The sequence below is a fragment of the Hibiscus syriacus genome, unplaced genomic scaffold, assembly GCF_006381635.1.
Source record: "Hibiscus syriacus cultivar Baekdansim isolate YM2019G1 unplaced genomic scaffold, ASM638163v2 tig00000973_pilon, whole genome shotgun sequence".
NCBI classification, from domain to species: domain Eukaryota; kingdom Viridiplantae; phylum Streptophyta; class Magnoliopsida; order Malvales; family Malvaceae; genus Hibiscus; species Hibiscus syriacus.
Window position 1 is genome coordinate 4,083 of NW_024061839.1, and position 143,179 is coordinate 147,261.

Consider the following 143,179-nt stretch of genomic DNA (forward strand, 5'->3'; position numbering starts at 1 on the left):
TTTTAAATACGTTTGTGTTAATCGCCGGTACTTCAACAAAAACCATTAGTTTCTAATCATTGAATCAAACCTTTAAAATCCCATAGTAATTCCCAAGTCATTTGGACATGAAGAGGAATAGTTGGTCTAATTGTTTCGTTTGGGAATGCTTCTCTAATAACTTTTCCAACGTAAAAGTATCGTTTTTCAATTTCTTAATTTGAGTCAATTCCTTTGGAACGTGAATTTTTGACTGAATGAGCTGTTTAAGATTGGTTTTGCCTTTAAAACGGATTTTTGGACAAAAACACTTCCCTAAGCAATCCCAAACTCCTGATGACGTGGCATAAAACCATTGGCCAGTAACAACATTTCCACCTTCGTTTGCATGTTGTCCAATTCATATAATTACCAATATAACCCTAGACTTCATCAAATATAGAAAGAAAAACAACAATCGAATGAGTAGTCTAAAAAGGTAATTTCGACGCGAATTACCTTGACTGCAGCCGACTTTCTTCTTGGAAAGACTCCGCCCTTTCTTTCCGCCACTGGAAAGGCAAGTAACAGTATTGAGCTTGTCTTGCAGGTTCTCGATCTCCACCTTTTAACCTTCACTTCCCTCTTCAAGTCCTCCACTGCCGCTTCGTACGGCGCCACCACTTCCCTAAGCATAGCCACGTGCCCTTTCCCGCCACCTCCACCACCACGTGTCCCCCTCCTAAATCTTTCCCTCAACACCCCAAGCTTTCTCAGTTCACCCACTACCGCAACGTCAGCCGGTCTCATCCTCTCTGGGTCCCACGGCAATGCGCCTCTTGTAACCTTAAGTAAGCCTTCTTCATTTCCGCCACCGCCTCGAAAACCTCCTCCATTAACGCCACCATTTCCTTCGTTTTCTCTCCGTTATCGTTCCAAACCCGCGTTATTCTCCTCGAGCTCTCCACGTCCTTGAAGTCGTTTTCTTTCACTTCATCCTCGCTCGAATTATTGTACTCGTAGTATTCTTCTTCATCGGGGTCCTCCTCAATAACGGAATGAGTCAGGGCGTCAGCATCGCCGGATTCTTGCCTGCCGGCAGCGAGCGGGTGCAATAAACAAGAAGCTGCAACTCGTTGTATCAGATCCGAAAAGTTGGATACTTTGGTCGCCATTTCCCCTCTCTTCTTCGCCTTCACCGCTTTTCCCTTCCTGAAACAACCAAAATGAGATGAGCAGCGAACTCAGTGAGTTGCAAAAAAGCTGTCGAGTCTGTTCAAGTAAAGTTGGAAGCTTCCGTATTAAACGAGGATGCGCAGGATTAAACGTAACAACTCATCGGTTGAAGATATCCAAAACCAAATACCAATAAAAGAAAATTAAGAGAAAAAAAAGAGTTCTTTATAATGTTGTAAAAGGAAGCAGACCTGGATAAGCGAGGATTATCCGATCGTAAAGAGGATCTTGACGACGACTGGTTCTGAAACGGATCTCTGTTAAATGGAACGGAGTACCAAAAATCAAGGTGTTCGGCTTCTGTTTCCAGGCTATCCCGGTTACCTTTCTTCTTCCTGCTAGCCAGCACAAAAATTGAAGCCATTGTTAAAGGCTTTTTCACTGTGTACTTTGTTCACACGTGTGATTGGTCCAGAGTTAATTTTACCAAATACCTTTAAGACACGTATATGGTGTAGATTTTGTTTGTAATTAATGTGCGTGTTCTCTAGTGTTCGTCCATTTGTGTTTACAATCTTATTTGGAGAGGTCCTCAAACAATTTGCTTTCTTGTGTTTTGGCATCTGCCATCTATGCTCCGCCTTTGTAAATAGGATTTCACCCGAATTGGAAAGAAAGTTATTGTTGTAAAATAATTTGATTTAAATAATAAAAAGTTATTTCAATTTTAAATTCGAATTAATTCAAATCTTATATAATGAGTGCTATATTTTTTTTGATATAATCATTAATTTAAATTGAATATTTTCAAATGAACATATTTAAACTTTGTGAATGTAATCTCTATTTGTAATGGTAAAAGAATTGAAATAGTAAATATGTCATGCTACATTATATGGTGATGATGTGATGTTAAGTTGGTCGCATTGCAGATATGAAAACCAAATCTCCAATAATCCATTACAAGACCTTAGCCCTGTTTCATTACTTAAAAACAAAAAAGAAAGACTCTCTTGGGGAAGAGACATTTGACTAGTGAATTTTAAGTTTTTTCTTTCTTTTTTTAACAATTAATTGGTGTTGACGTTTTGCAACCTTGCTTTATATAAAAGTCAAGTTTGATTTAAACTAAGGTTGTAGAACAAAATTTATTTCACAATCAAATTAAGATATCATTAAATGAAATTACATGACGTATGATTTAAATGGGATTAATTCGTCTCTTATAGATTGTCATATTGTCCGGTTGGTGACTTTTAGTTCGATCTAATTTTATGAAATTATTTTTAAAAAATTTAAATTCGAGATAAATTTGATAAAAAAAAATGAGTCAGAATGAAGAAGAAATTCTGTTCGGGAGAAAAATTATTCAAGTTGAGTTTATTACCATAATCCTCTATCTATACATTTAAGAAAAAATATTAAAATTTTAGCTTAAACGTCATTGATTCTTCTCTTCATTTTTGATTGATAGGGGATGATTCTTGTTTTCCCTTAACTTTTTAAATTTATATCTTTAATTTTCTTTTCTTTTTTCAATTTTTAATAACTCTATTTTTGCTGCACGTTTTCAATTGTTTAACCGTTGTTTTTGTTTATTTTTTTCTCAAGGTTATATTGACATTCGTCACGACTGATCAATATGACGTTTATTTATTATCACGTTGATCTTCCCTGCTTTAGACCCTCAATTAAATTTGAATATGATTTGCCTTCGTGAATTATTTTTTCACGCCGTTCAAATCTGATTTGCGATTTGTCGGTGATCTTTTAATAGATTCATACGTTTTGTGGTTCGTTTACCGATGCAATCAGATTCATTTGTATTTATCTTTTGTTCGAGTTTTTGATTAGGTTTTTAATCTTTCTTTATATGATCCTTGTGTGATCTTAAGTAACTAGTTTTGTGTTAATTATGTTTTAGATTACGATTGTGGCTGTAAACATTCGTTGTAATTCTAAATATTTCCTCTTCTTAATAAAATTAACAACTTCTATAAAAAATAATTATTATAATAAGTATTTATATTTTCTTTTAATTATTTTTATTTTTCAAATAAAAAATATTCATATTAAGCTGGGACAAAATAGATTTAACCTAAAATTTTTAAAATGAACTAAAATGAATAAAATATTATTAAATATTAAGACATATTAAAATCAAATAAAAATCTTTAATTTTAAAATCAGAATCGAACAACTAAAAAACCTGACTCACTCGCCCGAGCCCATCAAATATATAGTTTCAGAGCTTGTCGAGCAGCGTTTTGTTTAGGGATCTACACTATCGTCGATCCATCTTTAAGTTTTGCAATTTCATCCAAATTAATTCTCTTCAAACTACCTAAGGGGCACTCAAAGCAAAAATTGTAATGTACTGAAAAAGAAAATCATAGTTTAGTTTGGATCAAGAGTTTCCATTTCTCAATATCCATCCTTTAAATTAAATGAGCAAAATCCCAACAAAATTGATGAATAGACTTTGAAAAAAATGGACGAAAAGCAGGTCAAAATCAAGGAATAAAGAAAGAATTACCTTGAGAAGCTTGGCCTCATGGAACAAAGCAAGCTGCTTGGAAGCATCGTCTCCCGCGGATACACTCCCTAACACTGGCAAAGCTAAATGCCAAGTAATAGAAACAGAAAATGCAACCAAAAACGAAGGAGGCCAAGTAGTAGAAACAGAAAATGCAACGAAAAACGAAGGAGGCCGAGTAATAGAAACTTGGGTATTTAAAGACTGAAAAAGGCTATAAGGACGAACTTGATATGATTCACACACCCATACGGTTAATAATCAATCATAAGACGATTTAATAAAACACAATTAATAAAACATTAATTTCTATTTCTTTTTAGAACCAAATCATAATTCATAGTACCATACTTTCTTTAAGTATGCCGTAAGATATTGTTATTTCAGTTACTTTTTTGTCTCTTTATTTTAATTTATTAAAATTTACTTATTGTATTTAAAAATTATTAATCTGATTAAATAATATATTAAAACAAATTATACATAATAAATACGTGAAATAATAGTTTAAGTCCATGTATATTTACCGACAATCTACTGTTAAATTTTTATAGAGGGGATGGAAATTATAATTAACTAATATTTTATTTAAATTTTAATCTAGACATATTGAATAATTTATATACCATTAATAAGAAGCAAGACAAAAAGAAAGATGTTGGATTCCATATAAAGCCATTCAAGTGGCATGTATCATCTTAAAGAAATCTGTGTAGTCTCGTCTCTATCAGAGTGTACTTAATTCGAAGATTCATGCATCAATTATTAAATGTATTAAAATAAATCAATAAGTGTGCAGGGTGTACTATATTATTAATAAGACTATATAATATTTAACTTTTAAAGATAGCATTATTAAAACAAGTAATTTTAATTTTTGGCTATGAATTAGATTAACATACATACAAATTATTAGATAACAAAAAACAATTTGTTTACGTTAAATTCCCTGATTTGATTTTCAAATATAAATTAGTTACAAAAAATATTAGTTTTAAAATTTAGATGTACATGAATTATTTTGCGTTTCAGTGCTTTGCTGGGATTTGTTGCTTTTCCCTGTTTCTTTCTTTTATTGTTGTGTTGTGGGGATGATACAATTCATATAATTGTTATTATTTTAAATGAGACAGTATTTAATTTAATGCATCAGATATTTTTCCACAGCATTATTGAAGATCACTTTAAACCTTGTCTCGCCATGTTTTATTATTTTCTTAGACATATTTTTTGGCTAAAATAAATTATAAATCTTGAAAAAAATGAAATTTCAAAATCGTAGAAGTTAAACTTTTTTAAATTTAAAAAAAAATTACATAAATTCATTAAAATTTTCTTTAATTTTTATTTTATGATTCATATAACAAACTTAAATTATATGATTCTCTCGTTGATAATATAATATATCTTATCAATACATTTAACGTCTTGAGAGCGAAACTAAGAAATAAAATAAACAACGCATAAGTGAGAAAATATTTTACAACTCCTGAATTTTTCATGAAATTGTATTTTAGTTCTCTAAAAAAATTACATTTTAAATCTTAAAAAATTAATTATTCCAATCGGACTCTCCTTAAAAATGGATCTTTTCTTAGGAAAATACGAAAATGATTTAATTAATTAAATCTGGAACTTTCTTGGATGGAATAGAGCTACTTGTGTTCTTTGTGATTATGGTATTGAAAATAGGGATCATCTTTTTTGCTGAGATGTAGTTTCTCTATACAAGTTTGGATTGTTGTTTTACGAGCAAGTCATGTTGATTGATCTGTATTGTTGGGTGGATATGGTGCATTGGGTTCAAGCTCATGGTACGGGTAAATCCTTGAAGGAGACCATCATTCGATTAGCTTGATGTTATCATTACTATATTTGACAGGAGTGTTAGGAAATAACCGAGTACAAGTAATTTTCCTATAACCAGATTAGTGAGCATGCGAAATAAAAGCGGAAAAATAATACCCGAAATTGATAACGGAGTTCAGCCATTTGCTTACGTCTCCGACTGCTGCAGATCTTTTACTAAGAGAGAAAATTTACAGGTGTTTATAAAACACACACTACTCACAATAAAGCTCTCTAGTATTGGGAGAAAGAAATGATTTTGGGATGATTTGAAGCTAAATGAGCTAGGGTATTTATAGTTGAAACTTAGGGACTAATATTTGAAAATACCCTAAAGTTCAATGACTCAATTTTGTAATTATACCTATTACAAAATAATAAAAAATTTAGCCTCCCCAATATTCAAGCAGCCGGCTGCTAGCATCCATTTTCAACAATGTCGGCTGCCACTTGAATATTCAACAATCTCCCACTTGAAGACTGATTTTAATTTGTCTTCACAACACGATCGATGCAGCAATATTTCTGGTCTTGTTATTCTAGCATGCCAACTGAAGCTGAACACAACTTCAGTTTGTCCGTAGTCACCGCCTTTGTCAACATGTATGCAGGATTTTGAGCTCCACTAATCTTTTCAAGTTTCAAAATCCCATCTTCCAGAAGAGACCGGATAAAATGATATCGCAATTGTATGCTTTGTCCTGGAATGAAAAGACGGATTCTTTGCTAGATGGATAGCACTTTGACTGTCGCAATACAAGACATTGTTTTCTTGTTTCTTGCCTAACTCTTCCAAGAAACTTTAGAGCCAAACCATCTCCTTGCTGGCTTCCGTAACAGCGACATATTCTGCTTCAGTTGTGGCGAGAGCAACTATCTTCTGTAGTTGAGAAACCCAACTCACTGCAGTACCTCCTAGAGTATATACATACCCTGTAGTACTCCTTCTGATGTCAACGTTTCCGGCTAAGTCAGCATCTGCATAGCCTGTCAGTATCGTATCTCCACCTTGAAACAAAGTGCTTTGTTTGTGGTACCCCGCAGATATCTTAGGATCCATTTGACTGCTTCCCAGTACCTTGCCCGGATTATTCATGTACCTGCTAACAGCTCCAACTGCATGAGCAATATCTGGTCTGGTACAAACCATGGCATACATCAGACTTCCAATTGCTGAGGTATACGGCACCTTCACCATGTGTGCACGTTCTTCCTCCGTCTTGGGTGATTGGTCTTTGGAGAGTCTGAAATGAACACCTAAAGGTGTACTTACTGGTTTAGCATTTTGCATGTTGAACCTGGAGAGTACTTTGTTGATGTACTCAGCCTGTGATAACATCAAAGTCCCCGACTTTGTGTCTCTCTTGATCCTCATCCCAAGAATCTGCTTTGCTGCGCCCAGATCTTTCATAGCAAACTGCTTCGACAATTTTTGCTTCAAGTTTATAATCTCTTGCATATTTGAGCCTGCAACGAGCATGTCATCAATGTATAATAATAAAATAATGAAGCTATTGTTGAACCTCTTGATGTAGCAACAATGATCTGCTTGGCATCTGGTAAAACCACTACTACTCATGAAGTTATCGAACTTCATGTACCACTGTCTAGGAGCTTGTTTTAAACCATACAAGCTCTTCTTCAACCTGCATACCAGGTTTTTCTTGTCTGCCTCTATGAAGCCTTCTGGCTGCCTCATATAGATTTCTTCCTCCAAATCACCATGAAGGAAAGCTGTCTTTACATCTAACTGCTCAAGGTGTAAATTCTCTGCAGCTACAACTTTCAACACCAGTCTGATTGTAGACAGTTTTACGACTGGAGAGAAAATTTCATTGTAGTCAATACCTTCTTTTTGTTGAAAACCTTTGACTACCAATCTTGCTTTGTAGCGTTGGCTCCCATCGTGCTCTTCTTTGATCCTGTAAATCCACTTGTTGTGGAGCGCTTTCTTGCCTGGTGGTAATTCAGATAATTCCCACGTCTGATTTGACATAAACGAGTCCATCTCATCTTTCATGGAAGACTCCCACTTGACTGAATCCTCCACCTGTATTGCTTCATCATAGCACTCTGGTTCACCATTATCAGCCAGCAACAAGTAGTGCAAAGAAGGCGAATAACGTTGGGTTGGTTTAGAAATTCTGGAGGAGCGTCTCAGTTCTGGCGTGCGTGGTTCTTCTTGAACTACTTCAGGATTGATCTAAACATCATTTCCAGAAATCTCCTCGAACTCAGCAAATTCCTTTGTTTCAGCTTCGGTATTACTCGATTCTGCGGTTGACCTGTCTTTGTACATCACATTTTCATTGAAAATGACGTCTCTGCTTCTAATGATCTTTCGATTTTCATAGTCCCAAAACCTGTAACCGAACTCATCACCACCGTAACCAACAAAGACACATTTGTTGGACTTGGCATCAAGTTTACTTCTTTCAGTAGAGTTTATGTGTACATAAGAAATACAACCAAACACTCTTAAGTGTGAAAGGTTTATTTCTTTCTTGCTCCAAGCTTCCTCTGGTATTCTGTCATCCAATGGAACTGAGGGCCCACGGTTGATCAGGTAAGTTGCAGTTGATAGCTTCAGCCCATAGCAATTGGACAATCCGGCATGTATCCTCATGCTTCTGGCACGTTCATTCAGAAATCTCTGAATCTACTGTCTCTGTATTCTCCTCCATTATCAGACCTCAATCGTTTGACTTTCAAAACAGAATCATTTTCCACCATGGCCTTCCATTTTCTGAAGGTATCAAAGACTTCTGATTTCTTCTTCAGAAAATAAACCCACCTTCCTTGTTGAATCATCGATGAAGGTGACATAATATAGTGAGCCTGCAAGAGATGGAACTGAGGATGGTCCCCATACATCAGTATGAACCAATTCTAACCTTTCTGCCTTGGGAGTCTTGCCAATCTTTGTAAGCTGACTTTCTTTGTTTGCCAAAGATGCAATCCACATAGTCCGACATCTACATTCTTTAGATCCGGCAGCTTCCCTTTTGAAAAAAGTATCTTCATCCCTTTCTCGCTCATATGGCCAAGCCTTTGGTGCCATAGGTTTGATTTTCCATCAGCATCTGCTACTGCAATGATATTCTCTAAATTTGATGTTATATAGAGAGTATCAGTTTTCTTACCACGAGCAATGACAAGTGCTCCTTTGGTAATCTTCCATTCACAGCCTGAAAAGGTTGTGCTAAATCCTTCATCATCAAGCTGTCCTACAAAAATCAAATTTCTTTTGAGGCCATGAATATGTCTCACTTCTTTCAGCGTCCAGGTGGTCTGGTTTGGCAATTTTAGTCGGATGTCTCCTTTTCCGACGATCTTCAAGGTTCATCATCAGCTAGATGAACCTTCCCAAAATCACCCTGACATAATTTTCCATGATTTCTCGGCATGGGGTGGAGTGGAAAGATGCCCCTGAATCCAAGATCCATGATTCAATCAGACTGTTGACGCTTAGAATCATGGCATCACCTGTCTCCTCTGTCACGTTGGCAGATTCCTGTGCGCCGGTATTTTTCTTCAGTGCTCGGCAATCTCTTTTAAAGTGACCCTTCTTGCCACAATTATAACAGGTAAAATCTTTCTTTCCCGTTCTGGATTTTCCCTGTCTGGATTTTGATCTGCCATGATTTGAATTTCTTTCTGAAGTTCTCCCTCTAGACTCCGTGTGCAAGGCTGAGGAGGTTGATGCTTCACTCGATTCTCTCCGTCGAATTTCTTCGCTCAGTACCAGATCTCGAACATCATCAAATTTTAATTTGTTGTTTCCCGACGAACTGCTGATTGCTGTAACAGTAGCATTCCAACTGTCTGGTAAAGATGATAAGAGAATTAAAGCTCGAACTTCATCATCGAATTCAATTTCCACTGAACTCAACTGGGTTGTGATTGTGTTGAGTTCATTTAGGTGTTGTGCCACCGATGCCCCTTCCGTCATCCGCAAATTGAATAATCGACTCATCAAGTGCACTTTGTTTGAGGTGATGGCTTCTCATACATACTGGAGAGAGCCGCCATAAGACCCGCCGTGGTCTTTCCTTTGCTATGTTGAAAGCAACATTGCGAGATAACGTTAGTCGGATAAACTCCGAGGGCTTGTCTGTCGAGAAGAGCCCAGTCTTCATTCTTCATGCCCTCTGGTTGTTTTCCTGAGAGAGGTTGATATATTTTTCTGGTACAGAAAATCTTCAATCTGCATTTTCCAGAAGCCAAAGTCCGCACCGTCGAACTTTTCAATTTTCACCTTCCCTTCGTCTGCAGCCATCGCTCTCACTCGAATCTGGCTTCGTTTGGATCGTTTCTGATAATTCTTGCGAACCACCGTGTATTAGAACACCTCCGTCGACAAATTCGTATCGCCGACAAAATTTTTACTATTCACGAAATTCAGTATTCGCGTGAATAGTAATAAATAGTAACCTCGCAAAAAATTAACAAAATTCACAACCAAAAGCTCTGATTACCAGTTGTTAGGAAATAAACCGAGTACAAGTAATTTCCCTATAACCAGATTAGTGAGCATGCGAAATAAAAGCGGAAAAATAATACCCGAAATTAATAACGGAGTTCAGCCAATTTGCTTACGTCTCCGGACTGCTGCAGATCTTTTACTAAGAGAGAAAATTTACAGGTGTTTATAAAACACTCACTACTCAAAATAAAGCTCTCTAGTATTTGGAGAAAGAAATGATTTTTGGGATGATTTTGAAGCTAAATGAGCTAGGGTATTTATATTTGAAACTTAGGGACTAATCTTTAAAAATACCCTAAAGTTCAATGACTCAATTTTGTAATTATACCTATTACAAAATAATAAAAAATTTAACCTCCCCAAATATTCAAGCAGTCGGCTGCTAGCATCCATTTTCAACAATACCGGCTGCCACTTGAATATTCAACAAGGAGAGGAATAGTAGATTACATGGGACTGATCCTCGACACGTTGAGTGTATTGTTCTGCAGATAAAACATACTATTAGATTGAGATTGAGGGGTTTCTTCCTATAGCTTGCTGCAGAGTGGGATTTGGTAAAGTTTTTCTTTTCATTGTCTTATGGTTTTTTATAGGTGCTGCGTTTTTTACTTTTCCTTGTTTGTAAATGGCATGTATAGTGAAGTTCTTTTGGATGAATAAATTAACATTTATCCCCAAAAAATTATAATTTAAATGGAATTGAATTGAAATTGGATATGAATATATAGAAGAGCCGACTTGTATAGACAAATTTTATGGAGACTTGAGTACAGGGATGTTTTTCTAAAAGAAAAATGAAAAAGAAGAGATATTTTTAGAATTGTGGCTTTGATATTTATCTCTATCATTGATTGGATTGTTTCGGAATAGGAAAATGGCTTATTTTCTCATTAGATTGTCGAAAGTGCTTGTTGGATCATAGTCTTCTAGAGGCGTCCGGACAGAAATCAACATTGATTGAGGGAATCACTGTCAGGCTGTCAGCAAGAAACGGAACAAAGGGAAGACAAAACCCCTTCTAGCTTCCATCAAATTATAACTATTGATCGACGTACAAGCAATTTAAAGATATATTCACGATCGGGTAGAATGAAGACGTGGCTACATGTAGCACAAAACTCGGGTGCTTTGTCATCATCCGAATATGCATAGAAAGCTAGTTTACATGCATGATACAAAGGATACTTACTGGTTATATATAGTAATTTTGCACTTGGATTTGTTGGCAAATAGAATAATGGAGGAAAACTTATGATTGGACGGAGCGAAAAATGATTGGGGGGAAATTTGTTCTCATGTACGGACTACAGACCCCATTTTGAAAGAAGGATAAGCTATGTGAATTATTGAAACTTTTGATCAACTTGCTAACTCAAGTTTCCGGGAACTCTATGGATGGGTTGAGATTTTTTATATTATATTTTTCTCAAGTGCTAAACACGGATGGGCGGTGGAGGTATTTCGCAATTTGCTAGTGTTGGTTGAAGTTTGTCTATGTAGAAAATGTTAACTGATTTTAAGTTGTGTTACATATGCTGTTAGTTTGTTAAGTTTGTTAGATATTAGTTATTGAGTTAGTTACAGGAAATTGTTTATATAAAGGACCTATTTGTTGTAATTGAAGATATGTGGAATAAAGTATAATTCTGTCCAGATTTCAGTTTTTTAACATGGTATCAGTTTAGCCCAGGCTATTCTTGGGCCGTCCTCACTCTTCCTTCAACCCATAACCCTCTTGATTAGGTCTTTGATTTGTGCGATTTCCCTTGACGAGATGAACACCCCTGAAACCACCGTCGTTCTTGATTTCAGTCATCCCTTATTTCTACATCCGTCTGATACACCCGAGGGCGTTCTCGTTTCTCATCGCCTGGTTGGAATCGACCATTACAACATATGGAGCCGCTCTATGAGGATTGCGTTACTGGCAAAGAACAAATTAGGTTTTGTTGATGGCACCTGCTGCAAAGAGACCTATGATGAGTTCTTGCACTCTCAGTGGGAACGCTGTAATGCGTTCGTCCTTTCCTGGATTCTCAATACGGTCATCATTGATCTCTCGGCTGGGATTGTATTTGCTTCAAGCGCTACTCATGTCTGGACAGATCTGAAAGAACGGTTTGACAAAGTCGATGGATCCAGAATCTTCTTCTTGCATCGAGAAATTGTTACTTCAAGTCAAGGTGATTCTACTGTATCGGTCTATTTTACGCGATTAAAACTTTTGTGGGATGAATATCATGCCTTAGTCCCCCTTTCAGCCTGTAATTGCGAGGCTTCTCAACAAAATTCCAAGCATCTTGCACATCAGCAACTGTTGCAATTCCTTATGGGGCTTAATGATACGTACTCCGCTATTCGCAGTCAAATCCTCATTATGCAACCTCTTTCAAGCGTGAATAAAGTATACTCTATGGTTGTGCAAGAAGAGGCACAACGAGCTCAGTTGCCTCTTGCTTCGGGAGTCACGGCTATGTACTCCAATACGTCTGCTAACTCTGATCGAAGGCGTTTCACTGGTGTTTGTGACTTCTGCAAAATCAAAGGCCATAAGCGTGACAATTGTTATCGCTTAATCGGATTCCCTTCTGATTTTAAGTTCACAAAAAAGAGGAATCTTCAGGTCGCTCTTGCTACCAATTCCTCGTTACCTGAATCGGATCATGACGCACAATCTGGTGGTTTCAGTACAGTTCAGTCTGCTCCAGTCTTCACAACAGCTCAATATCACCAAATACTTGAGCTCTTACATAAACCACCATCGGTTGAAGCTGCAGTCAACCTAGCAGGTATTACTTCTAAATGCTTACCTGCTTCTGCTGATTCATTTTATTGGATACTTGATACAGGGGCTACTGACCACATAGTGTCTGACATCCATTGTTTACAATCTCTTAATTCGTGTAAGCCTAGTTCTGTCCATCTGCCTAATGGTAAAACAGTCCCCATTACTCACACTGGTAACTTTCACTTTAACTCAACTGATATCATCCGAAATGTCTTGTATGTTCCTGATTTCCATCATAACCTACTGTCAGTGTCAAAATTAACCAAAGACCTCAATTGCAGTATCATTTTTTACCCTCATTTTTGCATTTTGCAGGATCTCTTCACTGGGAAGATGAGGGGGATTGGTAGGCAGGATCATGGTCTCTACATGTTTAATTCCAAGGACCTTGTTTCTGGTTTGTCATCTACAAATTTAGTTTTGTTTTGTCACCATCAAAATACAAGACTGATTCTGATTGTATGACTGTTTCTTCTTCTAATAATACAATGCTTTGGCATGCACGTTTAGGGCATGCCACTTCTGTTAAAATGCATAAGACTCCTTTTTTGAGTACTCTTCCTTTGAATGAAAACACTGTTAAACAATGTTCTGTGTGTCCCCTTGCAAAACAGTCAAGATTGCCTTTTCCCATTAGCGTATCTAGATCATTCAAACCTTTTGATTTAATTCATGTTAACTTGTGGGGGTCCCTATAGAATCTCAACATAGTGGTCATAGATCTTTTTTAACAATTGTAGATGATCACACTAGACTATCTTGGGTTTACTGTTGAGACTTAAGAGTGGTGCTATTTTATTTCTTAAACAATTCTTTGCTCTTGTCCAAAACCACCATTCTGCTTCAGTTAAATATATTCGTAGTGATAATGGTGGTGAGTTTTTAGTGATAATTGTTCTCAGCTTTTTTCATCTCTTGGCATTATTCACCAAAGCTCATGTGTTCACACACCCCAACAAATGGGGTTGCTGAACGAAAACACAAACATCTTTTGGAAGTAGCCCGTGCTCTTCGTTTCCATTCTCATGTGCCTATTAAATTTTGGGGTGAGTGTGTTCTAACTGCCTGTTATATTATTAATAGGCTTCCTACTGCCATTCTAAACTGGAAAAGTCCATTTGAGATCTTTTATCACAAGTCACCTAACCTTTCTCATGAGAGTGTTTGGTTGTCTCTGCTATGCAACCAAAGTTAACTATAAAGACAAATTCTCTCCAAAAGCTATTCCTTCTGTTTTTATGGGTTATTCATCAACCCAAAAGGGCTATCTTCTTTTTGATCTTCATACACGATCTTTTTTTGTCAATCGTGATGTGGTCTTTCATGAAAATGTATTCCCCTTCTCCTTTCCATTAAACAAACCCTCTCCTTTTTTCCCTACTCAACCTCACCTTGTTGATTCTGATTTTCTTACCATTGAAATTTCTGCCTTATCTAGTCCAAATTCTGTTTTACCTAATATGTCCTCTTCTTCTTCTGCATCACCTCAAGTTTCAACTGGTTTACCCATTCACTCACCAAATCCATGTTCTAGTTCAGTTGCTCCACCTGAAAATCAGTGTCCACCTCAGAGGAGGTCCACTAGGGTTGTCAAACCTCCTAATTGGCTACATGACTATGTTCACCCTACCAATCTTCATCTCTTCCAAGTAAGTATCCTATTTCCAATTTCATTTCTTATTCTCATTTACCCTCTAAAACTCAAGTTTTCTTGTCTTCCACTTCTCATTTAAGTGAACCAAAAACATATTCTGAAGCCATTACCAACCCTCTTTGGATCCAAGCCATGAAGGAAGAGATTGATTATTTGGAGTCAAAAAACACTTGGTCTATAGTCACCCTGCCTTCAGGGAAATTTCCAATAGGTTGTAAGTGGGTCTACAGAATCAAGTACAAGGATAATGGAGATGTTGAACGTTTCAAAGCTCGCCTTGTTGCTAAAGGATTCAATCAAAGAGAAGGGGTTGACTTTGTGGATACCTTCTCCCCAGTTGCTAAATTGGTCACTGTTCGAACTGTCCTCGCTATTGCATCAGTTTTTTCTTGGCCTCTTTACCAAATGGATGTCTACAATGCGTTCTTACAAGGTGACCTTATTGAGGAAGTCTATATGACACTACCTGATGGTTTTTGCAGCCAGGGGGAGTCTAAGGTGTGTAGGCTGCATAAATCACTTTATGGACTAAAACAAGCCTCTAGGCAATGGAATTTGAAGCTAATAGAAGCTTTACTTATAGCTGGTTACGTGCAGAGCAAATATGATTACTCAATGTTCACAAAGCAACAAGGTAGTGATATAGTTGTTTTGTTAGTATATGTTGATGATCTTTTAATTACTGGAAGTAATGAAGTATTGATAGCAGAACTAAAGTATATTTTGAATAAGAATTTCAAAATGAAGGATCTTGGAGAGTTGAAATACTTTCTAGGATTAGAAGTTCTAAGGTCAAAAGCAGGGATTGTGTTGAATCAAAGGAAATATGCCTTAGAGTTGATTGAAGAAACTGGAGTAGGGGGAGCCAAACCAGCCATGACTCCTCTAGAGCAAAACAAGAAGTTTACTACAGTTGAGTATGATGAAGCTGTTTGTAGCAGTGAACAACTGTTGCAAGACAAAACTGTTTTTCAGAGACTTATAGGTAGACTAATATATTTGACTCACACAAGGCCAGATATTGTCTATGATGTTCATTTCCTCAGTCAATTTATGCATAAAACAATCACATCTTGAAGTTGCATTGAGAGTGGTAAAATACATTAAGAAAAATCCAGGACAGGGGATTTTATTAAGTGCTACGAGTGAGTGCAGATTGATTGCCTATTGTGACTCTGATTGGGCTGCTTGCCCCATGACTAGAAGATCTATAACTGGTTTCTGCATTAAGCTTGGAATGTCTCCAATTTCTTGGAAGTCCAAGAAACAAAACACTGTTGCACGTTCCTCTGCAGAAGCAGAATATAGAAGCATGGCAGGGACAACTACAGAAATAGTATGGCTGAAGGGTTTGTTGACAGAATTGGGCTTGAAAAACATAGCACCAGCGAAGCTGAAGTGTGACAATAAAGCAGCCTTGCAAATAGCAGCTAATCCAGTTTTCCATGAGAGAACTAAACACATTGAGATAGACTGTCATTTTGTCAGAGAGAAGATTCAAGAAGGCTTGATACAAACAGAGCACATCAAGACAGGAGAGCAACAAGCAGATTTGATGACCAAAGCCTTGAGTATACATCAACATGAATACCTAGTTTCCAAGTTGGGATTTAAAGACCTCTTTACAACTACCAACTTGAGGGGGAGTGTAGAAAATGTTAACTGATTTTAAGTTGTGTTACATATGCTGTTAGTTTGTTAAGTTTGTTAGATATTAGTTATTGAGTTAGTTACAGGAAATTGTTTATATAAAGGACCTATTTGTTGTAATTGAAGATATGTGGAATAAAGTATAATTCTGCCCAGATTTTAGTTTTTTAACAGTCTATTTCGACATCAACAAGGCAAGTTAACCTGAAATATAGACTCTTCTTCTTAACTTACGTTGCCATTGTAATATGTTTGGAGTGGACTTGAAAAATATGAGTCTATTTTTAATTAGGTAGAGATTCTGTTAATTGGTTTAGTTAATAATTCTGCTTGGGGTTTTAGCATGTAATGATCCGCCGCCTTTTTGCTTCAAAGAACTGAACTACGTTCAACCAACTGATATGAAGCTTAGTGACAGATTTTTCAGCAAAATTGGTAAACCAAATGGATGCCAGTTGTAGGGCAAGGAAATGAATGCGTTTGCCGGGAGTCGAACCCGGGTCTAGCAATTATCCTAACCGTTGGACTACAAACGCTTCTCGAAGGAAAGCTATCATAGTATATTTATATCAAATATAATTAGGAATTATGACAATATTACCTTGTATTGAATATTGAAGCATTTTTTTATGATTTCTCAACAAATTATCACCTGAATATATTTCTTCTCTGTACCGGAAGATCTTGATATTTAGTTTTTGGGGAGGAATTGTAGTGTTAATTATCACCTTTCAAATTTATTTTCATTGTTATTATTCTTGTGAACATCAGTAATGGTTTATTTTTAATATAGTGAGTTGCTTTCAAGGATCTCAGTGTATTTGATATTTGATAATCAGTTCAGTTGGTCAATATGATGATCCTTTGCATACACTGCAGGACTATAGCTATGTTTCTTCAATTCTTCTTTCAGAGTAGGATTACTTGAATCGAATGCCCCTTAAGATGCAACACTTCCTAAGAATCAGATATGATATATATGTAAAAACGAGGATGTATGCAGTCTTCACAATACCAAAGCGCATAAACAGTGGGAACATGCACAACGGCACAAGAGCAAACTTCTCTAAAATTGAAAACCTAGCAATTAATAATCCCTTAAACTGCCATTGATGGAAAAGAGATTTTGAAGTAACATTCAGCTCTGTCATAACATATGCTATCCATTTTCTCCATGTTTCTCTGTGTCTTGCGTTAGTTCGAAACATTTGACTTGAAGACACTGTATTTTTATACATAATAAGGGGGATATTCTGTAATTCTTCTTGAGCAAGGAGAGAATAATTTACAGTTGCTTTAACAAGCCAACCTATATATATAGTCACTCAATGAATAGTCCCTATCGCCCATTTACCGTCAGTTTATTCAATTTCACTAAAAAAATAGAAGTTCGAGGGTTAAAAATGGTGGAATAAAGTTTAGGACTTAAAATGACTTATTTTTTTAAAAAAAATCGAAGGTCAAAAATATTATTAGATCAAAAAAAAGTTTAGTGGTTAATGACTTAAGCATAGCTAATCCATCTAGTATTAGTGAGATTTATGTTATACTAATCACCCAATCAAATGCTTAAAACATACCCTTAAATATGGTACATTTGGTTAAAATATAAAGAAAGTTTGCCACATTGCTTCTTGTTCATGTAATTATCCATGACCTTAATGGATTTGGAAACCTATCAACATTGTGGTAGAGATAAGGTGTACTTTACCCTATAAGGTTAGACCAACCTCCCCCATGGCTGACCATTAAAAAATGGCATTAGGAGCTCCCAACTGGCTTAGCTTCTAAATGTGTTTTAGTTTGATAGATAACTACTTAGTGTGATACAAAAGAAATCTTTCATATATATCCTATGGTTTTATACATTGCCACCCCTTCCTTCTCAAGTATTCTCCATTTCCACCTAACTAAGTAAAACGACTCGGCAACAGAGGCTCTCCCAAGACCTAGTTTTTGCCTCTTTATATACGTTTGAGTTGGCCTTGAGAGAGTGCACACCGATCAAGGAAGAGACCGAATTTGGGGTTGGCATTGAGTGAAAAACAGAGACAATTATTGGAGATGGGAGCTTGGATTGTTAGAATTCTTATGCTTTTAGCTTTTTTATGGTTTCCAGCATCAGTAGAGTGCATGGTTCGGCACTACAAGTTCAATGTAAGTTCAATTTTATTTCCTGAATGGTATATAATGACCTATTTAATGCTTAGAAGAAAAGCATGATCTCCATTAGCTACTCTCTATCATTGCCCATGGTAGAGTTTCTAACTTGTTCATTGACATGAAATAGTCCTTATCTTTTAAAGGTTTAGGACATTAGATATATGATATGATCATTCAAATATAAAGGAAAATTTTATAGAAGGTTTAGGACATTAGATATATGATATGATCATTCAAATATAAAGGAAAATTTTAAAGATATAAAATATATCTATATCAAACATATACTCGTATCTGATATTTAAATTGAGTTGTTAAAATTTAAAACTATATTAATTGTTCCGTCATCATTGAACTTCACTTTCAAATTTTAATATGATTGATCAAATACTTTTGAATATCTATTAATATTCTTTGATCTGGATAATATGAAATAGAGTGCAATTCTAACATATGTTCAAGTTTTTAGATGATTAGTAAATAAACTGGCTTACTCACGTGATATATATTTCAGATATAAAATCTTGTCAACTTTACTCACTTTAACATGTTATTAATTCTACTTTGCATCTTCATGAATGTTTTGCTCTTCCATCATCGATTTTCTTCGTTTCCCTTTCTTTTTATCGGCCTTAACGTGATAATTTAAAATTTTCCAAGCATGGTTATTACAAAAAGAACCGATGTTGTTTTTTTGTAAAACTATGCAGGTGGTGTTGAAAAATACAACAAGATTGTGCTCAACCAAGCCGATTGTCACCGTCAACGGACGCTACCCTGGCCCTACTTTAGTTGCTAGAGAGGATGACACCATTCTCGTCAAAGTGGTTAACCATGTCAAATACAATGTCTCCATCCACTGGTAATAATTCTAATTCCCCATCATTGATCAGTTTCTTAGGATCAATAGCTTTATCCATGGATTCTGATTTTGGTTCCAGGCATGGGATTAGGCAAATACGTACAGGTTGGGCAGATGGGCCAGCATATATAACCCAGTGCCCGATTCAACCAGGGCAGAGCTACGTTTACAACTTCACCGTGACCGGCCAAAGAGGCACCCTTTGGTGGCACGCACATATTCTATGGCTGAGAGCCACCGTCCACGGTGCCATCGTTATCTTGCCCAAGCGTGGTGTTCCTTATCCTTTCCCTAAACCCCACAAGGAAGAGATCGTTATCTTAGGTAATTAGGCACGATAATAAACAGAGGTAGTGTTACTTCTTATCAATAAAATTCGTTCCTTTTTATTTTATTATTATTATTTTTTTGTAGGTGAATGGTGGAAATCAGATGTTGAAGCCGTCATTAATGAAGCTTTAAAATCTGGTTTAGTCCCGAATGTCTCTGATGCGCACACCATCAATTGTTGCGGAAGACGGCTATCGGATAGAGCAAAATCGCAATTGATAATTTGAGAAAATAAAAATGAAGATAAAAAGAGACACAAAATTTACGTGGAAAACCCCTAAATTATATAGGGTAAAAATCACGGGCAACGGTAGAAGAATTTCACTATGAGAAAAATAGAAATTACAACCTCTCTCGATCTACCAAGGAAAAAACAATGATAATTCTCTCTTGATAAAAAGGAGAAAACAACTCTCAAGAAAACTCTCTAAATTCTCTCTAGTATTAGAAGAAAGCTAGAATGCTTTGGGATGATTTTGAAGCTAAATGAGCTAGGGTATTTATAGTTGAAACTTAAGGACTAATCTTATAAATACCCTAAATTACAATGACTAAAATTAATTATCCCATTACCCAATTTCAACAAAAATTAGGTGGCCTAATTTTTGACTTTGACAAAGCACCATTTGGTGCCTAATTTGGTGCCTAAATTATTTGACTTTTAGCAATCTTCCACTTGAAGATTTGATTGGAATAATCATATCTTCACACCATTATTTCTACCTTGTACCTTCATGTTGCTTACGTTTCTGACAGGCCACAGAAGGATCGACACCAAGTAAATTTATCAGTATTGATCGCCTTCGTCATGAAATCTGCTATGTTGTCTTTGGTATGGATTTTCTGCATATCTATCGTCCCTTCTTCCACCTTTTCACAAATGAAATGGTACTGAACTCCTTGCTAGATGCAAGGCGCTTTGACTGTCATAAAACAGAGAGACATACTCTTGATTGTGCCCAAGCTCCTCCAATAACATCTTCAACCAAATTGCTTCTTTACTGGCTTGTGTAGCTGCTACATATTATGCTTCTGTTGTGGATGTAGCCACAACTGATTGCAATTTTGAAACCCAGCTTACAGCTCCATCAGCAATTTTGAACACATATCATGTCGTAGATTTGCTTTTATTTAAATCCCCTGCATAGTCAGAATCTACATACCCATTGATTAGTAAGTTTGATCCTCCGTAACATAATGCAACATTTGAGGTCCCTTTGATGTATCTCAGGATCCTCTTTTACTGTATTCCAATGCTCTTTGCCTGGATTCCCCATGTACCGACTAACCACTCCCACTGCTTGTGCAATGTATGGTCTTGTGCATATCATAGCGAACATTAAGCTTCCCACTGCTGATGCATACGGTACTCGAGACATCTCCATCCTCTCTTCTTCACTGCTAGGACTCATACCGGAGGATAATTTGAAGTTAATAGGAAGAGGGGTAGAAATTGGCTTACAATCTTGCATGCTAAATCGTGACAAGATTTTCTTCAAGTAATTCTTTTATGAAAGCCAAATCTTCCTATTACTTCTTTCTCGGTGAATTTGCATCCCTAGAATCTTGTTTGCTGATCCCAAGTCCTTCATTTCAAATTCCCTAGCCAGTTGTGCCTTCAATTCTTCAATATGATCTTTGTTGGGTCCTGCAACCAACATGTCATCCACATACAACAGCAATATAACAAAATCGTTATCACCAGACCTCTTGAAATAAGCACAAGGGTCTGCATTAAGTCTGTTGTATCCAAGGTACATAATGAAGGAATCAAATCTGTTATACCAACACCTCGGCGCCTGCTTTAAACCGTACAGAGATTTGTTCAACCTGCAAACCAAGTTCTCTTCTTTTCTTTTTCTTCAAAACCTTCAGGCTGGAGCATATAAATTTCTTCTTCAAGATTTCCATGAAGAAAAGCTGTTTTAACATCTAGCTGCTCTAGATGTAAGTCCAATGTAGCACACATTGCCAAAACTACTCGAACTGTTGTTAGTCGAACCACAGGAGAAAATATTTCATTGAAATCAATACCTTCTTTTTTAGCATATCCTTTGACCACCAGTCTTGCACGATACCTCTCCACTTGATCGTCACCATTTCGCTTGATTTTGAAAACCCATTTGTTACCAATTGGCTTCCTTCCTTGTGGTAGTGGCACAAGGTCCCATGTATTATTTTTATGAAGGGCTTTGATTTCTTCTTGCATCGCCATCATCCACAGTGAAACATTTGAGCTGTGTATTACCTCCTGGTATGTTGATGGCTCACCGTCCTCTGTTAAAAGGCAATATGCAATATTACCTTCTATAACATAATCTGAGTGCCAATTGGGACGTCTTCTCACACGATCTGATTGACGAGTTGTTGGAGTTTCAGAACTCCTTGGTTCTTATTCATCATGTGCTGGTTCTGCTTCAGAAGAATCTCCTTGTTCAACCTCATTTTCCACATGTATCTGTGTAGTCTCTGACTTTTCAGCGCTATCATCATCTTCTTTTCTTTTGTAACTTATCTTCTACAAAGATAACATCCCTATTAATGATCACTTTGCGGGCAGTAGGATCCCACAAGCGATACCCCTTTACTTCATCAGCCATACCCCAAGAATTTGCATTTCCTGGATTTTGGATCTAGCTTTGAAATTTCTTGGGCGTTGTACATCACGTACACAATACTTCCAAATACATGGTGGTTTGAATAATCAACTGGTTTAGCAGTCCACATCTCCATTGGTGTCTTCAGCTCTATTGCAGTTGATGGAGCTCGATTCACCAAATAATAGGCGGTATTGACTGCTTCTGCCCCGAATGATTTTTCTAGGCCTGCATCCCTCAACATTGCTCTTGTTCTTTCTAACAAGGTTCTGTTCATCCGCTCTGCCACTCCATTTTGTTGAGGAGTGTTCGCCACTGTGAACTGTCTTTTGATGCCTTATTTCCTACAAAAATCATCAAATTCTTCACTTGTGTATTCTCCTCCATTATCTGATCTGAAACACTTGATTTTATTTCCAGAATCAAGTTCCACCTGCGCTTTGAAGTTTTTGAAAGTTGAAAACACATCGGACTTCTTCTTAATAGGGTACACCCAACATCTCCTGGAGTAGTCATCAATAAATGAGACAAAATATTTTTCTCCGCCTAGGGATGTAACTGGTGCTTGTCATACGTCAGAGTGAACCAGTTCTAGAACACTTTTGCCTCTAGAATTTGATGTGCTGAATTTCAACCGGTGCTGCTTACTTGTTATGGAATGCTCACACAAAGTAAGTGATACATTTGTTAAGCCTGGAAGTAGCTTTTGCTCCACAAGGACTTTCATTCCTTGTTCTGACATGTGTCCAAGTTTCTTATGCCATAGCATTGCAGAATCTAAACTACATGAGGCAACAGAGGCTTCTGCTTCTACCAAAGTCTCTCCCTTCAGCATGTACAAGTTTGCAGCTATTTTTTCGCCTTTCAGCATCACAAGCGCTCCACGGAACACCTTCATGATTCCTTTCCGTGTTTCAATCTTGCTAGCATTATTATCCAACAATCCGTAGGATAATAAATTTTTCTTCAGACCTTTCATGTGCCGCACATCTCGAACAACTTTAATATTTTCATCATACATCTTTAATTTGATGGTTCCCACGCCAACGATCTCTAAGGCATGATCATTGCAACTATACACAGATCCTCCTGAGACAGGTTCATAATAATGGAACCATTCTCTTTCTTGAGGTCATGTGATATGTTGCTCCCGAATCAATGAGCCATATATCTGCAAATCGTTTTCTTCCTTCCACGGTGGTTGACGCTTCACAGCATAGAGCATCTCCATCATCTGAAGTGTTTGCGGTATTGCCTTGTGGATTGGAGGTTTTATTTAGACTCCAACAATCCTTCTTCAAGTGACCCTTCTTTCCACAATTGTAACACTTTAAATTCTTCTTGCTTCTTGACTTTGATCTACCATGTTTGTGATTGCTGCTTTGGCCACGTTATGTTGATCCCCCTCTCATCGTTGTCAACGCTTCTGCTTGTTGCAGATTTACTTGTCTGTCTTCCTTGTTCTTGCGCCAATTTTCTTCTTGTAGAACAGCAGCTGTAACGTCATCGAAGACTAGACTGGTGACATTACTGTTTGTCAAGTTGATGATGAGTTGATCATACGAATCCGGTAGACTTTGAAGTAGAAGTTCAGCACGTTCTTGTTCTCCTATTTTACAGCTTAAGGATGTAAGCTGAGAAAATAAGGTGTTCAGTGTATTTAAGTGCTCCATCACTGAAGTAGATTCTGGCATACGGAGAGTGTACAATTTCCTCTTAAGGAAAATTTTATTGTGCAGCGATGTGGCCTCGTACAATTTGGTGAGATGATCCCATATCTCATTAGTTGTCTTCTTCTCCTCGATGCTTGACAATACTTCATCTGCTAATGCTAGATGAAAGTTGGCCATAGCATTCCCGTCCATCTCGTTCCATTTGATGTCATCTGCGAAATCCACCGGCCTTTCATTGATAGCCGCTAGACACCCGTCTTTCCTGATGATGGCCTTCATCTTCAATTTCCACAATGAGAAATTTCTCCCATTGAATTTTTCAATATCAAATTTCGTTGCCATAGCTTCTTTTACGGATAGCTCCCACTATTTCACTATCGTGAATAGTTCTCTGGAACCTTCAAAGAATGAGTAATAACTTCTTATTTTCTTATGTTGGAGGATCCACCTTTTGGTGGCAACCACAAAGACAATAAGCAGATATTACACACTCTAATCTAGCTCTGATATCAATTGTTGCGGAAGACGGCTATCGGATAGAGAAAAATCGCAACTGATAATTTGAGAAAATAAAAATGAAGATAAAAATAGACACAAAAATTTACGTGGAAAACCCCTAAATTATATAGGGTAAAAACCACGGGCAACGGTAGAAAAATTTCACTATGAGAAAAATAGGAATTACAACCTCTCTCGATCTACCAAGGAGAAAACAATGATAATTCTCTCTTGATAAAAATGAGAAAACAACTCTCAAGAAACTCTCTAAATTCTCTCTAGTATTAGAAGAAAGATAGAATGCTTTGGGATGATTTTGAAGCTAAATGAGCTAGGGTATTTATAGTTGAAACTTAAGGACTAATCTTATAATTACCCTAAATTACAATGACTAAAATTAATTATCCCATTACCCAATTTCAACAAAAATTAGGTGCCTAATTTTTTACTTTGACAAAGCACCATTTGGTGCCTAAATTATTTGACTTTTAACAATGGCCACCCTGGATCTACCCCAAGCTGCTCTTCAAAGGGTAAAAACAAAAATAAAGAACTCGGTACCAAGAGATTTGCAAATTAAATCAACACCTCAAGCTGAACCATGAATAATATTTCACTCTATTTGCAGGAGGATATAAACTGGAAGTTAAGCCTGGGAAGACATACATGCTTCGAATCGTCAATGCTGCGCTCAATGAAGAACTATTCTTTATGGTTGCCGGCCATCAACTCACTGTCGTCGAAGTTGATGCCACATATGTGAAACCTTTTAAGACAGACACCATTGTCATATCCCCAGGGCAGACCACAAATGTCCTCTTAACAACCCACCGACGTTCCGGGAAGTACTTGGTCGTCGCCTCACCTTTCATGGACGCACCCATTGCGGTCGACAACGTAACTGCCACAGCTACATTACATTACTCCGGTTCTCTTACGAGTACCTCCACTACTCTAGTATCACCCCCTCCTAAAAACGCTACCTCAGTGGCAACAAGCTTTACGAATGCACTTCGGAGCTTGAACTCTAAACAATATCCTGCTAATGTCCCGTTGAAGATTGATCATTCCCTTCTCTTCACCGTCGGTCTCGGCATCAACCCTTGTCCTACATGTGTCAACGGAAGTCGAGTCGTGGCTTCTATCAACAATGTTACGTTTGTTATGCCGAAAACGGCTCTACTTCAAGCTCATTTCTTCAACATTAATGGGGTTTTCACAAGTGATTTCCCTGGAAATCCTCCTGTTCCATTTAACTACACAAGCACACAACTGACAAACTTGGCGACCAAACGAGGGACGAAACTATACAGATTGGCTTATAACGACACTGTGCAGCTGGTTTTACAAGATACTGGGATGATTACACCGGAGAACCACCCTCTTCATTTGCATGGATTCAATTTCTTCGAGGTTGGAAGGAGAGTGGGGAATTTTGACCCGAAAAAGGACCCTAAAAACTTCAATCTCGTTGACCCTGTTGAGAGGAACACAATGGAGTTCCATCTGGTGGGTGGACTGCTATAAGATTCAGGGCAGATAATCCAGGTAGGTGAAAGTCTCGTGGTTCGATTTTTCAAGTGAAAAAAAACGTTCATAATTTGTTTATTCTCTTGCAGGGGTTTGGTTCATGCATTGCCATCTGGAAGTACATACGACCTGGGGACTTAAAATGGCATTTGTTGTGGATAATGGCAAAGGACCAAATGAATCTCTTTTACCACCACCCAGTGACCTCCCCAAGTGCTAGAAAGCTAAATCATTACAAAAAATAATTCTTTTTGAGCAAAGCTTGGTCCAATTTGAATAATAATTCTTATTGAGTACTGCAAGTGTTGAAAATTTAGAGGTTTTAAATGTTATTGTACTCTACAAATCCTGCTTGAAATGAAGATGAAGTGTTACAATTTTTTCCTTTCAATCTTATATTTGTCTACTCGTCCTCAATGTTTGGATTTGAGTTTTAAGACTTGGGGATAGCTCTCAAATCTCAAGCCCATTAAAGGGAATGCTGGCTGCCCTCATCAAGGATGTACCAACTACAAAAGGTCTTTATGTTTTTTACTTAAAATAATAAATATTTATTTAAAAAAATATCCATATTTCTATATAATGAAGAAAAAAATTTGTTTGAATGTCAATTTTGATATAAAAAAAATTGAAGTATTATTCTCATAATATTACCTATATGAACATCATATTTGTTTTTAATCGGTAAAAACTAATTTTTGTTCGATAGGTCTTTGGAAGTTACAGTTGGGCACACGGTTCAATGAACATTAAGGATGCATGTCACTAATATTGCAAGTATAGCTATGAAACAAACCAAAATGATGGCAAGTTGAAACCTGAGCTGTGGGAAAGGGGGAAGTTTCCTTTAATGGAAAACAAAAAACTGTTGGGGCCTTCAATAATAATGAATTTTATGCATTTGCAGTCGCTTTCTCTACCCTTAGCCTCACCACTCCATTATTATTGCTCCCATTCCCATCCTTCCTTTAACGGCATTTCTAACTCTCTGTTTATTATACCCAACAATTTGCTGCAACTCATTTAGGAAATTGAGATTTCAACAGATAAACATTCACCTACTTGTATTCTATTACAATTACGACATTAGTTTTACTTTAATTAATTAATTTTTCTGCTCTTTCCAACAATTAAATGTCACTATATCCTAATTTTATAATATTAAATATTACATGATAACTGAAATAAACGTCATAATATAATTAAAAAATAATATATGTATAAATACACACTATTTACATTTTTACATGCGATATTCATTTGGCTTCTATATATATATATATTGTTAATATGAGATAACTATTACCTACAAGATAATATATGTTTAAGGATAACTCCTAACCATTTGAGATTAAACTTTTACACCTCTAGCGTTCATGATGCTCGAACCTGATACCTCAAGGAATAACAACAAATCTTTTACCACCGAAGTCGCTTGGTTCGTGCATTCATGGTGTATAAATTATCTTTTCGATCAATTCAAGTATCTAACTTTACAAACATTACCATTTTAAGTGTCTCGATTGTAACGACATTTAAAAAGGTAGGTAAGTGACACGGGTCAAATTCAGTGACAAATCCATAAATATTTTTTAGAATGATTACACATATATTAATAAAAAAAGCGTATGACCAGAAATAAATAAAATTTCAGAGTGAACATCATCAATAAAATAAACAACTAACATACATAAATTTATATTTTAAAATTGACACGTGCCCACCTTAAAATACATGTATGTCCACTACTTGTCACATTAAAATTTTATTATTAAAAAAGAAAATATTGTTTTTCTAGAAAAAATATCCACTCTTCCTCTATATCCCCTCAAACCTCTATATCCCCTCAAACCTCCTCAAAAACCACCCCGTCGTTCATAGGTATATAATATAGTAATTTAGGGATTTATAAATTAGTGTTTATAGATTTAAATTTTTAAGGGATTTAGGGATAAGATTTTAATAGTTGGTTGGTGTTTTTTGGGTGTTGTGTCATCAGTGAAGATTCGATCGACGACGATAGCGATAACAACGACGATAAAAGACAGTGATCGATGTGGGTATATGAATTAAAATTAAAGTTTTCAAAGTTTTTCTAAGATTTCAAAAAAATATTAAGTTCTTTTTGAAAAAAAATACATTCTTAAAGTTTTTTTTATTTTAAAATAAAACTTTCAAAATTATATAGATGTGACACATATCATTTAATGGAATTTTTTTTAATAATTGTTACAATTGAGACACTTAAAATAATAACATTTATAACGTTAGACGCATAGATTAATCGAAAAATAATTTGGACACATAAATAAAAAAAAATATAATTTAAATAACATTTTATATTAATCAAATTTTTAGAAAAGTATACCAAGTAAAGTAAAATCTGTTGACGTTTATGAATATCATTAATATGTAACTCCATCCTATAGAGTTTTTCTTACAATTATTAAACATGTAAGACTTACCCGACGAATTCATGTGTCACGACAATCTTGATCAGTTCATTGGATTACTGTTGATGACGTAATCATATATATATATATATATATTTCCTTCTTTACTACTGAAATAAATGGGAAAATGAAATAGAGTTGTCATTCATTGATTTCAGTTGAAAAACCACCAAACAGACTCATCTGACACTTAAAAAGGGAACCTAAAAGCCATATGTCCCTCGTTAGAATAGACTCTATAATCATTATTTTTCATAATGAAGGATAGGGACAGTTTGATTTCAACCAACATTCTCGCCACACAAAATATGAATAATTTAAACAATTTGTTCACTGTATTAAGTTTTAAATTATTGGTTAAACTATATAAATAGTTATTAAACTTTTAACACACTTATATTTTAATCACGGAACTCTTAAAACTTACAATTCAATCATTAAACTGTTAATTTGTTTTCGATAAAAATATTAACTTAACACTTTAAAATCTTTTTTTTTTCTTTTAAAAAACCCCAGGTTCTAAAAAAGTCCTATAATGAATTTGTTAAAATCATTGAGATGAACATCAATATCGATTTTAACTAATTCCATATCTAAATGTGTGTTGATTGCTTTGACTGAACAATATTAGCCGACTTTTACACCCAAAATCCATAAATATATGCAAAAAGCTTTTGTCCCAAAGATCTAGCTTAGAAAACTAAGGTGGTAGATAATAACTGTTTTTGTGATTTTATTGTTTCTTTAATTTTTCATTCGCTTTAAGTTTTTATTTTATTATTATTATCAAATTTGAATTATGTGTTTCCTTAATCACCGCAAAATCCTTATATAACTTCAATTCTTCTTTTTAATAATAAGTTTTCTTCTTTTTCAATTATAGCTCAACTTTGTATTTTAATCAATTTGGTCTTCTGACTGTTACTCTTTACGTATTATTTCTTTTCATTAGTTTTTTGAATCATTTATACCTAGGGATGATCAAATAATTCAAACCCGACGAATTATAACTTGATTAAACCTTATAAGATCAATTTTTTAAAAATAATTTCAAATCAAATCAAATTTTATGTACGAAAGAATTGAATTTAGAATGAAATTAGATTTAGATTTATAAATATTTGCCTAATTAACATAATTTATGATTCTAATTTCCCCAATTTCTGTTTTTCATTTTTCAATTTCAACTAGAGCTACTCTCTGGCACATATTATTTCTTTCGCTGGTCTTTCTTTCAAAAAAACCAATGCCATATATTTTTATTCTTAAAAATCATATCAAATTTGTGGCGAGTGGAAACCTTTAACCTCGGGTTAGGTCTTATGTAAAACAAAGAGTATACTACTTTAGCTGAAATTGAATTAATTGAAAATCTAATCTAATATGATCAATGATCACCTACATTCACACTCTGACGGATAATTTATCCTCAAAATATTTAAATAACATTATAAACATATTATATAATTTTATATGGTTTTCATTTATTAAATAATATTATAGATATTAATTATATATGTAAAAATATGAAAATAGTATGTATATAGTATATAATTAGATAGAGTAGTTTATATGAGAATTAAAAATATCAAATATTATAAATAAGTATATTTAAATTTAAATAAATATATTAGATTTGACCCAACTAAAATTTCATAAGTTCCAATGGATTTATAAAAATTCAAAAAATAAATAAATTTATAAACTCGATTAGCTCAATATTTTTTGTTCGACTTATTTAAATACTCACTTTTTTAACCTCCTACGTGTATCCAGCTCATTGGTTCAGCCATGAACTAGGCTACTTACGGGTCGACCTACCATCAAGTCCCATATTTTTTACTCCCACGTGTCGAGATCAGATCGGGGGACTAAGTTCTTCGTCGTCCTTGAGATCGTACCCTGTACAATTATTAGGGTGACTGCCCAATCAAAGAGTTGCAACCGTCTCAGGGCCCCACTAAATCCAGTTGCCCGCATGTAATTTTACCGTTGATCTGGGCCGTTCTTTTGGCGGCTACCCCATTTCAAGCTGACCGTATCCCCTACTGTCGGGATAGCTCCGGTGCACCAGACTAAAAAACGGCTAAAACAAGATTTTATTGGTTTTATTTTTGTATTAAATAATAAAACCGGTAAAAATTACAGGAAACATTATTAGGCGCTACCGATTTTATTATTATTGGGTATTTTTTACTGGATTTTCGAAAAACAAATACAGAAAATATTATTAGGCTTAAAAAAATGACCGGATTAACATAATATTTTAGGTAATTACCGAAAAAATTTAAATAATTTTTATCAATTTTATTGTTTAAACGATAATAAAACCGGTAATATTTTATTTTAACCGTTTTTAAGCATGCCGCACCGTATAACTTCTCCCTACTGTCCCTTTTCTCCTCCAATAATCTTTTCTTATTTCTCCGGTTCTTCTCTCTCTTCCCAGAGATTTTAACACATTTATTGTTTGAAGCTTGTTAGTAGCTTTGCTTCTTTATTTGTCGAGCTTAGAACTCTTTTTACTTTATCTTTCTTCTCTTTTATTTTATGTTAATTTCTCTACGAAAAAGAAGAAAATAGCACATCTTTCTTAGTTTCCATCATTCTTCTACTCAATTCAGTGTTTTTTTTCCTTCATTTTTTTTAAAGTTTCCAAATTGGGTTTTCATTTCCAGCTCTTTGTTTATTGGGTTCAGCTTAGTTTATTGGATTCTGCTGTCAGCTTCTCCTTTTCCCCCTAGTTGGGTTATCGAGGAAGTTGAATCCGAGTGTTAGTTGTTTCAGTTATTATTACTCGACAAAGAGAAAAACATATAATTATTTTCTCAGCTATGTTATAAATACAGCGAGTTCCTATTCAAATTTCCTTCAAAAAGTTTTTCTGCGTATTTCCTATTTTACAGTTTGTTTCGTTGCTAGTACTGAAAAATTCGCCGTTTTAGTTCTTGAATTGCGCGAATTTGTGGTGTTAGGGTTTTCATAGTGTTTTTACTTTGATAGCTACAGAATTTTGTAGTTCTTCTTTGAATTTTTGTTTTGAAAGTGGGTATTTTCTGGATTCCTCATGGATTGCCTACACACTCGAAAAAATATTCTGATTCCTTGCAAATGCTCCCTGATTTAACGCTGATATTTTTCCTTTGATACCCTATCAAGTCTGCATTTTCCCAATAGTTTCTCGTTCTGTTTTAACTCTTATAGAATTCTATAACCGAAATTCCATTCTTCGAGTGATGATCAATCTTCTGAAACGATTAGTGAATTAGGAACTTGTTCAGACAAAACTTCTGTGTTTTGTTAATTTTTATTGGTTACATTTGATGTTATGAAGTGGGAAATGGAAATTCTGTCGTCGGCATCTTATCTCTCCAGCACAAATTGGCTTGCTGAAGAGAGCACGAAATGGACATCAGCAGAGAACAAGATGTTCGAGAATGCCTTGGCGGTGTACGATAAAGATACGCCGGACCGATGGCAGAAAGTGGCTGCTATGATCCCAGGGAAGACGGTCGGAGATGTAATCAAGCAATACAGAGAATTGGAAGCTGATGTTAGCAGTATAGAAGCAGGTCTGGTTCCAATTCCTGGATATAACACATCTCCATTCACATTGGATTGGGTGAATAGCCATGGCTATGATGGATTGAAACAGTCATATGGACTCGGTGGAAAGAGATCTTCATCAGGCAGGCCTGGAGATCATGAGAGGAAAAAAGGGGTTCCTTGGACAGAAGAGGAGCACAAGTAAGTTTAAATGGTTATGACAAATTATAATTGTGCTCATTCTTTTATGATCTATGTTATCTGTTTGTATCAGCAGTACTTTCAGGTGAAGAAATTATATTTGTGAGGATTTTAATTGTTTGAGTAAATATAATTTGCTTTTGGTTTCCTTATATTTATCTTCCATTTCATTGACAAGAATCGATGTTCATGGATTTTTAACAGATTGTTTCTAATGGGACTAAAAAAGTATGGCAAAGGAGATTGGAGAAATATATCTCGCAATTTCGTTGTCACTCGAACACCGACTCAGGTGGCTAGTCACGCTCAGAAATATTTCATCAGGCAGCTTTCAGGGGGGAAGGATAAGAGAAGAGCTAGCATTCATGACATAACAACGATCAATCTCAACGACATGAGAACTGCTTCCCCGGACAATAGGGGTACTCCACCCGAGCTCCCTCAGCAGCCAAATTCTGCTGCCATGCCCAGAACACACTTTCAATGGAATCAGCCTTGCCGCGGGGCAACAATGGCTTTCAATTCAACACAAGGAAGTATGCTAATGTCTTCTCCTTATGAGGATCCCTCCTATGGATTGAAAATGCAGGGGCATAGTCTGCAAAGAAGTGCTGCACATGAGTCCTATTTTGGACCTCAGAATTTGGTTTTTCAGATGCAATCAGCCGAACAATACCCTCAAGACCACCTATTCTGAGTTCCTCCTGCCAGTTGATTATTGTAGCTGTCTTTGTGCTTTTATGGTTTTATTATGTGTATATTATCAAGAACTTGAGTTTAGTTCATAGCATTCAAAACAAGAGGTGATAGGATTGAGTTTTGCTAGGAACTTGAGAGTATGAAATGTGAAACTGTGAGGGAAGATTCTTAAACCTGGATTTCCCTTGTATTTAAGATTCTGTAGTTGAATCTGATTGTCCCTCGATCAAATTGCTAAGCTATTTGGTAATAGTGGTGAGCTTATGGCATCGACATGCGATATATGAATTATGGAAAAAGCCGTTTTCGAGTTTAGGAATATGATTTGAAGCATATCATCGGAGTGCATCATACATGCATTGGTGAGCAGGGTTCGAGTTGCAGGCTTACACGGAGAATGAAACAATAGAATAAGCATCTACAACCATAAGTTCAAAGTTTTAGACAGTTGTAAGCATGAGCTGAGTGGTTGTAATTTTCAGAAGTTCATCAATCTAGTATTCTAGTTGTAAACTTTTGGCAGTTTCATGTTGTAAATCCTAGTAATTTGATTCAAGACCAATAATTCCAAGTTTCCAAAAGAAAAGAAGAAAAGAAAACTTCAAAATTTTGCTCCTATTGGAAAGGTTATAATCTATAGGTTGAAAGGTTTTGAAGCAACCCCGTGTAGGGTCTACATTTCTAGGTAAAGCCTCAACCATTATACAATGGCTGCGCCAGTACATTTTTGAACTGGTTTGGTAGGATCTCAGTTCATATTGGCTGTCACAGGGCATTTTGAGACTATTGCAGTAAACCCATTTTCCCAAATACTCCAAAATGGCCTACTTGACTGTTCCTGACCTTCAAAACCATAGTCGAGGCTGACTCTGAAACCCACTAACTTGAGCATCATATTCTTCAATGCTCCACCCTTTTTCTTCCTCGAGATCTTTATTAAGAGATCCTCTTGTGAAAAAGAAGATTCTTCATTGTAGTGTATATTATTGGTTACACTAATAGAATGTAGCATTCAAAAGCAAGATTCAGGTTAGATTTCCCTGTTGATTTCCTCTTTTAATTATATAATTTTGTAGTGAAACCCTCTTTAAAGTGTGTTTGTCGAAGATATCTCTTTCCTTAAATCTTCTTAACAATGGTGGCAACTAGGAAGTCTATGATTTTGTGATACTAAGTGCACGTCTGCAATCAACTTGATGAATATAATAAAGGGTTCAACTTGTTTTTAAAGCTTAAACTGTGAACCCTTTAATGGGTACAACTATTAAGCTTCTCTGGACCATGAAATTCTCTTTAGTGGGAATTTAGTTGACCTTAAATTTCTTTCATAAAAGGGGGGGGGGGAAGGGAATCTTCTGGCTAATTAAGTGCTGATTTGAACTAATGTTTTGTATCATTTTTAATAAGTCAAATTAGAAATGATTATTAACTAATAAGACCCATAAAGTTCATTGAAGTAACGCATTTCACTCTTCCCCCCCCCTTTCTCTTCCTATACATTTTCTCTAAGACCATATGATTATTTAACTTTACATTTTTCGTTTTTTTCCTTCTCTCACTGTGCACATTGATGCACTGCACTGACATGCAGGGTCTGGGTTGGCCAAATTTGTTGTTGCGGGTTTAATCATGTGAGTTGTGACTATTAACATGTAGGCCATTGCACCAACTTCTTCTGCATCTTTACTTCCATTATTTGTTTGTATTTCTATTTTAACGACAAATGGTAAATACAAAGACTTTTAGTTTTTTGTGCTATTCCCATTCCTTCTTATGCCTTTTCTTAAGCTGTCATTTAGTATTTTTTTTATTATTCTCTCTTTTTTCAATGATTTATACACTTATCTTTTGTAAGAATTTAAAAAGTTCCAATTAAAATATAAAAGAAATAATAAAATTAGAATATATATATTTTTAGTAAATATCTTAAGTGAGTCTAAACTTACCTTAATTTATCCCAAAAATTTAATAAAAAATCTAACTAACCACACAGAGTTGGTGGCATATTGTATATTCAGTCCCATATATGAAGCAAAGAAAACATGGAAAATTACCAGTATGGTCATATCAAGTAGCTAACCATTTGAAGGTAGCTTGACAAAACTAGCCAGAATAGTCTTAAAAAAATACAAGAAGGCATCTGGGCAACTTTATTCTTATTTTTTTATCAGCATCTTAACAAGTTACGACCACATATGTATTATGTCATAATTTGACACTTTCGGTTATCTGACATTATTCTGATTCTTCTCTTAAGAAAACTAAAAAAGATTATGTTTGTTACTGAAGCTCTTATCTGCAATTACATTGGGGAAAAGGGTAACTTATATGCTGTTCTTCAATGGCTTAAAAATGATTTGAAACTGATCTACTAATGGGGTATTTGGATACATTTCAAAGAAGAAAAAGTATGCAATAATTAATGCAATCAAAAGAATGCATAACTGTTTCAAGTGAAACAAATTAGAATACAACAATGTGTTTCCAGGGTATCTTTAGGACAGTAGAAAATGATAAAGCAGAAAGGACATATATATACCATTCAGAACATTAGTCATTAGTATTATTTGATGGGGCCTGAGATTTTTGTTGAGAATCTGAGGGGGAGGGGGGCATCAATTCTTGTCCCGAGATTTCTTCTTATTAGATAAGACTCAAAATACCCATTTTTTTATGGATCAATTTCATCCTCAGAAAAGCATGCATGCATGTTAAGATATCAAGCTTGATTTATGCTAGTGAAAACACCATAAATCAAAATCAAGAAAAAGGAGACACAGGCCCCTAGACATGATGGCTGACATAATTGTCACTTTGAAACTGTGAGAGATTGAAGTGTCACAACAATGTGGTTTGAATTCATACATGAGACACAAGCCTTTCAAAGACAAAGTCCAAAAAGGAAAAATCAATGATGAAATTTGCCAAGGGACCAGATGTCTATGCCTTGATTATTAAAAAAGAAAAGAGCTTGGCACTGCTGACCTAGGCCATGGAAATCATTTACTCTGTAGGTTTCTCCTAGTTGAATGTCAATCCAAAGCCAAGGGGAAACAAAGGATCACATGAATTGTCTCCATTGTTGATTGGCAGCTGTTTGGTTGTCCTAAACCATGTCATTGGCAATCGCCCCTCAAATTCATAGTCTCCGAAAACTACATCAGTGATTCCCCTTCCTTCAGTTCCTGGTAACCAGGCAGCATTCAGAGCATCCATTTTCTCCAAAAGCCATGGCTCTATAAGCAAAGGTCTTCCAGATATCAGGATCACCAATGTGGGGATTCTGTCAGCAATAGTGCTTATTAGTTCACTTCCATTTAAGGGGATTACTAGCTCTGAATTGTCTCCCGCAGACTCCGCATATGGTTCTTCACCAACAGCTACAATGGCAAAAGAAAAGTTTGACTCAGCCAAGGTGCTTGGCGAAGGATACTTCTCATAAAGCACCTCTGTTTTTTCTCCTATTACTTCTCTGAATGCATCCAAGATTGTTGTGCCTAGAAAGAAATGAATTTGAGACAATTTTCGATTCAATGATGTGGGAATAATACATGATACTAGATAACCGGTTAATAATTATCAATAATGGGAGAATACTATGTGAAACATACAATTAAACATCATATGTATAGGGGATTTGAAGTGGATATGGAACAGTGGTTGGTGGGGTTTAGCAGGGGGGAAGAAAACATGTTTAGTTTTTTTATATAACTGCTTACCAATTGTAATCCTGCCACTGCTTCCTTTTCAGTAACGTGTCCAACCGCCTCACTGGTATCCGAGATCATCAGCATGTGTTCCAGCAATAAGAATTTTTTTGGCATTTTTCTCTAATGGAAGGAAAGGCTTTCCAGGATTATTTCCGTTCTTCAATAGAACTAAGGACTTGCGTACGGCTTCACGGGCTAGTTCCCTGTGCAGCTGCAGGAGATCATAGAGATCACTGTGAATCTATAAACTATGGTATAAAATCAACTAAGAATCATTTGTTAAGACATTCAATATCTAAACCAAATGACAGCTATAAAATTTGCATACAAATGCAACCAGTTACTGGTCTAGATAACTATGATTCCTAACGGCTTACTGCTTTAGATAGCTGGAGAGGTGGTGATCCAAGGTTTGGGCCAAAGTACTCATTAATAGGATCCCCTTACTCCTATTACCATTAGGATTTTGAACAACTTAAGAGTCGGTATTTTCATCAGTGCATCCTCTTCAAACTTTTCCTCCTCAATTCTATGGTCCATGATTCTAATAGGTAAATGTTTTATGCCATTTTTCTTCAACGAAGAACACAAACATAAAACAAATAATTGAAAAATTACAAGTCCCTTGATGAAAATATATTCTTCAGAACGAGAAAACAATCAATTATTTTCCAAGCATTTCTTTTGTGGTGCGTCATTGGAATTTGGAGAAACTTTGTGTAGTCCGAGATGATTGACGTTAACAGATTGAATGTTGAACTCAACGAATACTACCTTGCAGCCAACCGTATCTAGCAAAGATCTGTCAGAGAAGGGACATTAAAAAAGACCAGCAACAAACTTGACTCTCAGAATTCTTTCAACAGCGTCATCTATCATGGACATCTTTATCTCCCCGGATTCAACCAAGGATGTCAAATCCTCAATAAATTGCTTATATCTATGAGGCACCATCACCTGCGTACATGTTTTAGTTGAGAGTAGAAAAAAGATATAAATCCAAAAAAGAAGCCTTGATGCCTTGAACCAAATTATACCATGTCAATTCCGGCACTAATGGCGGTAAAAACACAATGACGATAATTTGAGCCTCTTGGTTCGCTAAGTCTGTCAAGTGCTTTCCAATTCGAAATCAGAAACCCCTGCCAGAGAGATTTACCCAAAGCTTGAGAATTGAAAACAGTATATGCCTTTCAGGATATATTGCAAATAAGATGTCTACCTTGAAACCTAGTTTGTCTTTCAAAATCTCTGTCAAGAGGAACTGGTGAGCATGAAGTTTACATCCATTCCAACTAGAATAAGATGCATAACTGTTGAAACTCCCTGATTAAGACAATCAAGGTAAGGTTCCATGTGAATCCTCTCTAAATCATCATATGATGATATAGTATTTCCCTCATTTATACCATTTTCTGTACCGCCGTCTCCAACAAAATGCTTGGCACATGCAATGACATTGTATCTGGAATCAAATTAGTAAATCATTAAGTTCTAACCGTATCGAATGTGTTAAACTATTGGTAAACAGTAATTTTATAAGAAATATATAGAGAGCTATAGGTAGAAAACCGATGTAAAAAGGTAACCAAATAAGCTGTCAAATTCTAAGAAACTGTAAAACCTACACATTATATCATAAAATGACGCGAATAGGGAAAGAGTTAAGTTTAAGTGCTTTATTGCTCATATTTTAATGGCATTGGTTGACTGGATATTTTAAAGACTATAAACTTTAGCAAGATTTATAATGGAAATCTTATATTTCTGAACTAATAAATTGAAAATGAGTAGGCAAAACCTGCCAGCTACAAAAGGATAGCCCTTCACATGTCCCACCGGTGGCTGTCCCTGTAAACCTGTAATGATGGAAGTCATCTTTCTAACAATTTTAGTATCTTCACCAAAACTCTCATAGCATCTTCCCCATCTAGGATCTCTGCATACCTGTCTTGATCCAATTAAACAAACTGCTCAGACAAATTGGTTTTGTAAAGTCAACTTAAAGCTTCAGATCAAAGAATGTAATGGACCGATAACTTGTAACTTGATCACTGATTGGACACCGATTACCAAAAACTAGCATCTGGTTAATATGATTTTCAATTAGAACAGGATTGATTATTGAAGTGTTCAATTAAGCAGCAAGACTGAAACCCCTGAAGGCTAAAACATGACTATCACTCGCTAGAAATAACTTGGACAATTGAAAGAAAATATGATATTACATGGTTGTCAAAGGAGCTAAAGCAATTTAAAGCAGGGAAAGACTTCCTTTAACTTTCATAACTTCGCAATATGGACAAATGAAGTTTGATTGCTATTATTCTGTAAATTATTGGTATTCTATTCAATTTCATAACCGAGGTCAATTTAACCAACACAATTACTTCAACGAAAGAAGATTTTACAGATTACTTTTATATTGACTTACAGCAACACAGGGAGCAAAGTTGAAGTGAATGCCACTAGCCCTAACTTCAAGAGCTACCGCAGACCCTATCCTTTGAGCCAGATCTGCATCTCTATTGCATAATTGAAACACTAAGTACAATTTTAGGAAATATTAATACCATGTTTTTAGTATGCTGTCCAAGTTTCTGCTCAGTGACAAGTCTAGTTTCTTTTAGTTTGAAACTCCTTTTCCCTTTTTAATTTCCTAAATGACTGAAAACTGTATCAAGATCTTCGTGTCTATAGTTTTATCAGCATAATTATCGATAGAATCAGAATGGTGATTCATAATTGAAACTTGGGGTTAAAGATGAAACTTTCCCCGTGGCTCCAAGGCCAATATTGTGAGGAAATATAGTGGCACCATAGAATATGTATTACCGTGAACCGCATCAATTCCATAAGCAAGCGGTATGCCCAGCCTCGAATCAAGTGCTGCCTGCTGAAACCTGTCAACGGTTTCAGCCCAATCTGATGGCATTACTTCCTCTAGAGGTGGTTTCCCTGCACCACTGACCATACTTCCTACAAAACCGTCCAACGCCAATTGCTTGAAATTTGAAAAGGAAAACATAGCGCTAGAAGCATATGTGTTAACGTTTAAGGTTCACTTCAGGGATCTAAATAGCAACTGCAGGTTAGGATAAAACCAATCGAAACGGCTATATAAATCACTAGTATCTTATTCAAGTTGAATTAGGATCTTGAGCAAGACACCTCATAAATACGAGCTTAAGTCTATAAATACATATCAATTCTAAGAGTTGCTCAAGTGGAATTGAGGTGTCGCTCTTAAGTTTCAAATAAAGTCAAGCATGAAAACCGAACTGATGATGTGAAGCAAAAGAAGGTTGAAGAAAACTGTACCAATGGTAAGGTTGGTGACATCGTCAAGAATAGCAACACAGAGCTCGATTTGTGTCATTTGACCAATCTTTTCTTGCAGGGTCATCCGAGAAACAAGGCCTTTGACTCGATCTTCTATTGGCGCATTTTGGATTCTTGTAAACGCAACTCATCTCCTCCACTGACTGCTACAATGGAAGTGGAAGAGAAAGCAGCTAAGAAGAAATGTTCCATTGCTTTTGTGTTGTAGTTGGGACTGTTCTTCAGTAAATTTGCTTCAATTGTGGAAAATGGCAAAGGATTTGCACAATGGTTAATGGAAGTTCGGTCTTTCCAATTCACGGTGCCAAGTTAAAAAAAAATTATAATATTAAAAGATGTAAAGCGGAAAATCGACAAATGGTGGTAGTTATAAATAGAGAAAATAACTTCAGTGCCTGAAAATGTCTTATAATATACGATTTTAACAAACTTTTTTTGGATTTGCGAAAATGACCAACAAATTCGCAAAACTGTTTCCAAATTCGCAACACTAAATTTCAAATTCGCAATTCGATTTCTGAATTCACAACTCGATTTTCGAATTCGCAACACGAATTTTAATTTCGCAACAGATTTTATTTCGCAACATAAATGTTTTGGGTATATAACTACGCAGCAGCAACAACTCATAACCTAAATCCCTAAATCGTAACTCATTCCATCTCCATCTATCACTCTCTCCGGCGACATCCGTTCCTATATCCAACGACATCCTTCCCCATCTCTAATTTTTTTTTACATAATTTTATTTCTATATAATTTTCAATGATTTTTCTCCCAAATTATCAACTATCAACTTAATAAATGTATGTTTTTCTCTAAGTTAGTGATGATATGTAGTTTATAGCTCGTTTGTTTAGTAAATTAATTTACAATTTGTAGAATGAAATCATCTAATGTTGATCATGTTTGGATAGATTTGTGTTTTGGAGGGTCATGAGAGAATGTTCATGGTGTTTTACAATATATGCCTTTACCCATGAATCTTCAACTAAAACTATCATTAAAAAGTTAACTTATGAAACTCTAATGTTACGTGTTGCAAAGAAATTGAATTTAGAGCCTCTAAGTGGATTTAGGTTATCTTATCAAAGAAAATGTAAAGTTTATTTGTTAATCGACAATGAAGATATTTAACGATTCATTGCTTACATTAGTGTTTCGCAAGAAGATGATGTTACATTGTATGTTGTTGAACCTAGAAGTAGTGAAGTTGGGTCAATAGCGGGTAGTAATCAACTAAGTTCTTCAACCCCAGTTTATGGTGCTCACAATGTACAACGTTGTTATCAACCTCAAAATTTAATGGTTCCACCACAATTTACCAAACACAATATCAAGCACAATCTCAAAACCCACAACATTTTCCTAATCCAAATCCCAATCAACTTTCAGCACCAAATTCTGATTTTCGTATTGACCAGTTAGACGATTATGAGGCAACAGAAAAAATTGTAAGTACTAGTCAGTATTCGAAATTTGATCTTGGTCAATACCTGGACTTTGATCTTGGTCAATACTCGGATTTTGATGATGTTTCAGAAGAAGAAAACCTTGCGTGTAATGATTTTGATATTGGCCAATACCCGAATTTTGATGATGAAACAACTGCTGCCGAGGAAGATGTTGTTGATAATAATGAGGAGAAGTTACGACTGTGAATGAACATGTTGAACATCCATTCTGTAATTCATATAACCCTGAAGTAGAAAAAGAAGAAGAAGAAGTCCCCGAAGAAAAGAAAAAGAAGAAAATACCACGGGAGTATAACTGGAATATGCCAGAATTACTTCAGATACCGGAAGAAGAGTTGGTAAAGATAGCAGTTGATTGTTACACAAAAGTTATTCGTATCAAGAAAGATTATTGTTTTGATACAAAGGAAGACTTGAAGATAGCATTGTATACGAAATGTGTGGAAGATGACTATCAACTAAAAGTTAACAAATCAAGCAAAGATCGTTTCGAAACAAAGTGTATGATTGACAAAAAATGTATGTGGTGTATGATTGCAAAGAGGATAAAAGATTGCGAAATGTTTCAAGTTAGGACTTTTATCGATAAACATACATGTTCAAGAACCCAAGTCTTTCCTCACCATAGACATGCAAACAAAAAGGTGTTGGGTGGTTTTCTGGCTGAGCTAATGTTTTTGAATGGCATGGTATATCGGGGACATGAAATTATGACTGACATGAATGCTCGGTTCAAGATTAGTATCTCATATTTTCAAGCTTTGAGAGCCAAATGTTATGCCTTGGAATTGTTGAGGGGGTCTCCAGAAGTATCGTTTACCCAACTGCCGGCTTATTGTCACAATTTAAAGCTGAAAAATCCTGGGTCGGTAACTCATATCAAAATAGATAGAGATGGACGCTTTGAGTTACTGTTTATCGCCATTGGTGCTGCGGTTTGTAAATCAATATAATTTTGTTGACTCATTTTTGTTAGTTACATGAATTTCACATTTAAATGATTATATTTCTTGTGTATATTATTTTGTAGATTCGTTCGTTTATTACTTACATGCGCCCATTTATTATAGTTGACGGAGCACATTTGAAAGGTCAATACCTTGGAGTAAATTTATTAGCAGTACCCATGGATGCTAACAATGGGATACTGCCAATAGCTTACGGGATTGGCAAATCTGAAACCTCTGATTCATGGACATGGTTTATGGGGCATGTTAGGAATTGCATATGTCCTATTAGCAATCTGACAATCATATCCGTTAGGGAAAACTCAATTGACAACGCTGTTAGAACGTGTTTCCCAGATTCTTTTCATGAACTTTGTGGTGTTCATTTGTACAGAAATCTAAAATCAAGGTCTGTTGGTATAAAAAATTACAAATGGACATATGGAATGCTGTAAAAGCTTATCGAGGAAATGGATTTTAATAAGTATATAAATTGTTTAAACGTGTTTTGCCTCAATGTGCTCAAACACTAGAAGATGTCGGGTTTGAAAGATGGTCAAGAGTACATCAACTTGGAGCAAGATATGTTTCATGACATCTAAGAGTGCAGAATCAATCAATAATCTAAGTCGTCATTCCCGAAAATTACCCATTACTATGTTAATGGAGTTTTTTCGAGCCTCTATTCAACAGTGGTACTACAAGAAAAAAAGCCATGCAAGTATTATTTCTTTAAATTCGTAACTTATCATATTTATATATTTTACTAAGTATTATTTATTTAAATTTACAGGAACATTAAAACGTCGTGTTACACCATGGATTGAAAAAAAGATAACGAAACGTGTTGTGAAGTCAACGTCATGGAGATTTGAACCATGTTCAAACACTTTGTTTGAAGTATTGGATAATAACTTAAATGGGCTTGTCGATCTAAATGCAAAGACATGTAGTTGTATGAAATGGCAAGCATCTGGTTATCCGTGTGGCCATGTTATAAAAGTTGCTTTTCATCTAAACCAAGATGATTCAAGCGCATACGTTATGGATTGTTACACTACAGAAGTATATCGACAGACTTATGCCAAGATTGTCTACTCTATTCCACATCCTTCTGAGTGGGACATACCAGATGACTTACAAACAGTTTTGCCACCAGTCATGGACAGCAGGCTACCTGGCCGACCAAAAAATCATGATCGTATACCATCTAAGGGTGAAGATAAGAGGATATCGACATATAGTCGGTGCAAGGAAAGTGGTCATACAAGGTTGACCTGTGGATCACCAGTGCCATCACAATCATCTTTTCTCTACCAAAATATGGATCCTCATCAAAATCCAAAGCTCATATAGTACCAAGCAAAAGGAAATCAAAATCGTAATCAAAATCAAAATCCCAATCACAACCGGTTTCACCTTTTGGGACATATTAACTTAGGTGATTTTTAAATGCAAATGTTGTATTATGTGTATTTTATGTGTGAATACATATTTTCAGTTAGACATGCATTAGTAACTTGAGTTTGAACATTGCTATGATATGTTCAGTTGTTATCACTTATCAGATTGTTGTCTGTTATCTTTTTGAAGGTGTTTTCCTTGAATTCTCAACGCGAATTTCAAATTCACGTTGCGATTTTTTGTTGTGGTTGTTGAGAAAGTCAAATTTTCAATGCGAAAGTCAAATTCGAAACGCAAAAATCACAACGCGAATTTGACTTTCGCGTTGCGAATTTGATTTTTGTGTTGCGAATTTGATTTTCGTGTTGCGAAATTGTACCTTCAACAGGTCTTTTTTGCCTTCAACTAATGCAGATTGAAATTTTCTTAAACAACAAATCAATTTTTACAAATAAATTAAACAATCAAAAAATAATTCTTATTTACACATCTAAAAAAATAAATCAACATCACATTGATACAATTAGCCCAGACAACAAATTTCACGCAGCTCACTTCAGGATTAACCTGCATAAACCAAACATTTGCTCAAACAACACTTTCTACACATCTAAAACCAACAAACAACAAATTATTGAATTCTAGGTACTTAACCAAACATTTTCAAACCAACAAAGAGTATATATGTTAACAACACTTGCTCAAACTTATCAATAACAAATGGTTGTTTATGTACACTTTCAGCACGCGGATGCAGGTAGGCAACATCTCGAATATATCGCTCTAGCCATAAAATGACGAAACCATAACCCTACTGCACCTCTATCTCTATCTGTGGGAGGTAGAAACTATTTACCTCTGTCGTCAAATGTTTCAAGCACATGCATACAAGAGGACCACAATCCCCTCTGGCTCCTGCCGTTTGTTATGGCGCTGTCTCGTCTCTCATCATTGTAACTTTGAACTTTTTTTTTCTTCTTGTTTCCAGAATTAGTCTAATAATCAATCGCATCCAAGTATTTAGCCAAATGAGCGCTCCATCCCTTACAAATAATATCTTTCAAATCAGATAATGGTATGTAATTCAACATGTTGTCATATACTATCGTCTTCAGGGATGGGAGCTGAAGCTCGACGAGAAGCCAATGATGACGTTCCATGTAACACCCCAACCGTACCCGACTCGAATACGAGTCTGAGGTGTCACTTTGACTTTTCAAACTTTGACTCTTAAAGAAAAACCCCGAGAATTTAAAACTTTGTTTAAAACAAAATACATTAATTTACGTAAAAGAGACCACAAAATACAAACTCGATCAAGTGCTCATAATTAACGACTTATTACATGCCAACACTCTATACACAACAAAATACCTACTTTGTCGATTACTTCTGATATGATCTTCTAGTAATAATACTGTCCTTGCTACTTCTATTCTTGCTCTTCTCGTTTCTTGGTACCTACGTGTAAATCACTTACACGCTAAGTCATAGACTTAGTGATGCAATAAATAAATATGTAATAGTAGATTCATGAATATTCATTCTTACCATTTGATCATAATATTTCAATATGCATGTATATATTTCATATGATATATATAACCAAGTCATGCACACATGAAACTTACCTTTTTGCATCATTTTCACTTTAATTTATATTTCAATTGCCCATGTATATTGTTATTGAGAACAAAGGTATGTGAGTACATTGAGGTTGTGCACTAATGCTGTCACCAAAGCTCGTATAAATTCCCTCATGGGCACCGAACATTTGTTCAGTATTCGTCCCGAAGGACTGCTATATATGTCCCGTAGGACCACTATGTCCGAAAGGACTACTACGTCCGAAGTACTACGTCCCGAAGGACTACAATACCCTCGACTCTTGACATGCCAACTATACCTATAGCTCTCGTATCATATACTATGGGCATTTACGATGAATACATTTCTCATCACTTGTTCTTTCTTTTCTGTCACATACCACATGTATGTAACCATATATTTCATATCATATCACATGTATCACATATTGCTTATTCATATGTCATTTCATATATTCACATAGCTTATCTCATTTCACATTGGTTATGTCTCAAAGCATATATCACATATGCATATAATCATATATATCATATCATATATCTTATGTTTTATGCTCTTATGTCTATGCATATCATATAACATATATAATAACCTATACCCATTTCATGTATTCATGCACATATAAGAATCACAAATCAAATAACATTTTAGGAGTCACTTCTTACCATAGTAACTCCATCACTAGCTCATCACAAGCCAATGTTCGTTCAATAATATAAGTACAATTAAAATTGTACTCACCTTAGCCTTATTTGCTTTGATTCGATCCTAATCCTTTGATTATTCGAAACTTGTTTAGACTCAATATCTACATAAATATAACATTTCAAAACAACTATCAGAAGCCTAAACCTTAAACTTAATGTTAACAACTTAAACCAAATCAAAGAACCAAATTCTATTTTTCATTTAGGGGGAATCGATACCCCCTGAACATACTGGAATATTTCATTCAAGAGGGGGGAATCGATACCCATTCATAGGGTATCGGTTCCCTCTATCCAGAATTGTATTTTAAGCCCGAAAATCATCAATTCTTCATTCAATTCCTCTATTTTAAACCCTTACCATGTCATTAAACCTAACCACCATTACTTAAACCAATTTATATCCATGAAAACCATCCATAACCTCAAAATCCTATCCCTCATATGTAAATCAAGAATTATACTCAAATTTTAATATGTTCTAAATACAATTCTAACACTTCATATTCCTTAATTAGCATGATGACAAGTCAAATTTAACTTCAAATTCAACTTATCAACTCTTTTCCATATTTCATATAAAAACCTTTTTCTTTAATTTCTTATAACTTCTTCATCTTTGATTATAAGACAACTTAAGCTGAAAGTCAAATTTAACTTCAAATTCAACTTATCAACTCTTTTCCATAATTTCATATAAAAACCTTTTTTTTAATTTCTTATAACTTCTTCATCTTTTGATTATAAGACAACTTAAGCTTTCCTTAAGCTTAGTTATCTTCTAATGATCAAAACCTAACTTTTAATTCAGCTAATAATCAAAAATTAAGAAATCTTACCTTTGCTCTCTTGCTCACGATGGAGAAGAAGAAATGAAGAAGAAAAGATAACTTCCCCCTTTCCCACGTGATTCATTCATATATAGGAAAAAATATTTCTTATCAAATGACCATTTTGCCCTTTAATTCCTTTAATAATTACTAATAACTTTCAGGAAATATTTCAAACAAATTATTGGACTATACAAATATCCTACTTAAATCACCAAACTCTGAAGTTTTAAGATTTAGTCACTAACCCGTATTTTGGGATGTTACAAATCTCTGCCCCTTAAGAAAATTCGTCCTCGAATTTTCATTATACAAAGAGATGGGGATATTGAATCTTCATATCCTCTTCACGTTCCCACTTCGCTTCTTCCACCTTGTGATTTCTCCACAACACTTTGACTAATGGAATAGTCTTGTTCCTTAATTGTTTAACTTCATAGGCTAAAATTCGGACCGGTTCTTCCTTATATGTCAAATCCGATTGCACTTCTATTTCTTCTGGTGATATAATATGGGAGGGATCAGATCGATACTTACGAAGCATTGAAACATGAAAGACATTGTGAATTTTCTCCATTTCAGGTGGCAAAGTTAATTGATATGCCACTGGTCCCACTCTCTTAACGATTTCATATGATCCAATAAACCGAGGACTCAATTTTCCTTTACGTCCAAATCTCAATACTTTCTTCCACGGAGACACTTTCAAGAACACTTTATCTCCGATTTGAAACTCAATTTCTTTCCTTTTTAAATCACATATGATTTATGTCTATTAATGAAGCTTTCAGATTATTCTGAATTACTTGAACTTTCTCTTTCATTTCCTGAATCAACTCAGGACCAATAACTTCTCGATCCTTAAGTTCATACAATTCAAGGGTGTACGACATCTTCTCCCATATAAAGCTTCATAGGGAGCCATTTTGATGCTTGACTGATAACTATTGTTGTATGCAAATTCAGCAAGTGGCAAATATTTTCCCATGATCTTTTGAATTCAATTACACAAGCTCTTAGCATATCCTCCAGAATTTGGATAGTTCGTTTGGATTGTCCATCGGTCTGAGGATAAAACGTTGTGCTAAAGTTCAGTCGTGTGCCCAATGCTCCATGTAAAGACTTCCAAAATCGTGACGTGAATCTAGGATCCCGATCAGAAACTACGGAAACAGGTACACCATGTAACCGTATAATCTCTCTAATATACAACTCAGCATATTTATCCATAGAGAAATCAGCTCGTATCAGAATGAAATGAGCTGACTTAGTCAACCTGTCTATAATAACCCATATTGAATCTATTTTGTTCGGAGTTAAAGGCAACCCCATCACAAAATCCATCGTTACATTCTCCCATTTCCATTGAGGAATTAAAATTGATTGTAATAGTCCCGACGGAACCCGATGCTCAGCCTTAACTTGCTGACAAGTCAAACACTTAGATACGAATTTTGTAATGTCTTTCATCATTCCCAGCCACCAATATCAACTCTTGAGGTCCATATACATTTTGTTTCCTCCTGGATGCATCGTTAATGGACTACAATGAGCTTAACATCTGGAATCACTAGCCTCCCTTGATAATATAGGTTCCCATCAGTTTTCATCTCATAATCTGTACACTCTTCATTCTTTATTTTCTGCAACTTCTTTGAACATTTTTCATCTTTAGCTTGTAATTCTTTAATTCGATCTAACCATGATGTTTGATAGTCAATTCTGCAAAATTGCACCATCTCCGCCTAATGATAGTTTAGCATCCATAGCTCGTAAGGCTGCAAACGTCTTTCGGCTTAAGGCATCCGCTACCACATTTGCCTTTCCGGGATGGAAATCAATCACAACATCATAATCCTTGAGAAATTCCACCCATCTTCTCTATCTTAAATTTAACTCTTTCTGAGTCATCAAGTACTTTAAACTTTTGTGATCCGTATACAAGTAGCATTTTTCACCATACAAGTAATGACGCCAGATCTTTAAAGCGAACACTACTATAGCCATCTCCAGATCGTGTGTCGGATAATTCTTCTCATGCAGTTTTAATTGTCTCAAAGCATAGGCCGCCACCTTGCTTTCTTGCATTAATACACATCCCAAGCCATTATGAGATGCATCACTATACACTACAAAGTCCTTGTCAGACTCAGGTTGGACTAACACTGGAGCTTCTGTCAAAATCTTCTTTAACTTTTCAAAATTCTCTTGGCATTCTTGAGTCCAAGTAAATTTTACTTCCTTTCTCAATAGCTTAGTTAGGGGTAATGCTATTATTGAAAAGTTTTTAATGAACCTTCGATAATAACCAACTAACCCCAGAAAACTTCGAACTTCTGACACATTCTTTGGAACTTCCCACTCCAGAATAGCTTTAATCTTTTGAGGATCCACTCGAACTCTTCTGCAGAAATTACATGTCCAAGAAATGCCGCTCATTCAACCAGAATTCACATTTAGAGAATTTATCATAAAGCTTCTTGTCTCGTAAATTCTGCAAGACAATCCTCAAATGAAACTATGCTCTTCCTTTGACTTTGAATATATTGAAATATCATCAATGAAAACCACCACGAACTGATCCAAATAGGGTTGAAAAATTCTGTTCATTAAATCCATGAAAGAAGCTGGTGCATTCGTAACTCCAAATGGCATTACGATAAACTCATAGTGACCATATCTTGTTCTAAACGCCATCTTTGGAACATCTTTCTCTTGAATCTTTAATTGATGATAACCCGAATGTAGATCGATTTTTGAGAACACTGAAGCTCCCTTTAATTGATCAAATAAATCGTCAATTCGGGGGAGTGGATACTTATTCTTGATGGTCACTTTATTTAGCTGTCGGTAGTCGATACAAAGACGCATTGATCCATCTTTCTTCTTAACAAACAAAACTGGAGCTCCCCAAGTGATACATTTGGTCTAATAAAACCTTTGTCTAGTAATTCCTATAATTGAATCTTTAATTCTTGCAACTCTTTTGGAGCCATTCTGTATGGTGTCATTGCAATGGGCACTGTTCCCGCATTATCTCAATATGAAATTCTACCTCTGTATCCGGAGGTAAACCTATCAATTCTGCAGGAAATACATCAGAGAACTCTCTCACGATAGGAATTTCTTCAATCTCTTTATCTTTGGCTCTTACATCCACCACACTAGCAATGAACCCTTGACATCCTTGTAACAATAACTTATTTGCCGTCATCACTGAGATTACATTTTCCAATGGATTCACCCTTCAATAAACACCACGATTTCTACCTCTTCTGGACTTCTCAACGTTACTCTTTTCAGTCTACAATCGATATTAGCATAATAACGATATAACCAATCCATTCCCAGTATCACTTCAAATTCTTCAAAATATAATTCCATCAAATTAGCAGGGAATTCAATTCCCTGAATTCGTATGGGACACCCTCGACTCACCATATTTACCCGAGCAATGTGCCTTAACGGATTCGTCACTATCACCTCATTGTTAGTAAATTCTAATTGAATGTTCAATTCTCTCACTAACTTACAAGTAATGTATGAATATGTAGACCCCGTATCAATCAATACCATAACATGTTTATCAAACAGCAAAAAGGTACCTGTTATAATTTTCGGATCATCCCGATCTTCATTGGTCCTGAGATTATACACTCGAGCAGTGGAACGTATCTCTTGTTTAGCAGAGAACTCTGACTGACTTCTTCCTCTGCCTCTACCTTTCCTCTTTGGCCTGCAGAAATAGACCTCTCTGGTTGTGCAGATTCACCAACTACCTTGGAACAATCCCGAACAAAATGTCCGTCTCCCCACATCTAAAGCAAGCTCCAAAATCCTTCTACATATCCCAGAATGATTCTTTCCATAATGTGGGCATTGTCTGTCTTGACTCTGGTTAAATCTTCCAGCTCCAGATCCCACTGATTGAGTTTGTCTGCCTCTTATCGGATTTGATCCTATAACTGAGGATACCACTGACTTCGATCTAGCTTGAGGTCGAGAGCCAGCATCTCTGCCTCTTTTTAACGGTGTAGAACTCGAAGAAGCACCCGTTCTCTTGACTGTTTAAGTCCTTGAATTTTAAATCTCTCATTCCGAGCTCTTTTCAGAGCTTTAGCACGGTTGAATACTTCTTGAAACGAAGATAAATTCAAGATAATCAACATTTCCTTCAACCAAGGATGTAACCCCTCTACAAACCACTCACAAGCATCCTTCTCAGTAGGAACAAGCTCGGCAACAAAGCGGCTCAACTTATTAAATTCACACTCGTACTCATATACAGTATGATTCCATTGCTTCAATTCATGAACTCTTGTTTTATTTGTCGAACAAATTGATCTCCAATGTACTTATGCTTGAACTCTTCTAAAAACAAGGACCAAGTTACTTGATCATCAGATATTCTCAATGTAACGTTGGTCCACCAAATTCTCGCTTGCCCTCGAAGCAAGGAGACGACTCATCCAGCTTGTCAACATCGGAACAATGAAGTCCCTCAAGCATGATTTTCACATCATTAAGCCAAAGGTCGTAGTAACAGGACCTTCATCAGCTTTTCCTTTAAACTCTAGAGCTCCTAAACCCTTCAACTCTTTTGCAACATTCATTTTGGAGTTGAAGTAACAGGAGGTTGAAAATGCATCAATACTGCGTCTAAAGTTCTAAAGAATACATCTTGATCATTCACATGCACTCCAGAGAGTGTCTGTTCTTCACTCTACCTGGCCAGGGTAGGTGAATTACTGCTTTCAGCGGGTATATCATCTCCCACTTCATTTCTAGAACTACATTGTCCGGACATCTATAAAAATACAATCATATAGTTCTATTAGCATAATAGTATACTTACTATTCCATCAGATCAGAAGTTTTCACTATTTTGTTGGCATGTATACCTTATAAAACACTCTAGACTCCGGTTTATGTCGAGAATCGACTAAACCTTAGCTCTGATGCCATTACTGTAACACCCACCGTACCCGACTCGAATACGAGTCTGAGGTATCACTTTGACTTTTCAAACTTCGACTCTTAAAGAAAAACCCCGAGAATTTAAAACTTTGTTTATAACAAAGTACATTAATTTACATAAAAGAGACCACAAAATACAAACTCGATCAGAGTGCTCATAATTAACGACTTATTACATGCCAACACTCGATACACAACAAAATACCCACTTTGTCGATTACTTCTGATATGATCTTCTAGTAATAATATTGTTATTGCTACTTCTATTCTTGCTCTTCTCGTTTCTTGGTACCTACGTGCAAATCACTTACACGCTAAGTCATAGACTTTGTGAGGCAATAAATAAACATGTAACAATAGATTCATGAATATTCATTCTTATCATTTGATAATAATATTTCAATATGCATGTATATATTTCATATGACATATATAACCAAGTCATGCACACATGAAACTTACCTTTTTGCAACACTTTCACTTTAATTTATATTTCAATTGCCCATGTATATTGTTATTGAGAACAAAGGTATGTGAGTACATTGAGGTTGTGCACTAATGTTGTCACCACAGCTCGTATAAATTCCCTCATGGGCACCGAACATTTGTTCAGTATTCATCCCGAAGGACTGCTATATATGTCTCGTAGGACCATTACGTCCCGAAGGACTACAATACCCTCGACTCTTGGCATGCCAACTATACCTATAGCTCTCGTATCATATACTATGGGCATTTATGATGAATACATTTCTCATCACTTGTTCTTTCTTTTCTGTCACATATCACATGTATGTGTAACCATATATTTCATATCATATCACATGTATCACGTATTGCATATCATATGTCATTTCATATATTCACATAGCTTATCTCATTTCACATTGGTCATGTCTCATAGCATATATCACATATGCATATAATCATTATATCATATCATATATCTTATGTTTTATGCTCTTATGTCTATGCATATCATATAACATATATAATAACCTATACCCATTTCATGTATTCATGCACATATAAGAATCACAAATCAAATAACATTTTAGGAGTCACTTCTTACCATAGTAACTCCATCACTAGCTCATCGCAAGCCAATGTTCGTTCAATAATATAAGTACAATTAAAATTGCACTCACCTTAACCTTATTTGCTTTGATTCGATCCTAATCCTTTGATTATTCCGGAACTTGTTTAGACCCAATATCTACATAAATATAACATTTCAAAACAATTATCAGAAGCCTAAACCTTAAACTTGATGTTAACAACTTAAACCAAATTAAAGAACCAAATTCCATTTTTCATTTAAGGGGAATCTATACCCCCTAGGGGGAATCGATACCCCCTGAACATACTGGAATTTTTCGTTCAAGAGGGGGGGAATCGATACCCATTCATAGGGTATCGGTTCCCTCTACCCATAATTGTATTTTAAACCTGAAAATCATCAATTCTTAATTCAATTCTTCTATTTTAAACCCCTATCATGTCATTAAACCTAACCACCATTACTTAAACCAATTTATATCCATGAAAACCATCCATAACCTCAAAATCCTATCCCTCATATGTAAATCAAGAATCATACTCAAATTTCAATATGTTCTAAATACAATTCTAACACTTCATATTCCTTAATTAGCATGATGACAAGTCAAATTTAACTTCAAATTCAACTTATCAACTCTTTTCCGTAATTTCATATAAAAACCCGTTTTCTTTAATTTCTTATAACTTCTTCATCTTTTGATTATAAGACAACTTAAGCTTTCCTTAAGCTTAGTTATCTTCTAATGATCAAAACCTAACTTTTAATTCAGCTGATAATCAAAAATTAAGAAATCTTACCTTTACTCTCTTGCTCACGATGGAGAAGAAGAAGAAGATAACTTCCCCCTTTCCCCACGTGATTCATTCATATATAGAAAAAAATATATTTCCTATCAAATGACCATTTTGCCCTTTAATTCCTTTAATAATTACTAATAACTTCAGGAAATATTTCTGAACAAATCATTGGACTATACAAATATCCTACTTAAATCACCAAACTCTGAAGTTTTACGATTTAGTCACTAACCGTATTTTGGGATGTTACATTCCACAACAGGGATAAACACCTACAATCATAAATAATAATTTAATTGCGCACATCAAATAAAATTTATGAACACCTTTAAAATATTCAAAAATAAATACTAACCTTATCGACCTCCCACCACGCATGATAAAGCTTAGCTTTTCCATTACCCAACGCATATGAAGCGTCTCTCTGATCCTTCAAGTGAGCTACGTGAAAAGACGAAGGCATAATAGTCCATCTTATCTTTTTTATTTTCTTCAATTTCCTTATAATCTGAAGACGTGACACCCATGCATCAATATACTGTGGATAAAAAAATACGTATATTAGTGAATTTAATAAATTAAAAAAAATCAAAATGCAATATAAGAAGAATATAAGACTTATCCCCCATTAAAAATAGCCATTCTCGTCAACCCCTAATAAAACACCCCACCAATACTGATCAAGAAAGAAATGCATATTATCGTCGATTTTGCATATGTCAGCGTAACACCCCTGGCTCCGCTCATGTAGATAAAAATCAACTGCGGTCTTAGCCTAAAGGGTATTATCTATAATTGTGTCTAGTAGTGTTCTCCTCTCCTGCTAAGGAATGTACTAGTCGTTAACTCATACGAAAGCCAACTCTCATCCATCATATCGGGCACGTGAGGGGGTTTATCATTATGTCGACATAGTATGCCATGTGAATCGGGCTCTTGAACGGTGGAAGGAGCCTCTTGAACGATGATAGGTGAATCAGGCTTCTTCTTACGGAGTCTTGGCACTATTGGGGTGAAAGGATACGTAATGGCACGTGCACGACGTCTGATGCATGAACCTTGCCGTGCAAGAAAAACCCGACATAAAGCATCTACCTTATCGGGCCGTTAAAATAAATTAATACATAAATAAATAAATAAATAATGCCGAAAAAAGGTTATTTGCATTTTTAGTATAGTATTAAACAAACTTACCTCATTGCGTAGAGTATGAACTTATTCTGCAATGATGAAACAATCTCACGTAGAGCGGCTACCTCATCACGTAAAGTAGATACCTCACCACCTAAAGTACCATTGTCATCGCATAAAACATCTACCTCGCCACGTAAAGATCGTACTTCATCACGCCATGAACCATTGTCATCACGTAAAGTACCGACCTCATCACGCAAAGAACTGACCTCATCATGTAACTCCCCTAACTCATCCCGTGGAGGTGGAAACAGGGAGATAAATGTCGTGACATCTTTGTCGGTCGCCTATCATGAGGTGATGGTAGAGAAGAGGCTTGATGATGTGATGGAATAGGTGATGGCTCTCGGTGTGGAGGTGTATAATCAGCTCGATCAGGTGATGGCTCTCGAAGTGGGGGGTCCGTCCCATCAAAAAAATTCTTACTAGCTTGCCACCAATCAGTGACAAGCTCAACCTCTATGGGTGTCAGCCTCTGTAATGGATAGTTTGCCTCCTAACAATATAAAGCTCAAACAAAGTCAAACGTCTACTAGTAATAACTTGTTTATATATGGTAGTATTTGTGTTAACTTACATCATTCATCATCGTATATGGTAGTAAATCTTCCCAATCCAGCAGCCGGATCCTCCTCCAGGTAATAACCCTAGGAATATCATTTGAATTTTTTCTTGCATATGTCTGCATGCTGGGAAAAACCTCAAATACCCAAATCTACAAACAATATAATACACAAACATTAGTAATTGTTAAATAATTAATTATAATTTTAGAAACATTATATAGAAATTCTTACCTTAAAGGCCCAAATAAAGCCTACCAACACTACAAGAAAATATACCTTTAATGACACACGATAATTTATGACTTGCAAAACATGTGTGTCATTAAAAAATGTCATGTTTCTTAAAATCTGAACGATTTATAACTTACAATAATGTGTATCATATTTAATAGTCATAATCCAAAAAATTTGTAAAAACACGGAGTACACTTTTATTTGTGTGTCATCTGTAAAAGTCATCTTTTAATTTTTCCCCCCCCAATAATTTTAATCCTTTCCCGCTTCTTCCCCCTCAATCATCAGTTCACACTTTTGCATTCATGTTACCAAGAAACACAATATTGAGAGATCAGATGGAGAATGCTTCTTCCCCAAACCCTACCCCTCCAAAATCCAAACGAAAGCACCCAAAATCATCTAAGGAGGACCAATTGACTCGCTTCAAAGGGGTCAGTACTCTTTCTCGTCTTTTTAATTTGATGGTATTTCAACAAAATACTGGAAATTCTTTGGTGTCCTGACTTTGCTTGGAGAAAACAGCAACATTGTGGAGATAAGCAAAAAGAAGATTAGTTGTTTCCCTTGCTTTAATCCTCGTTCTAAAGATTCAAGGATCGACATTGACAATGGAAGTCGAACCACTTCTCGCCATTCCGCTGATTCCTCAGGTTTCCTTTTCATTTCCCTTTTTCTCATTACTTTTCCGTACAATCTTTCTTATCTGTAAAATCTTTCTTAGTTTTTATAACCAGTTTCCTGCGCTACGAGAAGAAAGGCAATTCTAGAAGGTAATGCTAAGTATTCTAACACCAAATTTCTCGGGAAACTTTCTTCTTTCCCAGTGGATTTGATTATTAGTTTGTTCGAAATTTTGGTAACAGAGCATAAGAAAGGAAATGATCAGGGACATGGCTCCAAAGGCAAAGGGGTGCGTAGTTTCATATTTCAGGAGTCAGCAACGACAACAAGGAATTTCAGGGAAACTAATTTGCTTGGGGAATGAGGATTCGGAAGAGTTTTCAAAGGAGAGATCTAATTATTTTGATATTTATGGACCTCAAGTACACTTTTTTGGCTCTTTCTTTTCATATTTTCTGTAGGGATTATATTGATCTGTTTTAGTATAATGGGGGGAATGTGATGAAACTTAAAGCCTTCCATTTGCAGGCAAAACCAGAACTTGTTTTCAAGACGCCAGAAGCTGACAATACTTTGAATTTGCAAGTAAGTTTCTGGAAATTGACTTTATATCAAAAGAAAAGAAAAAGAAACATAGTTAAAGTTTGGGTCTTTTTTTGTTTTGGTACCAGGATGTTCAAGTTCTTGTTACTTGGGTTCTTGCCGATGGATTCATGCCTTCTTGGGTTTTTATTAAGGTATACAAATAGTATAATTTTATATATTGAACTTTATACTTGGTTTCCTTATTAATGTCTGGAACAAAGTCTCAGATTGTTTGGTTTTTTATAAGTTATATAAGAAGACGTTCTTATTTTATATTGTTTGCAAAAATAAACCACTAATTCCGAAAGTTATAATGTTTTATGCCCCTGGCTTGGATGCAGTTTTGTACTTGGCACAATCCATGAAACTTTCTGGTTTAAAACAAAGTTGTGGCAATCCTCGGCCGCTTTTAGCTTTTAGGTTTATAATGACCTTGTTTATGCATTCCTTGTCTATCGAAAATATGCTCGGTGTGAATTGCAATGCGGTGTGTTTATGAATCTATTTTTTTTATTGTAGCTGTGTATCCGATGGGATGTAGACAATAGACGCACTCCTGACATGCAAGGTGAAGAGAAAGAGAAATGTGATCGATTCGATGAAGGAAATAAGCCAGACTACTGAACAATGTGCAAAATCTATCTTTGAAGTTGAACGGTCTGCTTCTTTGCTTGCATGAGTTTCTTATCTGTACAGGGTTAGTTGGTTTTCATTAGAGGATTGCCAGTCCCAACTTGTGTGACTAGAAAAGCAAAGCTTTGGGGACAGTAAACATGTGACATTTACTCATCTGACGGTCTTAACTAACTTTCATGAGACAGAACAAAAGTATTTTAGTTGTTCTGTACTTGTTTATAGTGGTGTTATCAAATGGTTAAGATTCATATCCACTTTCTTACTCTGCATAGCTTAACCATTAGATTAACAAATTTTTCATTGTCACTCATTCCCATCCTTGTACCAGACTTTGCCTAAGTGTTGTACGAAATAAATCTTGCCAGAGCTTTCGGTATCCTTCAGTGGGATTCAATCTAGTTGATACCTTTCAAGGGTGTTTTGAAGCTTGGGCTGTGTGTTATAGTGCAATATATAATATAATCTTTTACTTTGTAACATGCCCTACCTTGATTCCAGCTGCTGTGCCCAAAAAAAATATTAAAGGATGGTATATTGTATACTCTTGTATGATTTTTGGAAAGTTCTAGATCTGATATCATGCATTTGCTTTAGCCTGTAATGTGTTGTGGCCCTTTCCTTTCAAATGATGTAATTTGATGTTCTAGTCACCCCACTCAGTCTTTCAACTTGCAAAAATAACTTGAAGTAGTTGGAGTTACTCAGAAAAAAGGCATATATGTTTATTCAAAAATAAGTATATTGTCACTCTTATAATTATAGGGTCAAAGTTATCTTTTAATCAAAACAAGTGTTCTGAAATTGGGTTCAGAGTTTTTTGTATTTGCATGTCTCAGTCTATATGCTCATCTCTCTCATTTTTAGGAGAGCATGGAAAATGAAACGAATGGCAGCCTCTTTTTATTGCTTGCTTATTTCCATTGGTATTTGTTGATATTTTTTTCTTCCCTCTCAACCTTGATGCTTCTAAACCCTATAGACAACTATTGTTAAAGATGGTAGCTAAATTTAGGTGCACTAATGACTTCTAAACTTTTGCAGACAGCATATGAAACAAAGTTAAAGGTTGAACTAGTCTTTGGTTGATCAAACTTTTGTCCTCCCAAATTGCACAAGGCAGAGTTTGCAGTTCTGGTATGACTGGTTTTGCCTTTCACTGTTGGTGCTTTCCCCTTAGTCCAAATCATCTAGTTCATCAGTTGTGTTAATATTTGATTCTCAAGGATATTACGTGGTCCCTTTGTTTCTAGCACAAGAAGTGGGAAAAACATTAAGCACAAGAAGTGGGAAAGGCATTAGGCACTGACTTGGGCATAACTGAGACACATAACCTTAGTTTCTGTTGTACTTTAGTAAATATTTTGTGCATCAATTACATTTTTGCTGATTGCACTTCTTGTTCATATGTATTACGTATATCACAACCCCCCGCGCTTTCTTTAGTTTTGTTTTTTCTGTTGGTATGCTATAGTCTGAACTATAGTTGTAGGTTAGCAATTAGCATTAGAGACCTCAACAGCCCTCCTCTCCTCTCCCCCTGGATATTCTTAATGATTCCATGTAAGAGTAGTAGTTAAAAACATTATGTTGTTGTATTTGATATGAGGTAGCTTTTCAGTTTTCTCTACATATCAGTATGACATTTCTTTTTTGTGCTTTGTTTGCACTAATCTTGCCACGCCATCTTCATGGTAAGTTGGGATTGTAGATGTTTGATATAGGACTGATGTTAACATTTCATATGGTGATGTGTTCTGCAAATTGCTTATATGATATGGAGCTTATTATGTACTGGTTGTGCAAAATATTGAAATCTTTGTTTTATTTTGCTTACCATTTGTTGATATTGTTTTTGCATATTCTAAGCATCCTCATTTTTTTGTCAATACAGGTTTGACAACACTGCTTATTTGCACATATCTCACAGAGCCACCCTCACAACCATTCACGGCCACAAATGGAAAATCAACCACCGAAAATGCCTTATAATATACGATTTTAACCAACCTTTTTTGGATTTACAAAAATGACCAATAAATTCGCAACGCGAACTCCAATTTCACAACACAATTTCTAAATTCGCAACGCGAATATGTAAATCGCAACGCGAATTTGTAATTCGCAATACAGAAGTCAAATTCGCACGTGTTTATTTTCTCAATGCGAATTTTATTTTTGAATTCGAAACACAATATTAATTTCGCAACACAAATATAAACAATATAATCGCAACTCATAACCTAAAACACAAAATCACAACTCAGTCTCATCTTCATCTCTCACTCTCTACGGCGACATGCGTCCCCATCTCCGACGAAATCCATCCCCATCTCCGGCGAAATCCGTCTATCTCCATCTCTCAGAGCCACCCTCACAACCATTCACGACCACAAATGGAAAATCAACCACCGAGGGTTAGTTTTTTTACTTATTTTTTTTGAAATTTTTGTATTATTATTAGATTTTTTATATTTAAATTGATGATAAATTTACTGGTAATTTTAATATATAGATTAGCCATTTCACTTAGATTGCTTAGTAAATTCATTCGGTTGCTGCCAATACTGCTAAATTGTTTAGTCTTTAACCCTGTGAAGTTAGTATTTGTCTTTGTTTTGTCTTTTGGTTGAAGTAATGCAATTCATTCAAGTTTTAATTTGCAGAAGAATTTTGAAACTTAAATTCGCAACACGAAAATTGCAACGCGATTTTAGTTTCGCGTTGTGATTTTCATTTTTGCGTTGCGATTTTCATGGTTATGCTATGTTGACCCATTTGTTTCTTCAGACCATGACTAACGATCTACCCAATAGGATACAACGTGGTGATGAAGAGATATGGTTTCATTTTCCACCGACGTATACTTGTTTTGGGCGAGAGGAGTTTTGCTTAATCACTGGTCTACGTTTCGGACACGATGAAGTAGGTCGGTACACTAGTCATATCACCCGCCCATCATGGTTATCTCGGGTTTTTCCTGAGCTGGAAAAGGCGAAGCCCAGTTTACACGTCGACGACTTGAAAAGATTATCTCTTAAATATGGTTTTACTCGGATGGATGACCTTGATGTTGTCCGAGTATGCCTTTTATTACTTTTGAATGCTGACTTTTTAGGCAAAAAGGCCAGACAACTTATTTCTGAGGACCTAATATTATTGGTAGAGGACCTAAATGCATGGAACGTGTTTCCCTGAGGTTCATATCTATGGAAAACTACCTTGAGGACCATCGTAGTTTGCGTGGCGATGGTTCCAAATACACTTTGCACCAGTAGGAAAAAACCCCTTTAATGACGCGCATTGCGCGTCATCTATGGGTGCGGATGACATACATTTGCCTATCGTTGAAGCCACCGACATGAATTTAAGATGACGCGCAACTGTGCGTCATAAATTTATGACGCGCATTTATGACACGTATTTATGACGTGCATTTATGACGCGCATTTATGACTTACATTGCGAGTCATTAAAGCCCCCGTCATAAATGAAGATGACACACATTTGTGTGTCATAAATTTATGACACGCATTTATGACTTACATTGCGTGTCATTGAAGCCCCCGTCATAAATGAAAATGAGTGTGTCGTGATTGTATTTCGTGAATTATATATATATATATTTATATATATTGTAGATTGACAAATAATCAAACTAAATCACATTTAATGCCTCGTAATACTAAATATATATATCATATTATATATAAGCAATACATTTGTATACAATATATTCACACTACAAATAGTTTACAATAAACGATTAGTCAAAGAAAACAAAGAAAATACAATATTGAGAAAGAAACTAATAATAATACAAAAATTTCAAAATAAAAATAATTAAAAAAACTAACCCTCGGTGGTTGATTTTTCATTTGTGGCCGTGAATGGTTTTGAGAGTGGCTGTGAGAGATGGAGATAGACAGATTTCGTCGGAGATGGGGACGGATGTCGCCGTAGATAGTGAGAGATGGAGATTGGGCTGAGTTGTGATTTTGGGTTTTAGGTTATGAGTTGTGATTATATTGTTTACATTTGTGTTGCGAAATTAATATTGTGTTTCGAATTCGAAAATAAAATTCGCGTTGTGAAAATAAATGCGTGCGAATTTGACTTCTGTATTGCGAATTACAAATTCGTGTTGCGAATTTAGAAACTGTGTTGTGAAATTGGAGTTCGCGTTGTGAATTTGTTGGTCATTTTCGCAAATCCAAAAAAAGTTGGTTAAAATCGTATATTATAAGGCATTTTCGGTCACTGAAGTTATTTTCTCTTATAAATATAGGGTTTAATTGTAAAATACTCCATGTGTTAAATTATATATATTTTTTGTTTTGTTATCTTATTCTAGGTGGGTTTTTTTTGTTCGAGGTTGATAATTCACATTCATTTTCTTTTATAAAAATGGAGAAAGTTATTTGGGCACTAATATAAACCTTAGATTTTGAAAATTACTTTCAAACTAAAAATTTAAAAAATGAGGTACAAAATTCTAATACATCTTTTATAAAAAAAATTAGGTATGTAAATTTCAATTTATATAAATTATAAAATAAAAACTTCTCTCGAATGTTTCTTCCCCTTACTACACCACAAAAGACCACCGGTTAAACACTGCAAAAACAAAACAAGAAACCCTAGTTCAACTGTTGTTCTTCGTTTCGCTCATATAATCATATTGTTGTATTAGCTTGAGTGGTTTAAGAGATTTTAACCTGAGCAACTAAACAAATCGAAGCTCCGAAAATGAGTAGTTTCTTCCTTCCGGCTTTATCCACGCTGAAGATGGCGATGAGTGTTGACAATGAATTGACCGTGTCGGTTATAACAGCCGATAAAAGCGATGCATTGGACTCGAACCCCATGGTTTGGAACAACACCGGTGCGTAAAACATGACCACGTTGATCCCTGTAAACTGCTGGAATACATGAATGATGGTGCCACATATCACCGGTGGGATGCTTTGTTTTTTGGTTAGTTCCCTGAAAGGGTATTTGGTTTTATTGGCAATTTCGGTGGCACGAACGATCTCTTCTAACTCTTTTTTTGGCATTATCTAGACCTATTTCTTTCTTTTCTCTTTCTATTAGACTCGTTGGGGTCTCCACAATCATGAAAGACCCGACGAGGAGGATTATGGCTGGCACGACGACGACGCCCAATGAAATTCACCAACCGTAGGGTTTTATGTTCGATGTGAAATAGTTAAACAAAGTTTGCTATCAGGATGCCTGTAACATCCGCAATACCGGGTTAGTGACCAAATTGTAAAGTTTCAGAATTTGGTGACTAAAGTATAAGAATGAAATAGTTCAATGATTATTGGATATATATGATGAAGGTTATTTAGTAATTATTAAAGGAAATTAAGGGTATTATGGTCTTTTTCCTTTAAAAGATATTTTTCCCACTTTTATAAGAGTGAAAAACGTGGGAAGAGAGCTATCTGGAAGCTTTCTTCTTCTTGCTTTCTCTTCTTCACGTGGGGCTTAGCTACAATAGGTAAGTTTAATTTCAGTTGGTTAATTCTTGAGTTTTAAGCTTAGTTTTGATTCTTTGGGTATTAAATAAAGCTTAAGGAAAGCTTATATGAGATTTAAACAATAAGATAGAGGAATTAAGAAGGAATTTGTAATATGAGTTTTAAGATGAAATTTTGATATGGTATGGTTGTTGAAGTTTTATGGATGAATTTGACTTGTCATCAATCTAATTAAGAAGTATGAAGTGTTAGAATTGGAATTAGGACACATTGAAAATTTAGTGTGATTCTTGAATGCCATGTAAATGATGGAATTTTGGGTTTAACGAAGTGATTATGGAATAGAAATGAGTTTAAATATGTGTATGGAAGTTAGGAATATTAAAGGAAGTAAAATATGAAGGTTTAAGCTGAAATGAAGTGAATTTCGAGCTCAAAAATGTGATTTCTGGGCAAGGGGAATCGGTACCCATTCAAGGGGAACCGATACCCCCTCAAACGAACCATAATTTACAGAATGTCAAGGGGGAACCGATACCCCCACAGGAGGGAACCGATTCCCCCTAAAGGAAAAATGTGAATATTGGTTTAATAAGTTTGTTTAAGTTGCTAGTATCCAACTACAAGGTGTAGGTATCTAATAATTATCTTAAAATGTATAATTATGTAGATTCAGAGCCTAAACGAGTTTCGGAATCATTGACAAGTAATATCGATAAAAAAAAGGGAAGATAAGAGATTGGAATGGACTAGTGAGGCCAGGTGAGTGCATATTAGTATTATATGATGTTAAATGGAAATAAGACTTGCGACAAGTCTATTTCCATAGTAAAATGCATGAATTCATAAATAGAAATATATATGTGTATGATTTACATGTGTTGACATGTTATTGTATATATGTATTATATGGTTAATGTGAATATGTGATATGTTATGATGATATAAACCATATGATATGATAATAAATTATATGAATATGTGATTATGAATAGGTAGAAAGGAAACAAATGAGGATATAAGAATCTATTATAAGATATATGATATGAAAATATGATAGTGAGCTATGTGAAAGAACTATGAGATATATGAGTTATATGGAAAATATATGCGAACAAGATATGACATCTATGTTTATATGAAACAATGCAAGGTGATATGAGCTATGTGAGATATGAATATAAAATCATATGAGAAGGGAAAAGAATTACATGAAAATAGACTAAGTGATTTCATGTATATGTGAAAGAAGCTATGAGCTTATATGAATATGTGATATAAATGAAGCTATATGATACGATCTATGTGATTACATGCAACATATGCTATTAGATATATGTTTACACATACATGTGGTATGTGACAGAAGATAAGGAACATGTGATTATGAGATTAATGATTACACGTACATGTGATACGTGACTGAAAAGAAAAAAATATGTGTTTATAAGAGAAAGAATATGAATAAGTAATGTGAACTGTTATAAATGATAATGCCCATGTTATGTGATATGGGAGCTAGGGGTATAGTTGGCATGCCAAGGGTCGAGGGTTTACCTATGTTCTTCGGGACATATGGACTGTTTACCTATGTTCTTCGGGACATATGGACTGTTTACCTATGTTCTTCGGGACATATGGAATGATTACCTAGGTTCTTCGGAATCTATGGACTGGTCCTTCGGGACATTGATCGAGCTGTGGTGACAGCATATGTGTGTACAACCTCAATGTACTCACATACCTTAAGTTCTCACTAGTGTACATGGGCTAATAAAGTGATTAAACAAGCATACTGAATGTGATATGTATACGATGGGTTTATAAATGGTTATCAAAGTGTAAGTGGTTTGAAATGTGTTACATGAACCATATGATGTTATGTGTGTTTCTTAATGATAATGATAGAGATTATGATAATGATGATATATGTTTATGTATGCTTTATGTTATATGAAATATTATATGTTTTATATGCCTCACTAAGTCATCGACTTAGCGTGTGATTGCTTCACACGTAGGTTTAGAAAGCGAAAAGAAAAGTAAAGAGGAACAAGAGAGGTCAGTTACTTCTTACCGAAGATCAGATCAGAAAAGATCTCTTGAATTAGATGTATTCTGTACATTGAAAATAGTTGGCATGTAATTAATGTTTTTGAATTGTATATGCTCTGATCGGGTTTGTCAAAAATATTTAAGATTTGAATAGTTCTGGAAATATTTTGAATAAGTTACATGTACAAAAGTTTTAAATTACTCATTATTTTATACGAATAAATTTTTGAAAAGTCAATGTGACACTTCGGACTCGTATCCTGGTCGGATACGGGTTGGGTGTGTTACATTTAATGGTATCAGAGCTAAGGTTTAGCCGATTCTCGGCATAAACCGAAGTCCAAAGTGTCATAAAATGTGTATATGCCAACAAAGAGTGAAAAAAAAATTCTGATCTGATAGTGTAAGGAGTATATTGTCTTGCTAATAGAATAAGAATAATTTAATACAGTAGAAATCCGATCGTGATAATTTCGAAGTAAGTGAAAGGTGATATTCCTGATTGTGATAGCTATTCACCTGCCCTGGCCAGGCAGGATGAAAAGCGGACACCTCAGGAAATGCCTAGTAAGATCAAAAATTGATTTCAGAAAGCTGAAATCATATCTTAATAATGATAGAAATTTTTCATTGTTTTGAATCGGAAACACAATATAGAGTAGTTTTGTTATTATGTGGATAAGATGGAATATGGTGAACGAGTGTCACCATAAGGATGTTAAAAGATCAAGTGACGCGGTTATTGTTTGTAAAAGAGTTTGTATTCTAGATGGAAAGAGTTAGCATTGGCTAACAAGAGTATGTGATGAAAATGTAATGGAATTATAATATATTGACAGGTTATGATAACCAAATATGAAGAGGATTTGGATACAGTTGTATAGTTTGATCATAGTAAGGTGTTGTGGTGAAGAAGATAAAGATTTGTATGTTTGAAGGAAATACAGATTATAAGTTTGATTAGAAGTAAGAAAAGTATGTAAGGTTATATGAAGAGATTATGTGTATCGTAATACAGACAAGGATGAAAGAATGAGTAAAAGTTTGGATTGTGGTGAATTAATTAGAAAATGAGGAAAGAAATCAATTGATTGATTTTTTATTTTGAGTGATAAGAATTGATGTTACTGTCTACAGGATAAGTAACATTATATGAATGAAATCAAAGTTATGAATTTGAAACAAAGGGATAGTATTGTGTATAAGAAAGAGTGTGGAGATGATAAGGATTTGTACTTTAGAATGAAAGAGTTAGCGTTGACTAATAAGATTTTGTGATAAAATTGTATTGGATATAGTTATATATTTTGATTACGTAAATGTGATATAGTGAATGAAGTGAGGATTCGTATGGAAGTGTAAATGATAAGTTCGATATAGAAACACAAAAAGTGTGCAAGGTGATGTGAAAATATTGTTTGACTCCTTAAAGTATATATTTAATCACAATTGAAGAAGATTTAAAGTTGTGTTTTGGTCAAATGATGACGAAATACAAGTTTGGTATGGTTATGAGGTAATTAGAGAGTTTTGAAGAAATAGATGGATTTATGATATAGAGTGATGAGATGGATGTTATTGTCAACGTGATGAGTGACATTATATGGAATTTTAGAAAGGTAAAAGGAATAATGCATAATCGAATGAGAGAAAAGACAACAATGGATTGGTATTACTGGTTATTGTTTATATGATAAGCAACAGAAGATGAATGTATAAACGAGAAAGATAGTTGGAAAACTAAAGGATTGAAAAGTAAGTTTCTGATGATGACAAGAAAGAATAAGTCAGGGAAGCAACATAAGAACATTAGAAGATATGTTCTTATTAAGATGTGCAGTGAAAATTCGAGGACGAATTTTCTTAAAAAGGAGGGGAGATTTGTAACATTCGCAATACCGGGTTAGTGACCAAATTGTAAAGTTTCAGAATTTGGTGACTAAAGTATAAGAATGAAATAGTTCAATGATTATTGGATATATATGATGAAGGTTATTTAGTAATTATTAAAGGAAATTAAGGGTATTATGGTCTTTTTCCTTTAAAAGATATTTTTCCCCCTTTTATAAGAGTGAAAAACGTGGGAAGAGAGCTATCTGGAAGCTTTCTTCTTCTTGCTTTCTCTTCTTCACGTGGGGCTTAGCTACAATAGGTAAGTTTAATTTCAGTTGGTTAATTCTTGAGTTTTAAGCTTAGTTTTGATTCTTTGGGTATTAAATAAGCTTAAGGAAAGCTTATATGGGATTTAAACAATAAGATAGAGGAATTAAGAAGGAATTTGTAATATGAGTTTTAAGATGAAATTTTGATATGGTATGGTTGTTGAAGTTTTATGGATGAATTTGACTTGTCATCAATCTAATTAAGAAGTATGAAGTGTTAGAATTGGAATTAGAACACACTGAAAATTTAGTGTGATTCTTGAATGCCATGTCAATGATGGAATTTTGGGTTTAACGAAGTGATTATGGAATATAAATGAGTTTAAATATGTGTATGGAAGTTAGGAATATTAAAGGAAGTAAAATATGAAGGTTTAAGCTGAAATGAAGTGAATTTCGAGCTCAAAAATGTGATTTCTGGGCAAGGGGAATCGGTACCCATTCAAGGGGAACCGATACCCCCTCAAACGAACCAGAATTTACAGAATGTCAAGGGGGAACCGATACCCCCACAGGAGGGAACCGATTCCCCCTAAAGGAAAAATGTGAATATTGGTTTAATAAGTTTGTTTAAGTTGCTAGTATCCAATTACAAGGTGTAGGTATCTAATAATTGTCTTAAAATGTATAATTATGTAGATTCAGAGCCTAAACGAGTTCCAGAATCATTGACAAGTAATATCGATAAAAAAAAGGGAAGATAAGAGATTGGAATGGACTAGTGAGGCCAGGTGAGTGCATATTAGTATTATATGATGTTAAATGGAAATAAGACTTGCGACAAGTCTATTTCCATAGTAAAATGCATGAATTCATAAATAGAAATATATATGTGTATGATTTACATGTGTTGACATGTTATTGTATATATGTATTATATGGTTAATGTGAATATGTGATATGTTATGATGATATAAACCATATGATATGATAATAAATTATATGAATATGTGATTATGAATAGGTAGAAAGGAAACAAATGAGGATATAAGAATCTATTATAAGATATATGATATGAAAATATGATAGTGAGCTATGTGAAAGAACTATGAGATATATGAGTTATATGGAAAATATATGCGAACAAGATATGACATCTATGTTTATATGAAACAATGCAAGGTGATATGAGCTATGTGAGATATGAATATAAAATCATATGAGAAGTGAAAAGAATTACATGAAAATAGACTAAGTGATTTCATGTATATGTGAAAGAAGCTATGAGCTTATATGAATATGTGATATAAATGAAGCTATATGATACGATCTATGTGATTACATGCAACATATGCTATTAGATATATGTTTACACATACATGTGGTATGTGACAGAAGATAAGGAACATGTGATTATGAGATTAATGATTACACGTACATGTGATACGTGACTGAAAAGAAAAAAATATGTGTTTATAAGAGAAAGAATATGAATAAGTAATGTGAACTGTTATAAATGATAATGCCCATGTTATGTTATATGAGAGCTAGGGGTATAGTTGGCATGCCAAGGGTCAAGGGTTTACCTATGTTCTTCGGGACATATGGACTGTTTAACTATGTTCTTCGGGACATATGGACTGTTTACCTATGTTCTTCGGGACATATGGACTGTTTACCTATGTTCTTCGGGACATATGGACTGATTACATAGGTTCTTCAGAATCTATGGACTGGTCCTTCGGGACATTGATCGAGCTGTGGTGACAGCATATGTGTGCACAACCTCAATGTACTCACATACCTTAAGTTCTCACTAGTGTACATGGGCTAATAAAGTGATTAAACAAGCATACTGAATGTGATATGTATACGATGGGTTTATAAATGGTTATCAAAGTGTAAGTGGTTTGAAATGTGTTACATGAACCATATGATGTTATGTGTGTTTCTTAATGATAATGATAGAGATTATGATAATGATGGTATATGTTTATGTATGCTTTATGTTATATGAAATATTATATGTTTTTATATGCCTCACTAAGTCATCGACTTAGCGTGTGATTGCTTCACACGTAGGTTTGGAAAGCGAAAAGAAAAGTAAAGAGGAACAAGACAGGTCAGTTACTTCTTACCGAAGATCAGATCAGAAAAGATCTCTTGAATTAGATGTATTCTGTACATTGAAAATAGTTGGCATGTAATTAATGTTTTTGAATTGTATATGCTCTGATCGGTTTTGTCAAAAATATTTAAGCTCTGAATAGTTCTGGAAATATTTTGAATAAGTTACATGTACAAAAGTTTTAAATTACTCACTATTTTATACGAATAAATTTTTGAAAAGTCAATGTGACACTTCGGACTCGTATCCTGGTCGGATACGGGTTGGGGGTGTTACAATGCCGGTAGTGATAAGCAACTGGAAGCAAATATTGAGTCCTCCTCTATATTTCGTCGGTGCAATTTCTGTATGAACAGTGGGACTGCCTGGTCACCACATCCTACACCAGCACCAAGGAAAAACCTTCCAAGGATTAACATACTGAGTTTGCTGGCCATAACATTGAGAATAGCTCCAACGAAGAAGAAGACAGAGGCGACTTGCATGGTCGGTTTTCGACCAAATTTCTTGCATATAAAGGAGGTTGTGCAGCTGGCGACGATGGCGGCTAAGTAGAGGGACGACGTGAAGAGTTGAAGATATTCATCGACGAACTTGCAGTAGTTGTTTTCTTGGGCGTGGTGGTTTTTAATGTATACATTAGGGAACAACTTCATCAAGAATTCGTCCTCTTCAACTATCTTGACTATTGTGTATCCTCCTCTTCAGGTTTCCTCTTTTTAATTTTAGCTGGGTCTTACGTTTTCTGTATATATGCAGAGATTTTTACGTATGGATTTATTTGCAGGGATTACCCCCATTACAGACGAGCATATGAAGACTGCATATGAAGACTGTTTTAACTATGTATTTATTTATTTATTTATACATGCATTGCATTTTATCTTTATTACTGTCAGAGGTCTTTCACGGAAGTTGCTCTCAATCTGGCGTTGGAGGCATCCTACTACCCTAGCTCCCTCTTACCCCATTGCATATGAGAATAGGGTTTTGTTGTTGTTCATCAAGAATTCATCCATCCCTGTCACTCCTGTACATATATATAGCAAAATAGTTAGCGATTTTGTGGCGTTTAATAAAGAGTCATCTTTCACAATTAGCGACGCTTTCAAGCATGAATGGATGGGTGTATGCACCCTATAAATTTTAAATTCTCTTATATATTAGTATTTTCTTTATATTTTATATGAATTATTTGATTTCACATATTTAAAATTTTATAATCTCACACCCCTTAATATAATTTTTTATATTCGTCGCTCTCTAACACAAATTCCTTAATATGATTTTTTATATTCGCCGCTCTCTTATAAAAATTTTGCATCCATCCCTCCTTCAAGATAAATGCCGCTGAAATATAAAAAAAATGAAAACTGAAAACATACGATCTACAATAACTTTAATTAGTAGTTAAGACAGCTGAAATTCCAATATCGTAGCCAAACATTAAACCGCCAAAGGCAGCTATGGCGGTGCAAATTATAAGGACTTGGCCGGTGAGCTTCGCCGGAAAGTCTTGGTTACTCCCGGAATCAGCGGCGATTACACCACCCGCCATTATTAAAAAAAAACAGTAAAAGCTTCTAGTTTTTACCTAATTTAAGATTTCAGTAAGATAATATCTAAGTTGAGATAAAGATGAACAAAGTATTGAAAATAACGAACATTGTGTGATTATTCAGTTACAAGATTAATCCAGTCAGATGATAATGATAATAATAGGTTAATTGTAATTAAGATATCCAGTTTCAAATTATAAAACTAAGTTATTAAATTTCAAATTATCGAAATCTTAACAAACTATGATAAATGTTTATTACTATTAGAAACTATTTTTTAACAGCTTGAAGCCTAATTTTAAACAGCAGGGTTAGTAAGGGTCCTACAGATTATCATTATTATTTTTTTTTCATAATGCAGCAGGTCCTCTTTGACTTCTTAATTTTAATCTTTTTAACATTTAAAAATTTATATTATTATTTTATAAGGAATTATTCGAATTATCACCTGCTCTCAAAATTTAAAATTTTCGTAGGATAAGATGTACAAACTGATTTATAAAATAAACATTTTACTATAGTTAAAAGGTTATATATGTATTATTCTATACTGATAAGTTATTATCCATATCTATAAATATTAGGCAATTTATAATATGAATTATAAAATAATCATTTAATATATCCTCAAACAAAAAAAGAACAAGTATTTAATTTAATTTAATTCAAAACATATATCAAATAGAAAGAAAAAAACTGTTTTTCACGTTACCTAAGTTGAAATGAATATCACGAGTATATATTAATTTGATATAGAGATTTCAATTCTTTAAGCTTCCTTTCACATTTAGTGTTCTTATACATATGTCCGATTATGTATTGAATACATGTGTCAGGTATGAATATTTCAATAATGGAGTGTAGGCTTAAAGCAAAACTGCAAAAACTAAAAGCCTGGGTCCTAAATAAAAATAACATTTCAAGTTCTCTAGTCGTTGAGCATTGTTACAGCGGAGAAACCTCCTAGGTGTTTCTTAGGTAAAAAATTGAAGAAATTTATTTCCTCTCAACTGTAACATTCAGTTTATGATGCAAACGAACAAGAACATCAACTTCACTTCAAGGTAAATGGAATAATTGGGGTTTCTTTTTTTAGTATATATTTGCAGTTCTAGTTTATATGTATATCCTACTTTTGTCTATAGGTTCAAGATTTACAGTATATGTCTTCTTACATTGATTCATGGAAGAGTTTCAGCTTTTCTCTATGGTGAAAGTTACCCTAAACTTTTTGTTGTCCCGGAACTGATGGTTTCTAGATGTGCCAATATTGTGCATATTGCCTCATTTTGCCACTTCGTTGCGATCATTTTCCTTGGTGTTGAAGGCCTTGACTTTAGATTCTTCCGGTTCAGATGCTTCTATGGAAGCAGTATGGTCTACCAACATATCCTTTGCAGTATTATCTACACCTGAGATGCTTTCACCAATGGCCTTGAGATTATCCTCCTTTGATTCCATTGCACCTGAGACACTTTCTTGACTACTCAATTTTTGTGCATCTCCACTATTTTTAATGTCCTTCAAGCTGTTACTTTCTCCATTTGAAGTAGATAGCCCAGCACTGGCATCGGCTTTGGCTAATGTTCTGGATTCATGTTCAGTATCGTTAACAGATCCTGCGCTAGTTGCCCCACTGTTCCCTGATAGTATCCTGATAGCCTTTTGGCTGCTTGATATTTTGGGATCACCTTCTCCATCAAGAACATGGTTCAAGCTCTTGCTGTTGGTCATCTTATCGGTTAAGGACTCAATTACATTGCAGATTAGATCAATTTCTGCTGCAGACTTCATAGAAAGGTTTCAACTCAATGTCAGTAAAGAATGATTAGCTAATATAACTAACTGATCACTAAGTAGAGTTAAATAGTTGGGAACAGAAGAAAAGTTTGGTGGTTTGATAGAGTCTAACCAGAAACATGCTTCGTTAGTTTACAGCATAGCTAGTTGATATAAGATTTTCATCTATTACAAATTAAAAGGGGACAATTCCATGAAACATAAATGAGAAACAATGATGTGATGTAAAAGTTACTAAAACATAAAATCAAAGGATACTGTATTGTTGTTGCAATTGAGTGCCAAGATTAAGAAGTGGGATTACCTTTTCTGTCTCCGAAGTTTTAGGATCATCTGATTTAGCGTTTCCTTTTTCTGGTTTTGATGGATCAGTTCCAAAGTTATGTTCAGTCAGTTTTTTCGATCCTCCAATATGCTCGTTAGAATCGGGATTACTTTGACAATGTGGTTTTGATTCTTCTTTTGCACCCTTTGAACTCTTTGAAGTTTGTGATTCATCTTTACTGGATTTCATAGAATCTTCCTTGCCATGTGTGCCTTCTAGTGGGATTACCTTTTCTGTCACCATAGTTTTAGGACCATCTGACTTAGCATTTTCTTCATTTGATTTTGATAAATCAGTTCCAGAGTTATGTACAGTCAGATTTTTTGATTCTCCAAGAAGCTCGATAAAATCAGGATTACTTTCACCGGATGGTTTTGATGGTTCTTTCACATCCATTGAATTCGTTGAAGTTTTTGATTCATCTTTACTGGATTTTGTAGAAGAATCTTCCTTGCCATGAGTGCCTTCTAGGACAAGTTCATTCAGGATATGGACAGGGCTACCAATAGGACTCTCCTTTGTTGTGCTAGACGACCCCTGTTCAAGTTTAGGTAAATATGAGAGTCAAAACATGCTAAAACTGTACTTTAAGACTACTAAATACACATGCATACGAGTGTACAGTGCAGAGAATGGAGGTGTAGGAACAAAAGAAAACGGAAAAAGTATTTATTTCCAGATGTGAATTCATAAACTTCAAACGTTAAATATGATTTCATGAACAGTGAAATGCATTAAAAATATGAGTTATTGATACTCTCATACAGACCTCTGATGTTCCAGGATTGCAATTACTGGACGAGTGATCCATTGAATTCTCAACCAAATGCCGTGAAATTGGGGGCATGTTAAAAGTTGAGCTCTCCTGTGGTTGGTTGCTTGCTGAATTGTACCTCTCTATGTCTTCCATTTCAGATTGTGGCCGACCGTTTTGTCTTTGTTGCTCCGCATTTGATATGGGTATTCTCTGTACCAGGATGTTTTGTGGTAACACGGACCTTGGCAATGCACACGAGCTGAGATGAGTTTGTTCAATCGCCAATCTTTGAGTTAGATCCATTGCAATAGAACTTTCTAATCTTTCTTCCACTCCAGAAATGTTATCCTCTGCAATATTTTGATTAACTATACTTTGAACAACATTATGTGCATCCCCGTTATTATACTCAGTTAAGTTTTGAGTATCTTGTCCAATATTCTTTGAAGGTTGGTCTCTGCTTTGAACTGCATTTGGTGCATCTGCAGTGTCATTCTTACTTAAGTTATGAGTATCTTCTTCGATATATTTCAACGGTTGGCTTTCCTCCATCTTCTTTTGAGAGTCTATAGTTCTTGTAGACTCATGAGATGTTTCCATATTTCCGTGCTTGTACTTGCAGGAATCTGAATTGATCGCCTCATCTGGTTTTCTCATCTCTCCTAAAGCTGCAGGTTCGATGAATGCTTGGGCTCCATCATCTCTGGTTTCAGATGACTTTAACTCTAAAGTGTTAGCATCTCCTTGAGTTATCGGCTTCACATTACAAACAATGTTCAACTCTTCTGTAGGCTTCTGCTGTTGAATAATAAAAATTACAGTAGGTTAGTTTAACACCATTTCCTGATATTCAGAAATCAGCGGCAAATAAAGGTAAAACAATTGTCTAACTTCCACAGAGGAGATAATAAAGTTGCAAACACAGAAGTAGGCCTAAATAATAACTGGATATGAGGAAAAACTTGATCTCATTTCATTTCAATGCTAAAAGTTCAGAATGTTATGTTTGCTTTTATTTCTCCAAAATGAAATGATTAACAGACCACAGGCTAAATTGTTAATCAATCCTAAAGTTTTGTGTTTGCTTTATTTTACTATTTATATTACTTAGATTAGAATCTGAGATGAGTGCCTGATACAAGTATATATATCCGACAATAGTATACTCATATATTTGGAGGATCATATTCCAATATCAATGTGTTGCAAACAAGTTTCAAAGAAAACATTTACTTCAGGAAAAATAAAGAGTTTGGGAATTATGGTTTATATTCTCAATACCTCAGAACAGTAGTGAAATAACTAACTGACCTCTGGCTGCTGGAAACAAGGCTCGGGAGATGAACGAACCACCGACTTCTCTGTTAACTGTGCGGTTTTTCCCAGATCTTCAGGTGATATATTTTCTGAAACATTGGGAGTCGCATCTTCATGAGTTGCAAGGTTAATATTTGCTGGATAGGAGGCACCGTCTTCAGTTGTATCTAATCTTGAAGATAGTGAAGTTGTGTCATTCAAAATTTGTGTGGCTTCCTGTTCAGATGGAAAGATTGATGCAATTGGCTCATCAGGTTTCTTGTCTAAACCAGAAAGCTTTACTTCAACAGAATCCTCTTCAATAATATCATCCAATTCTCTCAGTTTTTCTCCATTTGCCTCTCTTGTTAAGTTAAAGGAACCTGGCCACAGTTCTTCATTGTCAGAATTGATATCCCTTTCAACATCCCCATCATATGTAACATCACCTTCAACAGGTGAACCTGTTCCATCTGTTGATAATGTAGTTGAACCAACTTCTGAGACCTCAACTTGCAAGTCAGAAGCTATGGAACAGTTTCGAGTATGACTTTGTCGCCTATATGTATTGTAAAACAAATTAAACTCGGTCCTGCGTGGAGATGGGCTGGGATCAAATGGAAGTTTGCTCAAAGTTCTCCCCTTGGGAGGAATCGAAAGGTTAAGAGCCTTTCGGACTTGACTGGCACATAGACTCAGAGGTTTAGTAGTTTGATCTAAGCCCGATTCAGAGTCATCAGATGAAGATGCTGAGGAGGATGAATCATTGTTTTTTGTTGAATCTATATCCATTCTTACTTCACTTCCACTCAAAACATGAGGGTTTTCATTATTTTCTACTATTTCAATCTTATCATTAGCAGTTTCTGTAATCTTTTCATTTTTCTCTCCCAATGAGTTCATTGCCTCATTGTGATTGGACTCTTCTATCTCAATAACATCAATTTCACTTCCAAAAGCAATGGAATTCTGTCGGAGGGGACCTCCTTCATCATCTAAGAAAAGGGTAAGTGTTAAATAATTCCATTAGGAAAACACACTACAAAAAGAAAGAGGTTTTTTTTCTACACATATTTTGCAGTAGGCTGCACAACCAAATTATTGTCCTAAACATGTCCTTCAACTTTAGGTAGTTTAAAAATCTTTAAGTTCCTTTTTTTAGCACAGTTTCAGGCAGGGCCTTCAGGAAATTCTTTCTTTCATTGATATCCACAAAATTTCATAAAGGGTTTTAATATGGATAAGTGAAGAAAAAAACTATGAATATCAAGGATCTTTTAACTTTATAAAAAATGGATATAAACAATGGAAACAATGCTGGTTTTTTTATTTTTTGCTTACCTGGTGACCTTCTGAATCTATCGACTGCAGGACCTCCTACAAGCCTCTTTTCAGCACCATAGTAGGGATTAAACTGATCATTGGGATCTGGAGTGGTATCGAACGTAAACAATGGTCCATGACAGAAGCTCTCATGCCTGCAGAAAAACATTTCCTTTTGGTTGGCTGGAATGAATTCTCTTAGAAAACTATCAGCCGTGAGATTTGGTTTTTCTTCAAATGGGTCATAAGGTAGGTCAAATGGATTCTGAGTAGGCAGCAAGACGGAAGGGGCAGAACCAGGCATTTGTAACCCTTCTTCATTGGCATTATTTGAAGCACCAAGAATGTTGTTTTTAACTATTAGAATGGGAGCAATTTGACTGTGGGGAACAATGCCCTTGTCCATCAGGCTTTTCTCAATTGCCATTTTGAACATCTTTCTTGCCCTACGTTTTGCCATTAAACTTTCCAACCTTTGGTGTCTTTCTGACCCAAGATCCATCAAATTTTTCTCATCTTCCTTCGTCCATTCAACCATCTTATTCCTATCTTCCTGCACCTTCACGTTCTCAGCTTTTCTTCTTTCTTCCAATCTTCCTACATCAAATACACCACCAGTCCCACCCCGACCACCATCACCAACATCAATAAGACGGTTTCCTGACTGCCCTCCGAAGCTATCACCTGACACACTATATGTCGCATTATCAAAGAGAGGATTCGCCTCATTCGGCGCTTGATCATTTCGAGTCTCATTCTGGGAAGAACTCCCTCCAAGTTCCATATTAGAGCTTCCATTCACTTCTAAGGCCAACTTCGAATTTTCTTCCAACAAACTGGATTTACCGGGCAGAATATCATATATACCTCTCGAAAAAAGCACATGTGGACTATCGTTTCTATCCCATTCTAGGACCTCCTTTCGAGCATTTCTTCGAACACTTTTCTGGTTTCGTAACGAAGGGACCTTTAATCTATTTACATCGGGAGATGGTTTCTCCTCGTTTGATCTGTTTACATAAGCAGATGATCTCTCCTCACTGTCTTTTTTCTTAACCACCTGGACTTTAGGATGTTTGGTTTTCCAATAAAATCGGATGTAAATCGCAGTGCAGATAATAATCGGGGAAAAGCAAATCAAGATGTAGAAAAAAGAAGGAAAATATGTGTAAACGAAGAAAGCAAAGATAAAAAAACCTGACAAAAATGGATATTTTCTTACAAATTTATAACTACAAATTCCAGAAAATCTAATGATTTTCCAGACAAAAAGTCCAATACCCTTTGCATCAAAACCCATTTCTTTTCTATTTTCCGTACTAAATATTCAGAAATCAAACCAATAGAATGAACAACAAAACCGGGCATAAATAATCAAATATAAGTGTCTATAACCCCACTCGAACTTGAAGAATTTCAGCTCAAACTTGAATTTCCAACATAATTAAAAATATGACATTTTTCTTGATTTTTCGTGTTCAGGAAAAAACAAAGCAAAATTGTAAAAGAGAGGTGACGAGTGATTTTGGATTTCTAGTCCTCCATTTTAGAACTTCCTTTGCCGTTTTCATTTCTCCGCTTCCCTTAATTTATGGAATAATATGGAACAAAATAGAAAACCGATAGACAGCCAAGGGACTATGGTAGTTAATATTGCTGTCTAATTTAGCCATGTGACCTTGGATTTCTACACAAATACTCAATGCCACCTGTACTTGTGTCCTAATTTCAATCTTCACCAAAAAAATAATACCATTTCATGAGTACGTCTTAATTACAAAATTTTTATTCATCGGATTAATTTGAAGTAATATCTAACCTTTGTTAGTAAAATGAACGTTTGTTAATATGTTTTATTCAAAAAAAAAATCTATATCCATGATCTATTATATATCTGAGTATATTATTACAATATCAAAATAATTTATTATATTATATTATCAATTAATTAATAAATATATTTGAAATATTTTAATAATCAATATTTTATTAACATAATATTAAACTATTATATTGATATTAAATGTATAAAATAACAGTACTTATTATTAATAATATTATTTAAACAAAATAATAAATAACATTAATTATATTAATAATTTATTATATATTATTAAATTTAAAATATAATATCATATATTATTATAATATAACTGAGTATATATTAATACAATATTAAAAATATAATATTACTATAATTATATATATTTTTATATTAAATATTTTAATAATTAACATTTTTATTAAATGATGCTAAATTATTATATTAATATTAAATAAATAAAATAATATTATTTTAAGTGCTTATACTTTGAATTGAAAAAGTTATGAAAATGTTTTACATAAAATCATATAGTAAAACAATTTACAGAAAATACAAAGGAACTAGAAAATGAATTACAATAAGAAAAATCAATGACAATTATTAAACATTGAAAAATATTTTTTATAAAACCAATCATAACTATCAAAAACAAAAAAAATGAGGAAAATATTTTCTGAAAAATATTTTTCATATATCAGTTTTGTTTCGTTTTGGTAACCACACGCTTAATTTCATTAGGTCGTAGCTTTGGATAATTTTTTAAGATATGATGGATGAGTCGATCTAATCAATTTAATAAAAAAACTTATTATTAATTAGGATAAAATATATATTTAGTAATTAAATTATCAGTTTTATTTTTTTAACATCTAAACTTTCATTTGTTTCAAAACCACATCTAGTGTTTATTTTTTTTTTCATTTTTATGGGTAAATTACATCAGTGAACTATATTATCACTCCTAATTTGGTCACTAAAACTTAAAAATATTCAACTTAACTACTCAACTTTCAAATTGTTCATGTTTTAGTCACTCCAATTTATTTTATTAATAATTTTCATAACAATGAAATTTTTATTATTTTATTAATATATAATTAAAATAAAAAATAAATAAATTTGAAAGTTAGAGTGATTAAATTAGGAGTAATTTGAAAGTTAAGTAATTAAATTAAAAATATTAAGCTTCCATGACCAAAATAAGAGTGAGAAAATAGTTGAGTGATGAATGATGTAATTTACCCATAAAAAATATTATGTTGTATGTTAAGTTTTAAATTAACAAAACTTGTAGCCTCGATGGTAAATGAATTATTGTTATTCATTGAGGTCCTGGGTTCGAGCATCGACAATGCTAGGGGTACGACCGATCAATGTCAAATGGTTGAGAGTTATCTTTGAACAAATACTACCTTGTACTTACCTCAAGTTAATTAAAAAAAAGTTTTTAACGATGAGGTACAAAAAAATAAGCATTAGGTATGATTTTAAAATAAATGAAAGTTTAGATACTAAAAAGAAAGAAAATTGATAGTTTAGATACTAAATATATAGTTTACCCTAATTAATAATAAGTTACTTTTATTAAATTGATTGGACTGGACCCATCTATCCTATCTTAAAAAAAACTAAAAAATTATCCAAAGCTACGGCCCTAATGAAACCAAGCGTGTGGTTACCAATCAGCGCCAGACATATTGTCACCGCACTATCGTTGTAAACTTCCAATCCCTTCATTCCACGTGTTAATTAAACACAAAATCTTCTATGTAATCCTCGAAATGCCCAGCTTTTTTCACTCCTTTTTCCCAGCAACGGTTAAATCCCACCGTTTCCTCCAATCCAACGGATCAGATTCTCCCATCATTATCTATTTATCCCTCCCGCAAAGTCTCTCACTATTCTTGTCTCTCTTCGGAATTCTGAACTTAAAATCGTTTATCCTAATTTTCTAGGGTTTTCCAGATGTCATTGATTGAATTTCTACGACCGACGACGCTAATAACTCAAAGTAAGTGCAGCAGAAATTCATACTGTAATCTTCTTTATGTACATGGCTTAAACTTCTGCACCAATCGGTTTAAGGTTTCGTTCCAAAACACGAATCGTTTCGTCCCCGATTCAATTACTTTCCCTCTACGTAACGTCGTCATTTCGAGGAACCACGAGAGATTCAGTCTTTATGGAGGAGGTGGATTAAGGTTCAAAGAAAGCAAAATTTTGGCTAATTGTACAGATAACAGCGATTCGAAGGATAGTTCCAGTGAGAAAAATGAGAGCGAAGGTGGGCAAGGGGTGAAGCAGAATACGACAAATTCGGGCGGTTCGACCAATCAGAGGCGGGTAAAGAGCGGGAAAAATGGGCTTTGGTGGTCCAAAGGAAAGAAATGGCAGTGGCAACCGATAATCCAAGCTCAAGAAATTGGTGTTTTGCTTTTACAGTTAGGCATTGTTATGTTCGTTATGCGGTTGCTCCGACCTGGGATTCCATTACCTGGTTCCGAGCCCAGGACTCAGACAACGTTCATCAGCGTTCCTTACAGTGATTTTTTAAATAAGATTAATAGTAATCAAGTTCAAAAGGTGGAGGTTGATGGGGTTCATGTAATGTTTAAACTGAAGAATGAAGGGAATGTTCAAGAGAGTGAAATTGGTGGTGTTAGTAATAGCGAGTTTCAAGATTCGGAGTCCTTGTTGAGGAGCATGGCGCCTACTAAGAGAATTGTATATACAACCATACGGCCTACTGATATCAAGACTCCATATGAAAAGATGCTGGAAAATGATGTGGAGTTTGGGTCTCCAGATAAGCGGTCTGGTGGCTTCTTCAACTCTGCATTAGTAAGTTGCATTCTTTCCTTTTTTGCTATTAATTTAAGTGAATCTAGGAACTGGTTTATTGCCGTTGGCTTCCTGCTAGATAATATGTAATTTAGATTTAGTTGAGGGAATCTTCTTTACCTTCATTTGCCTTGAATAGGTATCTCAAGTTTTAATCTGATTTGCCTTCTACTATTTGAAATCTTATTCCCTCTTGAGGTGTTGGTAATGTAACAGTTTAGTTGGTCCAAGCAAGATTGATTATAATTTGGGAAAATTATATCTTTAGTTGCTGAAAGGCTATCAGATTAAAATAAAATTAATAGAGATTGCTGACAGTGGTGCCAAAGAATATATTTACAAAACATCTGGATGTCTTTTAGACATGAACTACATAGAGACATAGTGTCCTCTAATTCCGGAAAGGAAATTTATCCCTGGTATCAGTTTTCTCAGGTTAGTCTGTTCAACTAACGGAGGGTATTTGATGAAATGTTTTCTTTAAAAAGGGTTAACATTATCCCCATTTATGTTATGGGGGTTGACTATTCGCTTGTGTTGCAATAGAATTCATCCTATTAATAAAAGTCGTATGGGCACTCTTTTCCCCCTTCCAAAGTAATGAGGGGTTTTTTAAAATATTTATATAAGAAAAAAACATTGTCCCCATTTTGCAGTTTAATCGTCAAAGTGTATATGATAGGCAGTTCTCAAATAGATGCTAACCTTACTGTGGATTTTTTCTAATTTGCTTGCTAATATACATCTAAAACATAGAATTTTATATATTTGAGTTCCTCTCTTTTGCAGATAGCTTTGTTCTATGTTGCTGTCCTTGCAGGACTTCTTCATCGGCTTCCTGTGAGCTTTTCTCAGGTTTGGATTTTCTTGCAAGTTTTATGTGTATCTTGCCTATGTTGCATTGATAGGTTCTGATTTGAATATTGCATTATGCAGCATACAGCTGGTCAGATTAGGAATCGCAAGACTGGAGGTCCTGGGATTTCAAAAGTGCCTGAACAAGGTGAAGTAGTCACTTTTTCTGATGTTGCTGGTGTTGATGAGGCCAAGGAAGAGCTAGAAGAAATTGTGGTACACTAACTATTTCTGTACTTCATATGCTACCAGCAACTGATATTTTTAGTAAATGCTCTTATTAATTCAAGCTGTTGTCTTTATATGTTTATGTTTGCTGCCCAGGAATTTCTTAGGAATCCGGACAGATATATACGGCTTGGTGCTCGTCCTCCTCGAGGAGTTCTCCTGGTGAGTTGATATTAAGAAAACTTTACTTCCTGATGATGATGAAGCTTTTATCCTATAGAAGCAATGGCTTATTTTCAACTTTATTAATCTTCGGAAACTGTGTTCCCTTTTATCCTGTGTTCCATTTGCTGGATCTATCTCTTATTCTTTAGTTTATTTTCTCCGCTGAAAGTTTTTGGTCCTATAATGCCTTCTACTTTTATCTCTTGTTATGATAAGCTCAAAAAGTTCATGTATGGAATTCATCATGTTCAATGTCTCCACACAGTGCTTATACATGAGGAGTATGTGGTGGTTTCTTTGGAACCTTCTTATATAAAATGGAAATAATTTTGTTTTTAATGGTTTTATTTGTGTTATAGGTGGGTCTTCCTGGGACAGGTAAGACTCTTCTAGCAAAAGCAGTGGCCGGTGAAGCAGAAGTTCCATTCATAAGTTGTTCGGCCAGTGAGTTTGTGGAGTTGTATGTTGGCATGGGTGCATCTCGAGTTAGAGATCTCTTTGCACGAGCAAAGAAGGAAGCACCATCTATAATTTTTATTGATGAGGTCAGTCAATGAGTTTTATCATTTTGTTGGAACAATCTTTCCAACTTATAGATTTCCAGTAGAATTTTCTGACACTTTTTTTTTTTTTTAGGAATTGAAAGCCTCATTAAAAACCTCCTTTTTGATTAGAGGGCTTATAGAGAAGCTCCTTAATCAGCGGAAGGAGGAAAAGAGTGTCTTAGGATTTTATTAAACATAAGAAAACCAAGATACAACCAGAGATACACCCCCAACATAAAACAAAACACCAAAAACAACCCCAAACAGCAACAATAGCTCAGCCTAATCCAAACATAGCTACAACAACAGCCTCTAAAGGATTGACCCGACTAAAAGCCTAACTCTTGGCCCGAAGGGTACCCAAAACAAAACACCTAGCTAACTGAAACCATAGAAGCCAAAATAAAACACTACACCAGGAGCTTCCACATGAAGAGTGCAGAAAACCAAGCACCAAAAACACTCAAAACGCCTTTCTGCCACTGAATCTCGTCTTGTCGATGGAGACCATCCGAACCTCCAACTCCTAAAAACAAAAAATCCAAAGAAAATCACCTGAAACTAACAATACTTCCCCTGCCATAATCTTCCGAAATCAATGTCACTACTGAGCCATCAACCTGAAAATCCAAATCATTCCCGATCTGTGAGGAACCTTTCTCTTCCTTCTGTATACTCTGCCCCAAAGCTGGAAAATCGGAATCATAAATGAATTTGCCTCCAAGATCAGACAAAACTCCCTCACGTTGCACCTTCTTTTGATTCTTGCTTTGGCAGTAGTTAGCCTTTCTTAGGGGACCCGAAAAATTCTCTTCAAAGGATTGGAGAGAGTTTAATTTATTAAGTTTATTAATTTTCCCCTCTTTTGATCTCTGGATCTGCCTGGAAATGAGCGTGGAAGGCTCATCCCTCGAATGAGATGACAAGCCAAAGCTCTGTTCCAAATCCTTACCAACCATCCCCGATTTAGTTCTGCCATCTAACCTGTCAACCATAGCCCCATCCTATTGGGCATCCTCACCCTTAGAACTACTGAAAGCACGTTTATTGATAAGGCCCATATTATTCACGTTCTTCATCACCTTTGACTTTAACCGACCATCCAAGACGGGGGAATCAATAAAAAAATCCAACATTCCCTCTAAAACACGTGCAGACTTACAACATTTGCTGCTTTCAAATCATGTCTCTCTCACCGCGTGCTCCACCACATCCTCGAATTCCGTTGGAATCTTCCCCCTATTAGCAACATTATTCCTTAGACCCATAATAAATTCTTCCCCTATGTTCCTTTCCACCACTTCCCCACCCGACAAGTCGCAGTCACCAATTCTTTTCCCCATACAACAGAACAGACTTTCTTCATCCACAGAACGCCTCTCGGATTTCTTCTCCTCCAATGAGTCCCCGCTTCTTCCCGCTCCCTCAACACATACCTCCACCACGGGAGAATAAACTGGCGAGACACCAACGAGCTCCCCCTCCAAGGATAACGGGGAGACAACAGCCTCATCCATCAAGAACGAGTCTGTCCAGACAGAATCTGGACTGAAACAAGGCTCAAACTCAGAAATAAAAACTGTAAATCTCAAATCCCCGACTTTCAAATCAACGGTTCCTTCCACTCGTGCTTGGCATTTCGTAATAATCTGAAACAACGCCCTGTCGAAAGAGCCTGGATTCACGGTTCCTTCTTCAATGGAGATAAGTTCTCCCCATTTGTCTGCAATACTTCTGAAGGTGGAATGACTCCACAGAAACGGTGGGATCCCTTTGCACGATAGCCACGCCCGACGGATGCTGCATTGAAAGTTTTTCGACCACACTTCCACTTTTTCAAAACATTTATTCAATGCCCCCATCTTATTATTCAGCGTGAAATCCCTACTCTCTTCGTCTTCAAAAATGATTAAAACTGCTAACCCGCTTAACCTCATAATTATCGGACCTAAAATGCCTTCCTTGTGCATAATAGAAGCCAACTCTTTTATTTTAATAAAATTTCTGCACCAACCTACCAAGTTGTCTCTGAGAGTTAAGAGCTTGTCCTCATCAACAGAACCCACAATGGGAGCCTCTGAATGCCCAACATCCTCCACTTTGCTCTTGGCCTCGGCTGGTTTTAAACCAGAAACTCTTTTCTCCAGAAAGCATTACGAGGTTGAAATCTGGCCAAGAAAACTCTAACTTCATTACCATGAATCCTAGATCTGTCAGCACAGTTGATAGCCTTCCTTGCGTCCTCCAATTTGGTGAAGCGAACAAAGCCAAACCTACTTCCTCCCTTGCTTCTTTTGTTAGGGATGAAAGAATCAACCACCTCTCCGTATTTATCGAATATTAGCCAAAGACCTTTGTGATGAAGAAGCTTTGCAATATTGAAAATGATCACCGTAAAACAATTTTTCCTAACAGAACTAATCACCTTACTTGCCATCTTAAGACAAAAAAGAGAGATCAAAGAAAGAGCTGTAAAAAAATGCCTAAAATCTAGAGAGAATCAGGAGCTTCTCTCACTAACGCCTAACAATTTTTTTAGTGAAAATACAACACCAGTATTGCCTGAAAAAGAAGCTAATTTTCTGACACCTTTCATCATGTACAGATAGATGCTGTGGCTAAAAGTCGTGATGGTAAATTTCGCATCGTTAGTAATGATGAACGAGAGCAAACCTTGAACCAATTGCTCACTGTAAGTTCCCTGCATCTAGTTTTTCTACTGCATAGACCCCTTGATCTCATTGCTATAGACCTCTGAAGCTAGTAGTTTGGAACTACATTATAGGAGATGGATGGATTTGACAGCAACTCTGCTGTGATTGTTCTTGGAGCTACTAATCGTTCTGATGTTTTAGACCCTGCCCTTCGGCGACCTGGGAGATTTGATCGAGTTGTTATGGTTTGTATGGTGCATGGTATTTCAGTTAACTGTCTAGATGTCAGAATCTGTTAATTATATAAACCAGTTCCTTTGTCTCCTGTGATTTCCAGGTAGAGACACCTGATAGGATTGGAAGAGAAGCTATTTTGAAAGTACATGTTTCTAAGAAGGAAATTCCCCTTGGAGAGGATGTTGATATTGGTGACGTTGCCTCTATGACTACTGGTTTTACTGGGTATCTCTTTTAATTTCTCATATTTAAATGACACTCCTCCGTCCTCCTTTGTTGTTTATACTGGAGAAATAGATAGGTTATCTTTTATATTTTGCAGGGCTGACCTTGCAAATCTGGTAAATGAAGCCGCCTTGCTTGCCGGAAGAAATAACAAAGTTATTGTAGAAAGAATTGATTTCATCCAGGCAGTAGAGCGATCAATAGCTGTAACTCTCTCTCTCCCTCTCTCTCTATCTCTCCTAGTATTATGTTCATGTATTTCTTACAGTTAGCTGTCATTGTTTATTCACGTTCATGTTGTTAGACTATTTCCTTCTCCCACGTTTTGAAGAATTTATATATTTTCCCTTCCATAAAATTTTGGTAGTAATTGTTAAATCCACTATACAGTGATGTTATGCAATTTTTTCTTTCTTGTTCTTGGCTTTAGATATTGGTTTTACTGCATGGCCCACATATTTTAATAGTTACCATATGAACACAAAATACAAATTTATAACTAAGAGTGAACTATTTTTTTTTTGCCATGCATTATGTTACTTTTGCACTTGCTGATGAGACTATCATAGGGAATATAAAATTTTCACCAGCCTACTTTGATCTACTCAATTCCTTCGGTCACATGTGGCACAGAAGTTGCATTGTTTTACAAGGCCATTATGATTAGACATTGGATTGCAAGTTGAATGACCTAAAGAATTAAATTTGTAGGGCATAGAGAAGAAAACTGCCAAGTTGAAGGGGATTGAGAAGGCTGTTGTTGCAAGGCATGAAGCTGGTCATGCAGTAGTAGGTACGGCCGTTGCAAGCCTTCTTCCCGGACAGCCACGCGTTGAGGTAAATTATCACAATATTTACTGAATGTTCTCAGTTTATTTCTTTATTTTCATGTCCTTGTTAGCTCAGTATAGAATGCCGAAATGATGGTTGCATTCACATGACATTGTTAACAAATCAACTTCCTTTTGTGTTTGCAGAAACTGAGCATATTGCCAAGATCTGGAGGAGCACTGGGCTTTACTTATTCTCCCCCTACCAATGAGGATAGATATTTACTCTTCATTGATGAATTACGTGGTCGTTTGGTTACCCTTCTTGGTGGGCGCGCTGCAGAGGAAGTTGTGTACTCTGGTCGTGTTTCTACTGGTGCACTTGATGACATTAGGCGGGCAACAGACATGGCATACAAAGCAGTAGCTGAATATGGTCTTAATCAGACTATAGGTCCTGTGTCTTTAGCTACAGTCTCTGGTGGAGGCATGGATGAATCTGGTGGGGCAGGTCCCTGGGGACGAGATCAGGTCCATCCTTACTCTAATAAATTTTGTTTATTGATTTTATCACATTACCTGTCTTTGTTTTCAATTCCTACACCATAGAAGACTGATCCAGAGTGAAATACAGGGACATCTAGTTGATCTTGTTCAAAGAGAGGTGAAAGCATTATTGCAGTCTGCGCTAGAAGTAGCCCTTTCTGTTGTACGTGCTAATCCAGCTGTTTTAGAAGGACTTGGTGCCCACCTGGAAGGTAATCTGCTTTTTCTTCCTCTTCCATGTGTATTCCTTTACATCCAGTTCTTTTTTTCATTTCTATGTGGTATACGATCTTGTTTTGTTATAGGAACTGACATAGTTTGGGGGGAGATAATAAATTGTTTCCTTTATTTCATACGCTTTCTTTTTGTTCAGAAAATGAGAAAGTTGAAGGTGAAGAGCTTCAAGAATGGTTGAAATTGGTTGTTGCACCTGAGGAACTAACAGTCTTCATCAGAGGCAAGCAAGAGTCTTTTCTGCCAATGCAAGCGGGGTCTGGATAAGCAGTTCTGCTCATTTGGTGTCAACTGCAGCTTTCTTCAGGCCTTGAACCATGTCAATGAGCATATGTCCCTCCCGGTTACCATCAGTGGCACCCTTGCAAATTTTTGTATCTTTCAACAAGGTGAATTTTGGCTTTTTATTGTTAGCACTACCAAGTTTATTCATTGTTTTTATTCTCACAACACTTACCAGAAGAAACATAGAGAAAGAAGTGGAAGATCTGTTTCCTGGAGATTGCTTTCAAGCTTGTGTCCACCATCCTTGGACATGGTGTGGATATCCAGGTTGGTCTCTAGTGTCTGTTGTCCTGTACATTGAGTATTATTTATTATTACTTCAATGGGAAAAAGTATAGGCTGTGGCAAGTGTACAAGTAAAGAGTTGTAAATATATTTATTCTGTGAAATATAAGATAATTGCACATCAAAACTGTTGTCTTTAGATCATTTTACATATTTCGCTACAGATTTCTAATAGTTTTCCCAACACAGTTTATGTGAAAAAGAAATGCGCTTGGTGTAAGATAAAGATATTCGACGTATGCTCTAATCTAACTTTTATAGTGTATCCAAGTAAATTATTTGCTCTTGATTTATTTTTCCTTTGCTGTCAACCATAGGATTATAGTTTCTGTTCGAGTTGTTACCTTTTATGCCAATTTTTAGGTTCATGTTTGAATTATAATATACTTTAAAGGCCATTTGCTTTCAATACTTTAAAGTCGGTTGGATCAGTAACGTCATTTTTGGTAAAATAGATTTAAACTGAAATTATGCAGTCTTGATTTAATCAAATAAATCAATCTATCGTACCTTTTAAAATGCATAGATATGTAATACATTTATTACAAAAATCCTACCTTTGCCATAACAAATAAATTATAAATGTTTAATTGGAATTTTTTGGAAACGTTTTTTTCTATTAATCTGAGGTAAGTATAATATATGTTTAAAGATAATTTTTAACCCTTTAACATTTAAGGTTCATACCTTTGATAATTTTTGTGTTCAAATTTGAGACCTCATAATAAAAATAATTCTTTTATTATTGAGAACACTAAAATTCATGACTTTGGAAATAAAATTTTAATTTAAACTAATTGATTATTAACTTTGAAAACAATTTTGTGTATGAATCAATTTATCATATGTAGTATATTCAGTTTAATAAATTGTTTTTTAATCAAATAATTTAATTTAATAAAAATGAAAATCAAATTGAAAAGACTAAAAGTTAAATGATTTTATTTTAACAGATTCAAGAATGTCAAGAAACACGCTAAAAAAATCTCAAGAAACGCTGGATAAAATAAAAATCTGAAAAACAAGAATACTGCTGTTATCTTATTTATTTATTGAAAAAAAATACTAGATTACTCCATTTACCTGTTTTGAGGGGGGTAAAACCATCACAAACTTGAGCTTTCTGATCAAGATTTCAGAATTCTTGAAATTGACGAGCCAATCTGCTATTAGGTTCCTTTGCAGCAGGAATCAAATTTCAAAATAAAAAAACCTCTGGTCAATGGCAGGCGAGAATAACAAAATCTATCACGAAAGGCAAAGATTACAATTTTGCCTCTTGCATTCGCTTAACAACCTCTTCCAGGTACCTTCACCTTTTTTCTTTCCTAGTATTGGCAATGGGTTTTCATTAATAATTTGTATCCTTTGTTCCAATTCAGCAAAGGATGCCTTTACTCGAGCTAGTATGGATTCAGTAGCCGAAAGACTCGTTCTTGACGACCTAGAAAAGGAAAGTTGGACACCCTTTTCTTCAGTCTTCAAGCCTCACCACAATTCACTTACTGGAAACTATGATATAAATGTTTTAATTGCTGCACTCGAAGGGAGAGAGAAGACTGTGATTTGGCATGAAAACGGGGCATCAAGTATTCGACCTTGACGATGGATTGTTGATGGGAATTGTGGTCAATGTTCCTGTTAAACGATATGCTGGGCTTTGGAAAAGTAGGCATTGGAATGCTGTGAAAAAGATAGATGGAGTTCTGTACAATTTGGATAGTGATCTTCAGGCACCTCAGTGTTTTAAGGATTGTGGAGAAGTTGGGGAATTTTTGGATTTTATCATCAGTCATGATGGGCAGGTTTTGCTTGTCAAAAATGAGAATAGACAATGAGTTTTCTTTACCCTGAACTCTTTGGAAATTTGAATGTGAATATTGAATATCTATGTATTGTTTTTGTACTGTTGAAAGATTAAGATGCAGTTTACTGAAGAATTCAGTTTATTGACCTTTATTGATCTGTTTATGTTTTTTTTTTTTTTGGCTAAACATCAATTGGAATTTGATCAATTGACTGCGTTTAATTTTTCAGTTTGCTAGTTTCTCTGAATGTGGCTTATACATGGTTGTTTGGTTCTCTGCTAGTTGTCACATAGTGCTTCAAATCTGACAGGTGTTTTTGCCAATGAAAAATCCTTGTTACCAATTGAAATGGGAAATAGTAGCTAGATATGTTTAGCAAACAGAAAAGGAAAATGAAATGAAAAAAGGATTTGCCTAGAGAACATGGTGGTAGATATTTTAACTCTAGTTAATGTTTTGATTTTCTCTATTCTGGTTAACCTATAATCGCCATCACGTGGACTTTCAGCCTGTTTTACCTACTTACCTTTCCTCATCACATCATTTGAGATTTGGTTTTTATGTGTCCTCAAGTAAAGAAATACTGGTATTTGGTAGTTGCTGCAGTAACTTTTCAGCCTTGGGTTGAGTGGTTAGGAATCCTTTTCTTTCTTTTTAGTTTCGGATAGTGGATTTCATGATTCGGACTTCAAAGTTCAAACTTATTAGATATTACAATGAACCAAACTGGTTTGGTTATCACTAAAGCCTGATAAATTCTTCTTATTCATTCATCAAGTTAACCAAGAATTGCAGGCATATCTTGGCTTTAAGTTTTGCCTTCAATTCATCACTAACAAGTACATTACTTCTTTAGTCTTTACAAATAATCCAACACCATTATAATCGAACAGTTTTCCAACATTCGATATATGAGTGGAACAGAAATCATGACTGCACTTTGCATTTAGTGGAGATTTGCCTTAATCAGATACCTCTGAATTCCAAACTACGTGTATCTAGTGAAAAGTTTTAAAATGGAAACAGGGTAGGAAGAATCTCTGTGAATCCAGCTTTCGGCAGAGCATTTATCCATTAGTTAGGCCGTCGTGTTAGGTGTGTTAGGTCCCTTGTCTTGAACTCAATCAGGCTTAAAAATCCTTCAACATAATGAATGCTTTTGCATCCAAATTTTGCACCGATAAAAGAAATTTTCTTCTACTTTATCAGTGTACTGTGATTTTGGATTTTTGACAAGTAAAACACTATCTACAGACTACAATTAACTGCAGAAAGTGGATATTAAGATTGAAACTTTCATATCTATAGATTTATCAAAAAAGTCATGTCACCTAAAACTTCTTTTACTAAAGGGAAGAATAGCAGAAGGGTCTCTTAGAAAAACAAAGAATATTCAATTAAAATAAACCCACCTCCTTTTCTCTGTGTGAAACATCCCTTTTAGAGATTCGGATTCCAAATGAAAAAGAGCAGTAAATAATCAAAGAAAACTGAAAGGAGGCTACCCTGACTTGTGCTTTGTTATTTTTTATTTTATTTTATATCATTTCCCTCTTATCTAAAGCTTCTTGGCAAGTGCCAACTTCTTTGAACATTTTTTTAATGGATAGCATGATTTGGTGTTGGTTCTAGTTTTAGTTTATTGCCACCCCGTGTGAATATAAGAATTCCAGGTCCCCCTTCAAACACAGTAGACAATGATGGCAATTCTTTCATTTGTAGCCTTGCATAGAGGGGGGGGGGGGCTTCTTTTTAACTTTAGTCATCATGATGGAAGTGTTTTGAAAACCAAAAAGAATTATTCACGCTGATTTTAAAATTCACTGATACATTTATGATGCGAAATGCTGGTGGATTTTCATGTTGCCGTAGAGAAATGGACATGGAAGTAAGTAGATTCATGTGCTCAATGTTTTGGAGAACCTGACATATATTTGTAAGCAGCTCCTGGTTGCAAACGCTAGTTCATATGCTATGCTGGTTACAATTTTTACCGTTTTGTTATATCTTACTCGATTTCGGTGTGAGTTTCGGATACGTGTATATTTTTTACGTAAATATATTCTACAATTATAGTATTTTCCATGTATTTGAATGATGCTTTAAATATCATGTCCACATATCTTATATATTCAAAAGAAAAATGAAGAATCAAAGTAATATTCATCAATATTGATTTAATTTTTATATGTTTCATGTTTATTTTAGAGTTCATAAAATTCGTAATTATTTCTTTTAATAATATAGTCTTTTGTTATTTATCATCATGTTTTGTAGGACATATAAAAAGAAAGAAAAGAAAAACTTCAGATGGCATCTCATTTAAGAAAAACTACAAAAGGTATTTTCATGATTTGTGTTTTGATTACAAAAACCTCGTCACCATTAAGCGTTGGGCCATATTTATTTATGACTTTTTCCCTTAAAATTTGAATTTCTCTCTTTTCCTTTTAATTGCTTTTCCCTCCATGACTTGACCTTTATTTAGCTAACAGTCTCAGCTTTCTCTCCTTATATATTTGTCAAGCTCTCCAATCCATCCACCTCACCCCATTTTCCATCCACTTTGTTCATCTGCAACTCAATAACTATTATTCGTCTCTCAAAGTTCAGCTAATTGCAGATGAAGCCAACTAAAGGGACCAACACGGTCAGTCAGAAAAAAGGAACCAACAAGCCAAATGGCTCAGTTATGCAAAAGCCTAAAACCACCATGGCTGCTGGGAACATAACGGTTACCAGTTGTGGCTACATGCGATGTAGAACATCGGAATTTTTTCCGGTAAGGCTTCTCAAAAATCTAGGTGGCAAAGCAGCTAAAGGTTTACATGTTGTGTCCATGAGAATTAGGCCTTCCCGTAAGGTTTCTTCTTCCTCTTCTTCATTAGGAAGATCGAAACCAGTTGTAACTCCTGCTGATTCTCATAGAAATGATGCCATCGAAGACTGCATCGAATTTATCAACTCGTCCGCTTCTTTGCCTAGATCGAACTCTGTTTCTGCTATAAATTCTCATTGAACTTACTGGTCATATTTGGTCATAAAGCATGTTTTGATGAAAATGTTAAGCACCCTGTCTATTCCTATTAGCTTATATGTACATTATCGTTTTGTGTTTAGATAATGAAATTAAAGGCTTGTTTAGTTTACCTATGAAAGACAATGGAGTATCTTATGTTATCCTTTTGGTTTGGTTTCTCCCACTGCGTACATCTTGTTGTAAGTACATATTTCTGACAGGCTTACCAGCAATTTGCTGCGTTTCATAGGTTTCCAAATCAGTCCTCTAGCTATATTTTATTTGTTTTTACCACTTTTCTAACAAATAAATAAATAAATTCTAAACCTTAAAGTTATTACAATATTCAAAGAGTACCAATACACGAACCAAGTGCATAAGACTTGAGTTGAGACAGCAGTCACATGGTATGTCTTCCCATCCACGTGATAGTAGAATTCTTGGCATTTTTTACACAGACTTCGCACAGAAATGCCTAGCTATGTTTGCTTCGGTGCAAATAGTCTATGACAACATGTGAATATTTCTGTACATCCTCTGTTGGCCCCGAGGGACGGAGGGGATTAGGTTAGCCGAAAGACCAAAATTGACATGCCAAGTAGTTCGGCATGCATACTTATCCTTTGTCATTTGGCACCCAATTTATCCATCTTGTTCACAACCAAAGTTGATTTGAACCCCATGATTAAACAAAACCATGTGTAGAATTTGGATTTGACATCGTTCTCCTAAAACAAATACCACACAGCAAGATGCCAAGCAAATCTGATGTTCAACCATATGACATAATGAGTAGGAACCATATGCAGTTGAATGTAACAAGAAACTAACCAATCAATGTTTGTAGTTTCCTATATATACATATATAATCAAATCTTAATGGTAAGAATAATTACTCAGAAAGAGAAGAAACCTGATTTAGTTTTTCACCTAATCCTGTCTGTCTGCTTGGATTCTGGTCCATTTCCCATTGGCCATAATCAATCTACTTAATTTCTATAAACAGTACTAACTCTTTCGGTTTCATTTTTTTCCCTCTAGCCTATTATAAATGATTTGTTTTTTATCTCTTGCATGAATTCATTGTCTTCAGGTTCTGTTGTCAGGTTCATGTATTAGAATAGAAGCTGACAGTGTCACCTTCACTTCTATGACAACTACAGTCAACAGAAATGTTAAACATGATGTCACCAAATAGTGGACTAATCCATAGATATGCTTAATCCCTTACAGAAATCTAAATTTGGATTCTCAATTTAATAATATAATACACAATAAATCAAACATTCCAATGTTTTAAATCAGAGAAACATAAAAGCAAAACCTAAACTGTTATGAGCCTTTCATCCAAGAGACAGCCTGCAACTTTACTTTCATTTACTAGGTATGTAAGTGAAAAGGCCAAAATCAGTAACCACAAACACTAACTAAAAATGAATTAGGAATTTATAAAGACTTAAGTAGTGTGCATAGAAGGAAATTATTAATAACAGCTTAGTGTTCAAGAATGAAGAAAGGTTTCATAGTATTGAAGATACAAAACATGAATCAGTTCCAAACCAATATTGAAACTTCCACCAGAGACTGCATGATTGGGATAAATTACAGTATCTTTTCATTTCTTGGTAAAAAGTCCTCCGAGTCCAAAGCCACCGCCATTTCCATTCTTCTTCTGAGGGATTGAAACAGAGTTCTTGCGAACAGTGGAAGTCCCACTGCCACCATTCTTTCCTTCAACTTTCTGAAGGAGAGGGTCAGTTTCATAGAACTGGTCTTCCTTGGTCAAGTTCCCCAGAATCCAATCAAAAAGCCCTTTCTCTTCTTTGCTTCCACCTGCACCTTTCGCAGCCGTTGCATAAACCCTTGTTGTTGAAGGGACAAAGGAAAAGATAGGCAGAGAAGCCATTGTTGTTGCTTTGCTTTGTTTTTTCTGTTCTTTTTTTCTTCCTTACATTGAAATGATTGATGATGCACAATGTAGAAAGAAATATACGTTTGTGGGGATAGTGTTTGCAGTGAATTTTGGACCGTTGGATTGGGGATTTTAAGATACGATGAGTGGGAAAACAATAGGGCTTAGTGTCTGTACCACGAGCTCTCCACAAGTGTCTTATCTTCATCACCAAATTTTTCATATTTTATTTATTTATTTATCTATTATTACCTTATTTTATGTGTACCTTTTTCTTGTAGGAAAAATAAGAGGTGATAATTGATCTTAGCAGATATGGATATGTGGTCTTCCACGTGGGAAATTGGTCACCTCAAGGAAATGAGATAAACATTTAAGAAATCAAGCTTTGTTCCATTTTGGTAAAATCTCGAAGGGATTTTTTAATCTAATCCTCTACACTTTCGAATTTATTAATTTAAGATGTTTTAGTAATAATAATATTAATCCAATTAATATATAATGAGTTTTAAATATTAAATTTGACTAAAGAATTATTATAATATTTCGGTGTTAAAATATACTAAAAAGGATAAAAATGAGTATCCCGTGGATCATAGCCAATAAATAAATACGATGAGAAAAATGGGTAGCTGGGCTTAAGGTCGCAGCCCGTTTATGGGTTATATGCAGTTTTTGTCCCTTTCAATTTGTTAGTTGCATAAACTATGAATGATGAGGAAGTTAACCTGGTATTGGTAATTCAAAAGAAAAGAGAAAATCAATGGGGTTTGGTGAGACTTCTTAAGCCCTTGAAGATTTTCTTTTCTTCTTCCAAAAGTTTCCCTTGTCTTGAAACTACTCACTCAAATGGAGTCAAATTTGTAGCTAGGGTTTCTTTTCTTTTCTTTTCAACAATACATGAATATTTCTGCACGTCTAGGGTTTGTAACAGTGACCCATATTTCTGAGTCTGGGTAAACAATCTCCAACCACTACTCTTTTTTCATTGGAAAATTAGGGTCACCCAGCATTTGAAGAAATGACTTAACCTTCGGCTTTTGGGTTGGCCAAAATAAAACTGTTGGCTTTTGTGGGAAAACGATGCCTTAATTACTTTGATCAACTTTCGTTTGAACAAAGTAAGTTAAATTCTTTGCATGGTTTTCGTGTAAATTACCTCACGTACGTATTTCATATCAACCCAACAGCAAACTTCTCTTCAATGGACTAAAATTTCCAAACAACTCTGCCTAAACCTTTCTCAATTTTATCACTTTATATATCACTTCTTTACTATCAATCTCTCTCAAAAATTAAATTTCGCAATATCACATGGAAATCCTTCAGTTGGTGTTCAGCTTAGCTACTGCAGTATTTGCTTACTCAATCTGGTTCCATTTCCTAGCCAGGAAGTTATCCGGTCCAAGAGTATGGCCTCTTGTCGGTAGTCTACCGCTTCTTTTCATGAACCGGAGGAGAATCCATGATTGGATTGCTAGTAACCTTAGAGCCACAGGTGGTTCAGCCACCTACCAAACGTGCACCATTGCTCTTCCTTTCTTGGCTCGCAAACAAGGGTTCTATACCGTCACTTGTCACCCCAAAAACATTGAGCACATTCTTCGGACTCGGTTCGATAATTACCCCAAAGGGCCTTATTGGCAGGCTGCGTTTCATGATCTGTTGGGTCAAGGGATCTTCAATAGTGATGGAGAGACTTGGCTCATTCAAAGGAAAACGGCAGCGCTTGAGTTCACAACCAGGACACTCAGGCAAGCCATGGCTCGGTGGGTGAATAGGACCATCAAGAACCGACTATGGTGTATTTTGGACAAGGCAGCCAACGAGAAGGAACCGATTGACTTGCAAGACATGTTGCTTCGGTTAACGTTTGACAACATTTGTGGTCTTACCTTTGGTAAGGATCCACAAACACTTTCTCCCGATTTGCCTGAAAATCCATTTGCTATGGCTTTCGACACTGCCACCGAAACAACTCTTTATAGGCTTCTTTACCCTGGTTTTCTATGGAGATTGGAGAAGATTTTGGGGATTGGATCGGAGAAAAGATTGAAGAGTAGCCTACAAATAGTTGAAAACTACATGAACTGCGCCATTGAAGCACGAAAAGAAGCTCCATCAGATGATTTACTATCCCGTTTCATGAAGAAAAGAGACGTTACGGGAAACCTCTTTACTAGCGATGTTCTCCAACGCATTGCTCTAAACTTCCTCCTTGCCGGAAGGGACACCTCTTCCGTAGCCCTCAGCTGGTTCTTCTGGCTCATCATGAACCACCCAGAGGTTGAACAAAAGATCACCAACGAAATATCAACGGTTCTTCGCGACACACGTGGTTCTGATCAGAAGAAATTGCTCGAAGAGCCTTTGTTGTTTGACGAAGCAGAAAGATTGGTATATCTGAAAGCAGCATTAGCCGAAACGCTACGTTTATACCCCTCAGTTCCCCAGGACTTCAAGTACGTTGTCCAAGACGATGTCTTACCCGACGGAACATTCGTTCCAGCCGGCTCAACGGTGACGTATTCGATATATTCAGTGGGAAGAATGAAGACTATATGGGGAGAAGCTTGCATGGAGTTTAGACCTGAAAGGTGGCTGACACCAGAAGGAGACAAATTCGATCCACCGAAGGATGGTTACAAGTTCGTGTCATTCAACGCTGGACCAAGGACTTGTTTGGGGAAAGACTTGGCTTACTTGCAAATGAAATCAGTGGCCTCAGCTGTGCTGCTGCGTTACCGGATGTCTCTGGTTCCTGGACACAGGGTGGAGCAGAAGATGTCTCTCACTCTGTTTATGAAGAACGGCCTTCGAGTTTACTTGCAACCCCGTGCACTTGCATAGACATGGATTATCAAGTTTCACATTGTCAACTGTGAATTTGCTCTTACTGAGATATAAGGAAAGGTAGCGGAGGATCACCGTTGTTCAAGGCAGGTCCAGGGGGGATATAGTTTCATTTGTTTCGCTTCCATAAACTTGTTTAGTGTTGAATATTTGGATACGTATACTGATTTTTCATTCAAAAGTGCAATGTATTTGTTATGTTTATATTCCGTATCACATCGTATGGGTGATCATATGATTATTTCATAATTTCAATAAAAAGTTATACCTTCAATTTTCAAAATATACTTCGTTGGAAAAAAATGATATAGGTTTTATGATTTATGTTCGAAGTTTATGGATGCTTCATTTAATATCTATATATATATTCCTTTTTATAAATGAATTGGGCTCATGTAGATGAAATGAAAACTCTGTAGGCTTAGGTTTATCAAGTCAGAAAGTTAGATCTATTTTGTTTAGACTTTGCTGTTTTGGGCTAACACTTAATAGGTTATATTTAAAGAAATTTATTATTGTAATATCTTGATTTTCTGTTTATAAATTTTTAATAATTATCTATACAATAATGACCCAAAATTTAAAACCTATCACATTATACAGTCATTATTAAGAGTCAAACTTACCGGCAAGGACCAATTAAATTGGCAATGATAGAATATTTAGTATGTAAGAATTAAGGCTGAATCCTACTGTTAACTATTACCTTGATGATATAAAGTTGTAAAATTTAATTGAAATTTGCAAAGAAAGGTGCCTGGCATTAAATAAAAACGATAAAGACAAGTCGAAAGGCAGATGAAGAATGCAAGTTTAGTTGGTTAAAAATATCCAAATACCTACATTCGTAGCTCATTAGCTGCTCAGACCACAATTTTGCAAGCTTTCAACACTATTACTTCTAAGATTCTTCTTTCTTTATCCTTTCTTATCCGTACCATCCACCACTTGTATTAATGTAATTAGTTATATTATTTTTACTTCTTTATATTATTTATTTATATATTTATATAATATAAAAGTAGCATAAAAGTTACCCTATATGAATAGAGTGGTTCACATACTTTGACCATAGCACTGCAGGGCAGACCCTGACTTTATGGGTCACTGTCAATCCATACCAACAAAACTACCACCTTTAAGCGATTATAGTCTATTATTCAACTCATTAATCAAATGATGATATAAATGAAATCAATACTTATACCTCTAGTACACTATCACATCACCCTTTTCTTATCCATATAAGGGACTCCTCAGTTAATTCATATTGTTAATGCATTGATTAATTAAAATATTATTATATAATTCATATATTTTTTAAAAAAAACTGTAAATTAAATAGACATTTTAAAAAGAAAAAATTAGTCCAAAAGGTGGTGGGGAAACGGGCATTAATGGCAACCCCATGTATCGACAAAAAGAAGAGAAAATTGCACGATTTTTTTATTTTCATCTTTTTCTTTTATGTAAGGTTAATTCAATTACTTGATTAATTCGGGTTTTTTACATAAATATTATTTTTTGAAAAAATAAAATTTAAAATATCATTCATTAGTAATTTATTATTACTATATTAATTCGTTTTTTTAATAAAGACATATTAGGTTGGGTTCAAAATATAAAAAAAAAAATTATATGAATTTTATCAAAAAAGAATAAATATGATACGTATCAAAGATAAGTATTTGCATTACCACAGGCTTAGCAGCAATGACAAAAACAGAGTACATATATTAACCTTGTTTTCAATCAATTAATAAGTGCATGCTCAAAAATGATACGTATGAAAATTTGAGAATATCATGTATCTAAACAATATGATATTTAAAAAGCTAATAATCAAACATTTATTTTAAGTTGTCAAAGATATGTTCTAAACTTGATAAGACTAAGTCTTGAACTTTGTCATTTTTTTTGAAATATTTGATATCTCATTATCAATTATTATCTTTGCTTGTTGTACTAACATATGTCTAGTTAAGTTAAGACCTATCTTTGATAGCTCAAAATCAGTAAATCAGTATGCTTGACAATTAACTTTTTAAATCTTACATTGTTTATATATGCATTTTTTCAATTGTTTAAATATAGTATTTTAAACATTCATTCATTGAGTGATTAAAGATAAGACTAATACATGTGTGTTATTACTGTTTAGTCTGACTCTTTCTCTACTCCACCCTTGATAATCTCACCGATTTCACCCACTTACTGGTAACTCGTAATCACCCACTCGTTCGTCGATGACTTCATATTCCTTATATCCTCATACGCTCAAATCACATGACAAGTCAAAAGTGAGTCCACGACAACATAGAGTTCATAATCAATGAGTTAGGGGGCGATGACAATGTAGATGACATCTACCATTGACCTGTTGATGAGTCTTTTAACAACATGAGGGCTTAACAAGGGAAAATGAAGTGGTTTGGAGATGAAATCATCGCTAGTGAGTGATTTGAGGTTAGTCGGTGCTACGATTTGGTGATGAAGTCATCGATGAGCCATCACTCGTCAGTGTGAGGATGAGAACATCAATGGTGAGGGTGGGGTAAGGATTGTAAGTTGGGATTTAGGGTTTAGATTTAGAGTTTGAGATATGGTTTTGGGATTTAAAGTTTGAGTGTATATTTTAGGGGTATGGTTTAGATTTTTTTTATTTTATTCTTATTCTAATATTATATGAAAAATATTAATAAAATGTGCCACGTCAAAGAAAATATTGATAAAACAAATAAAAGTGATCAAAACAAAAACAATTGAAAAGTCGAGTGATGAAATTAAAATATTTTAAACTTTAATAACTAAAATAAAAATTAAAAAATAATTGAATGATGAATAATATAACTCTAAAATAATATAAAATTGGTTTAGAGACAGAGCACAGGGGACAGTGTTGGGGATCACGAGAGAAATGTTTCGGCCGAACAAAGAACATTATATTGTATATGTATGGTAGATGACGTGGCCCACATCATCCCCGTTACCACCATGATTCAATATTCTATGTGCAATTTATTTCATGTTTCGATCTTAGCCCGGAGAAGATTCCGTAACTAAATCAAAGAAATTGATTAAGATACTTGACGGTGTAATTACTTTAACATGTAATTATTACATTTCTAATATATATATTATTTTATAAGTACCAAACTGTAAAACTATTACTTCAAAATAAAGTTAATATTTTTGTGTAAAGTTTTCATTAACAAAAAAATCAATTAATTAAGGAATGGTTTAATCAATAACCACCCCAATTTTGATGACTAAACTTTTTATTTCAAACATTTAGGCTAATAATTATATGTCCCCAATATTTAGCTATTAATTATACTACCTTAACGTCTAAAGCTTGAATAGAACCATGGAATTAAATTGAAATGATTTAATTGTTTAACTGGAAATAAAAATTTTGAGTTCTTATCATTTATTCTCTCTCCTTCATAATAAATTTGTCTCTTTTGAATTTTAAAATTATCTCATTTAAACTGGCATATTAAAAAAGTTAATACTTATTTTTTATTTATCTCAATTTTATATATATATATTAAAATAAATATGTCAAATATATCAATTACTTTTAAGGAATAATATTATCATTTTATATAACTTAATATGTAATCAATTTTATTTCTTAAAATTTATGTTAATCAAAATAGACAAAAATAAAAGGGCAGATGGAGTATTATTTTCCAATTTGTTTCTGGGGCCAGTAAACAAATTAACGAATTAAACTTCATTACTCCATGTTTTGCTCCAAGAAAAAGACAAGTAGTCAATGTGGAAGTGCACTCATTTCTGTAGAAAAGATCGCTGGGAAAAAAAGAGAGAAAAAAAGGGAAAGAAAGAAAGTAGTAAAGTTAAAACTATGTGCCAGAAAATATATATATATAAAATAATAGTATAAATATTAAATATTTTTTTATCATAATCATCTGTATTTAATTTATTATTTTAATAATTTAAATAATAATTTATAGCAATTTATTATAAGAACGATTTTATTAATTTTGTTTTACTTTAATATTATTAAGATTCAAATTTCAACTTTACATAAAAATGACGATTCTTCTTTTAAGATCAACTGGTGATTGATTATAAAATAAATATATTAGAATCTTAAATATGAATACTATAGATTTATTATATATTGTGTTACATTTCTAAAATTTTTATATTTATTATTATATTGTATTTTTACAGTGTAATTACTAAATGCATTTTCTGTTTAGGATTGATTTTAAGGTTTGGCCCAAGAAAAGAATCATTCCTTTTTTTTTGTACAGCATAAAATCAGATTCCAATATCTTAAATTATCATGGTATGTGGATTATGGAATCTGAGACAAAGTTGTGAAATTTATGTAGTTACGTTTACAAAGATTAAAAATAAAATGTTATAAGATTCTTTTACGGGCTTTTGCATCAATAGGGATTGAAGAGACTTTGTCCCTAAAATGCATAAAATAAAATAAAAACACAGCTGCCATTATTGTCCAACACATTTAAAACTGATTTCAGGTTAATGACGAAAAGACATGAAGGATGAAGAGGAAGAATTAGACAAAATCACGTGTTAAGTTGCTCAGATAACGTCCAAAGCCCAAAGCAAAAGATCTAACGTTTAAGCTTTAAGGCAGTAATATTATAGTGAAAAATACTTTGGATTCTCCCTTATGATAAAGAAGGAGACTAAGTGACGGTGTCTTCTGCCTACAATACAATGCATGTTCAATAATTTAGGAAATAAACCACACATCAGAAATTTACCACTCCATCCCCCAATCAAAATAATAATTGCTCTGTACAAATAAATTGCAAATACGATGTAAATATAATATAATTAAAAATTAAAACCTTTGTTACGAACTAGGACGGGACATAAAAATTTGATACAAATAAAACTCAAACACGTAATAATATCAACTTATATAAAAAAATTATAAGAGTTGGATATAATTATATTATGTAATATCTATCAATTTTATATAAAAATATAATTATTAAGTAAATAATTAAAATTATTTTTTTCACATTAGCATTGTTCCTTTTCTTCCTAATTTATACGAAAAATGAATAATTAATTTTTAAATTTATATATATAATGAATGCACGTGATGAGGCACGTCTCTGTCATGACTCATTTCCAGGATTATGTGTATATATATATCGTGAATTTTAAGAGCTTCACTGCTCAGCAGCTTGAGTACAATTATTTAAGATTATTAGTTTGCTGAATTTCTCAAATAATGCAGTTGAAAAAAATTTGTTCGAATAGAGCACTTTCGAAATTATTTTGTGAAATAGAGTGAATGTTACAGTAAATCCGAAGACGCAATGGAGTCCAAGCGACTTACTGGGGGAGACACATGGAGTGCAATGCGTCTCCTATATTTTTTTCACTATATAAATCTACAAAGGGTAAATTACACAATTAATCATTCATATTTTTATATTAGTCGTGTAAATATATATATAAACTTTATATCTACTAAATATTCAATTTAAATTGGTATTACAAATATATTTGACATTAATTTAATTATAAAACTATTTTATTTAAAATACACGAGATATTATCATAATGATACTATTTTGGACAATAATTTCAATTAGAAATTATGTAAGCACGATATTGGTTTCTTTAGTACACAAATTCAATGCTTGGACTCCAAAAAAAATTACTCTTTGTATATTTATGAAAAAGTGAAAAAAAATTACCCTACACAAGTTGAGTGATTAAATTGAAAAAAAATTAAAAGTACAATAAGTGAATTTGAAGAGATAGTAAAGTTGAATGATTAATTATGTAATTTACCCTTTGAAAATATGGGAGACGCATGGAGTGCAATGCATCTCCCATATTTTTTAAGCTAAATTATATAATTAATCATTCAACTTTACTCACTCTCCAAATTCACTCACTATACTTTTAATTTTTTCAATTTAATCACTCAACTTTTGTATTAATCCTATTTTGATCACTCATCGACTATTATTATTCAAGTTGTTATATGGAAGCCAATTTGATCCATCAACTCTAGCATTGAATTTATGTACTAAAAAAACCAACATCGTGCTTACATAATTTCTAATTGAAATTGTTGTCCAAAACAGTGCAGTTGTATTTAATTAATTTGGAGAGAGAATAAAGTTAATGATTAATTGTGTAATTTACCCTTTGTACATTTACATAGGAATGAAATTGGTGAAAAAATATGGGAGACGCATTGCACTCCATGCGTCTCCCTCAAATTTATGTATAAGTCGCTTGAACTCCAATACGTCTTCGGGTTACTGTAGCATTCACTCTATTTCACGAAATAATTTTCAGAGTGCCCTATTCGAACAATTTTTTTTCAACTGCATTATTTGAGAAATTCACCTTATTAGTTTGTGATTTTGTGAAGTTGACATGTTTATAAATCATTAGTTTGTTTTTTTAATTAATTTTAAGATTATTAGTTGCTTAACTATATATTTAAAATTTGTTTACAAATTATACCAATTAATTTGTGCCTGAGTCAATAGGCTTGTTTCCGGTTACATGGTTGAATGTCTCTAAACAGATTTAGCTGAATTTATTATGTTGGATTATCATTTTGTTTTGGGAAAAAATTAAAGTAAATCAAACATTTTATTTATTTTTATATTTAAGATGTAATTTGACATTTACCATTAATTAATGGTCATCTATGGTATGTTTGTCTTGAAATCAAATTTGGCAAGTTGGAAAGTTCATCTTGGTTGGTGGCCAATTTATTGGAAAATTCATCTTGGTTGGTGGGCAACTTATTGGAAAGTTCATCTTTGGCAGGTGGCCAACTTTGCATATGGGAATTTCATCTTCAGTCCCTAAAATATTAGGTTATTTATAAATTTAGTCCTTAAAACTCAACTATAAATAGGCCTAAGTATTTCATTAGAAATCATCCCCACAACAAGTTCTCTCTTCCATTTGTGTTCTTTATTCTCTCACTTTAAGAATTCTAAAGAATTCCATTGTTGTAATATTTGTTGATAGTGAAGTTATCATCTGGTGTGGTGCCCGAGGAGTAGACGATATTCTCGTCGAACCTCGTAAATTTGGTGTGTACTCTTTTTTATTGTTCTTTATTCGATTTTTCCATAGTGTTTCAATATTCAATAGTTTACGGGTTTATCCGCTGTGCAACCTTTGGTGGTTTTGATCTTGATATTTTAGGTTAATTTTGAAACTACGTTCGTGTAGGAAATAACCCGGTTTCCCCAACAATTGATATCTAGAGCTTCGGCTGAGGTTATCCTAGTGCTCCTGTTGCTGAAAAGATACAGTTCATGCTATTAATATTGTTTGTTAGAATTAAAATGCCAAAATACGGACCAGTTGAGACATCAAGCTCTTCATCTAGACCGGTGAAGAGGAGGATGTCAACTGTAAATTTCTCGGTGGAGTTGTTCGATGGATCCGATCATTTTGGCATGTGGCAAGGCAAAGTATTAGACTCTTTATTCCAACAAGGTCTAGACATCGCCATTGAGGAAGAAAAGCCCAAATATATGTAGGAGAAAGAATGGGGAACAATCAATCGTTTGGCATGCAACACGATTCGATCTTGTTTTTTCAGGGAGCAGAAGTATGGCTACAAGAACGAGACTTCTGCAAGTAAGATGTGGAAAGCATTAGAGGAAAAATTCCTAAATAAAAGCTCTTAGAATCGTCTCCACATGAAGAAAAGATTGTTCAGATTTGATTATCAACCAGACACCAATATGAATGAACACATCACTGTGTTCAATAAGCTAGTGGCAGACTTATTGGGCATGGATGAAACCTTCAAAGATGAAGATTTGACTTTGATGTTATTATCATCTCTTCCAGATGAATTTGAGCACCTTGAGACAATGTTACTTTATGGTAAGGATAATGTTACCCTTAAAGATGTAACTGTTACTTTGTATAGTTATGAGCTCAGGAAGAAAACTAAGAAGAAGAGCAAGTACGAAGCAGGGGAGGCCATGGTGGCAAGAGGTCGCTCGAAAAGTTAAAATCCAAAGTAGAGAGGGAGATCAAAGTCGAAGTCCAGACTGGGAAAAGATGAATGTGCCTTTTGTCATGAGAAATGCCATTGGAAGAAAGATTGTCCGAAGCTGAAGAAAAAAGGAAAAGCTGCTCCAGATGCATATGTTGCAGAGCATGTGTTGCAGAGCATGATGCAAATAACTCTGACATATCATTGATTGCTTCATCAACAACATTTCATTCATATGAGCGGATATTAGATTCGGGTTGCACTTATCATATGTCCCCTAATCGGGAGTGGTTCTCCGATTTAGTAGAACTAAATGCAGGAGTTGTTTATATGGGAAATGACAATACCTGTAAAACTATTGGGATAGGTTCAATTCGATTGAAGAACCAAGATGGATCAACTAGAGTTCTGACTGATGTCTGATACGTGCCCAGTTTAAAGAAAAATCTCATCTCGTTGGGAGCCTTGGAATCTAAAGGCTCAGTAGTCACTATGAGAGATGGAGTTTTAAAAGTCACATCTGGCACACTTGTGATGATGAAGGGCATAAAAAATAATAATATGTATTACTATCAAGGTAGTACAATTATTGGAGTAGCTGCAGCAGCTTTCAGATGCGATGATTTGGATACAACCAGTTGTGGCATATGCGGTTGGGACATGCTGGAGAGAAATCCTTGCAAATTCTGGCAAAGAAAGGATTGTTGAAAGGTGCAAAGACTTGCAAATTGAACTTTTACGAGCATTGTGTTATGGGAAAACAGAAGAGAGTGAAGTTTGGCACCACTATACATAATACAAAAGGTATTGTGGATTATATTCACTCAGATATATGAGGATCTTCAAAGACATTGTCTTTGGGAGGAAACCATTATTTTGTAACTTTTGTATATGACTTTTCTAGAAGAGTTTGGGTGTATCTGATGAAATCTAAAGATGAAATGCTTTGAATTTTCCTTAAATGGAAAAATATGATCGAGAACCAGACTGGTAGAAAGATCAAACGTCTTAAGACGAACAATGGAGAGGAATATAAAAGTGACCCATTCTTTAACGTTTGTCATGAGTATGATATTTTTTGACACTTCACTGTTAGAAATATACCACAACAGAATGGGGTGGCATAGCGTATGAATCGAACACTATTGGAGAAAGTTCGATGTATGTTGTTTAATGCTGGGTTAAGTAAGGCATTTTGGGCTAAGGCTGTGACATATATTGGTCATCTCATCAATCGTCTGCCATCATCAATGATAGAAGGAAAATCAACATTGGAGGTATGGTCTGGAAAACCTGCTACTGATTATGATTCCTTACATGTATTTGGATCCACTGCTTATTATCATGTGAAGGAATCTAAGCTTGATCCGAGATCAAAGAAGGCTCTTTTTATGGGAATCACCCATGGAGTGAAGGGATTCTGCCTTTGGTGTTTAGACACCAAGAAGATAATTTGTAGCAGAGATGTTACCTTTGATGAATCTACCCTAGTAAAGAATGTAACAAATGAAGCTGTCCAAACAAGTAGTACTCTACAGCAGGTGGAGCATACTCCAAAACAGGTGGAGTTTCAGCAGACGATGATCCCAGAAGTTGATGCAGCTAATTCTTCAACTCCAATAGAAGAATTAGACGATGAAGAGGTTCAAACCCAATAACCATTGGAGACACCAGAACCACTTGCAGTTATAAGGCCAAGGAGAGAAATTCGTAGACCTACTCGATTTGTTGATATGGTAGCTTATGCTCTTCCCGTTATTGATGATGATATCCCTATCACTTACCAAGAAGCAATACAAAGCTTGGAAAGTGATAAGTGGAAAAGTGCCATGGATGAAGAAATGCAATCTCTCTAAAAAAACAACACTTGGAAACTGGCACAATTACCGAAAGGTAAAAGAGCAATTGGATGCAAGTGGGTATTTGCAAAGAAAGATGGATCTCATAGCAAGAAAGATGTTCACTACAAGGTAAGGTTGGTAGCTAAAGGCTATGCTTAAAAGGAGAGATTCGACTACAACGAAGTATTTTCCCCTATTGTGAAGCATTCCTTCATTAGAATATTGTTGGCCTTGGTAGCACAGTTAAATTTGGAGCTAGCTCAACTTGATGTAAAGGGTGATTTAGAAGATGAGATCTATATGACTCAGCCAGAAGGATACAAAGATGGTGGTTGTGAGAAATAGGTTTGTAAACTGAACAAATTGCTATATGGATTGAAGAAATCTCCGAGGCAGTGGTACAAGCGGTTTGATAGCTTTATGAGGAGGCAAAAGTACACTATAAGCAAATATGATCATTGTGTGTATTTGAAAAAACTCAAAGATGGATCTTTCATTTATATTCTCTTGTACGTTGACGATATGTTGATCGCTTTAAAGAGTCAAAATGAGATAGGCAAATTAAAGGCTCAGTTAAATCATGAGTTTGAGATGAAAGATGTAGGTGAGGCCAAAAAGATTCTTGGTATGGAGATAAGCAGAGATAGATAGAGAAGGAAACTTAGTTTAACTTAGAAGCAATATCTGAGAAAGGTATTACAATGTTTTGGCATGAATGAAAATATCAAACATGTAAGTATCCCATTAGCTTCTCATTTGAAACTTAGTTCTCAGTTATATCCTAAAACTAATGAAGAACGAGAATATATGGCAAAAGTTCCATATGCTAATGCAGTTGGGAGCTTGATGTATGCAATGGTGTATACGCATCCTGACATTTCACAAGCAGTTGGAGTTGTGAGCAGGTACATGCATGATCCTGGAAAAGGATATTGGCAAGTTGTGAAATGGATTATACAGTATCTCCAACAAACCATGGATGTTGGTTTAGTGTTTGAACAGGATGAAACACTTGGTCAGTGTGCGGTTGGATATGTTGATTCCGACTATGCTGGTGATTTGGATAAGCGTCAATCAACTACTGGCTATTTGTTTACTCTTGCTAAAGCCCCAGTAAGTTGGAAGTCTACTTTGCAATCTTCGGTGGCTTTGTCTACTACAGAGGCAGAATACATGGCAGTTTTAGAGGCTGTGAAGGAAGCAATTTGGCTTAAGAGGTTGATGGAAGACTTGGGAGTTGTTCAAAGTCACATTAGTCTCTATTGTGACAGTCAAAGCGCTATTCACTTAGCGAAAAATCAAGTCTACCATTCAAGGATTAAGCATATCGACGTGAGGTATCACTTTGTGCGGGAGATCTTTGAAGAATGAATGATTCTACTTCAGAACATTGCGACAGCAGAAAATCCTGCAGATATGATGACCAAGGTAGTAACTGTAATCAAATTCAATCATTGTTTGAACTTGATTAATATCCTGAAAGTATGAACACCTTCGGGTGTGTGGCACTTGTGAGCGTAATTAGAGGCACAACATCAAATTTGGGGAGTTGAAGAAGTTGAGTAGGCTTGGTAATTTCAAGCCAATGTGGAGATTTGTTATGTTTGGCTTGAAATCAAATTTGGCAAGTTGGAAAATTCATCTTGCTTGGTGACCAACTTATTGGAAAATTCATCTTTGGTAGGTGGCCAACTTTGCATATGGGAATTTCATTTTTGGTTCCTAAAATATTAGGTTATTTATAAGTTTAGTCCTTAAAACTCAACTATAAATAGGCGTAAGTATTTCATTAGAAATCATCCCAACAACAAGTTCTCTCTTTCATTTGTTTTCTTCATTCTCTCACTTTGGGAATTCTAAAGAATTTCATTTGTTGTAAAATTTGTTGATAGTGAAGTTATCATCCGGTGTGGTGCCCGAGGAGTAGACGATATTCTCGTCGAACCTCGTAAAATTGGTGTGTTCTCTCCTTTATTGTTCTTTATTCGGTTTTTCCATTGTGTTTCAATATTCAATAGTTTGACGGGTTTATCCACTGCGCAATCTTTGGTGGTTTTGATCTTGACAGTTTAGGTCAATTTTGAAACTACGTTCTTGAGGGAAATAACCCGGTTTCGCCAACAATATTATATAATTCATTAGTTATATCTTAGATAAGGTATATACTATTCATCGATCTCATTAGATTCATGAAGTTTAGAGTATCTCCTATTAAACGAATATTAAATCTATATTTAAAGTACAAAATGATTTTGGTAGTGAAATTTTAAAATGTATTGATTGTATTGATAATAATCATTGATGAGTAAAATTTATGTAGATGAAAAGAGAGGACGATGAAAATGAACGAAGAATAAAAAAATTACTATAAGAAAAAAAGAATTGACAAATTAGATATTAATATAGATCAAACTGATATTATTTGTGTAAATTTAATTTTTTTTAAAATATTTTTATATTATCTGTTATATTATAATATTATTAATTATTTAATAATAAAGTAATCAAAACATGAATAGTTTAAAATTTTAATATTAAAATTTACATTTGATTAAAAAGTTATTTAAATAACAAACATAACTTAGTCTAATGGGATAATGTATTAGATCTTTTAAACAAAGTCAATGGTCTGAATCTCGGTCTTTATGAATGGAGTAAATTGGATTGGGGAGTCACCCCTACCTCTATAATATTTAATTCAAATTAATCGATTAATAGATCGAAAATGATTAAGAGTATATTAATATCTCATAAGAAATATCGACTCCTTTCGAGTCAAGAAAGAATTCGATCCTTTACATTATAGTTTACATGATTATTTAAATGATAAAAGTTTAATAAGAAAAAAATTCTATGAAAGCAGAGTTTCTTGCACAATGTCGGTTAATGGCCCATGTCCTAATTATTCTGATGGGAAAATTCTTGAACAAGGATTGTTTTTCTTGAAAACACAAATGCCGAGAATTCTGGCATAAACTTCTTTAACGAGTTTCCTACGAGTTCCGACTTGAAATTCTTTACGAAGTTAAAAGGATTTTCGTATTCGAATTTATAGTGAGATAAAATTAATTTTTATAAGGTAAAATTATATATATATTTTAATTTTTTTTACAAAATTTCCTACAATGTTTCGAGGAATTTTGTAGTTCTTGAAAGTTTTTAAATACGATTTTATCTAAAACCATACAAGTTCCTACAGCTGATCAATTATGCTTATAAATCTACGAAATATCATATTAAATAGAGTAATTTATTATCTATCAAATTAGGAAATGTAACTATTATATTCGAATCCTAAACAAATAACTGTTTATAAGAATATTATCTTATAAAGAAATTGAAAGTGGGAGGAAGAGGGATCATACTACATGCTAATGTTCGAACCAAAAAATGTATGGCAATGTGGCAAGAAGTTGCGTTTCACCTACTTCTACATATCTTTATTCTTCCATGCCCCCACCCTTACAAATTCATCTTCCTTTCCTTTCCCCTTTCATCATTCTCTCTCTTTGGCTCAGCAACGCGATTGACCGCTTGCTTGATGGCCTGAAACCTGCATCCCCACCCTGCTTGAAATTTGCTATCAAACTTCTCTTTAATTTTCTGTTTGTGTCTATCAATGGCGAAAACCAATATTGGGTCATTCTTCAATAAATTCCTCTCTCTCTCTATCCTTCTTCTCCACCTCGGCTGCTTCGTTTTCACCGCCGCTAAAGACCACCAAAAGCCAACCAAGAAACGCAAATCCTCACCTCTTTCTCCTAATTCTCACAAGCACCGGAAAGCTCTTTCCTCCACCTGGACTTTTATCAAACGCATTTTTTCTTCTACTTCCAAAGCCAACGGCAAAAACAACGTCCAAGCACACCCTCCGACATCAGAAACCACACCGGCGTTAACCTCTGCAAGAAACTCCCAACAATCCCTTGTCTCCATGGTTATCCCACCTGAAACTCATTTATCAGATTCAGATAACGTTCATCCGCGCCATCAAATACAATCTGGGTCTTGTCCAGAATCCGACATCTCGTCGGACTGCCCGTTTTTCCCTCTACGTAATGATATCTTCCCATGCACAGCTTGCGGGGAGATTTTCCAGAAACCCCATTTTCTCGAACAACATCAAGCGACCGAGCACGCCGTATGCGAACTCACTGATGGGGATTCAGGCAACAACATAGTCCGGATCATATTCAAAACCGGTTGGACCGACAAAGTTAAGAACCCTGAAATCCACCGTATTTTGAAGATCCATAACAGCCCAAAGATCCTAACGAGGTTCGAAGAGTACAGAGAGCTTGTCAAAGCGAAAGCCGCGAGAAACGGTGCGATGGGGAGAAGAGATGAGAGGTGCATAGCTGATGGGAACGAACTGTTGAGATTTAACTGCTCGACTTTCACGTGTGATTTGGGACTTAACGGGAGCTCAAGCATTTGTAATCAACAATACTGTAGCGTTTGTGGGATAATTAAGTCTGGGTTTTCGCCCAAAATGGATGGAATCTCCACGCTATCCACGAGCTGGAGAGCGCACATGGCAATCCCCGAGGATGTCGAGGAAGACTTCAAGTTCATGAACGTTAAACGAGCCATGCTTGTCTGTCGGGTCGTGGCGGGTCGGGTTGGATCAGAAGGTGAAGAAATAAACAAGGAAGATGGTGGGTTTGATTCGGTGATCGGAAGGGGAGGAGGGTCAGGGAGTGGCGCATATACCAAGCTTGATGAGGAAGAGCTGTTGGTGTTCAATCCAAGGGCGGTGCTGCCTTGCTTTATCATTGTGTACACCGTTTAAGTGTGAGATCGTGTGTATGTGATCTCTTTCTGCAGCTTATTTATTTATTTACTCAACCTTGATTTCCATTTCTTAATATAGTTTTTAAATCACTTGGGGACAGGGATAGTGAAAGTTTTGTGAGATATGGCGATGTCTATTGGTGATGATGATGGTTAATTTATGGTTGTGTTTTTTTTTTTCTTTTACAGGTTTTTGTACCCTTGTGTCTGTGAGGCTGTGACCCAAAAATAAAAAGGGGTTTACAGCTAAAATTAACCATATGATCATGGAGATTGCTGTTATGCGTTGATAGATTATTATGTATGCTGGGTTAAACCAGGATTTAACTCGTGTATCTTAGACTGTGATGTAAATCTTGTGTTTGAATAATAGATTAGTACCTTTTTCTTTTTATTTACGATTTAAGAAATTCGCAGAGTAAGTAAAAGTGTGATGTTCCATTTCTTTTCTTGATCTATGAAATAAAACAATAATCATTTTAATTAATTAAACAAAATCTTAAATCCAAATTTTGTTATCAGCACACTTTGGGTTAAATATTTTAGGAGTTCTTGTATTATATCTAAAAAGTTCATTTTAATCCCTCTACTATAAAAAGAAGCAGTTTAGTCCCTATGATATACTTAAAAGTTCCCCCTACTATATAAAATGACATTTTAGTCCCTGTACAATGTACATTTGAGAAGTGATTATCTAAAAAATTTAAAATTATGGATTAAAATGAACTTTTAACTATATTAAAAAAATTAATACTTATTTTTATAATAAAATAACTAAAATAAACTTTTAGATATAATATATGGAATTTAAGCACCCATTTTACTTTTTTGATATAATTTAAAAGAGTGGATTAATACCCAAAACAAATTGTAGATGATAATAATGATATGAATTATCATCTATTTTTTCAATTGTCAGGTAAAATTTATTTGGTTTATGTAATCAATATCCAAATCTTCGATATTAGCAAATGGAACGCATAGAAATTTCACATTCTCAAAACTACATAACAAATAGAGAAGGTAAAGTGCTTCAATCATTCAAGTTGAAGACAAAACAATATCTTGGCAGAGATAACTGGGGTCGCGCTATACAATATATTTATTCCATATTTCTAGCAAAAGTTGAGCATTCGGAAACATTAATCAGTTCATTTGGACCCATCAAAAGTTTTCTAGACAGTATTGGTCACGATGATGGACCGCCATAGTTTTAACAAAAGCTACAATTTAGTAAAAGGGTTTTTCTTTTTCTTTGGACCCATCTTAGCTCAATGTTACCACAAGTACACTGAGGTTTGGGCCTTTCAAGCACCATCAAGCAAATAAGCTAACTAACTATTGGACTTGGAATGGAGATTCCGGGAACCCGACCCACCTAATACTTATTTAGGTTCACATCACATGCATTGAAATTGAGGAGTACGTTTTGATCTTGAAATTCATACGTAACGATTATTAAAGCATAGCACAAACAGAATTTTTATAGTCTAAACCAAGTTTTTCAAACATAGGCAAGGGATGTCAGAAATCCAGATTTCCAGATAAAATAGAGCCTTCGAGAACGGAAATTGTTATTAAAGTAACCAAACAGCATAACATGTTGCTACCACCAGAATTGAGAAGAAACCATCTCAATCAAGTCCATATCTCTCCTTTCGACTGAAGAAGATTGGTCAGACAATGACGGGTCCACTGTCACGCTGGTGTCGCGGTAACCACTAGGAATTGACGCAGTGGGTGCTCCATTCAACAGGCGAGACAAATAGAGGTCCGAACACAGATGGGTGGATCGAGGCTTTTTTTTCTTCAAGGCTAGCTGAGAACAAGTTCGGGTCAATAATGGAAGCTGCGAAGCTACCATCATCAGCTGGATTAGACCACTGCTGATGAACACCAGTTAGGCAGTCAATGGTTGAAGAGCCTTTGCTGGGGTTCTCAACAATGATTGGTTTATCATCGACGGATGGTTGAATATTTACGTTATAATCATTTGAAAAGAAGTCTTGCATGAACTGGAATTCTTCATCATGTGTTTGAGCCATAAAAGGCTGAGAATCATCGGATTCGATTGTTTCTTCAGGGAGAAAATATCTAAACCCGCTGGACAAGTCTTCAGAGAATGTGATGATTTGAAGAATTGATGATTGAGGTTTGCTATTTTGATTACTATTTTGTTTGATCTTCTTCCTTGAGTTTTGCCTTCTTTTTGTAGCGTTCCAGTGATCTGTTTTCCGGCTCTACCGACCAAACCCTCAGCTATCTGTGCCCATTTCCTCACTCCATATTGCTTCACCAATTTTATCAGTTTCCTATAAATTAATATATCAACCAAAAATAAAAACCTGGAATATTTTTTCTATCATAAATTTGTATCGAGTAAAGAAGAAAACAAAACAAAACACAAATCTGTCAAGGAAATTGAAAGTTGGGAAAAGAATGAATAACTGTTCTATATATCACCTGTCCTCCTCATCTGTCCACTGACCCTTAATCAAAGCTGAGGAGGCAATTTTCTTGTTTTTTTTCTCCCTACACTTTTAGGGAAACTCTTCATTGAAATTTTCGCTGCTTCATTCATTTCCATGTTAGGGTTTTTATCTTCTGCCGAAGCATGGTTGTCCCCATCTACAAGAAGCCGATCAATGAAGCTTTCTTCCAAGTTACGTTCCAATGAAGCCCCGGAAAGATAACCGCCGTTTGCATCATTAGAGAAGGAGAAACCACGAAGCAATCCATTTGTAGTAGAACCGAGTCCGAGTGGTGTTCCTTTGCTGATGTTAACGTTGTTTTGCGTTGAATAGAGCTTACGATGGGAAGTGTGGTTTTGACCCCATAAAAACCTTTCTATAGCCGATAATGGAGGACTAGGTTTATATAAAGATGACTTACAATTTGGCGCTGAATTACTACATCCATAATCTCCTCCTTTACCTGGTCCTCCTTCCATGAAAGAGACCTAAACAAGTTTTAAAAAAGGAAAGATAATGTTTTTTTTTTGCTTTGTTTCTAATGTATATTTGTAAGAAAACCCCATAACAGAAGCTTGAGACAGTAGAGAATTGAGCTTATTTAGCTTGTAGCAAGGCTTGGAAAAAGGCACATTTTGATGAGCTGGTGATCTATAATCCAACGACTGAGAATTGTTGCTGGGTGTAACTCCTGAGCTTCCCCTCTTGGACAAAATTATTAAGTAGAGATGGAGAGATTAGTGGGTTCGTTAATAAACCGACAATTAATTATGTAGTAATTACTTAATTAATCATTTTTCTTGAAAATTTGAAAAATATATACTATATGTTGAGTGAAAAACTAGATGGTAAAGCATGGGGGTAATCCCTAGTATGGATAAGAACGATGTCATGACAAAAATGGCCTGCGCAAACGAATGGTGATTCTGGGTTAACAAACTAATGATTAATGGATGATATAATTTGTATGTGTGTTTCTAGATTTGAATGAAAATTAAATTAAACGTTCAACAATGCATAGAAATGAGATTTGGGTTATTTGGATTAGATTTAATTGAGTTTGGACTACATTTGATTTAGGCGTAATATAGATCATATCAGGTTTAGTTTAAATCTACAATAAATTATATTGAGTTAGATACCAAATTAAATAGTTATCAATTCAGACTAATATCAAATTGAATCAATCCATTTTCAAATTATGTATCAGATTAGATCATTATGGATTCGGGCCACTTCAATAACCGCTATTATGGGTCAGTTTCGTATCAACGATATTCGCATTCAACTTTTGTAACCAATCATGGAGTAATATATTTGGTTCGAAAAGTAAAGTCGCAGAAACATCTCAACCACCTTTGGCCCATAGTCTTGCAGCCTCCTTCCTTGGCCCTTTAAAACAAACAGGCCTTTAAGTAGATAAGCCTATTAAATGAAAATCTGTCCCAACCAAAGAAGAAAAAAACATGGAAACTCTAAGCACCCCTCTCCCGTCTCTTCCACGTTACTCAACTTCCCTAACTGTCAATAACGACCACGACCGCCCTGTGTTTCTACATCTCAAGCGTTGCACCAATTCAAGCCAGCTTAAGCAAATTCATGCCCAAATGCTCCGCACTGGACTTCTCTTTGACCCATACTCCGCTAGCAACCTCTTTGCGGTCTCCGCTTTGTCGCCTTTTTCGAGCTTGAATTATGCTCGTAAAGTGTTCGATCAAATTCCCAAACCGAATCTTTACACATGGAATACCCTCATTCGGATTTATGCTTCCAGCCCTGAACCTCTCAAAGGAATTTTGATCTTTCTAAGGATGGTTCATGAGAGTCCTTATTACCCCAATAAATTCACTTTTCCCTTTGTGATCAAGGCTGCTGCTGAGATTTTTAGTTTATGTGTTGGGCGGGAACTTCATGGGATGGTGATTAAGGCTTCTCTAGGAGCGGATGTTTATGTTTCCAATTCGTTGATACATTTGTATATGTCGTGTGGAGATTTGGATTCAGCTTATAGGGTGTTTATGATGGTTGGTGAAAAAGAAGTTGTGTCTTGGAATTCGATGATCACTGGTTTGGCACAGAGGGGTTGTGCTGAAAAGGCGTTGCAGATGTTCCAGAAAATGGAAGAACAAAATGTGAAGCCAAATGATGTGACAATGGTGGGCGTTTTGTCAGCCTGCACAAAGAAACTGGACTTGGAGTTTGGGAGATGGGTGCATTCATATATTCAAAGGAACGGGATAAGTGTGAAGTTGACTTTGAATAATGCAATCCTAGATATGTACACCAAATGCGGAAATCTTGAAGATGCAAAAACATTGTTTGATATGATGAAAGATAAGGATATTGTCACGTGGACTACTGTGCTTGCTGGTTATGCTAAATTGGGAGCATATGAGGAAGCAAGACAGATCCTTGATACTATGCCTAGGCAAGATATTGCTGCATGGAATGCCCTTATATCTGGTTATGAACAGAATGGAAAGTCAAAGGAGGCTTTGTCCATATATCATGAATTGCAACAGAGCAAAATTGCTAAACCTGATGAGATTACTCTTGTTAGCACTCTATCAGCTTGTGCTCAATTAGGAGCTTTGGAAGTAGGTGATTGCATCTACGTATATATTAAAGAGCTCGGAATTAAGCTAAATTGTCATCTTACAACCTCGCTAATTGATATGTATTCCAAATGCGGAGATATAAAGAAGGCCCTTGAGATATTTTATTCTGCAGAGACGAGGGATGTATTTGTTTGGAGTGCCATGATTGCAGGTTTGGCGATGCATGGACAAGGGAAAGCTGCAATAGATTTGTTCTCTAGTATGCAAGAAACTATGATCAGGCCAAATTCTGTGACCTTTACTAACGTATTATGTGCTTGTAGCCATGCAGGGTTGGTAAAGGAGGGCAAAACCATTTTTGATATGATGGAACCAGTTTATGGAATTGCACCTGAGCTCCAGCACTATTCTTGCATGGTTGATATACTTGGTCGTGCAGGTCTTTTGGAAGAAGCTGTTGAATTCATTGAGAAAATGCCAAAACCTCCTAGTGAATCTGTATGGGGAGCTCTGCTTGGGGCTAGTCAAATTCATGGAAATGTTGAGCTTGCTGAATGGGCTTGTAGCCGTTTGCTTGAGTTGGATCCTCAAAATAATGGAGCATATGTTCTTTTATCTAATGTATATGCCAAAAATGGGAAATGGGATGGTGTTTCTAGATTAAGGAAGCACATGAGAGTGACTGGACTAAAGAAAGAACAAGGTTGTAGCAGAATTGAGGTCAATGGAGTCATTCATGAATTTCTGGCAGGAGATAACTGTCATCCTCTTTCCAATGAGATATACTCGAAACTGGATGAGATTGTGGTGAGATTAAAATCAGCTGGCTATGTACCCAACAAGTCCCACCAGCGGCAACTTATTGAAGAGGATGACATGCAAGAGCATGCTCTTAATCTTCACAGTGAGAAGTTAGCAATTGCCTTTGGATTACTTTATGTGGAAGCATCTCAGCCTATCCGGATTATAAAAAATCTTCGTGTTTGTGGGGACTGCCACTCAGTCGCTAAGCATATATCAAGAATTTATAATAGAGAGATAATACTAAGAGATCGGTATCGATTCCATCATTTTAGCGGGGGGCATTGTTCATGCAAGGATTATTGGTGACTGTTATATACATCCAAGAGAGATTACTCAAAATATGTAACTCATGAAACTCTAGTAAGTGCAGTAATGGCTTCCATAGATCCCCAAGAATTTCAACCTTAGAATTCACGTGCTGGCAATGTATTTACTACTTAGTGGACATATTTTGTACTAAGACTTGATCATCCATCCGTTCTGTTCATCTTGAAACGGTAACTATTTTTGTGTCAACCGTTTTATCTTTTGCTTTTGCTTTACTCTCTACGAGGAAGTTCTACTATTCCTATGATCCATAACCTGCCTTACTCTCTGAGGGGGATACCAAACCATTGAATTAACTAACTCCTCCGCTGAGGTCTTTTCAGAGGACCAACGCAACGCCACTTTGATATACTCAATAACCGCTATTCTGGGTCAATTTCGTATCAACGATATTCACATTCCACTGTTGGACGTCTTGGAGATGCAAATCAGTCAGGCTGGTTGCTACACCTCATTTTTTTTCCAAAGTAGATTTTCTTTTCAATATTTCGTTGCTTGTGTTAGTTTAATTATCTAACTGGGAATGTACATAGATTGCATAATACGTTTACTTCTGCCTATAAAGGACAAGCTTCCTTGTTTCTTATAATTGAAAGCAAACAATGTTTGATTCAGTCTTATCACTTGCTTTTCGCTTAGGCAAGTTCTCATTTAAAACTAAGAATTTGCCTTTTTAATTATGTTTACACCACTGGTTAGCTAGTATTGATTCTTGATTTCTCTGCAACTTAAAGCCTTAAAAAGCTGTTCATGTGATAGTTTAGTCGCAAAAAGATAATCTTGGTGAGAAATGATCCATACCGGTAAGCATCCACAAGGCCACAAACCATGTTGCACAAGTATGTAGGGTAAAAACATGAACAAGCAGCTATGAACAATATAAAAACAGCTCTTGAACACCATCAAACTGAATCATCAATTAAACAAGAACTCATGTCAAAATAACAACTGTGTATCGGCCATGAAACATTTATGTTGAAAATAGACATTCGAACCAAAGCTTAGGATAAATCCAGGCAAAAAAAATGACCACGACTCTCTAAAATGAGTTGCACCGGACAGGTAATGGTTAAAGACATCTTTGCATATAATTTTTTGTCTATCTGGCATGATCATCATGATAAAATCTCTGTGTCGATGGGAGGATGAATTCCTGTTATATCCCGACCGTTTCTCATCATCTCTCTTATCATGATCTTCTCTTATATAAGATTCTGATTCATTACTTGAGAATCTTTTTTCTCCTCTCCTGTCACGATCTCCATTAGGTCGTTGCTCAAACTCATCATCACCATGCCTTTTTGATCTACTTTCATCCCTCCTATCATCTTTTACCCTAGCCTCGTATTCACCTTCATCACCATGCCTTCTTAATCTCTTTTCATCCTTCCTATGATGATCTTCTACAGACCTTGGCTCATGGTCGCCATCATTGTGCCTTCTAGATCTTTTATCTTCCCTTTTGTACTGATCATCATCATTATGCCACCTTGATCTCCTATCTTCACTACCGTTATAATCTTCTCTTGACATTGGTCCAACATCTTTACCATCATAACTTCTGGATCTCTTTCCTTCTCTCCCATCACTTTTCTCTGAGGCCTTCTCATCGCCCCTAGCTAACCGAAAACCTTCTTGAACTACACGCTCTTGCATGCTAAAACTTTTTTCGCTCTTTTTGAACCCTCAAATTTGTCATTTCCCCATCTCGAACTTTTATCCTGATGACCCCAACCAGTGTTTGCAGCTCTCTGGGCACAAAACAGAAAAATATATAAATAGCAGAAACATAAAAGACTGATCGTAGGCACATGATATATCAACTACATTCGATACATGATATGTATAAAACACCAGCCCTTGCAAGATGGAGAAAGGAAGAGAAAAATGAAGAATAAGAGAGGCTAAACATTTTCTATTTTTTAAAAATTTAACAACAAAATTAACAGAGCATTGCACAATTAATTTATGTTGCTAGGACTCTTCATTGTTCTTGGAGTATCTCTGTACAGCACATGGATATGGGGACGTGACCTTCAAGGGTTCTCCAAACACAGGAGGAAACTTTGAAAATTATGATCATACCCATATTGGATACATACATAATATTTGGTACTCACACCCGAGCGCAAGTATCATAGCAATTAATAGTACAACCGCATTATTGCGCTTGGACATATGGTAGTTTAGTAGCATATCACCATGCAAATTTTATGATTTATGATCCATATGTTGAGATCAATAGATAAAAAGAATAAAACTGTTACTTCCTTCAACTCAAATTAAAAATAACAAATAGTTCATACGTTGAAACTATGGCATAGCTTGGCCATTCCATTTATTATAACATTTATAGATTATTGACTAAGCAAATCAAGGTAAAAAGTAAGTAGAATTTACTAACATAAGCCACGCAAGCTATAAATTCATCCGGTCCTTGAACAGTAACTTAAAAATGCATGTTCATGATTATTGTGATATAATCATCCAAATTAGTTATATGTATCAAAAAGCAATGCTAAGTGGAAATGAATCTTACTTGCTCGTCATGGGAAAATTTACATCCTGCACCGCGGGTACATTCTCCTCTCTGGAATGCCTAACAAACCCCTCGGGCTTCCCTCTTCTTTTGTTCTTCCTCTTCTTCCTCTTTCTTCTTATACTTTTCGGCATGATCAACCCTTATAATTCGACCCAAAATCTGTGCCCCATTAAGGTTATCTTCAATGCCAAAAAAAACCCCTTAATTACATCATTTTCCTCATTATTTATAATACACATCGGATTCGAACAGTTAAAAGAGAGATAAATCCTAACCTGCAGCAAGAATTGTACTTCTCTGATCCTCATAAGCAAGAAACGCAAAACCTTTCGATTTCCCAGTACCCTTATCTCTAACAAGATTGACGTCTACAACTTCTCCATAGCTGAGAAAAATAAATATATATTCAAGTCAAAGATGTAAAGAATTACAAAGTGGGATAAACAAAAGGAAACATGAGAAGGAAAACATACTGGGAAAAAACAGCGAGGAGGTCACCTTCGGTGAGGTCATGCGGAAGACCACCGACAAAGACGTATGCGGAATCTTTGTACTTGGCGTGCCATGATGCTTCCTCTGATATTCCTAAATCTGCTTCTCTCGCGGTAATGTTCTGTAATCGCTTCACTAGCGTCAACGGATTCACGGTTTCCCTTTTTCAACCAAAAACCCTAATCTCGAATCCAAAATTTTAGCCCAAAAATCGGGGTTTTTGCTGTCAGCTCGTTTTCTAAATGGATTTAATTCCGACAGTGGAGAAAGACGAGACGATGAAAAAGAGTATTATGCTTAATAAATCATTTTGAGTCTGAGCGGTCCAACGTCTTAGCCCATTTGCTTTAATAATTTATTAGATTATTTATTAAAAAAAATTAGTAGAGATAAGATCCAAAATTAAATAATAAGCAGCAACATTGATGCAATGAAAATCTTTCATCTAGCTCTCAAACAAACATTAATTAAACATTGAATATCTAAACAGCCCTTTGTACCTGTTTCAACCAAAATATCAGAATAAAATGGTAATCTTATATTTAAATTTGTAATCTAATTTTGATTTTTGGTATATTTCAAATGGTTGAATTGTCAATATCTTATTCATAGTTTTAATTTAACAAGTCTTCCATGAAAACATTATTCATCTTTTTGAGCCATTCTAAACCCAATCATTTCCTCTCTTTTTCTTTTGCTTTCTATCACATCATATCCTAGTTTCTGTCTGGTAACTTAATGTTCAATTGGAACCCTCATAATTCAGTTATGGAAATTGGCTGCAGGAACATGTTCATTTTAAAGCTTTAATTTACTGCCTTCAGATGCATGGCAATTCATTTGAAAGGAATCTTGCTACCTTAAAGGGGAAAACATCAAGTGGATTTGTAAGTGCCTGTTACTGAGCTCTAATTAGATGTATTTGTTTGAGAACTTACGTATTAGGTTCATTGTGTTGGTGTTCTTTTTGACTTGGTGTAGTTTCTCCCAATTGTCTTTCTCTGAGTTTCTGTTGGTTTTGGTCACACCAATAAGCCATCAAGGTTTCCGAGTCTTTTCCCTTATGCTGTATGAAGTAGACGACACCGTCCAGTTTTTGTTAGACTAGAAAGAATAAAAAGCTCGTGGAACAGTGATCTGCCTGTACTAGGACTCATGTTCTCTGAGTCTGCATAAACAGGGAAGCGACTAAATGTTTGTGAGACACTTCTTTTCCTTTGGGTAAGCTAAGATTTCATTTATCTGAAAATGTAGAACCTTCAACAAAAGAGTACAACCGTTGAAAGCGGAACATGGGAATTAACTAAAATCTCCTGATATTCCAACAGTGGCTAGGGCCATTATTGACTACCTCTTTACTGATGTGGTTGTAACATCTACCACTTCATAATTTCTGGGATAGATGCAAACGTTTGACCAAATATCATACTGTTTGTGGTACACTTAATGAGGTTAACACCCTCCTAATCCAGTTTTCTCCGTTCACAACGTCAGGATTCGAACCCCTGACATCGCTTAAAGATCTAGAGCCTCCAACTAGTACTTGGTCCTATACTTAACTCTTTGACAAAATTTATCTTATCCAAGCTTCATGCGATTCCATTCGGGCACCATCAAGAAATACACCGAAACCACGCACCAGGGACTCTACCCCTGATGGTTTAAGAAGCAGATCTAGCGGTGCAAGTGGATGGAAAATAAGTTTTTCTCCGGCATCAACAATATCAGGTTCACATTTGAAGTTTTCTGACAACCACAATGTATCCAGCCCAACTCCAGGTGCCAGGAAGCTCTTTACCGAATCCTCTCCTTATCAGGGTGATTAGAATATTACTGTTCCTTTAAGAATGTGCCTATATTTGATAATGCTATTACATAATTTCCAAATCTCTACAGGATCCAGCAAATTCAATTATTTAGTACAGGAGAGATAAATGCATCGGACATATATGTTGAAGGTCATTATTTGTTTTCCTAGTTTAAGCACTCAATAAGTTGCATTGTTACCGAAATTACCATTCAAAGCTTGATTATGACCTCCACCCTCGAGAATCAACAACTTGGAAAGTTAATTCAGAGAATATTAGTTTGAATCATGAGGAACCCACACTAGTCTAGGTGATTCCGAGACACACTTGCACGGTTAGATTTGAATCTGATTACTTAATTTGCAAACAATGCACTTTATATCAGGATCCTTGTTTTATCTCAGTCTTTGTTATCTAATTACATTTTACTTCTGGTAAACTGCCTGTGCTATCATTTATTTTTATTAATAAATAAATAAATAACTTTTCTACAGATTCTCCAGCTGTAGAGTCAAGCTCCCCTTCAACGAATGAAAAACCAGATTGATGCAAATGAGACTAATGCAAATTCATTAATATATCCTTATCAAAGATTGACAGTGTCGTCAACTGAACCAGTTTCAGGCATAGATGTGACCAAAAGAGAGGCACGAGCAGCCTTTTAACAGTACTTCACTTTCAAATAAACAAAGTTTGGTATTTTGCTCTGATGCTGCAAGTTTTGAAACTCAATATGCTGTGCTTTAAAAGTTTGTGCCTCACAATCGGTGAAGCTAAGAACCAAAATTATCGATTTAAATCCGTTTTCCATACCATGATAATCTATTTATCACTAGCTCACTGCTATCGATTTAATCTGCCTATCCTTTGAAATGCATCTGAAACTCGTGGTTGCATTTTCCCGTAGGCATACTTGTCTGAGGAAGTGTTTGCAGAAAAAAAACCGGCATGCCTAAGGGAGAATCTATAAGCTACCTAAATGGAAACAGATCAAGCTCAAGATGGCAGTCCATCTTTTTTGATCCGCGATAGCCCAACAACTTCTGCTTGAGTAAGTCTTTTTTATTAGATGGAATGATTAACCCTTCCTGGCCAGTTATGTTCCAAAAATTACATTTAATCACACTAGTCAGTTCCTGAGCTTAATCTGTAATAGTTTGTTTATGCCTCTTCTGAAAAATCAAAGTAATGAACACTGGTTTGCTATATTTTTTGAAGCCGTATATGGTTGATTCTATGTTGTAGTTTTTGTTACGAAATTGCACCAGGAAACCAGTTATCGAAGTTGTTTTTTTCGACAACGATAATGATACTGTGTTTTTAATGTAAGGCGTGACAAGCTTGGGGTCAGATGTTTGTTTTGATGAAGGTGATCATCAACAAGTTCAATGCTTTTTTGTTTTTTAATTCGAAAACGATATTTAATTCGAGTCCGACAAAATTAGTTAACTGAATAATTATATTTTGAATAAGTCTAATTGGCGTAAGTTCAATATTGAAAACTAATATGTGAATTTCCTCAACTCTTCTATTTGTATAACAATATTATTTAATTTGACTTGTTTTTAAAAATTAAAATATAGTTAAGCGCTAAAATTTAGTGTCCAGAAGAATTATAATATTATTATATACTGTAGCTTAAGAAATATAAATATTATTATTATTATTAATCTTCTACGGTTCTTATACAATTTTGCAAAGCAAAGGATTTATCTATTTAAACTTTATAAATAATGTTTATAGGAACTTGAAACAACTAGCTTGAATAGCTCAGTTGGTTAGAGCGTGTGGCTGTTAACCACAAAGTCGGAGTGAACCCTCCTTCTAGCGCGTTTTGTACTCCGAAAGCATAACAATAGGTATACATGCACTCTGAATTACCCGTATCTTATCTAGAATACAGATTTGATTTAAGCTTTACTTTGATCATATGAAAAAGGATTCATCAGAACAGATTTTTTAGCCTATGCAGGTATAATTTGTATGATGCGACCAATTTCCTTAATTATTAATATTCCTGTGGTTCCATTGCTGAGCCTGAGAGAGATCTAATCTGGGTTTTCATTTGGTAACAATATCAAAGCAATGAAATTGAGTTTAGAAGCTACCCAATTGCATGTGGTATGTGGTTCTTAGGATCTGATTTTCACCAGATTGTCTGCAGAAGAGTTTGTGATCCAAGCCTACGACTCCGGATTCGGAAGCATTTAATGATAGTTAATTATACTCTGAAAGCAAGTAGATAGTTATACAGTCATACTAGTTATATATATGTATATACAGACAATTATGATGGAAGCCCCAATATTAAAGCAATCACCGAACATGAACATCATAAGGAACAAATACAGGGTCTGGGACAATAAGAGGCAATTTATCAATGTACATGAACAGCCTCTTACAATTGTCTCTCAATATTGATGATAATTCAACTACCTCACTCTTCTCCGTGTAAATCCAAAGGTCACCCGAGTTTACCCTTTTGAGACTGTCCCGACAAAACGGGCATGACTGAGATCGGCCGTGCCTGAAATTAACGCGAAAATGAAACAGCACTGGATCACTTACAAAGGAAGAGTGGAACACGAATCATGAACCTATAAGATATTGTAGGCATTAATTATATGCAATAAAACCGGCTATGGTAGCTTCCCTCATGGATAATTCTACTAAAGAAAGAATAAAAAGGTTAATGACTCAAGGACGTACAGCATACACATGGTCATCGATCCACATAACAGTTCAATGAAGTAGTACTCGGAGAACGGAACAACTTACCAATCCCGATAACACTTCAAACACAAAGAGTGACTGCAAGTAGGCAAAACAACCATGCCGTTCATCTCCATGCAGATTCCACACTCTTCTTCTCTTTCCAAGTCAATTTCGGAGAGTTTCCCCCTTTCAGATTCATCCTTCTTTCGGTACCTCATGGTACACACTTCTTTCTGTTTCCTATCTTCCAAACTGGTAATGCCTTGTTGAAGTTGCAACAAAGAAGGAAATATAACCGCTGTTTAAGAAAATCAAACTAGTGAGCCTGATTTCCCTTTAGTGAAGCTTGTACATTGTCAGCACCAACAATTAGAAAGAGAGACCAAGACAGAGAATAAGCATATCAAGTAAAACTTTTGATTTCTCAGAAAACTCACTGACCATAAAATTCTCTGATGCTGGCTTTCCTCTCATAAACTGACATGGTGGTCTTGCCATCCGCGTAAGTCTGCACCAATTCATGACATTGCATCGCAATCGCAAGTATGTATCAGGTAACAGATTAAAATTTTGATACCATAAAGAAAAGAACGGCGAAATAACCTGGGGGGAGTTGGAGGCGTTATGCGAAACAAAATCAAACAACTGGAAGAGATAAAGATAATATCACCAAAAATTGTATGGTGAAAGGAACCATACCATATAAATAAGTATTCGGAGCAAACCAAGAGAACCAGCTAGTTGACAATCACTCCACTGAACAAGAAAAAGGAAAAACTGAGCGGCAGGACTGTAGGAGAGTCGCATTTGAAGACGTGCTCCATCTTTCTCTCTTGGATAATCTAATGCCCTGAAATCGGATACAGGGTTAATAATCAAGTAATGCTATTAATAAAGCAAAAAATAAATGAAAAAAAGGCCGTCACTCCTACTGTGCACTCATAAATTAGCATTGACTGCGGAAATTGGTACTCGATGAGTTTGTTCCTCAGTAGCTACAGGTACAACTAAAGGACAATATTCATTAACTCCATCCATCGTCCAGAAACCAAATTTTTTCATACAAAGAATGTAAGCTTAGATCATATACAAATTACAATCAAGGGATACCCTTCATTCAGAGCTCATTGTTGGGTTGGACAATTTCATTTGTATGTGGCCTTGAGCAAACACAATTGAGAAAACCCCATACGAGGTTTTGACTAAACATTTTAAACCCATTGTCGATGAACAATACATGACATTCTGAATTACAACTGATTAAAAGATGTTTGACACCTTTGGTAACCTATACAGGAATAGGATGTTCAGAACTTCATAATTCGGCTGTGAAACTTTTATTGTCAAACACAAAGCATAAGAAACAATCATCCCCAACAAAGTCAACAACCATAAGAAAAATACATGACCCATAAGTTTTTATTCGAAGTTTGGCCTTTGTTTGAGTATATATTACTCTGTTTCGTTTTAGAAGGGGAATATGGGAAAAAATTTGTTTCAAGTCAAACAGCCAGTATATATATATATATCAAACAGAAAAAAGGAAGAAAATTAAATTAAAAAAAACATAGAGAAAGATGCATACAGAGTATTGGCGTGTTGAATATCAGCTTCGAGCGCTTTCAGTGAATCCTTAAAAGATGACTTTGCCATGAGCGGGTATTTTCCCTGAAAATTATTCCCATCAAACAAACAAGCGCGCGCGCAGAAATCAGGCAGCAAAAGTGAAGCCTCTCAAAAGGACAAAGAAAAATCTTCAGACTCCAAAAAGAAATGGTATTCTTGTAAATTCCAAAATAGCCTCGTAACTAGCGAACTCTGTCAGTTACGACTTTAAGCAAACCGAGAACCAAGAAGGAGGATTACGAAATTACAATATTGTCCCTAATTAGAGCATAATCAGGTACTGGATTTTTTTATATATACTGTCAGTCTTTTTGTGATCCTGAACAGATTGTAAAGGCCAATGACGTGGAAGGAAGAAACAAGATGGAATTCTGAGCCACGCGGTGGGAGACGTGGGAAAATGTTATTGGCTACATCAACTGAATATTGTGTAATTGTCAGTACGGAATCTATTAAACATGGTTGAAGCGCCTAAGGTTTTATAAAACCAAGGTAAATAAAAAGTTTAATATAAAAATAATTATCTAAATTATATTTTTTTTATTTGTATGTTTAAATTATTTTTCGATTAATTTAAATGTATAATGTTATAAAACTTATAATTTTAAGTGTTTCGAATGTAATAGTCAATTTTAAGTGTTTCGAATGTAATAGTCCTTAAAATTTTCATTAGATGACATATAGGAGTGAAGTTAGAAAATTTATTTTGAGTTGTCAACAAAAATTAAAAGAAAAAAATAAATTTTAAAATTTTTATTGTTAAATATTTATTTTAAATGTAGAGTCAATTTCTTTTTAAATAGTGTTAAAATCTTTCTAAAAGAAATGTCATTTTTCTTTTATATTAAATGGGTTAAGATCCACTTATACAGTGTAAAACTCTTTAGATTTTACATAGATCTAAAATTGTGTGATAATAGAAAATAGATGGTTGAGATTGACTTTTTTTTCCAGTAAATATTTTCTTATTTCATATTGTTAATATCAGACATCTATTTTTACTAACCTAACGGTCATAAATCTGTGTAAAACTAAAATAGTTTTACATTATGTAATTAGATCATATCTCATATTATATGGCTTCCTTGCTTGTGTAGAGCAACGAGAAACAAAAATTCCCCATATAAAACTCTCACAATATTATTTTTTGATCTAGGATCATTGCTACAGTGTAAAGGAAAAGACGCTAAGAACGTCGTGCGACTTCAATTTTTAGGGGGAAAACGCATGTATTTCCATGCGTATTTAACTTTCCCAAGGTTAAAGTCGCATAGCAATATTGGAGTCTTTAATTGAGAACTCTATGCATTTCTGAAGTCTTTTGAAGGTACTGTAACAATTGCCCTAATATGAGAAATAATGTTAGATGTGGATTATATTGGTAAATTATTTTTTGAAAGACATTATTTTAGCCATTATCCTCACATATATATAATTCATAGGGACAAAAAAGTATCTTAAAAACTTTTAGGATGTCAATAGACACTATTCAATATATATTGGTTCCATCAACAATGACATGTGTCACATTTCGATAACTTCGAATATTTTAATATAAAGTAAAATATATTATTATATTAAAAATATATTTATTAAAAGTGCATGACATGTGATATTTTTTTAAATATTTGTTTTTTAAACATAATAATATATATATTAAGTTTTTTTTAAATAAAATCTCTAAAATTATTAAAACGTGATAAGTGTCACTCGACAAAATTTAACTAAAATGATAAAATTATTAAATTTGATTTAAATTATTAAATTTATTAGATTTTAAAGTTTAAGGAAATTTTATTTTAAAAAATATTAAATTTGATTAAAATTATTAAAATTATTAAATTTTAAAATTTTAGAAAATTTTAATTAAAAAATAAAAGATTAATTTAACTAAATGATAAAATTCAATCTTAATTTGATTAAGAAAATATCCGAGATCAATTCGATAAAAATTATAAAATTCAAAGGTGTTTTGTGTTTAAATATATTTTTAATCAAGTCATGCACTAATGCTTTTGTTTAATTAATCATTACATTAGGCTATAATGGTGGACGATGCTGAATAATTTAATATATTTTTATAAGGATCGGTTAACTTGATTATATAAATGCATAAAATTTAGTAAGAATAAGAATGCACCATCAAACTTTTATTAAAGAAGCTCATATCAAACACACACAAAAATGTATTTTTGAAACTCCTACAATAATGGCTTAAAAGAAGAAGAAAAAAAAAGAACCTGGGAAAAAATATACATTTTTGTTCAAGAATTTTAGAGGATTTATAAATTTATGCTCTAATATTATATCTTACGTTGATCCTTTATAGAGTGATACTAGTCTTCTTTCTATTTTTTTTCTTTTCGCTTCTTTTACTTTCTCTTTTTTATCCACTATTTTTAAAATAATTTTTTATATATTCAATTTATGCATCAAAATTAATTTCATAAATATTCGGATTTATGTTTGTTTGTTCTCTAAAATTTTCATTCTTTTTATAAATATTTCATTTCAGAAAAAATTTACATATGTTATTTTAAATTATATTTAATATTATATCATCGATAAACAGGCATTTAGTTATTTTATTGATCTGTTCTTTTTGTGGACATTTAAATTGATTTTTTATTTTAATAAATGCTTGATCTGCATATTTATCCAGGCCCCCAAAAGGATAAGGTCAATGAGTCACCCTAAAATCCGCAACCTGGCATGGTTGATATATCTTATATATATATTTAAATATTTTTCAATAATGGTCATATCCCGACAAGAACTAAAAAAGAAACTAAATCGAAAAGTCAGCCTAATTTTTATATATCCAAAATATCTACTAGAACACTTTGATATTTTATAAGTGGTTAGACCTACGAAAATGCTGCTTCAATTGATTCATCTGAAAATAACATCCTTAAATAGCAACCTCTAGAAAAATATGTATCCGAATCATTTGAGCTATTATTTCAATTTAATGTTTCTTTTTATTTTAAAAGATATTTTTGATTTTAAAATAAATAATTACATGTATTAAAAATTGAACTATATTTATTAAAATTCATTTTAAATAAAGAATTATATAAAATAATTGGATTAAATATTCACAACCAAGATAAGATGCTGTATTTTGCGGTGCATTTTGACAGTCGTAGTTTGAAGAAAAAGACGTTTCGTAAAATAATAATTAAAATTCTATGATATTTTGAGTCCAGTTGGTCTCCTGGGCCTCAAACCATTTCAGATAAGATGAGAGTGTAGGTTGATAAAAGTCAAAGCTCATCTCTTTCAAATGTATTCAAACGATCCTCGTTTCTTAATTATCAAAATGGGAACCAAATACTTTTAAAAGACGTCGGGAAAATGGATGATCGGCGACGGCAATGACGCCCTTGAATTGGGGATAGAAACACCAAAACCCCTCTACCCTAGGTGGCGCCACCAGCTAAGCTGCGATTGAAGACGATGATTTGAGTCCCAACTTCACATTAGTACGTTCTAACAACCAAATTTTGAAATTAGTCAGTGTTTTGTAACGATAAATCAAGAATTTAGACGTTTTGATATAAAAAAATATTATAAATGTATACAATAATTCAATCGGTCAATATTTTGTAATGATAAAATAAAAAAAAATTATATAACGCTCATCGAGCATGGATGAACACCGTTAACAATGAGTATTATTAAATTAATTTATAAAACCTTAAATTATAAAGTACTAAACATATATTTATAGACTAGTTAAAAATCTAAAAGTAATTTAATTAAAATATAATATTTATAAAACATTGATTTTAGGGTAAATTATATCATTGACCACCTAATTATTTATCTCTTTTACTTTAACCATTGATTTTTCAATTTTGTCAATCGGGTCACCTAACTATTTAAATCTTGTCGATCAAGCTACCTACCGTTAAATATTAACGGATGATATGACGTGACAGTTAATAAAATTTATATAATTACATATTTAGTCCTCATTACTTACACATTCTATTAATTTGGTCATAACTTTTAATTAATTCAATAAATTTAATCCCCAATTAGATGGTGACATGTGTCATTATATGATTGGATTTTTCTTAATATTCTTATTTAATTTAATAAAATTTTCATCAAATCAAATGGTGTCACGTGTCACCAATTGAATAAATAAAAAATAAATTAAATCGATATCTGATATTGGTGGGTTTAAACCCAAGACGCGAGGAGAGGAAGAAAACACCCCAACGACTGGCCTGCACCATTCAAATGACAAACTTGTCACATCATAATATATATAGTTAAAGATAATAAAAAAGGGAAAATGACCTAATAAGAACTCCAACATGGAATAATTGAATAATACAATAATATGATATATATGCATAAATATTATAATAGATTAATATATAAATGTATTTTATTTATATTCTAAATCATTTTAATGAAAAAATAAAAATAATTTTAATATATTATAATTGAAATATAACAAAGAGTTTCATTGATTTAGAATTCTTTTGATAGTTGAAGACTTTTCGTAATAAGCATTCTAACTTATGCATTGACTTGTTTATATCTTAGTTAGAGTAAGAATATTATATTTTATTATTTATTCATTATATATTTGAAGAAAAATTTAGGGAAAACTTGATTTTACTGAATTAGTCTATTTTAATATAGAATTGTTAAATAAGATAGAATCTGATCAACTTTATAACATTTTAAAATATAAGATATGATACATTTAAGTTCAATACAATTAGAAAAATAAAGACAATTTATTAATTTACAGTATGATACATTTCAATTATAACATATGAAATTCACTTTTATTTTAATTTTGTATTAAATGTTATTTAAAATATAAATAAAACATATTCATTTATTAATCAATTATAATATTTGTTTATATATATTTTATATTTTCATACAATATAATTATTTCATGTTTGAGTCCTTATAAGGTCATTTATTACCATTAACTATATTATAAATTATATAGATTATGTCCTGTATATAGACAAATTTAGTGGTCCAGCTTAGTGGTTAGAATGCTCAATTTTTCGGCTTGCATCCTAGGTTTAAATCCCACCAACAACGGTTATTGATTTAATTTATTTTCCATTCATTAAATTGGTGACATGTGGCACCATTTGATTGGATGAAAAATTTATTAAATAAAAATTGTTAAAAAAATCCAATCACACAGTGACATATGTCATCACCGGATTGAGGATTAAGTTTATTGAATTAAATAAAAGTTATGACCAAATTAATAGAATGTGTAAGTAATGAGGACTAAATGTGTAATTATACAAATTTTATTAACTACCACATCATCTCCTCCGTTAATATTTAATGCTTGATTGACAAGATTTAAATAGTTAGGTGACTCGATTAATAAAATTGAAAAATCAATGGTTAAAGTAAAATTGGTAAATAGTTAGGTGGTCAATGATATAGTTTATCCTAGAAACTAATGTTTTATAAATATTATTTTTTAATTAAATTACATTTAACTTTTAACTAATTTATAATTATACGTTTTATAAATTAATTTAACGATGCTCATCGTTAACTGTGATCATCCGTGTTTGTCGAATGTTACAGTATCATCCTAAAATAAAATATATTTTTGTTTATATTTACATAAAAAAAGAATATTACAATTTTAATATTTTTAAACCTGTAAAGTGGGCGATTTTCCCGAAAAATCACCTTAGCCCCCTTTATTTCCTTATCAGGCACCGTTCAGACTATATTTCCCGATCTAACATCCTTTGCAGAAAGGCGCGCCCCCTGCACCGCGCTTTACGCCACGTGTGGTAAGGCGCACCCCCTGCAACGCGCCTTGATAATGTGTAAAAAATTCGGGTGTTAATTTTGTAAATATTTTTAAACTGTTACCTAATATGTAATTAATTTCTGTTTATTGACTTTTAAAATTAATTATTTAAAAATATTAAAATATTAAAATAAACTTTTAATTACAATTGAGAGATCAAATGAATTATTGTTCACTTTTTTTAAATAAATAAAAATGCAATAAAAAATTAAAAATGAATAAAATTCAATAAAAATATAATGTAAAGCTAAAAAATATCACCTCTTTATTTAAAATATTCTTTCTAATATTAATTTTAAAAATATAAAATAAATATTAAATTTTAATTTTATTAAAAATAAATAAACATTATTAACTGTTATTAAAAAATAATAATTAATAAATAATAATTCATTTGATCCCTCAATTGTAATTAAAAGTTTATTTTAGTCAAGATTATGATTGTTAAACAGTCGTAGGTGTGGAAAGCTACAGGAATAGAATGAAAATTCGATCGTACAAAGTCAATAACTCAAAATTGTCTATCTGCTGTCTAAATTTCAACTCAATTGTACCACGATTAAACATCCGATCAAAGAGTTGATATTTTCTGCTCAATCTTTACAAAAACTGTTTTATCTCATCATTTTCTCCTGCGTATGAGCTCCTTTCTTTTTCAATTCTTTTCTGTTGAATATAGTTGCCCATGTGCACAAAAAAATCAAAAGTAGAGTGACTTTTATTGCAAAAGACAATTGTAATTAAAAGTTCATTTTAATATTTTTTTATATTTTTAAACAATTAATTTTAAAAGTCAAATTTTTTTTAAAAAATATATGAAATTTATAATTTTTTAAATTATAAAATATTTATTATCATCATCATCATCATTTTGTAAAAGAAATAATAGTTATAAAACTTTTATAAAATTATTCATATTTTAAAATACTTTTAAATATTCTTTTACAAATTATTTTATAATTCGACAAATTTTGATTTTTGCATGAAATTACACAATAAGTATATTCTTTTGCATGAATGTTATAAAAAGAAAGGAGTTCATACGCGGGAGAAAATGATGAGACAAAACAGTTTTGTGATGATTGAGCAGAAAAGATTAACTCTTTGATTAGATGTTTATTCGTGGTACAATTGAGTTGATATTTAGAGAGCAATTAGACAATTTTGAGTTATTGACTTTGTATGATCGGATTTTCATTCGATCCCTGTAGCTTTCCACACCTACGACTGTTTAACAATCATAAACTTGACTTTAGGTCTTGAGAATAAAGTATTTTAAAATTAATTGTTTAAAAAATAAAAAAAATATTAAAATAAACTTTTAATTACAATTGAGGGATCAAATGAATTATTATTCATTAATTATTATTTTTTAACAACAATTAATAATGTTTATTCATTTTTAATAAAATTAAAATTTAATATTTATTTAATATTTTTTAAAATTAATATTAGAAAGAATATTTTAAATAAAGAGGTGATATTTTTTAGCTTTACATTATATTTTTATTGAATTTTATTCATTTTTATTGCATTTTTTTAAAAAAAATGAATAATAATTCATTTGATCTCTCAATTGTAATTAAAAGTTTATTTTAATATTTTAATATTTTTAAATAATTAATTTTAAAAGTCAATAAACATTATTAACTGTTGTTAAAAATAATACCACAAAAAATAAATAGATAAAGTTGGCGTTTTACACAAATATCACCCTAACAGAAATTAAATACATATTAGGCACCAATTTACATTTATTTACAAAACTAGCATCCATATTTTTTACACGTTCAACAAGGCGCGTTGTAAGGGCGCGTTTTACCCCACGTGGCGCCAGATCAACGTAAAGCGCGGTGCAGGGGGCGCGCCTTTCTGCAAAGGGTGTTAGATCGAGAAATATAGTCTGAACAGTGCCTGACAGGGAAATAAAGGGGGCTATTCCATTCATTAAATTTGTGACATGTGGTACCATTTGATTGGATGAAAAATTTATTAAATAAAAAATATTAAAAAAATCCAATCACACAGTGACATATGTCTTCACCGGATTGAGGATTAAGTTTATTGAATTAAATAAAAGTTATGACCAAATTAATAGAATGTGTAAGCAATGAGGACTAAATGTATAATTATACAAATTTTATTAACTACCACATCATCTCCTCCGTTAATATTTAACGCTTGATTGGCAATATTTAAATAGTTAAGTGACTCGATTAATAAAATTGAAAAATCAATGGTTAAAGTAAAATTGGTAAATAGTTATGTAACATCCGCAATACCGGGTTAGTGACTAAATTGAAAAGTTTCAGAATTTGGTGACTAAAGTAGAAGAATGAAATAATTCAATGATTATTGGAAATATATGATGAAGGTTATTTAGTAATTATTAAAGGAAATAAAGGGTAAAATGGTCATTTGACCAGAAAGATTTTTATCTTTCTTTTAAGGTTATAAAACACGTGGAAAGGGTGAGAAGAAAAGAAAAGTCTGGAGCTTGGGTTATCTCCTTCCTCCTCTCTTCCCGTAAGCTCCATGGCAAAGGTAAGTTTAATTTCAGTTGGTTAATTCTTGAGTTTTAAGCTTAGTTTTGATTCTTGGGGTGCTAAGAAAGATTATTTAGAGATTAAAGTAGGTTGAAACTTCAAAATGGATGAGTTATGGAGGATTAAATATGAAGAGTTTTTAAGTGAATTAGTGAAATAGAAGGAGTTAATAAAATTTGAAGTTGAATTTGACTTGTCAAGGGTTAAATTAAGAGATATGAAGTGATAAAATGAGTTTTAAAACATGGTGAAAATCTGGTATAATTCTGGAAGTTAATAAAGAGGAGAGAATATTAAGATTCAAGAAGAGGTAAATGAACATAAATGAGTTTAAACATGTTTATATGAGTTGAGATCATGAAAGAGGATGAAAGATGAAGAATTTGAGTTGAATTGAGTAGATTTTCGGGCTTAAAAATGAATTATGGGCTATGTGCATCGATGCACATTCAATGTGCACCGATGCATCAAGGGTAAATCTCCAGAAATTGTTCAGTGTGTATCGATGCACAGGAAGTGCATCGATGCACCTCTTATAAATGGAAACATCGAATGCAATTTATGCATCGATGCATAAGGAGTGCATCGATGCACATGTTAAGGGATGCATCGATACACGGTAGAATGCATCGATGCACTTCAAGGGGAAATTGAAATAGACATTTCTTTTGGTCTAAGAAATGATAGATTAGAGTATATCAATGGGATACTGATATGTATTAATGTATGATTATGTAGATATCGAACATGAACAAGTTCCGGAACGAGTATCAAGTTAAGATTCGATCAAAAGAGAGGAAATCATAAAAAGGGGATCGAAACTTAGTGAGACCAAGGTGAGTGGATATCATTAGATTGTGCATATTATTATTTGGAAATTAGACTTGTGATAAGTCTGTTTCCAATATTTTATGGTTGCATGAATAGAAGCATGATTAAGTTTGTATTATGTGTATATGCTTTGTTCATATTATATGTTATGAGGTGTGAATTTATATGATATGGGTTATATGAGAACGAAATATGTAACTGTATATGAACCTTAGGAGCTGTATGAATATGTGAAATAAGTTATAAGGTCACGAATCATGTATATAGTAAATGATGTATGTGATAACCATAGAAAGAAATTAAGTTAAGTGATTATGAACATGTAAATATATGTTTAGATGAAGGTATAATAGCAAAACATAAATTACATGAGTCAAGTTTATGGAAACTATTATAATTTATTTATAGTATTCAATAAAAAGTGAGATAAACTAACTAGCATTGATTTATAGGACAATATGAAAATAGAATATCAATTAGAAGATCTGTACATAAATAAAGATAATCATATGAGAGATAAGCTGTATGAGAAAGATTAATGTGCTTAGATGAGCTATGATATAGAAATTACATGGTAAAGATCTATGAAGTCATAGGAAAAGGTTATAAGAGTAATGTAAACTTGAATTAAGAAAATATAAGAAATTTATATGTAAATGAATTTATTTGAGTGATATATGTTAGTATGCTACAATATATGTTATAGGATCTATGTAAGCATAAGAGAACAAAATATGAGCTAGGTATTATGAATAAATGATGATGATTATGTACAATAAATTAGGGAATTATGATCTAGGTGTTTATATGTCTATAAAAAGATATAAGAACAATATATAAACTACAAAATCGGAACTGTGGGATTTTAGTGCTATATAACATTATCTATGTGATTAAGTACAAATGTGATATCCATATATGACAATGATTTGTGGAATTGTATGAAAATTTGATATGAGCTACGAGATAATAAATCATGTGAATTACATGGAAATGATTTGTGTAAACATGTCTGATATGTCTTACATGATATGTATGATTTCACAAGAAATGACATGAGCTATGTGATTACATGATTATAAGAGATCAGACATGCGATAAGAGATAAGTGTTATGAATGTGTGAATATGAAATGACATAAATAATAATGCCCATGTTATGTGTCATGAGAGCTAGGGGTATAGTTGGCATGCCAAGAGTCGAGGGTCTACGCGGTTCTTCGGGACATATACATATTCTTTGGAATATTTGTGATGTCTTTTGAGACACATACTTGATCCTTTGTATAGGTATATGATTCTTAAGGAATTTTCTACGTGGTCCTTAGGGACATTTTATATGGCACTTCGGTGCAATTCTACGTGGCACTTCGGTGCAATTCTACGTGGCACTTCGGTGCATTTATACGAGCTGTGGTGACAACATTAGTGTACAACCTCTAGAGACTCACATATCAGTAGTTCTCACATATGTACATGGGCTAATTAAGAGATAATAAGAAATATATATATATTGTGATATGATAAATTTTATAGCAAGGACATGAGGAGGTATAGGTAGAGTATATGATTAAGTAGATTAAGTATATGTGCTATATGATTAAATGATAAGTGACTAACGATGATTTATATGTATGCATGTATTTCTTATTAGATAATCTGATATGATTTATATGATGTTTGTATTGCTTGGTTAATTGAATAATATGTTGAGTAAAATAATAGATATAAGAGGATAAAATTATAAGATATAAATGATAAGAATATTGATAGTGAAATAAGATTAGAGATTTAAAATAATGCATAATATGTATATGTGTATAGTATGTTATATATAATGCTATATTGTTTTGATGTGGCATGATAAGACGATATGTTCATACATGTTTAAGCATTTAGCATTTCCTTTATAAGTTTAGTGCCTCACTAAGTCATAGACTTAGCGTGTGATGGTTTCACACGTAGGTTACAGAAGCGATAAGAGTAGCGAAGAAGAGCAAGACAGGTTAGCATATCTCTTACCAGAATTTCAGATCAGAAAATAGATGATTTAAATGTGTTTGGTTAATTGGAATATAGTTGGCATGTACTAAGTGATTGAGTTGAATATGCTCTGATTGATTTTGGTTATTTTGGTCTATTTATGAAAATAAACCACTTTTATTTTAATGGAAGTTTTAAATTTTCTTTGAATTTTGTCAAAAGTCAAAGTTTGAAAAGTCGATGTGACACTTCGGACTCGGATCCAGGTCGGATACGGGTTGGGGGTGTTACAAGTTAGGTGGTCAATGATATAGTTTGCCCTAAAAACTAATGTTTTATAAATATTATATTTTTAATTAAATTACATTTAGATTTTAACTAATTTATAATTATATGTTTAGTACTTTATAATTTAACGTTTTATAAATTAATTTAACGATGCTCATCATTAACTGTGCTCATCCGTGTTTGTCGAATGTGATAGCATCATCCTAAAATAAAATATATTTTTGTTTATATTTACATAAAAAAAGTATATTACAATTTTAATATTTTTATACCTGCAAAGTGAAGGCTGCAACAAAGAGTGTTCAGACAAGACAAGCAATTTGCGCTCGATTTTTAAATCCCGTTAATTACGACCCCACGATAGTCTCCATTTACCAAACCGTTATTTTTCAAGCTCATTTACCCCAGGATTGCAGCGAAAATGCTCATCGGGATCGGGTCTTGAAAAGGGTCGAAGCTCCCGACCCCAGAAATGCTGGAAAAAATGGTTGACCGTTGCGGCACAAGTTTTCTTCGATAGCTGTCGCAACCGTCTTTCGGTTGGGCCCGAGATTGGGCTTCGACTTAGGAAAATGGATTGGAGTCGCCAACGATCATTTATTTTAAAACAAATGAGTTGATCGGATACTCTATTTCTTACATGATCTGCATCTTATCAAAGATGTGTCGGATTCGAGAGTCGGTTATAGTCAAGGAAAGGTTAGCACCCTTGAACTGCCCTTTCGGTACTATGTAGTTTCCAGTTTTCATTAATTAGGAAAATTGTAAGCTTAACTTAAAAGGTAAAATAACGATCCAACTTACTTACCTCTGATGAATTTACAGAAATACCCTTAAAAGGTGAAAGTGTTAGAAAATAAAGGAAAACAAGTAAAATAAAGCAAAGGAAAATAAGATAAAAAAGAAATGTGAATAAAATAAATAAAGTAAAATAAAAGTAATAAAAAAATAAATAAAGAAAATATAGATAATCTTGACAGCATACACGTGCATGATAAAGAAAAATAAATAGAAACATGAAATAAAAGAATAAATAACTAGACAAAGATGGATATGCATAAAAATGTTAAGAAGATGAAAAGAATAAAATAAGAAAATAAAAAAATGAAGATGAAAACAAAATAAAACATGTGAAATAAATAATAATAATATATATAGTAACAAAAAAAAAACAAAAAAAAAGAAAGAATAAAAGAATGAACAAAAAATATATAGAAAATAGAAAAATATAGGTATATATATATATAATAAAACAAAAACAATGTATATATATATATAATTAAATAAAATATAAAATAATAATCACGAAAATATAGCAATAATAGTAGGGATTAAATTGAAAGAACCATAAACAGGAGGTCGAATTCAAAAGAAAAATAGGTTTAAAAATGATTTGGGGTTTAAATTGAGGTTTCAAGAATTAACGATGACAAAAAATGTAGCTTAGCCATTTTATAGCAGAAACACGCGGATCTAGCCCCTGGGTCGGGTCAACACGCGGACCTTGAATGGGTTATTGGGTCGAGTATAAAGCTAACTCTAAAAAACAAGCTTTCATTTTTCCATTTGAACCCAAACAGATAAAAAACCTTTTTCCATTTTTCTCTCATCTGTTCTTGCGTGTTCACGTGTTCTTCAAGAACACGATGAACACCACCGCAGTTCCTAGTATCCGGCCGTCGCCTCGCCTCGCCGGCTGTCATTCATCGGCGGTAAACCCCCAACTTTTTTACCTCATTTGAAAGCCCTTGACCTTATCGTTCCAAAAATGTAAATAGTTTTTAAAAAACGCAAGCCTCAGGGGATAGATCTAAGAATATATTTCGAAACTTTTCCCCCTCTGGTCATCGGCTTTTCGAAGTTAAACGCAAAAAAGGAATGGTAAAAGCCACATGCAAAGAGCCAAGACACCGAATCGAGGTAAAAGATACATTTTTTTATTTCTTTTTGCTTCGAATGTTACAAGATTGCTTGCGTATTTGAGTATTTTTGTGTGTGTAAATGGTCCCCCCATTAGATGTTTACAAGCTTATTATTTATAATACAAAAGAAATTCTATTTTTAGAGATATTGCTTTCGAGTGAAACACTCAGTTTTTGGTTGATATGGTTTTGACTTGAGGTGTTTGATGTTGACGAGGGAACGTTGGTACCGAGAGAATCGACGTCAAACGCGGCTGCGTGGTGAGGAGTCCTCGGTTGGGACGGGTCTTTCTTGTTGCGGCGTTGGGGGTGAGAAACAGTGCAAAGATGAGTAGATAGGAAAGTAGGGTTTCCAAACCCTAGTTCACCGGTATGGGCCACTGCAAACAAATATATATGTAAACACGTATACAACATATGTAATAAAAAGATATATTATATAATGTAATATATGATGTAACTATATTATATAATAGCATAGGATAAAATTTGGTGTCTTCAACTGCCCCTCTTTGCACATTATCGCGTAACGAAAATAGAGCAAAGATTACAAGACACAAATTTTGTCCATATCAAATATCCTCCGTCGTAGAGTTGAAATCCAATATTAAAACTGGTTTGTCAATTTGAATTGAATATTGAAATGACTCCCTCGTTGTGAGGTTGAGATCAATGTAAGTTGTGTTGTTTCATAGGACACTGTCTCAAAACTCGTTTCAAGGGGAACTGATTCAAATATTTTGTGTTTCAAGGGAAACATTTTCAAAGTTTATGTTTCAAGAGAAACTGTCTCAAGGGAGACAAAATTTTGTTTCAAGGGAAACTATCTCAAGAGAGACAAAATTCATTTCAAGGGAAATGTTTTCAATGTCTATGTTTTAAGAGAAACTGTCTCAAGGGAGACACAATTTTGTTTCAAGGGAAACTATCTCAAGAGAGACAAAATTCATTTCAAGGGAAATATTTCAATGTTTATGTTTCAAGAGAAACTGTCTCAAGGGAGACAAAATTTTGTTTCAAGGGAAACTATCTCAAGCGAGATAAAATTCATTTCAAGGGAAATGTTTTCAATGTTTATGTTTCAAGAGAAACTGTCTCAAGGGAGACAAAATTTTGTTTCAAGCAAAACTATCTCAAGCGAGATAAAATTCATTTCAAGGGAAATATTTCAAGAGAAATTGTCTCAAGAGAGACAAAAATTGTTTCAAGGGAAACTGTCTCAAGAGAGACAAAATTTGTTTCAAGTTGGGTCAATCTGTTTGTGAAGTTAGAATCGTATATGGCCCATATGTCATGAAGTTGAGCCTTGGAATTGGATATCCTTCGTCGTGAAGTTGAAATCCAATGTAAGTTGCGTTGTTTCGAGGCCAATATACTTCGCTGTGAAGTTGAAATTGACTCTGAAACTAGGAAGTTTATTGACAGATACTCCTTCTTTGAGTTGGATATCCTTCGTCGTGAAGTTGAAATCCAATCTAGAGATGGATGTTGCTTGTGTACACGATTCCCTTCATCGTGAAGTTGAAACTGCAGGTGGCCCCTTCGTCATGAAATTAAGCCTGGTAATTGGATATCCCTCGTCGTGAAGTTGAAATCCAAGTAAGTTGTATCGCTCCGAGTCCAATATCCTTCGTCGTGAAGTTGAAATTGGTTATGGAACTGGGAAATTGCTTGTTGACAGTCAGCCACCCCTTCGCTGTGAAGTTGAGCTTGTGTTGTCTTGAGTCTAATATCCTTCGCTGTGAAGTTGAAATTGACTCTGAAACTGAGAAGTTGTTTGTTGACAATCAGCCGCCCCTTCGTTGTGAAGTTGAGCTTGTGTTGTTTGGAGTCCAATATCCTTCATTGTGAAGTTGAAATTGGCTCTGAAATTGGGAAATTGTTTGTTGACAACCAGCTGCCCCTTCGTTGTGAAGTTGAGCTTGTGTTGTCTGGAGTCCAATATCCTTCGCCGTGAAGTTGAAATTGGCTCTCAAACTAGGAATCCCCTTCGTCGTGAAGTTGAGCCTCAAATGGCACGATATCCTCCATCATGGAGTTGAAATCGTGGATGTGTGGGTACGACATCCTCCGTCGTGGAGTTAAAATTGCAGATGTCCCATTCTTCGTAAAGTTGAGCCTTGACTTGAATATCCTTCGCCATGAAGTTGAAATCCAAGTAGTGTATGTTGCAGGTGGACACGATTCCCTTTGTCGTGAAGTTGAAACCGTGACTGACCCCCTTTATTGTAAATTTTGGTCTTAGAGCTAGATATCATTCGTCGTGAAGTTGAAATCTACTCTCGAGCAAATATTGTCGTTTCGAGTCCAATCTCCTTCGCTGTGA

General features: G+C 34.5%; 8 protein-coding genes and 5 pseudogenes across 10 annotated transcripts; 7 read left to right on the forward strand and 6 right to left on the reverse strand.

Moving 5' to 3' along the window:
• LOC120118562 overlaps positions 1–3,750 on the reverse strand; it is a 4,769-nt pseudogene extending 1,019 nt beyond the window's left edge.
• A 14,365-nt stretch (positions 3,751–18,115) lies between these two features.
• Positions 18,116–25,972, forward strand: LOC120118582 (annotated as a pseudogene).
• Positions 25,973–31,210: 5,238 nt separating this feature from the next.
• LOC120118573 (transcription factor DIVARICATA-like) lies at positions 31,211–32,863 on the forward strand. The gene is made up of 2 exons (XM_039138599.1): positions 31,211–31,952; positions 32,157–32,863. Exons 1-2 carry the CDS (start codon positions 31,534–31,536, stop codon positions 32,647–32,649), a joined length of 912 nt encoding a protein of 303 aa, XP_038994530.1. The 5' UTR covers positions 31,211–31,533; the 3' UTR covers positions 32,650–32,863.
• Positions 32,864–35,436: 2,573 nt separating this feature from the next.
• On the reverse strand, positions 35,437–54,814 carry LOC120118527 (annotated as a pseudogene).
• Positions 54,815–62,050: 7,236 nt separating this feature from the next.
• LOC120118536 (sugar transport protein 2-like) lies at positions 62,051–62,404 on the reverse strand. Its single transcript, XM_039138564.1, has one exon. It carries the CDS (start codon positions 62,402–62,404, stop codon positions 62,051–62,053), a length of 354 nt encoding a protein of 117 aa, XP_038994495.1.
• Positions 62,405–71,637: 9,233 nt separating this feature from the next.
• On the reverse strand, positions 71,638–77,792 carry LOC120118544 (dentin sialophosphoprotein-like). Its single transcript, XM_039138575.1, has 6 exons — positions 76,197–77,792; positions 74,871–75,850; positions 73,572–74,357; positions 73,031–73,339; positions 72,213–72,465; positions 71,638–72,152 (listed from the first exon to the last, which is right to left on the reverse strand). The coding sequence occupies exons 1-6, from the start codon at positions 77,476–77,478 to the stop codon at positions 71,962–71,964; spliced, it is 3,801 nt and encodes a 1,266-aa protein (XP_038994506.1). The 5' UTR covers positions 77,479–77,792; the 3' UTR covers positions 71,638–71,961.
• A 2,134-nt stretch (positions 77,793–79,926) lies between these two features.
• Positions 79,927–87,913, forward strand: LOC120118590 (ATP-dependent zinc metalloprotease FTSH 7, chloroplastic-like). The gene is made up of 13 exons (XM_039138618.1): positions 79,927–80,844; positions 81,634–81,699; positions 81,781–81,915; positions 82,024–82,089; positions 82,452–82,637; positions 85,243–85,329; positions 85,423–85,536; positions 85,629–85,753; positions 85,851–85,959; positions 86,465–86,590; positions 86,731–87,054; positions 87,158–87,281; positions 87,443–87,913. The coding sequence occupies exons 1-13, from the start codon at positions 79,969–79,971 to the stop codon at positions 87,568–87,570; spliced, it is 2,466 nt and encodes an 821-aa protein (XP_038994549.1). The 5' UTR covers positions 79,927–79,968; the 3' UTR covers positions 87,571–87,913.
• Positions 87,914–88,993: 1,080 nt separating this feature from the next.
• LOC120118603 lies at positions 88,994–89,888 on the forward strand (annotated as a pseudogene).
• Positions 89,889–95,924: 6,036 nt separating this feature from the next.
• LOC120118622 (cytochrome P450 86A1-like) lies at positions 95,925–97,737 on the forward strand. Its single transcript, XM_039138645.1, has one exon. The coding sequence runs from the start codon at positions 95,927–95,929 to the stop codon at positions 97,460–97,462; it is 1,536 nt and encodes a 511-aa protein (XP_038994576.1). The 5' UTR covers positions 95,925–95,926; the 3' UTR covers positions 97,463–97,737.
• Positions 97,738–110,784: 13,047 nt separating this feature from the next.
• On the forward strand, positions 110,785–112,480 carry LOC120118632. 3 transcript variants are annotated; one of them, XM_039138664.1, is made up of 2 exons: positions 110,785–111,066; positions 111,106–112,277. In XM_039138664.1, exons 1-2 carry the CDS (start codon positions 110,940–110,942, stop codon positions 112,110–112,112), a joined length of 1,134 nt encoding a protein of 377 aa, XP_038994595.1. In that variant the 5' UTR covers positions 110,785–110,939; the 3' UTR covers positions 112,113–112,277. The 3 variants fall into 3 exon arrangements, with proteins under 3 accessions (XP_038994595.1, XP_038994587.1, XP_038994583.1); XM_039138656.1 differs by adding an exon at positions 112,304–112,480 and having other exon boundaries at positions 110,787–112,126; XM_039138652.1 differs by having other exon boundaries at positions 110,788–112,126; positions 112,216–112,280.
• Positions 112,481–116,011: 3,531 nt separating this feature from the next.
• On the forward strand, positions 116,012–118,463 carry LOC120118655 (pentatricopeptide repeat-containing protein At2g29760, chloroplastic-like). Its single transcript, XM_039138672.1, has one exon. The coding sequence runs from the start codon at positions 116,052–116,054 to the stop codon at positions 118,251–118,253; it is 2,202 nt and encodes a 733-aa protein (XP_038994603.1). The 5' UTR covers positions 116,012–116,051; the 3' UTR covers positions 118,254–118,463.
• A 732-nt stretch (positions 118,464–119,195) lies between these two features.
• LOC120118553 lies at positions 119,196–121,958 on the reverse strand (annotated as a pseudogene).
• A 3,403-nt stretch (positions 121,959–125,361) lies between these two features.
• On the reverse strand, positions 125,362–127,621 carry LOC120118665 (E3 ubiquitin-protein ligase AIRP2-like). Its single transcript, XM_039138681.1, has 5 exons — positions 127,417–127,621; positions 126,531–126,681; positions 126,273–126,339; positions 125,895–126,129; positions 125,362–125,643 (listed from the first exon to the last, which is right to left on the reverse strand). The coding sequence occupies exons 1-5, from the start codon at positions 127,482–127,484 to the stop codon at positions 125,433–125,435; spliced, it is 732 nt and encodes a 243-aa protein (XP_038994612.1). The 5' UTR covers positions 127,485–127,621; the 3' UTR covers positions 125,362–125,432.
• Positions 127,622–143,179: the final 15,558 nt, after the last annotated feature.

Excerpts from the sequence above, each read along its gene's own strand:
- LOC120118573 (XM_039138599.1), top strand. The coding sequence starts at position 31,534 with ATGAAGTGGGAAATGGAAATTCTGTCGTCGGCATCTTATCTCTCCAGC. Across the intron at positions 31,953-32,156 it reads TGGACAGAAGAGGAGCACAA|ATTGTTTCTAATGGGACTAA; the intron begins GTAAGTTTAAAT and ends GATTTTTAACAG.
- LOC120118536 (XM_039138564.1), bottom strand. The coding sequence starts at position 62,404 with ATGCCAAAAAAAGAGTTAGAAGAGATCGTTCGTGCCACCGAAATTGCC.
- LOC120118544 (XM_039138575.1), bottom strand. The coding sequence starts at position 77,478 with ATGGGTTTTGATGCAAAGGGTATTGGACTTTTTGTCTGGAAAATCATT. Across the intron at positions 74,358-74,870 it reads CTTGTTTCCAGCAGCCAGAG|CAGAAGCCTACAGAAGAGTT; the intron begins GTCAGTTAGTTA and ends ATTATTCAACAG. Across the intron at positions 72,466-73,030 it reads AAACTATGGTGACAGAAAAG|TCTGCAGCAGAAATTGATCT; the intron begins GTAATCCCACTA and ends CTTTCTATGAAG.
- LOC120118590 (XM_039138618.1), top strand. The coding sequence starts at position 79,969 with ATGTCATTGATTGAATTTCTACGACCGACGACGCTAATAACTCAAAGT. Across the intron at positions 85,330-85,422 it reads CCTTGAACCAATTGCTCACT|GAGATGGATGGATTTGACAG; the intron begins GTAAGTTCCCTG and ends ACTACATTATAG. Across the intron at positions 85,537-85,628 it reads GATTTGATCGAGTTGTTATG|GTAGAGACACCTGATAGGAT; the intron begins GTTTGTATGGTG and ends TGTGATTTCCAG.
- LOC120118622 (XM_039138645.1), top strand. The coding sequence starts at position 95,927 with ATGGAAATCCTTCAGTTGGTGTTCAGCTTAGCTACTGCAGTATTTGCT.
- LOC120118632 (XM_039138656.1), top strand. The coding sequence starts at position 110,940 with ATGGCGAAAACCAATATTGGGTCATTCTTCAATAAATTCCTCTCTCTC.
- LOC120118655 (XM_039138672.1), top strand. The coding sequence starts at position 116,052 with ATGGAAACTCTAAGCACCCCTCTCCCGTCTCTTCCACGTTACTCAACT.
- LOC120118665 (XM_039138681.1), bottom strand. The coding sequence starts at position 127,484 with ATGGCAAAGTCATCTTTTAAGGATTCACTGAAAGCGCTCGAAGCTGAT. Across the intron at positions 126,682-127,416 it reads ATTCAACACGCCAATACTCT|GGCATTAGATTATCCAAGAG; the intron begins GTATGCATCTTT and ends ATCCGATTTCAG. Across the intron at positions 125,644-125,894 it reads TTGAAGTGTTATCGGGATTG|GCACGGCCGATCTCAGTCAT; the intron begins GTAAGTTGTTCC and ends CGTTAATTTCAG.